This window comes from Solanum verrucosum, unplaced genomic scaffold (genome assembly GCF_900185275.1).
Source record: "Solanum verrucosum unplaced genomic scaffold, falcon-dt-bn FXZP01001278.1, whole genome shotgun sequence".
Taxonomy (NCBI): Eukaryota; Viridiplantae; Streptophyta; class Magnoliopsida; order Solanales; family Solanaceae; genus Solanum; species Solanum verrucosum.
Window position 1 is genome coordinate 59210 of NW_026020317.1, and position 144179 is coordinate 203388.

Below are 144179 nucleotides of genomic sequence, written 5' to 3' on the forward strand. Positions count from 1 at the left end.
CCAAGTCAAGTGAAGTCAAGCTTAGAAGTAAGTAAGTCAAAACAAGTCTTTAAGGTTTTCCAAGAGTCTTCATTGATCGTTTTAACTTCATTTTAAGGCTCAAGTTAAGTAAAGAATGAAGAGTTCCAAGTTAAGAGTTTCAAGTTGAGTCAAAGTATCGAGTTTCAAGTAAAGTAAAGAGTAAAGAGTTGAGTTCATTTCTCAAAGTTATTAGGGAACTATGTATTCCCAAAGAAGTTTTAAAGAAATGTTTTTACATTTAAACAAGGTTGGAAACTGAGATTTCCAAAAGAGCCTTCGGGCTAGTTTTTGAGTAATTATCTCATATCAGCAGGAATAAATATGTTTTAAAAACATAAGAGCCAGTACATTTTTGGGAGTAGTATCGAGCACCGAATTGGGGGAGCGTTCAAAGAACCCACAGCCCCCATAGAACCATGTTAGCCACCATGGGTAGAAAAGGATCATACTTTTTAGATGAATCCTTTTCAGATTAGACTAGTGGATCCATTAGGCAGTTCAGGTCTTATACCTTTGGCCGGGTATAAGATGCTCTGGCAGCGTGAGGTCGATCGCTGTATCATCACTATAGCTCTTATGTGATGGTTGTCGGTTAGAGAAACTCCCACAGCAGTTATTGTATTTTCATACACAGAAATTATTGTATTTTATATACATCAGTTCAATTGTATTTCTATATACATCTCAGGCTTATTGTATCCCTGTATACACTTAGAGTTTATAGCATGTTTTAAACAGTCTTTCTTTATATCGCACTTGTTTTAAATTGCCTTATATTGAAAGAAGTCAGTCAGGTTGAGTTCAGTTATTCAAGAGTCGAGTATCCTTGAGTTAAGTATCTTTGAGTTAAGTATATATCTTGAGTTAAGTATATATCCTTGAGTTGAGTATCTATCTTTGAGTTGAGTATCTGTCTCTGAGTCCAGTATCTATCTTCTGAGTTGAGTAAGTTTGAGTAGTTTTGGGTATTCCTTGAGTTGAGAAAGTTTGAAAAAGAGGTAAGTTATTCAGTTTATTCCAGTGTTTCTTCTAGCCTATGTTGTTTAGATTTCCAGCTTACATACTCGTACATTCCACGTACTGAGCCATTTGGCCTGCATCTTTTTATGATGCAGACACAGGTATTCAAGATCATCAACAGGAGATTCGTTGATACATCCGGGAGTTCCAGTTATCTATGACAAGCCTCTTTGCTTCCGGAGGATTTCATTTACCTTTCAGTTGTATCAGTTGTTAGGAGGTCGTGGGTCTTGTCCCGGCTTCCATCTTTATCAGTTAGAGGCTTCATAGATAGACAATAGAGTTTCAAAAGTCTCTTCATTTATTTTGTTAAATGTTTTGAAGACTAAAGTTTCCTTTTATGGCGAGTTGTATATATATTCTATTATCAGAGTTTTCTTTTGAGTTAAAGATTTGTAAAGTTGAGTTTATAAACTTTTTTTTCAGTTTTAAGCTCTTGTATGCTTAAGTTAGTATTCCGCTTGGAGTCAGCCAGGATGAGGGTTCGCTTGGGGACCAGCAATGGTCTTCGAGTGCCGGCCACGTCTAGGGTGTAGTCTCGGGGCGTGACAAGTGTCTCACAAATGCAGGGACCTAGTCCCAGGCAGAGTTCTCTCATCCAGATCTATAATGGGGTATAGCTGTAAAGCTGTCGTGTCAGAGGTTGGTGAAGCGTCAGCGTACTACACCAATCAGAATGGACGAGGGTGTTTGTCCAACGGGTAATAACTCTTTATGGTTGATATTTTCTACATGACAAACACCATATTAAATTCATTCATCCTATGAAGGAAGTCAGCCAGCAAGCCTTTTCAAGAACCCACAAAGAAGTTTGCAAAGGACCTGGTCCCTTCAAGACTGCGATGTGAAAAGGTGACAAGACAGCTGTCAGAAAAACTGTCACCTCTGATGTGGTAGGTGCACAGCTTTTCTAAACAGCAAGCCTTTAGCCAATAGGAGTGGTTCAACAAGTTTGTGTTGATTTATATCATCTCTTTCCAAAATACACAAACTCAAGATATGGCAAACAAAAACTTGGATTTTCTCTGAAAATTCACAAGCTTGAAAAGAGAAGGTCATCTTCAAAGAAGAACACTGCTCATATCAACAAGGGACCAAATGGAGTGCTAAAACATCTTGTTGTATTTAGAGATTTGTGTCTTATGTGCTTACATTGTAAATCTGTTCCTATTCTATAAAGGATTCAGATATTTTGTTTCATTTTCTAAAAGTCTAAATCGTCCAGAGGGTGGTGGTTTAGTGGGCAACCGTTGCTTAGTCAAATTCCAAATCATCTAGAGTTAGGTGGTTTAGTGGGCGGTGTGGTATCCGCTTAGAAAAGTTTATATTAATCAGTAAGGGTTAGTATAGTGGGCAGTGTTGTATTTGCTCTGGCTCAGCTAAGTGATAGGAGGTATTGCTTAGTATGGAGATTAGCAGGCTAATCTCATTTTGTAAACTGGCTTGTACTTTTGCTTGGAGAAGATTACTGGAAGCAGTTTGAAAAGTCTTGTTGAGACAGGTCGTAGTTTTACTCCCTTGATCAAGGAGGATTCCACGTAAAGTTGCTTGTTCAATCTTTACTTTCAGCACTTATATTAATGTTTGTTATTATAACTGTGCTAAGGACCTGGTCCCATCGAAACAAGTGAACGCATATTTTTAGTTACTGTTCTCGCTGAGTCAAAGGACCTGGTCCTTGACTGATAAGTGGACGCATACATTCCAACACATATCTAACGAAATCATGTGACAAAGATCACCGAGTCTCGAGGGATCTCTCCTTTAAGAAACTGGAGCCAGGACTTTTTAAGTGTTGAAGAGCATCTTCCATACTAATTCTTGCATCAGGTGACACTAAAGAGACACTTGTAACGTCCGGCAATTTGAAATACTATGAAGAGGTTAAAACTTGGAAATAGTTTTTTTTGAAAGAATTAAAAATCTAGAAAATTTGGTTAAGTATGGGAAAAAGTGAATTTTTGGCCAACTTTGAACAGTCATAACTCCTATCTCAGGATGAGTTAGGTGTAGTTCCAGTCATGTTTGCAAAGTCCGTGGAATGATCTTTCCAACACCATAGAGTTTACTCGCTTCCGAGTTTGTATGAGCGAGTTATGCCCTTTGAAAGTTGGGCAGTTGGCAGGAAATCTGTCCGGAAATTGTAAGGGTATTTTGGTCTTTTCCCTAGCCTTGTCTTTGGATATATATTAAGGTGTAAGACTTATTTGTGATCAGTTTTTCCCTTTTTAAAAAGAGTAAGAGTTAGGGTTCTTGAGAGAAAAGGAGAGAAAGGAGAAGAAGAAGCAAACTTCGTAAAGATCGTCGTGGTTTTCTTTGGGGGTGATCCCTATTAAGGTATGTGAGTTCATAGTGTTGGGTTGGTTATTTCCCCCACACGCCAAGCTCGTTTAATTTCAAGAAAAAGATTGATTATGTTTGTTGAAGTTCTTGTTGGTTTGGGGGATGTTTCCGGTGGTGTTTCTGAATTGAATCTATTGTATGTTGAGAGGTTCATGATTTTAAGTGTTTGGGGCTGGAAACTTTGAAGTGTAGAAGGTTTAGAGTTGGAGAAAACTAAGGAGAAAAGTCGGTTTTCGGGGAGAAAAGTCGGTTTTCGGGGAAAAAGGGTGGGGCGTCGCGCCTGTCAGCGCGCCCCAAAAGGGGATCTGAACTTTCCCCCTTGGGGCGGCGCGCCCATCAGAGCGCCAGCAGGCCTTCTCTGAAGTTTCTGGTTTGGCGCTCCGCGCTTCTCAGAGCGCCAAGTTTTCCCATTCTTTCCCCACTTTTTCATGCATGTTCCTAGGTATTGTACCTATGTTCCCAAGTTGTTTCCAACACTCCTAGGTACATTTAAACGTCAAGAACTTGTTCATATCATGTGATCAAACACCTTGAATTCATAATTCCAATTCAAGGAGAGTTAGTTTCCAAGTCAAGTTAAGTCAAGAAGTTTCAAGTTAAGTCAAGAGTTTCAAGTTAAGTTAAGAGTTTCAAGTCAAGTTAAGAGTTTCAAGTTGAGTAAAGAGTTTAAAGTTGAGTTCATTTGTCAAAAGTATTAGGGAACTATGTATTCCCAAAGAATTTTCTAAATGTTTTTTACATTTGAGTAAGAAAGGAACTATGTTTCCAAAAGAGCCTTTGGGCTAGTTTTCAAGAAAGAGGAACATCGATTCCAAGTGAGCCTTCGGGCAAAGTTTTGAGTAATTATCTCAAATAGAGAAAGATGTGTTTAAAGACACTTATGAGCCAAAGTATTTTTGGGAGTAGTATTGAGCACCGAATTGGGGACACGAGTTCATATTAACTCAACTCTCCATAATAACCATGCGCCAACATGGGACTTGACGTATCATTCTTTTTAGATGATCACGTAAGATTAGGCTAGTGAATCCACTAAGCAAAAGTAAGGTCCTATATCACGGCAAGGTATAGGATGGTCCTTGGGCAACGTGAGGTAAAACGTTGTACCACCACTAGGGCTCATAGTGGTGGTTGTCGGTTAAAGAATCTCCCACTAAAGTTATATTACTTTTATATAAATAAAGTTGAGTTGTTATTGCTTTAATCATTAACGAACTAAGTTGTTTGCAATGTTTTAAAAGCTTTATATACCGCATGTGTCTTATTGCCTTATATACATATTGAGTTCAGTTAAGTTATTCTTGAGTCGTAAGGGCCAAGGTAAGTGTTTTCTTGTATTCCTTTCAAGCTTAAGTTGTGGTTTAGCTTTCCAGCTCGCATACTCGTACATTCCATGTACTGATGCCAGTTGGCATGCATCTTATTATGATGCAGATACAGGTACCCAAGATCAGCATCCAGCACGTCGTTGATCCAGCTGAGCACTCCAGAGTCAGTGGTGAGCCTCCTTGCATTCCGGAGGACTCAATTATTTTGTGTTCTTAGTTTTGTTTTATTAGGGTATTGCGGGGTCTGTCCCAACATCCATCTCAGTATTGTAGAGGCTTCATAGACAGTCAGCCAGTTAGTTTTGAGTCTCGCATCTATGTATATATGTAAATATTCTATTTTGAGATTTGAGTTGCCTTTGTGGCTAGATTTTATAAGTTAAGTTGTTTGTAACCTTGCATTGCATTGAGTTATTCGGTTGAGTTAGGTTTCCGCTGAGTTAAGAAAGCCAGGCCAAGGGTTCGCTTGGGGCCAGCAATGGTCTCCGGGTGCCGGTCCTGCCCAGGGTGTAGTCTCGGGGCGTGACAACACTGCATCTTTGCATCAATTCGTTCAAATCCTAGATGTACCAAATTAGTATCCACCGCCTTATGAAATCTTATTTGGGAAAGAATCACTTACCCAACGCCGTATGTTCAAGTCTCCAATATATCTTTCATCACCTAGTCAGATTCTTGTAAACATCTCCCGGTCTAGTTGAAGAATTTCAACATGTAAACTCGAAAATTGATGGAAAATGAAGACATGCTAGTGTGGTAGCCATCCTCTTCAGATGAGTTATATTTACAGAAATAAAGCTGTAATGCAGCACAAGAAGCAATACAACATTCATTTCAATCAACAACTTGTTGTATACAATGGCAAGTAGATACTATGCAGCATTTGCTGTTACAAGAGAGGCTACAAGCAAAGGTGTGGAACTTGTTTGGATTATGTAACGTCAGATTCCTCACTCTCAATCCCCCTTTCTTCTTAATTATCGCTATCAGCTTTACAAAATAAGTGAGAATCATGATATATATCGTTGAGTGTCACACCTATTTCTCCACTGAGTTTTTTAAATGAGATGTTCAGGTATTCCAGAAACACAAGAGCTTCTAATTTCTTATAAGCTTGATCAATCTATTCAAACCCCCTAACGTGATAGGAATCTTACCATTGATAGATCAATGAGTAGAGCAGACCTTAAATTTCCAATCACCGCGTGATTTTTCCCACTTAATAAATTGGATGAAATATTGAATTGTAATGAGATATTGAAGGCTCCCCAAGCTTGCAGGTAAGCTAGATTAAGTTTTCTTGAACTGGTAACATTCCCTAAGCATGGTGGCACTGAACCAGAAAGCTCATTCACTGACAAGTCTAATGATGCTCCAAGATTCTTTAAACTGCAGATAACCTCTGGCATGGCTCCTTCTGAATTGTTTCTATCTAGGTAAGCATGCCTTGGATTGTATTAGGAATATGTTCAGCCGACTCGTTGTTTAACAAGTTCATCTTTGTCACTCCAGTAAGATTACCAATTTCTTCAGGAATGATGTCTTTTAATTCAAAGATTCAGACCAATTGATGCAGGAAGAACACTATCCAACGGATTCGTCGAAAAACTGAGTTATTTTAGTACCCTACATTTTGTCAAAGATGAAAGGAACCCCAGTGCTGAATCTCCAAAAAAGTTGTTCCCCTGCAAGTTCAAAACCTCTAGGTATTCTATCGTAACCGAGTGATTCAGGAATTGGACCTGTGAAGTTGTTTGAGAGAGTAAGGATTCTGAGTCTTGATGAATTTGAGAAAAAACCACTCAGGGTAATGGATTCTTCAAAATGTTTTATTGTTGTTTACATACAATCCATCTGCTTCATTGAGGTTCTTTTGGTTATTTGCATGAGTTGGTGGTCACAGAGTTCAAAACAGAGTGTTACTTTCCAGTTTTCAAGTTATAGGACGTCTGTTCAGTTTCTTGATTTCTGCCAGTTAAAACATGCAACGAAAGGCATGGATAGATATAGTAATTGAGTTTCTAAAGCTTATACCACTCTAGTAACGTCTCTCTGTGAGCTATGGAAAGTGGACAATATATTTAAAAATAATCGCTGATGGTTCTTGTTTACCAAGGAAATATGGGAGCTAGGCAGTTTTATACTCTGGATCGATATGACAGTGGTACTTTTTGCTGCTTCTCTATGCTTTGATAAGGAAATAATAGTTCTGAGAAATGTGTTTTCAAGGAGATAATGATGGAGATTGGCCTGTATTTTAGAAGGAATAGCAGTTGCACCATGGAGTGGGTTAAGGTCAACTAATTTTCCAAATTTGTCGCACATATACATACACTTGATCCGTCATCTTAATGACAAGTAAATTGCATTTTGTATTTCCATACAATCCAACAAATGCAAAATTGTGAACTCCAGATGTTGCTAAATGTATGTCATATGTGAGCACAATTAGTTTAAATGTGTAAAGGTACTTTTCATGGATTTGACTTCAAGTATACATGTAAATCAGTCTTAGCCAGAGCCACATGCGACTGTAGAATTCAACTGGACTAGTAGATTTGAGGTTGAACTATATATATATATATATATATATATATATATATACGCCAATTAGCACAATTAGCTTAGAGATAGATTTAATGGATGTGAAATCAAGTATAAATGTGTAAATCAAAGTTAAGGTCTTAGACAGAGCCAAAATAATGAAAAACAGAAAATGGAAATATGTAATAGAACATGCTTATTCTGAACACTCTAATTAACTCCAAATGTTGAATTCCCCGAGACTCTTCGGTCTAAGCTTCCTACCATTTGAGCATGAAATTTTTCACTTGGTCAGCTAGAGGCGTGGATTTCAACCAGGAATACCAAATGATGGTCATCCCCACCTCAGTTGTCCCTGTACAGAGACAAAAGGGACAACAGGGACAACTGATGACATCTTTTAATATACTATGCCTGTGGAAATACTCGGTATTGAATGGACATTCTGAACCACAATTCTGCTTCTGTGTACACCCTTTTAGTACAGACATCACCTGTATTTAAACAAAAACACAAGACATATAAAATACAATGAAGCTTATGAGACGAGCAAATAAACAGAAAGCAACAGATTAAAATAGTTAAACTCTAGTGTAAGTGTCTACAAATTATTGAAAAGATTTCCAGGTGAAGCAAGAAATTACCTTGAGTACTTTGCTATTTGTACATGGAAGTATGGAAATTATCCAAGGATAGTAGAGCATTAACTTTCTAATGGTTGATTCAACACGCTGTATGGGTGCAATGAATATCTCGACATCATGACTTGGAGGAATAACAATTTCTCTTGGATTTTCATAAATAAGGATGTTATTCGTCTGCAAGAGTTTTGTGATTGGAATAGCTTAAACCAAATTCAATAAATGATAGCATAAATCAAAGGCACAAAAAGAATGGAAAGTACCTTGCGGCAAAATATTGCTAATATCAAACCTTTAGAATAGTTGAACTTTTGAACAAAGTGATGAAGATTTGTGTACCAACGGCTGTCCACTGATCCAAAGTTTGTGCGCGGCGACAAGAAATTGAGTTGGGATCTTTCCAGGGAAGAAGGATCCATAGATGAGAAGGGATCCATAGATGAGAAGGGCACTTTATCACCCTCAAAATCAAATTCCAATAAATTTGGAGCTTGAATAGTAACTTTTTCCAGACTCTCCATCCGTACCAAAGTGAATTTCTTTAATTTTTCACTCTGAATCTCTATATTTTTCAACTGAAGGCATGATGTTAGATCCAATTCTGATATGTTTGAGAACTTGTAGAATACATCTCTAAACTGTTGGTCTGTGATGCTGGCACCACAGAGCACCAGTGTCTGTAAAGTATTGTAACCATCCAAAATATCAATTTTGCAAGGACGAACAGCATGATGCTCTACATATTTAAAGCATTGAAGATTTGGCGCCTGGACTATCACACTATCGAATTTGCACAATTGAACAATCAAATTCTCGAGATGTACTGGGCCACAAACTTGCAATTTGTTTATTCCTGGGCAATCGACTAGGGATAGATTCCTGATGCACGGGGATCTATCGATAATTCTTTGCAATTGAGCATCTGATATATGGACACAATGCAAATAAAGATCGTCAAGACAATCAAATCTTATGGGAGTGGTGCTAATATCAAATTCAAACTTGCAATTTCTTAACCGCAATGTTGTCAGGTTTTTAGCATCATAAATAACATCAGGTAAGCTATATGATCTTAAAAAGGAAGCATAAATCTCCAGCACTCTGACGTTAAGTTTAAAAGCCAATTCAATCCAAGTATCAACGTGCAGAGAATCAAATTCTCGATGATCACGATATGTAAGGCTTAATTGTTCAAGATGTAAGTTTTGTTGGACGTGGGATTGGAGGGATTGATCAACCAACTTGGCATAGTTTTCGAGGGGCATATATTTGCAGCCTTTAAATAGATCGAATATGAGATTAGGTCTTGAAGTCCAACAAAAGTACCATCTCTTGGACAAGATACAACTTCTCGCCACCTCTTTCACGTCGAGGTCAGTGCTATATAAGATGTGATGAATGATATGCACAGGCAACTCTGATATTCTGTCTCCTCTAAAAACTCTTTTTGCCATATTATATTGCATCGTTTTTTATTTTCTTGAGAAGTAATTAAACTCGTCGCCACAAGAGTGAAGAGACATATTTAGGTTTTTTAAGATTGAAAGGATAAGTGAGGAATTGTGTTAAGGGTTTTATAATTTGGGTGGGTTTATTGATTTTAAGGTGAAATTAAGCATATGACTTATAAAAGCAAATTACTTCTCTTATTTCCTGGTAGCTTTAGTTATTTAGCTCATTTTTAATTCTTTTGCCTTTTATTTCTTTACTTTTCTTTTTTCTTTTTATGTTTCTTTGTTTATTTATTGTTTTTAAAATTATTTTATTTTTTATTTATTTTTACACCATAATCTTATTTATATTCAATATTTATTTCATATACTTTCTTCTTTTTTTATCAAAAGGTTACTTATATTATAATAATATTAATAATAATAAGGACAACATATTTAAGTCTATCCCGAGTTAACGGGTGCTTCATTGTTAGTAGTTTGGGTCACATCCCGACCCTGGATAATGCCATAAGGGGAGTTTTACAACCCTATTGTAGGTTTTTCCTATTGCATCAGCATCTAGTTCCTTTCACACCCATGCTGGTGAAGCTTCAAAAAAGATTGGTTGCCCCACGTCCACTGCTTTCGCTCCTTCCTTCGCAAGTCTATCCGCAACTTTGTTCTGATCCCGAAAAACATGCTCCAGTCCTGTGATGTCCAGCCTCTACATTAGTGACCTGCATTGAGTAATTAGATCATCGTAGAGCAAGTTACCATTTTTTAGCATTTTAATAAGTTTAGAGGAATCAGAATTAATTTCTAGCGGGCTAAGGTTATGGTTAACATCAATGGCTAGGCCCCTTCGCAATGCTTGAAGTTCTGCTCTGATAGGGTCTGTTAAAGGAGTGTACTCGACAAAACCCATTTTCCACACCCCCAGGTGAATTTTGATCACGCCTCCCAGCCCACACGGGCCCGGGGGGTTCTTCACTGCCCCATCCACGTTAAGTTTGAAGGTATCGGGGTTAGGGGGTCTCCAGCTGACTTGTGTGATAAATTTGGAGTCACTTCTTTTCGTGCTCTTAACAATGACCCATTGGAATTCAGTGGCTTGCGAGATTGTATCGATTGCACTTACACTATCCTTTTTGTTATTAAACGTGTTATGGTTCCTCTTTAGCCAAATGTTCCAGAGGCAAAAAGGGATTAGAGTACCCCAGTCCAGCTAATCATTAAATTTGTTGTTCTTGATGTTGTGCCACTAGTTGATCCACTCAGTGCCTATTAAAGAAGTGAAAGGGGTGTTGGCAGGCGTACCGCTCTTGGAGATTATATCATTCGGTGGTGGAGTTTGGGCACTGGAAAAAGATATGATTTGTATCCTCAATGTCATCACTGCAATAGCTGCATTTGGGTTCATTGATGCCTCTCTGCTTCAGAGCATTGTTGGTGGGCAATCTCTTGTGATACATAAGCCAAAGGAAGGTTTTGACTTTGTTAGGGGTTTGGCATTCCAAATCCATTTGTACCTCTCGTTTGGCTCTAAGACTTGTGTATCATTAGATGCTTTTATATGCCTATAGGCTGTGTTGATTGAGAACATTCCATTGGGGGTTAGCCTCCAGCCTATGGTGTCTTCTTTTGTTGCTTCGCCAGTGGGTTTGTGGCCTCTGATGATGGCCTTAATTTCTTCTGAAATGGTGAAGGATAGGATTTCCAGGTTCCACTCTCCATTCTGGTAGACATCCATGACCTTTAGATTGGTCTCTGCTTCCAAAAAGGGGCCATGAATGATCTTGTTGATGGCCTCAAGGTGAGGGATCCATTTATCAGTGATGAAGTTTACCTTATTTCCTTTATGGACTCTCCATTCAGTTGCATCAAATACATCTATCCAACCCCTTTGGATATTCTTCTAGGTTCTGGAGACTATCCTTCTCGAATTGTGCTCTATGGTTGGGTTTTTGTACTTGTTTAGGAGGATCCTGCTCTAGAGTTTGGTCGGGTTCTAGAGGGCTCTCCAAGCCAGGCTTAATAATGCAACCTTGTTTCTTATCTCACTCCTTTGCATACCCAGTCCACCCATGCTCTTGGCATTGGTGATGCTATCCCAGTTGAGGAGATGAATTTTCCTTTTCTCAACTGAATATCCCCAGACAAAGTCCCTCTTAACTATGTCAATTGTGTTGGTAATCTTTGTCGGAAGCTTGATGTACTGCATTACGTGGGAGGGGATGCTACTAAGGGTTGCTCTTCCAAGGCCTGTTCTTCCAGTAAGGTTCTGAAATTTGGTTTTCCAACCTGCCAATCTTTTGTTCATGTTATCAATGATGAACTGGAAGTCAGCATTGGTAGGTCTTTTAAGGAAAATGGGGAAGCCTAGGTATTTCCCAAATGCCTCAGAGGTGCCAATTGATAAGTCCACAAATTGGACTCATTTAGGGCCATATTTTAATAGAATTAGTGTCCTCAAATGCTTCTTTTATCCTAATATCTTATAAAAACTCTTAAGTTTCATGTATTTGAAGTTTGAGTGGAACCATGGACACATAGGCATAAAAAGGAACAAAAAGGCTTAAAAGAACGAAGAAACTGAAGTCTGAGCATCGCCCAGCACACTTGGCGAATCGCCGAAGAGACATACTTCGCCATTTGTTCCAGTACGCGGAGCCCTAAAGGAACAGGATCAAATCAGCTGTAAAAATGAGCAGTCGGCGCATTGCCGAACAGTTCCGCGAAGCAATACAATATCGCCCAATGGTCCAGGACGCAGAGATGTTGTAGGCAAGCATAGAAGGAGATGAACCAGATGATGGGTGAAGCGTCGAGTCTATCGGCGATTCCCACTTACCTCGCCGAACGATAGGAAGCTAATGATACAATGTTTTACCTCACGTTGCCTAAGGACCATCCTATACCTGGTCTTGATATAGGAAGCTAACTTTACTAAGTGGATCCACTAGCTTAACTTTACGGGTTCATCTAAAAAGTATGACCCGTTAACTCCCATGTTGGCTACATGGTTCTTATGGAGAGTTGAGTTTAATATGAACTCGCGTCCCCAAATCGGTGCTCGATACTACTCCCAAAATGCTTTTAGCTCGTAAGTGTTTTAAACACATATTTCTTTAAATGAGATAATTACTCAAAATCTAGCCCAAAGGCTCACTTGGAAAACGATGTTCCTTTTTCTTGAAAACTAGCCCTAAGGCTCTTTTGGAATCATAGTTCCTTTCTTACTCAAATGTAAAAAAAATATTTAGAAGCTTATTTGGGAATACTTAGTTCCCTAATAGCTTTTGAGAAATGAACTCAACTTTAAACTCTTTACTCATCTTGAAACTCTTGACATGACTTGAAACTCGATACTTAACTTGGAACTGGAGCCTTAGAATGAAGTTAAAACGTTCAATGAAGACTCTTGAAAAGCTTGGAGGACTTGCTTGAACTTATTTCTTAACATGGCTTGACTTGACTCTAACTTCTCTTTAACTTGATACTAACTTGCCTTGAATTGAACTATGGATTCAAGGTATATGATCACACGTATTTGGATGAGTTCGGGATGTTTAGAAACACTTTGGGGTGTTGGAAACAACTAGGGAACATAGGTATAACACCTAGGAACATGCATGAGAAAGCATGGAAGGAATAGGAAAACTTGGCGCCCTTGGCGCTCTGAGAGGCACGGAGCGCCAGACCAGAAACCTCAGAGAGGGACTGCTGGCGTACTGAGAGGCGCGGCACCCCAAGGGGAAAACCTCAGAGCCCTTTTTGGGGCGCGCTGGCAGGCGCGACGCGCCGACCCCTTGCCCAGAAAACTCGACTTTTCTCCCTCTTTTCTTCAACTCTAAACCACCCTAACTTCAAGGGTTCCAATCCCAACCACTAAGGATCATAAATTCCCTCAACATACAATAGATTTAACTTCAAACACACAACCAAATCATGTCCCACAACCAACAATAACTTCAACAACAACTAACAACTCCAACAACTTCAACAACAATTTCCAATCTTTTCTCAAATCATAAAATGAGCTTGGTGTGGGGGAAAGGATCAACCCACACAAAGAACTCACATACCTTGATAGGGATCACCCCCGACGAAATCCATGATGATCTCGACGAATCTTGTTGATCTCCTCTTCTTCTCTTCTTCTTCTCCTTCTTCTCTTCTTCTCTTCTTCTCTTCACTCAAGCCCTAGCTTTCTCTCTTTTAAAATGGGATAAAATGATCCAAAGATCAGCCCTATACAACAATATAATCCCAAAAGAAATGGCTAGGGAAAAGACCAAAATTCCCTTAAAATTTCCGGACGGATTCCCTGCCAACAGCCCAACTTTCAATGGCCATAACTCGCTCATACAAACTCGGTGGCGTTGGAAAGTTCATTCCACAAGCTTCACAACCATAACTGGAAATACTCCTAAATCATCCTGAGCTGGAAGTTATGACTGCTCAAAGTTGGTCAAAAACTCACTGATTTCCACAGCCAAATTTCCAGATTTTAAATTCTTTCCAAAAATGACTATTTTCAAATTCCAAGCCTCTTCTTAGCTATTTCAAATTGTCGGATGTTACACTAATGGATTCACAATATGGTACATAATGTTATAAGTTATCTTAAGTTGGCTAGCTCTCTTGGTACAGTTACAATTAATTTATTGACATATAATGACATGAATTGAAGTTTTATTGTTGTTTACATACAATCCATCTGCTTCAAGAGTCTTACTTTCCTTTTTTCAAATTGAACTTATCGCTTTAATTTCAGGTTGAACTCTCTCTCTATATATATATATATACACACACACATACTAATTAGCTCATTTAGCTTAGAGCTAGATTTAATGGATTTGAAATCAAGTATAAATGTGTAAATCAAAGTTGAAGGTTTTACAAAGAGCCAAAATAATAAACTCTAATGTCTTAAATGTCTATCAGCATGAGAGATGATTATTGAAAGGATTTCCAGGTAAAGCAAGAAATTACCTGGAGTACTTTGCTATTTGTACATGGAATTATGGACATGATCCTGGGACAGTAGCGCATTAAACTTCCAATGATCGATTCAACACGCAGTATGGGTGCAATGAATATCACGACATCATGACTTGGGGGAATAACAATTTCTCTTGGATTTTCATAAATAATGATGTTCTTTGTCTGCAAGAATTTTGTGAATGGCATAGCTTAAACCAAATTCAACAAGTGATGCATAAATCAAAGGCACAAAAAGAATGGAAAGTACCTTGCGGCAAAATATCGCTAATATCAAACCTTTAGAATAGTTGAACTTTTGAACAAAGTGATGAAGATTTGTGTACCAACTGCTGTCCACTGATCCAAAGTTTGTGCTCGGCGAGGAGAAAACGAGTTGGGCTCTTTCCAGGGAAGAAGGATCCATAGATGAGAAGGGCATTTTATCACCCACAAAATCAAATTCCAATAAATTTGGAGCTTGAACCGTGACTTTTTCCAGACTCTTCAACTTTAATAAGGTGAATATCTTTAGTTTTTCACTCTGAATCTCTATATTTTTCAGCTTATAACATTCTGTGAGATTCAATTCTGAAATGTTTGGGAACTTATAGGATAAATCTCGAAACTGTTGGTCCGTGATGTTGGCACCAGTGAGTTTGAGTGTTTGTAAAGTATTGTAACCATCCAAAATAGCAATTTCACGAGGAAGAAAATTGTCCTCATGTTCTGCATATGTAAAGCATCGAAGATTTGGGGCTTGGACTATCACACTATCGAATTTGCTATATTGTGCAGCCAAATCCTCGAGATATACTAGGCCAAAAACATGTAATTTGCTTATACCCTGGCAATTCTGTAGCGTTAGATTCCTGATATACGGGGATCTTTCGATAAGTCTTTGCAATTGGTCATCTGAAATATGGACATCATACAAAGAAAGATCCCGAAGACAACAAAATCTTATGCAAGTAGTGCTAATATCAAATTCAAACTTGCACCTGCATAACCACAATACCGTCAACTTTTTAGCAGCATAAATAGCATCAGGTAACGATCTCAAAAGGGGAAGGGAAATCCCCAATAGTGTGACGTTAAGTTTAACCGCCAATTCAATCCAAGTATCTAAGTGAGAATCCAATTCTTCATCACGATATCCAAGGATTAATAGTTCAAGATGTAAGTTTTTTTCGATATGGGATCGCAGGGATCGATCAACCAACTTGACATACTTTTCCAGGGGCATATATTTGTTCCCTTCAAATTGATCGAATATCAGATGAGGTCTTGAAATCCAACAATAGTACCATCTCTTGGACAAGATACAACTTCTCGCCGCCTCTTTCAAGTTGAGTTTAGTGCAGTAGCATAAGATGTGATGAATGATATGCACAGGCAATTCTGATATTCTATCCTCTCTATCAACTAGTTTAGCCTCTCTTTCAAACATATTGTTACCTTTTGATTTTCTTGGTGGAACCGGACAATTTTTTTTGATAGATGGAATCTAATTTTTGACTTATTTTAGAACTTTTTTTTTTTGGCTTAAAAGTGAGCCCTTAAAAACAAGTTATAACCTTTTTAAATACCTCCACAATTAAAAAAGAGTTTAAAGTTAAAAATATCTAAAAATAAGTTAATCCAAACAGACACTAATAATGCTTCTTTTACTTCTTGTTTTTTTATTTTGATTTTGATTTATATTCATTTATCATTATTTATTTATTTATTTTTGTCTTCTTTTTTTAATTAATAATTTTAAATATTATATATGAACTAGTATACGTGCCCCAGTATCAAATAATAAGAAGTAATCTATGAATGACCCAGTATCAATGTTGTTCTTAGTCGATACTGGGTCATTCATAGCATTATTATACTTTTAGTTTTATTTTTATATTTCAATAGACATTTAAGAACAACATTGATATACTTATAACATATAGATATTGATCTTTAGTAGAAGAAATAATCTAAGAATTCAAAATAAAACGACAAATCAAATTCTATTTATATATATTAAAAAAATACATTTTTATGCAGTTTATGACAATTGAAATAAATAAAGAAATAAAAAAGTAAAAAGAAAAAAGAAAGGAAAAGAAATGATTTAAGGAAATGAAACTGTCACGCCCCGAGCCTACACCCTGGGCGGGACCGGCACCCGGAAACCATTCCTGGCCCCAAGCGAACCCTTGGCCTGGCTTTCTTAACTCAGCGGAAACCTAACTCAACAGAATAACTCAAGCGATGCAATATTACAACACAACTTAACTTATAAAATATGGTCATAAGGCAACTCGAATCTCAAAATAGAATATTTACATATATACATAGATAAGAGACTCAAAACTAGCTGACTGACTGTCTATCTGTCTATCTATGAAGCCTCTAAATTACTGAGATGGATGTTGGGACAGACCCCGCAACATCCTAATAAGACAACACTAAGAACACGAAGTAATAGAGTCCTCCGGAAAGCAAGGAGGCTCACCACTGACTCTGGAGTGCTCAGCTGGATCAACGACGCACAGGCTGCTGATCTGGGATACCTGGATCTGCAACATGAAACGATGCAGGCCAACTGGCATCAGTACATGGAATGTACGAGTATGCAAGCTGGAAAGCTAAGCAACAACGGCTAGAAGGAAACCTGGGAGAAACTGAATAGCTTACCTGGCTCAACTCAACTCAACCTGACTGACATTCTTTCTATATAAGGCAATTTAAAACAAGTGCGATATAAAGAAAGACTGTTTAAAACATGTTATAAACTCTGTGTGTATACAAAGATACAATAAGCCTGAAATGTATATAGAAATACAATGAACTGATGTATATAAAAATACAATAATCTCTGAGTATGAAAATACAATAACTGCTGTGGGAGTTTCTCTAACCGACAACCATCACATAAGAGCTATGGTGATGATACAGCGATCGACCTCACGCTGCCAGAGCATCTTATACCCGGCCAAAGGTATAAGACCTGAACTGCCTAATGGATCCACTAGTCTAATCTGAAAAGGGTTCATCTAAAAAGCATGACCCTTTTCTACCCATGGTGGCTAACATGGTTCTATGGGGGCTGTGGGTTCTTTGAACGCTCCCCCAACTCGGTGCTCGATACTACTCCCAAAAATGTACTGGCTCTTATGTTTTTAAAACATAATTATTCCTGCTGATATGAGATAATTACTCAAAAACTAGCCCGAAGGCTCTTTGGAAATCTCAGTTTCCAACCTTGTTTAAATGTAAAGACATTTCTTTAAAACTTCTTTGGGAATACATAGTTCCCTAATAACTTTGAGAAATGAACTCAACTTTAAACTCTTGACTTAACTAGAAACTCGATACTCTTTACTCGACTTGAAACTATATGCCCTTTACTTTTTACTAAACTTGAAACTTGAAACTTGAAACTCTTTACTTAGCTTGAAACTCTATACTCAACTTGGAACTTGAGCCTTAGAATGAAGTTAAAATGTTTAATGAAGACTCTCGAAAAGCTTTAAAGATTTAAAGACTTGCTTGGACTTACTTAACTTCTAAGCTTGACTTCACTTGAATCGGAAACTAACTTCACTTGAATTGAATTATGGATTCAAGGACTTGATTGGTGTTTGGAAGGACCCCAAGGTGTTTAGGAATGATTTAGGAATGATTTGGGACAGCCAAACTAAAGAAAATCTTTGAACATAAATTCTGAAAACAGTGGAGTCCGCGTCCTGTCCGCGACGCGGAGAAGATTTTTGTTCAAAGAGGGAACAAGTCCGCGACGCGGACATGCTCCTCGCAAGCTGCCCGACTTTCTCCTTCACGTTACCAACTCCAAACTTTCTAACTTCAAGGGTTCCAGCCCCAATCACTTAGAAACATAATATCCCTCAACATTCAATAGAATACCACTCAAAACACAATCCAATCATGTTCCACAACCCACAATAATTCCAACAACAACAACAAACAACTTTAACAACATAACCAAACCTTTCTTAATGAATAAAAGGGACTAGGTGTGTGGGGGAAAGGATCACCCAACACTAAAAGCTCACATACCTTGGTAGGGATCACCCCCGACGAAAATCCACGATGATCTCCTCTTCTTCTCTTCTCCTCTTCTTCTCTTCTTCTTCTCTTCTCCTCTTCTTCTTTCTTCTTCTCTTCTTCTTCTCTTCTTCTTCTCTCAAAACCCTTACTCTCACTTCTTTTAAAATGGTAAAACTGATCAAAATGATCAGCCTAACACATTTATAAAACCAAAATAAAAGGCTAGGGAAAAGACCAAAATGCCCTTAATGATTCCCGGACGGATTTCCTTGTCAACTGCCCAACTTTCAAAGGTCATAACTCGCTCATACGGACTCGGAATTGAGCAAACTCGGCGGCGTTGGAAAGATCGTTCCGAGGGCTATGCAACCATAACTGGAAATACTTATAACTCATCATGAGCTAGAAGTTACGACTGATCAAAGTTGGCCAAAAACTCACCTTTTCCATACTTAGCCAAATTTCCAAAACTTTAAAATTCTTTCCAAAAATGAAAATTTCCAATTCTAAGCCTCTTCAATTATTTCACATTGCCGGATGTTACAATATCTCCCCCTTGGGAACATTCGTCCTCGAATGAGGTTACTTTTACAAAACTAAGGGTGTAACATCAAACTCAAACACCCAACAAGCAATCACGCAAACAACAACAACAACAACAACATGCCCATTATATATTAAAGAGCACTAAGAAGGAAATTAATACCTTAATCCGCATTTCCTCCGGATTCAAAAAGATGCGGATATCTCTTCTTCATGTCCTCTTCGGCTTCCCAAGTGGCTTCCTCAACAAATTGGTTCCTCCAAAGGACCTTGACTGACGCCACATCTTTCGTTCTCAACCTACGAACTTGGCGATCTAAAATCTGAACCGGCACTTCCTCATAAGATAAGTTATCCTTGATCTTAACACTTTCAGTCGGTAGGATCAATGAAGGATCACCTATGCACTTTTTCAACATAGAGATGTGGAATACCGGATGAACCGCTGCTAGTTCTTGTGATAACTCCAACTCATAAGCAACATTGCCAATCCTCTTGGCTATGCGGTAAGGTCCAATATACCGGGGACTGAGTTTCCCCTTCTTACCGAACCTCATAACGCCTTTCATGGGTGAAACCTTCAAATATACCCAATCGTCTACTTCAAACTCTAATGCCCTTCTCCTAACATCAGTGTAGGATTTCTGGCGACTCTATGCCGTTTTCAACCTCTCTTGAATCACTTTCACCTTCTCCATAGCTTGGTGAACTAAATCTGGTCCTATCAACCGTGCTTCACCAACTTCGAACCATCCAATAGGAGATCTACATCTTCTCCCATATAGAGCTTCGTATGGAGCCATCTGGATGCTAGAGTGATAACTGTTGTTGTAGGCAAACTCAATGAGAGGTAGGTGATCATCCCAACTACCTTTGAAATCGATTACACAAGCCCTCAACATATCCTCTAAGGTCTGAATAGTGCGCTCTGCTTGCCCATCAGTCTGAGGGTGAAAGGCAGTACTTAAGTTCACCTTTGAACCCAAGCCCTTCTGAAAAGATTTCCAGAACTGTGCAGTAAACTGTGCACCTCTATCTGAAATAATGGAGATTGGGACTCCATGAAGTCTCACTATCTCTTGAACATACAACTTGGCATAATCTTCTGCTGTATTGGTAGTCTTTACCGGTAGAAAATGAGCTGACTTTGTCATTCGGTCGACAATTACCCAAATAGAATCATGTTGTATGCGAGACCTTGGCAACCCTGTGATGAAATCCATATTGATCATCTCCCACTTCCACTCTGGAAGTTCTATCCTCTGAGCCAAACCACCGGGCCTTTGGTGTTCAACTTTCACTTGTTGGCAATTTGGACATTTAGCAACAAACTCAGCAATGCCCTTCTTCATGCCATTCCACCAATAAACTTCACGCAAATCACGATACATCTTGGTGGAACCCGGATGAATAGAATATCTGGAGCTGTGAGCTTCATCCATAATCTTCTCTTGGAGTCCATCTACCATAGGTACGCACAATCTACCTTGAAATCTCAAAACACCATCTCCCCCTTGTTCAAAAGCTAATACTCTTTGCTTTTGAACATTTTCCTTCAATTCGAGCAAAATGGGATCTTGATCTTGCTTCTCTTTCACTTCTGACATTAATGATGACTCGGCCCTGCTCGTCACCGCTATTCCTCCTTCTGCGGAATCTGTAAATTTGACTCCCAGGCATGCCAGTCTGTGTACATCTTTTGCTAACTCTCTCCTTCCTTCTTCAATATGGGCGGTGCTACCCATAGACAACCTGCTCAAAGAATCAGCAACAACATTAGCCTTACCTGGGTGGTAAAGAATACTCAGGTCATAATCCTTGAGTAACTCTAACCACCTCCTCTGTCTGAGATTAAGCTCTTTCTGAGTAAGCACATATTGAAGGCTCTTGTGATCAGTGAATATGTCGACATGCACACCATACAAGTAATGACGCCATATCTTCAAAGCAAATACTACAGCAGCTAGCTCTAAGTCATGGGTTGGGTAGTTCTTCTCATGAACCTTCAACTGTCTGGAGGCATAAGCGATAACTTTGCCATTCTGCATTAAGACACAACCCAAACCAACTCCAGATGCATCACAATACACCACAAAACCTTGAGTACCTTCTGGTAGCGTCAAAACTGGAGCTGTAATCAATCTCTTCTTCAATTCCTGAAAGCTTTTCTCACAAGCTTCAGACCATTGAAATTTCGCGGCCTTTTGAGTCAACTTTGTCAAAGGAGATGCAATAGATGAGAACCCCTCAACAAACCTTCTATAATAACCAGCTAAACCCAAGAAACTCCTAATTTCAGTTGGAGATGTGGGTCTAGGCCAATTCTGCACTGCCTCAATTTTCCGAGTATCAACTTTAATTCCATCACCGGACACAATATGACCTAGGAACGCCACAGACTTAAGCCAAAACTCACACTTAGAGAACTTGGCATACAACTCCTTGTCTTTCAAAGTCTGAAGAACTATTCTAAGATGGTTAGCGTGATCTTCTTCATTCCTTGAATAGATTAGTATGTCATCAATAAAGATAATAACAAACATATCTAGATAAGGTTTGAAGACTCTATTCATCAGGTCCATGAAAGCTGCAGGCGCATTAGTCAAACCAAAGGACATGACCAAAAACTCATAATGACCATACCTGGTTCTGAAAGCTGTCTTTGGGATATCACATTCCCTTACCTTTAACTGATGATAGCCTGATCGGAGGTCAATCTTCGAAAAACAGGTGGCACCCTGAAGCTGATCGAAAAGATCATCAATCCTCGGAAGAGGGTACTTGTTCTTGATGGTAACTTTATTCAACTGGCGGTAGTCTATACACATCCTAAGGGAACCATCTTTCTTTCTCACAAACAAGACCGGAGCACCCCAAGGTGAGACGCTCGGTCGGATGAAACCCTTTTCTAAGAGATCTTTCAACTGCTCTTTCAACTCTTTCAACTCTGCTGGTGCCATTCTATATGGCGGAATCGAGATAGGACGAGTATCTGGTATGAGATCTATGCCGAAATCTATTTCTCTCTCAGGAGGAATTCCGGGTAGATCATCAGGAAACACTTCTGGAAACTCTCTTACTATAGGAACTGACTGGAAAAGAGGTATCTCAACACTAGAGTCATGAACTCGGACTAAGTGATAGATACAACCCTTCGAAACTAACTTTCTTGCCTTAAGGTACGAAATAAAACGACCCTTAGGCACTGCTGAACTGCTACTCCACTCTATGACTGGCTCATTCGGAAACTGAAACTTAACTGCTCGAGTTCTACAATCTATCGATACATAACAAGCATGAAGCCAATCCATACCTAAAATGACATCGAAATCTACCATGTCTAACTCAATCAAATCAGCCATGGTGCTCTTGTGATTGATAGAAACAGGACAATCACGATAAACTCTTTCAGCTAGAATAGATTCCCCAACAGGTGTAGAGACACAAAAGGGTTCACAAAGTCTTTCAGGAAGAACCTCAAATTGGTTTGCAACATAAGGAGTTACAAACGATAAACTTGCTCCTGGGTCTAGCAAAGCATACACATTAAAAGTAAAGACTTTGATCATACCAGTGACGACATTCGGAGAATTCTCTTGCTCACGGCGACTGGTGATAGCATAAAGGCGGTTCGCTCCTCCACCTACACTAGAAGTAGCTCCTCTAGGTGCCGTCCTGTCTGGGGGAACAACTGAAGAAGACTGAGCTTTATTGCCTCCATTACCCTGCCTATTCTTTGGACACTCTCGCATGAAATGCCCATTCTGACCACACCTGAAACAACCAAGGGAGCCCTCTCGACAAATACCTGAGTGGTTCCTACCACATTTGGCGCAGACCGGAGGCTTACTACTCCCTTGCGCCACACTACCCGAAGATTGTGCTGGTCTAGCCCTGAAGTCCTTCGAATTCTGAACATTAAATTCACCTCTGTATCTGGGTGCAGGTGCTCTAGCAAATGATGGAGCAGGTCCCTTTTGCCTTTGCTGAAAGGAGGAACGGTTTGAATTACCTCTCTGCTGCCCGGACTCGTTCCCGATCTTAGCTCTCTTATTTCTAAACTCTTCTCTGTCCCTCAGCTTCTCTTCCTCAACCTGCTGCACATAAACCATCAACCTTGATATGTCCATGTCCCCGATAAGCATTGCCGCCCTACCTTCCTTGCTCGACAACCGAGACAGCCCAGCAACGAACAGACTCATTCTATTCCTCATGTCCGCAACCATCTCCGGAGCATAGCGGGATAGTTGTGTGAACTTCAGACTGTACTCATGAACACTCAAGGACTCCTGCTTAAGTGTGAGGAACTCACGTACCTTGGCCTCTCTCAATTCTCGAGGAAAGAAATGCCCCAAGAAAGCTTCCTCGAAATAAGCCCAACTCGCAAGTGGTGCATTCTCAGCTCTGCCCCCTTTCCACTGGTCAAACCATGTTCTAGCAACATCCTTCAGCTGATACGCAGCTAGTTCAACCCGCTCAGTGTCTGCTACATGCATTACATCAAAAATCCTCTTCAACTCCTCAATGAAGTTCTCTGGGTCCTCAGTAGTGCTTGATCCCATGAAACTCGGAGGATTCATCCCCAAGAACTCACGGATCCTTGAAGTGTCAGCTCCTTCATGCCGAACTCCCCTTTGCTGACCCATCTGATTGGCTACAGCTTGACTCAACATCCTAATTGCCTCTCTGAACTCGGCATTAGAAACTTCCTCTTGATCTTGCACTCCCGGTGCATAGGGTAACTCTTGCTCATCAACATAGCGTCTAGGAAGACGCCCTCTACCAACTCTTCGTGGAGGCATGACTATCTGAAACACGCGCAAGCACGGATTAGAGAGAAACTTTTTAGAGATCAACTCTAACGCACGAAATGAGTGTGAAGAAATGAGAAATCTTCCTAAATGTTGCAGCCTCCCAATTATAGATGTGGCGCGCTTCACACCGATAACTAGGACTCTACAGACACGGCTTCATAGACTCCCTAGGACTCTTGAACTCTTTGCTCTGATACCAAGTTTGTCACGCCCCGAGCCTACACCCTGGGCGGGACCGGCACCCGGAAACCATTCCTGGCCCCAAGCGAACCCTTGGCCTGGCTTTCTTAACTCAGCGGAAACCTAACTCAACAGAATAACTCAAGCGATGCAATATTACAACACAACTTAACTTATAAAATATGGCCATAAGGCAACTCGAATCTCAAAATAGAATATTTACATATATACATAGATAAGAGACTCAAAACTAGCTGACTGACTGTCTATCTGTCTATCTATGAAGCCTCTAAATTACTGAGATGGATGTTGGGACAGACCCCGCAACATCCTAATAAGACAACACTAAGAACACGAAGTAATAGAGTCCTCCGGAAAGCAAGGAGGCTCACCACTGACTCTGGAGTGCTCAGCTGGATCAACGACGCACAGGCTGCTGATCTGGGATACCTGGATCTGCAACATGAAACGATGCAGGCCAACTGGCATCAGTACATGGAATGTACGAGTATGCAAGCTGGAAAGCTAAGCAACAACGGCTAGAAGGAAACCTGGGAGAAACTGAATAGCTTACCTGGCTCAACTCAACTCAACCTGACTGACATTCTTTCTATATAAGGCAATTTAAAACAAGTGCGATATAAAGAAAGACTGTTTAAAACATGTTATAAACTCTGTGTGTATACAAAGATACAATAAGCCTGAAATGTATATAGAAATACAATGAACTGATGTATATAAAAATACAATAATCTCTGAGTATGAAAATACAATAACTGCTGTGGGAGTTTCTCTAACCGACAACCATCACATAAGAGCTATGGTGATGATACAGCGATCGACCTCACGCTGCCAGAGCATCTTATACCCGGCCAAAGGTATAAGACCTGAACTGCCTAATGGATCCACTAGTCTAATCTGAAAAGGGTTCATCTAAAAAGCATGACCCTTTTCTACCCATGGTGGCTAACATGGTTCTATGGGGGCTGTGGGTTCTTTGAACGCTCCCCCAACTCGGTGCTCGATACTACTCCCAAAAATGTACTGGCTCTTATGTTTTTAAAACATAATTATTCCTGCTGATATGAGATAATTACTCAAAAACTAGCCCGAAGGCTCTTTGGAAATCTCAGTTTCCAACCTTGTTTAAATGTAAAGACATTTCTTTAAAACTTCTTTGGGAATACATAGTTCCCTAATAACTTTGAGAAATGAACTCAACTTTAAACTCTTGACTTAACTAGAAACTCGATACTCTTTACTCGACTTGAAACTATATGCCCTTTACTTTTTACTAAACTTGAAACTTGAAACTTGAAACTCTTTACTTAGCTTGAAACTCTATACTCAACTTGGAACTTGAGCCTTAGAATGAAGTTAAAATGTTTAATGAAGACTCTCGAAAAGCTTTAAAGATTTAAAGACTTGCTTGGACTTACTTAACTTCTAAGCTTGACTTCACTTGAATCGGAAACTAACTTCACTTGAATTGAATTATGGATTCAAGGACTTGATTGGTGTTTGGAAGGACCCCAAGGTGTTTAGGAATGATTTAGGAATGATTTGGGACAGCCAAACTAAAGAAAATCTTTGAACATAAATTCTGAAAACAGTGGAGTCCGCGTCCTGTCCGCGACGCGGAGAAGATTTTTGTTCAAAGAGGGAACAAGTCCGCGACGCGGACATGCTCCTCGCAAGCTGCCCGACTTTCTCCTTCACGTTACCAACTCCAAACTTTCTAACTTCAAGGGTTCCAGCCCCAATCACTTAGAAACATAATATCCCTCAACATTCAATAGAATACCACTCAAAACACAATCCAATCATGTTCCACAACCCACAATAATTCCAACAACAACAACAAACAACTTTAACAACATAACCAAACCTTTCTTAATGAATAAAAGGGACTAGGTGTGTGGGGGAAAGGATCACCCAACACTAAAAGCTCACATACCTTGGTAGGGATCACCCCCGACGAAAATCCACGATGATCTCCTCTTCTTCTCTTCTTCTCTTCTTCTCTTCTTCTTCTCTTCTTCTTCTCTTCTTCTTCTCTCAAAACCCTTACTCTCACTTCTTTTAAAATGGTAAAACTGATCAAAATGATCAGCCTAACACATTTATAAAACCAAAATAAAAGGCTAGGGAAAAGACCAAAATGCCCTTAATGATTCCCGGACGGATTTCCTTGTCAACTGCCCAACTTTCAAAGGTCATAACTCGCTCATACGGACTCGGAATTGAGCAAACTCGGCGGCGTTGGAAAGATCGTTCCGAGGGCTATGCAACCATAACTGGAAATACTTCTAACTCATCATGATCTAGAAGTTACGACTGATCAAAGTTGGCCAAAAACTCACCTTTTCCATACTTAGCCAAATTTCCAAAACTTTAAAATTCTTTCCAAAAATGAAAATTTCCAATTCTAAGCCTCTTCAATTATTTCACATTGCCGGATGTTACAGAAACACATAACATTATTGATGAATTTAACGAAAGAAATTTAAAAACTTAATAGCATCAATGATGAAATGATTTAAATATGGGCGTATTTGATAATTCAATAAGGTTTTAAGGTAAAATATTTAGTTTTTTCTAAATTTGGAAAAGTATAAAAAAAAATCGAAAAATAATAAATAAACTTCCACATAATTTTTAACAATTAGTAAGGAAAATATAAGAGAAAATGTCAAAAAAAATTGATTAAAATAAACAAATATCTGAAATAAGAAGGTTGTCATCTTTTTCTAATTTTATTTTTTATTATTACGCATATATATGAATCTTTAGCCGAAGAAGTGATATAAATTAAAAAAGTTAAATTTCATAAAAAATATATATGTGATTCTTACCATGTTATAATAACTAATTTCTTGTAAAAAATAAATTAAAAAAGGTAAAAACAAATTATAAAAAAAGAGCATTAAGGAAATGATATAAATGAAAGTAATAATCAAGAAGAAGTAAGAAAAAATAATATGATTGATGATGAATGGAATTAAATGTTCACTTTGATATTCACTAAAATTTGAAAGTAAAATTTTCAGTTTTTTAAAATTAAAAAATTAAAAAAAAATTAAAAAAAAACAATAAAGAAAGTAAATAAATTTTAGGCCTTAATATATATATATATAGATAGATAGACCTTAATCAAAGATATATTAAAGAAAATAAAACAAACATCAATCAAAGTTATATTAAAGAAAATAAAACAAACTTCAATTAAAGTTATATTAAAGAGAAAAAAAACTATAATTAAAGATAGATAAGAAAAAAAACGTTTTAAGAGAAAAAAAAACGGAAATTAGAAATAAATGACAAATTAAAGTATATTTCTATATTAAAAAGCATTTTTTTTATAAAGTTATAACAATTAATTTTTAAAATAAATAAATAAAAAGAACAAAGAAAGGAAAAAAATAATTTAAGGAAATGATATAAATTGCATTAATGATGAGTTTAAGGAAAGAAAAATTTAAAAATTAATAGCATCTATGATGAAAGGATTTAAATATGATCATATTTGATATTCTGCAAAATTTCAAGGTAAAATTTTCATTATTTTAAGAAATAGGAAAAATGCACAAAATAAGAATTAGAAAAATAAATAAATAAACTTCTAGACACAATTTTTAGCAATTATTTTAAGAAAATATAAGAGAAAATGTCATAAAAATATGATAAAATAAATAAATATAGGTTGCCATCCTTTTCTAACTTTAACTTTATTATTACGTATAGCTATGAATCTTTTAGCAGAAGAAATGATCTATATTTAAATAAAATAAACTAAATTTCGTAAAATATATATGCAATTCTTACCAATTTATAATAACTATTTTCTTGTAACAAATAAATAAATAAAAAGTAAGAAAAAAAGAAAAAGGAAAGAAGCAATTTAAAGAAATGATATAAATGAGAATAAAGAGACCAAACTAAGGCAAGGATGTAAAAAAAAGTATGATTAATGATGAATGAAATTAAATATTCAATAAAATTTGAAAGTGAAATTTTCAGTCGTTTAAATTAGAAAAAAATATTAAATTTAAAAACAAAAAAAAACTACAAAAATATAGACAAACTTCAGTTAAAAATATATAAAAGATAATAAAACAAACTTTAATTAAAGATATATAAGGAAAAATAAATTAGAAAAACGTTTTAAGGAAAAAAAACAAAAAAATGGAATTAAAATATTGATAGATTTCTCCTTATTCTCCTCCTAATTTAATATGAATTCCATAAATAAATTGAATCTCTCTCTAAATATTTTTTCTTGCTCTTGGACCACTTATTATTCTTTCAATAAGTTTCTCAATCAAAATGATTTTTTTTCTCTCAATATATAAAATTATAGTGCAACATCAAAATTATAGTGCAACATCCTTTCAAAAACTTTTTATATTTTGAAGAAATTTGATTATTACATGATTTTTCTTCTTACATCAGTATCTTCAGAAGTATCATGAGAAATCATCTCTTTCTCTTTTCATGAAGAAATAACATTACATCATCATCAGAAGAAGAGACAAAGTAAAAGAGTTGCGATGTTTTTGTTCATTCTAAGATCTCTTCTCCTCATCTCTAAATTAGCTCTTAGTGTGTGTGTCAATTTTGTTGTTCTTTTTATGTTGCTTGTCATCTTTCTCTTCTTTATGATTGTTGTTGTTGTTTTGGTGCGTTGTTAAATTTTTCTCTCACTGATACATGTATGTATGTTCAATGAAACTTGTTTGATGTTCCTACAAAATTTAAAAAGTAAAGAAGAGAAGGAAAATAAGTAAAACAAAAAAGATGTCTGACCACAAAAATAATATATTGAGAAAAACTAACCAAACCATGAATTTTTCTATTACTCGCGACAAGAATAAACACATAAATAAAAATTGGTGGATACCTTTTACCATATTGTTTGAAATATATTGTGATTAGCTAATCTACTTTATAGATTAGTACCTTTCAAATTAAATTTGAAAAAACTTTTCAAATTCCTTAATTAAGTGATAAGGAATAAACTTTCAAATTAAATTTGAAAAAACTTTTCACTGTAATTAAGTGATAAGGAATGAATCCTCTTAAATTTTATAATTAAGGAAAATGTCTTTTATGGTAAAGAATTGATAACTTAAGTTTTTATGATTATGCTTTAATGAGGAAAAAATTAAATACTAAACTTTAATATTATGTTAAAACTTCAAATAAATATTGTGTTTTTTAAAATGAAAAAAAAAAACTCAAAAAACCAAAAAAAAAGATAAATATGATTCCAGCCCTTAGAGGCATGCCACATCAGCTATTCTATATTCAGCTTTATATATTTATATAGATTTTCTATTTTACTTTTAAAGAAAAAGTGCAAGCATAATATATTAGAAAAGAAAAAAAATTAAAAGAATAAAGTTTATTTCAAATTTTATCTCAAAATTGTTATCTTTATAGGGGTGTGCACTTGTCACGCCCCGAGCCTACACCCTAGGCGTGACTGGCACTCGAGAACCATTGTTGGCCCCAAGCGAACCCTTGACCTGGCTTACTTACTCAGCGGAAGACTATATGCATTTATAATGATCAAACACTATAAATGTACTTTAAAAAAGAATAAACTGAACTGCTCAAACTGAACTCATAATGTTTTTAAAATAAACATTTAACTTAGCTAAAATGACAACTCAACTCTGAACATAAGTCAATAACAAAGTAAAGACAAATGACTAACTAACTGTCTATCTATGAAGCCTCTAATAACTGAGATGGATGTCGGGACAGGCCCACGACATCTTAATGAACTATCTAATACTGAAAGTAAACAAAAAAGATCCTCCGGAATGCAAAGAGGCTCACCAACAGACTCTGGACTGCTCACTGGATCAACGATGCGCTGGATGCCGATCCTAGTTACTTGCGTCTGCATCATAAAACGATCCAGGCCAACTGGCATCAGTACATTGAATGTACGAGTATGCAAGTTGGAATGCTAAACATAACATAGGCTTGAAAGAGATTCTGAAAGAAACACTTACCTTGGCTCTTCTCAATTCATGAATACTTAACTGAACTCATTTCATTACAAAGCAGTTTAAAACAAGTGCAATATAAAGAAAAAGAAAACTATTTAAAACATGATGTCAACTCATAATCATTATATCATAAAAGACATATCATGATCCCTCTCAAAGTCTACTTGTGCAATGCATGAATGAAGTCACATACCCCTCATCCATACTAAGCAGAACCCCTTAAGGAACCATGCAATTACTGTTGTGGGAGTTTCTCTAACCGACAACCATCACTTAAGAACTATAGTAATGATACAACGTTATTAGCCCCACGTTGCCCGGGCCATCCTATACCTTGCCATGGTATAGAACCTGAACTACTAAGTGGATCCACTAATCTATGCGAAAAGGATTCATCTAAAAAGTATGACCCATTTCTACCCATGATGGCTACATGGTTTATGGGGGTTGTGGGTTCTTTAAACGCTCTCTCATATCGGTGTTTAATACTACTCCCAAAATATGATACTAGCTCTTTATGTTTTGAAAACATTCTTCTTTCTGTGATTTGAGATTAGTGCTCAAAAACTTAGCTCAAAGACCATCTTGGAAATCTCAGTTTCCTCTCTTGCTTCATTTAAAAAGCGATTACTCTTTTCTAAAAACTAGCCCGAAGGCTCTTTGGAAATCTCAGTTTCCGTTCTTATTTAAATGTGAAAAAAACATTTTAAATCTCTTTGGGAAATACTTAGTCCCCATATGTTTCTTTGAAGAAAAGAACTTCAACTTTACTCTTTACTGAACTCAAAACTTAAGTCTTAAAACAAAGTTAGAACATTTGTGAAAGACTTTTTGAAAACTTTAAGAACTTATCTTAACTTGACTCTTGACTTCTGTTGACTTTGATCTTTACTGCTCTTGACTTGACTCTTAACTGATCTTGACTTGACTCTTAACTAATCCTTGAATTAAATTATGGATTTATGGATTAAGATTTGTGATTGGAAAGATCTCATGATGTTTAGGAATGACTTTGAATAGCTAAATCTGAGAAAAGTTACGAAATCACCGTCTTGAAACAAGTCCGGGACGTGGAGACGTTTCTGAATAAATGCTTGCGAAATTAATTTTTTGAGACAGAAGAGTCCGCGTCCTAACCGCGACGCGGAGACAATTTTTCTTCACTGGGGGAGCAAGTCCGCGACGCGAACCTGAGCGCCAGAACCTGCTCGACTTTTTCTTCTTTGCTTCCCAGCTCCAAATCGCCTAAACTCGATTATAGAACTCAAATTCAATTTAGATCCCGATACCCAGCATATGTATTCAAGAGCCTAACTCAATACAACCCTAAAACTCCACGTAAAGATCTCAGAAACTCCTCAATTCATCCCAATTTAAGAACAACATTCAAATTCAAGAATACATGTCAAGAACATCAACTTTCAAACTCTTTTAGGACGAATTTCGCTGAACTAAACAAGTTTGGCACGTGGGTGAATGAACCCAACACTATTTGAGACTCACATACCTTGTAAGATGAATTCCTTGGCGAATCCACAACCAAAATTGATCGTTCTTAGTGAATCTTGCTTTTCCTCTTCTCCTTTCTCTTGCGTTCTTTCTCCAAAAACCCTAACTCTATTTCTCAAAAGTGTAAACTGAACTAACCCAGTTTTGACCCCAATTATTTTATTAAAAACGGATTTAATCAATAGGGCAGTGAAACGACTAAAATACCCCTTAAAAATCCGGATTGGACATTTTCTTAATTTAACAGCCCAACTTCCAAAGGGCATAACTTACTCATACAAACTCAGAATCGCGCAAACTCCGCAGCGTTGGAAAGATTATTCCACGAGCTTTCCAACCATGTCTGGAAGTACACCTAACTCATCCTGAGCTAGGAGTTATGGCTGTTTGAAGTTGACCAAAAACTCACTTTAACACCTTTACCAAATTTCCAGATTTTTAAATTCTTCCCAAAAATGACTATTTCCAGATTTGAAACTTCCTTCTAGTTCTTTCTAGTTGCGAGATGTTACAGCACTATTCGGATTAAATCAAAAAACCAAATCAAATCGAATCGAATTTCAATTTGAATTGATTTTTTTAAAGTTTTTTGGTTTGGTTTTGGATTAATAATTTACTTTGTTTGGTTTTTTGTTTAGTTTCAGATTAAGAAAAATTAAAACAAAAATATAAAGGAATTAAGTTGGAGTTAACCACTTTTATCTATTTTTAGTTATTGTCTTTCATTATGATTAAATTTATATTTTATACGACATCTATAATTGATATGCTTATAAGTATTGTATTTTAAATTTTACTTGTGATTTATATTAGAAAGTATATTCAAGAGATTCAATAATATTACTTCTCCTAGTATAGATATATTTTTTTTCAAACTGCAAATATAAAAATATTTTTATTATTTTAACTTATAAACAAATAGTTAAGAAAATATTTTTTAATCTTAACCACCCACGCTATAAAAATATTTAAAACGCGTAAAATTAGTCATCCAAACAAAGTGGGGGTAATTTGGGTAATTGAGATTCTTCTCGTCCTACTAGGGTTTTAGGTGTCAATATATAAACAATTTTTTCTTCACATTCATCTTCTTCATCTGTCTGCATTTCTTCTTCAGACCGTGAAAAGCAAAACCCTAGAAACTGGTGAGTTCAAATCTCTCTTCATCTGCACCCTTGTGATATGGTGCTTACTCGTTATTTTTTGGTGTGATATTGTGCTTACTTGTTATTTTTTGCAATTGATAGAACAATGACAACAGTTCCAGGGCAATTAGTGTGGGAAATCGTGAAGAAGAACAATGCATTTTTGGTAAAGGAGTTCGGTAATGGTTCCGCTGGCGTTGTGTTTAGCAAAGAGCCTAACAATCTTTGCAATCTTCACTCTTACAAGCACTCCGGTTAGTTCACTAAGAGTGTTTAGATCTGGATTTTGTTTTCGTTCGATCATACAACTTCAAGTTGTTCATCGTTCCTATTTTATGTTATGTGATCTATTTAAGCTTGCAAAATGTTTAACGTTATTCCATTATTGAGATTGTTTTAATCAAAAGTTCTAACTTTTAATATTTCAAATTCATTTAAGGTTTATTTGGGGAATTGTTTTCTTGAAAAATTAAGTGTTTTTTCTTAGTATTTGGTGAGTAATCAATCAAATATTATCACAATAGCTGTTGTTGGTTAGCGGTGTCAATGGGTTGGGGTGGTTGGGGGCATTGGGTTGTTGGTTTGCTGTGTCAATGGGTTGTGGCTAAGTTGTGTGGACTCTTCACTTTCGATGATACACTAATTCTGGCGAATCCGACACGCACCCCTCGACATTTTTGAAGAGTACGAGCAACATAGGGGTTGGGGTGGTCGGGGGCACTTGGTTGTAGGTTGGGGCGGTTGGGGGCATTGGAGATGTGGGAGGATGTGGAGAATATAACTTGGAATGTACTCATTTCAAAACTCTTTCTTAAGTACCTGCTTTCCAAACAAATTGACCAACCAGAAGTAAGAAATTTGAAAAATATTCTTCTCCCTACCAAACAAACCTGTAGTTACTCAAACTTTGAACTTTGATGTGACACCATCAATCTTATTTCCATTATAGCTAATATAATGCTCGAGTCAGTTCAACATATTCCGTGTTCATCCAAATGCAATAAAATGATCCAATAATAGCAAAATGTGTAACCCAACCAGTTTGGGGTTGAGCATAGTTGATTGATATATTGCTTTGAACCCCTAGTTGTAGGCACACTAAAATGTTAGTTGCTTTATATTCTCTAATATCTTTCAGGGAAAACTTTTAGAATGTTGGTTTACCATGCCTCAAGTTACCGTGTTATTGAGCTGTTGTAGTAATGACTATGTAGGCCTAGCAAACAAGAAAACTGTGACTATCCAGGCTGGAGGCAAAGATCAATCTGTGTTGCTTGCTACAACAAAGACCAAGAAACAGAACAAGCCTTCAACTTTGCTGAACAAATCTGCAATGAAGAAGGAGTTCCGCCGCATGGCCAAGGCAGTAACAAACCAGGTAGGCATTTACCTTATTTTACCATTGGACTGGAGCAAATATACTGTGCTCTTCGTGTGCTGATTTGGAAAATGAAATTGCTTAGGTTCTTTGTTAAATGACCTAAACACGTTATGATCTTATAGTGCCAGTTATACTGTGTGAAGAAATTGTTAGTAATCAGTAGTGTAATTTACTCCAGAGCTAGAGAGAATTGCTCTCTAACTCATTATGTTGGCTATTGTTTGTTTTCGTCCTCAATAGTTATAGTGCTCTTGATGTTTGTCCACATTAATGAATTCCTCACTGTTTTATATCTTTACACCTTTTTATGCATACTTTATGTTCTGCTTTTTGTATTGCCTTGTGATGTGTTCTGTTAAATGTATTGCCTGAACCTATTAGGCTTTTACTTAAGGAATTCTTCAATAATCAAAACCTCATGATGATCTTTCTCACGTTACTTTCTTCGTTCAATTATTGGTCTTCAGGTTGCAGACAACTATTACAGGCCAGATCTGAAGAAGGCAGCCCTTGCAAGGTTGAGTGCTGTGAACAGAAGCCTCAGGGTCACCAAGTCTGGCGTGAAGAAGAGGAACAGGCAGTCTTAGAGTTGCACTGAGTGTTGCATTGGCTTTGCAATGACATTGTTGTTCTCCTGTCATTAAGTACCAAAGTTTTGATTTTCAATTTTATATTTGAATTCTTTTTTCAAAAAGCTATTGGTAAGGGGCTTTGCCCCGTGCTTTTGGATGATAGACTTTATGATCATTTAGAAGGGATCTGTTTGATTTGTGGAAGGTGTGGTATTATATTGGACAGTCCAATTTGGACTCGGTTTATGAATGGTCACTTCCTTCTGCCTTTTATTGCTGCATTCCTTCTTAATGGATGATCTCTTCTGCCTTTTATTGCTGCATTCCTTCTTAATGGATGATCCTAATTGAATTGTTGCTGTAATGTAGGGGTTTATGTGGTTTGGAAATATGTAAAATACATTCCAGATTATGTTACCTTTCTCAAAAAAAAAAAATACATTCCAGATTGTAAATATCACGATTTTATGAGTGATATTTAGTGGAGTACATACAGCATTTAAGTTCTATGAAAATTTTGGAAAAACTCTTAAAATCTATTTTTTCATACTTGGGTACATAAGAAAGGTGTTGAATTGTATATAGATTGGATTGCAACTTGGGATATGAAACTGAAGGAGATAAGGTTCCCTATTTCAAGTTTGAAGATGAAATAGAAAACCAATTTAATAAACAAGCGTTTATTTAAACCAATCTCTAAATATTATTTGAAAATTGTGGTCGTAAATTGTCTGATTTCGGGTTTATACACCTGATTTCTGTTCATATTTTCATAGCTTTGTTGGTGTTGGCCAAAATTCCTATCCCGAACCTTAAGAACATATTTGGGGTGACACAGTTCCACTATTCGCACCCTTCACCTCACGAGCTAGTTTGAAATTGAAGTAAGGCAGTATCAGGAGCCAGCCACACCTACCTTGTTCCGAGCCAGAGTTGTATCAGCTTGCCACATGGCAGCTAGGGCATGACCAATTCAGGTGAGTGAGGTTGTGACAGCTAGTAAGGTGACTGAAACTCTCTACTTCACGAGCTAATGTGCTATGACATGTTGCTCTAAATGGTTGTTATCATGTTATGTGATAGACTATCTCAGGCAGCTAAAATTGGACTTTGCTTTGGGCCAAGGTCGATCTGCCTTGTAGTTTGAATGCATTCCTGCTGGCTGCTGCTACTGTAATTCGAGTATTGACTATTGCATACCCAGGCAAACAGACAACAGTGCCTAAAGGCCAATGAACTTGAATTCTGCTACTCAAAACAAGCACATTTTTCCTGAATAGATAACTATTTTTGTGTTTTCTTAAATCTGGTTAAGCACCACTTACTTGTCCTACAACTTTTGACACAGTTCACTCTTATGCATATCAAATTCCATAGCTACGTCATCATAAAATACATAAAGCAAATTCTTAGAGCTTTAGACGCCAGACCTGTGTTGTAGTTGCAGCAACAACATCAGTAATCAACATGATGACTAAAGCCTTTTACCCCTTAATCTGCTGAGATAAAACATAGTTCAAAGCAGTTGTCAAGAAAGAGAAAAATAGAAACTAGTATTGCTGAGAGCCAAAGTTATTTGGGGGATAGAAAGACCTGATATCCCTGGTTGTGTTGTAGGTGTCCATAACTATAGAATTAATGGCAACAACATGTGTAAATCAAATCCAACATGTGGCAATACTGAAATTGTATGATATTTATGCAGATACTATAGAATCAAAATAGAAAGAACTCATTTCTGGAAAGTTGAGAACAGAAATCTTTGACCCAAAGTAACAACCTCTAGTGGCATTGATTTGAGATAGAACATAAGTTCTCTTACTACAATCAATAATGCCAAACAGATTAATGAAGGGAAAACTAACGTGATATCTAGTTTTCTATTCCTATAGACCATATAGAGGACAGTGAACTTCCATTTAAGGCCTTAGAAAAGAAGTATGCTAGGAGCTAGTCATGGTGTAGAAAACAAAGGACTTGCAAGAATATCTTTATAGTCTTGAACCTTGAACTATGACTGGAACTTGTTCAATAAAAGTAGCCAATAACTTGACCACCCACATTTTGCCTCATTGCTTCTTCGTGATCCAGAACTCCATTTGGTGTTGTAATAACAACATAGCCCCACTGCACAAAAAAATAATAGAAATGAGTTCTCTAAGTTTTAAACAGGAAAGGGAGGAATAGTGGACCTAAGTTGGATGTTAAAGCATATATATTCAATGCATATTAAAAAAAACCATGCTTTGCATTGCTTCATCACATCAAGCAACAAAGCGCTAGAATTTAATAACACTGGCAAACAGGGAAACCAGGAGAACAGACACTAGAATAAAGACCCATATAGGTCCATAGGGATATTAGCATGTATATATACAATCAAAGGAATTGTAAGAACTACCAAAAGAATATAGGTGGCTTGTACTTTGGTCCAAAGCAATTTTTCAGGCATCTGTTCCAGGATAATATGCTGAGCGAAGTGGAAAACCAACAAAAAGGTCTAGGGCTTTAATTTTCAGAAATCTCAAAATGTAAAAAAGAAGCCAAATAGATTATAAAACGAACCATCATTCCCTTATAATTTTTCCAAATGGATCACAAATCTGTCCACATTGGTACATATAATCCTGAAAAGCAGTAGAATAAATTTAAACTGGGAAAAAGACCAGAAGCACGGAGGTTAGGGGAAGACATGTAAGTTATAGAAAGAAAACGGGTTCAAGAAGAGTTAGAATAAAGGGGTGATGGGGTCCAAATACAAATTCAGTCAGAAAAAAGATACAAGATCAAGAGGTTATAATGTTAGCATTGATGAACCATCCAAATTCAAACAGAGAAAAGATATGAATGTGAATACTTACAACAAAGTAAATCACAACAAAGACAGATCTCAAAACTAAGAACTCATTGAACAAGACGTCACTTAATGTTCCATGTTTCTATATCTGATAAAAAAATCATGTTGAATGAGAAAAAAAAGAATTAGAGGGAGTACACAAACCTGACGAGTTGGTAATGTCCGTGTCTTGTAGTTCTCCATACTTGCAGCCTTGATGTCTTGTCTGTAGGTGAGAGCACGACAATCGTTAATTCTTCCAAGTAACTGAACAGTTATCTTACCAACTCTATGAGGATCATGCACTTCAAAGTCTTTGATATAACCTGAAAAAACAGTTAAAATTTAAGCAGCATGCAGAGCTTTATAACTTCATCGACTGGTAAGCATGCTTTTTAATCACACATGAGAAGTACCTCATGGTCTAATACACAACAGCCAAAACATAGTTTCAGATCTTTCAAGGTTGAGTGCCAGTAAAAATCCACAAGCAGATTAATGCAACACTAACCAATTTATCCCCCACATAGTCAAAAAATCTAAACAGAAAAATTATTTGGAGGCTTAATAAACAGAAGAACTAGCAATCAGCTTTTAAATAATACCCCTCCTGTCCCATTCTACATAACACTGTTTACTATTTGGAGAATTAAAAAAAACTTCTTACATGATTACAAGTTTTTCTTCAAAGGCTTTGTATGTAAGTATAATTTTAAAATTTCGATATGTAAACTCAATTTAAAGATTCATAAATTGATATTCAATTCATTCTAAACACTACATACTTTAACCTCTGATTCAAATCCCAGTTCTTTTAAGAGTGGGGAAGAAGGAATAATATAAATAGAATTGACGCGAAATCATTCTGCAACGAATTACACCCTCATAGAAAGCTCAACAACATAAATTGAGGCATTGGATGACAAACGCATAATACATAAATAGACACTTAAAATTGGCCTCAGTTGGTAAGTAAGTACTCTAACTTCAAGAGTGCACATTTAACTCCTCATCCGACAACTAAACGCTACAACTTGTCCCCATTGTGTTTCGTGGACACCCGACGCTGATGTGACACATAAATTTTGGAAGGGTCTAGATGATCATTTTGTAGGCTAGACTGTTAGAGTGCTCAATTAACAGTGGAGACGAGTTCAGGTGTCTAGGCATGCACTCTCCAGTTGAGGCCAAGAGTGTTTGTTTATGTATTATGTTGACAACAGAAAAAGGTTTTATCAAACAAATACTTCTAAGTTCTAATTGTACAGACTGTTAATTAGCATGTAATTCTACAATAGGTAAAATTTCTTGAAGAAAGTCGGAATTCATCCAGAAAATTAGAGTGCTTTAAAAACAAACAGCTCTTCTTAATCATTTTACAATGTACTCCACCATTAGAAGCTTATACAACATAAATTTGTAAAATTTTCTCTAATTGAAACGGTATTAGGAGATGTGGTTCATAGTTACCTCGATATTTCATAATTTGCAGAAAATTAGCTATGACATTGGAGACAGGTTGGAGCTGAGTCGAAGCAAAGCCTCTCTTTTCAGCATTCACAATTGTACGCAATGCATCGTTTAATATTCGCCGGCCCATTTCCACCGGCGTTCTGATTCTTCTCCGGCACCAATAAACCACCTTTTCGGAAATTTAGAGACCCGAAGTTGTAACTGATGAGATGGTGTATTTTGTTTGGGCCGTCATGCAAATGGATATCACAGAGGAAACAAAGAGCCCATCTTAGAGTACCTTAAAATTCACTTGTTTCACACTTTGGAAAATCACCCCATATATTTAGGGAAAACTACATGAAACCAATTAATTAAATGGGAAAATTACGTAGCGAAGCAAACTTATACTACTTAATTATTTATCATAGCTAATGTTTGTTTATATTATCATTCGCAGCCATTTAATTTCGGTAATTACGTTTTTCAATTCTCCTTATTTGTATAACCGTGTATAGCATTCTTTTCCTTATATATAAATGGTTCTATTCTCTCTCTTCAATCACTTTCCCTTATTTTCTCCTTTATTCTCTCAATCAAAATTGATTTCAAATTTTGAAATTTTCTATCATTCCTTCTCAATCGTGATTCCTGATTTATAGGTAATTGTTTTATAGTTAAATTCTCTTTACATTTTATTTTTTCTGTGATTTCATCATTTTTCGATTTGTATTTATATATCATTGGATTTATTTATTTTTTCAGATTTTGAGATTTGTATATCTAAAGATGAAGATGGTGAAACATAATTTGTATAAAATTATTTGTATAAACTTTTGAAGTTTGGATTTACACTATATTGTATATTTTCATACAAATCCAGTTTGTATATACGAATTCAATTGTATATTTATGAGGTAAAAGGAAATCTCATTTTAGTTTTTCAAATAAATTACATTTTACTATATTTCTTTGTATTTGGGTTTGGTTTGGGTAAAATCTATACCCATAGTTGTATAATAATATATTGTATAATTGTTATTCAAATTGTATAATATTATTTGTATAAACCATTCAAACTTGGATTTACTGTTGTATATTTTTTTGTTTTCACATCGACTCTTTAAGGTTTGTTGTTTGTATAAATTCATATATTTGTAGACACATTTTCTCTAAAAACTATCCCCTCGATAACGTAGTCAATGTAACAATTTGCATCACCCCATTTTTTAGAATGTATTACCAAAATACAGATGGAAAACATTCTTGTATAGACAGAAATAACTCATGTATACATATACAAACACGAATTCAAAAATATACAAACACACATTCAACATACAACTTTTCCACAAAATAAATAATGTAAAATTATACATATACAAAATATACAAGTCAACAATCAAATTATACAAGTCCACAAATCAAATTTATGTCAATTATACAACTACAAAAGTGATTAGTTAACTTATACAAATAACTTTTCCACATAATTATTTACACCCAACAATCAATTATACACATACAAACACTAATCCCATCAAGTCTAATTATACACATACAGACACTAACCCCATCAAGTCTAATTATACACATACAGACACTAACTCATACGATTCTACAAATAACGTAAAATTATACATATACAAAACATACAAGTCTATAAACAATCATGGATGAATATATTTATACAATTACGGACGTATACTATTTGACATAAACTATAGTAGATTATACAATTGAATTCTACTTTTATACATTTACGTACTCAAATTGCATATATCAAGTCGTCTCTCTCGATCAATTCAAATACAACTGAAAACAATTTCTTCAACCAAAACTCCAATTATCAATCGAGTAATTATACAATCAGGGATAAAAATTAGTTAATTCTCGATCTATTAGAATACAATTGCAAACAACTGTTAGAATGAAACTCCAATTATTAATGGAGAATTTATACAATTACATATACAAATCAGTTCTATTGCTCTGTTTTTTCAAGTTCCTCATCTACATGAATGCAAATCAAAAACACAAATCAATGCAAATCAAATATATGTTTCTAGCCGAGAAAACTAAGTTGTCGCCGAGATTGAATCGGATGTACGAAGATGAAATCAATTGGATTGTACGAATAAGATATAACATTGTAGGAAAGTCTAACGAGCTAATAGTGAATTAAGAGATTTTATACCTTTTCCAAGCCGAGATTGCAGCCATTAGCTTTCAAAAAATTTGAATTCAATTTTGTATAAAACTTCAAAAAAAAAAAGAGAATTATACAGCCGAATGCCGATCACCGCTATAGCAACTTGAAAATACAGCTACGGTTAGTAATTATGGAAACTTTAGCTAAGGAGAATAATTAATTTAATTATGATAGCTATATGTGAAAGTTTCCCTAATTAAATTATTTACCTAAATTAGATTCAATCCAAACTATTTATCCCTAATGGACCAATGCCCCAAACTATTTACATTCATACCCCCATTGTCATGCATAAAGATAATTGATATTTGATACCATCAGAGTATATATATATATATATATATATATATATATATATATATATATTTTGATGGTATCAAGAAGGAAGTGAAAACTAGCTAAATTGATACTTGATACCACCATAGTATATATATACTCTAATGGTATCAAGCATCAATTATCTTTTTTATTTCTACCATAATTTTTTCAAATTGCAATTTCACTTCTTCCTCATTCTTCACAATGACATTAACCAAATAACGCCATATACCTAGTGTTTCATCAAAACCACGAATAGCCAATGCTTTCAGAAACTTCTTGTGTTCCTCCCAAGTCCATGCTGAATTTGAGGTCATTTCTGCAAATACAAATAAATTGAAGAACTATGATGTTTGATATTGAAAATGTATATAGCAAATTAGCAATTGAGAAACACAAATAGAAAAATATATATGATGTGCCTAAAATTAGTCATAAATTAATTATAACTAATTATCTTATATTTTCTTGTGATTAATAGATTTTTTTTTCAGACATAAGATAAGTATGCCAAATCAATTTATTTATTTTTTGAGATAGTAACATATATTTTAGGACATATATCAAGTGAGGATAAGAATGTTAAGTTTTAGTAACTCGAAATAAGTAGTCCATGTCAGAAAATTTATCCTATATTAATTGCTCTATTAGAGATATATATTGAGTGTTGGTAAGAAATTTAAATTTTAAGATTCAAAATAAGTTTTTTCTAGTTCATACTATTCTAAGAAAAATAATTATGGTCTTCTGGTGTTATTTTTTGGCCAAAAGGTATGGAATGGTTATTTTGTATCATTTTCTTAAAATATGGTTAATGTTTGTCAATTATGTGTCTTAGTTGATATAGTGCGTCATTTATAATTAAAGAAAACACACTATATAATTACACAAACATTCCTATTATATTTAATAATTCTTCCTATAGTTTTAAAAAATTATGTATTGTCTCATTAATTGATAATTTCATACCAAATTTCAAGTCAGATACACCTAAATGTATGTATTTTTGCTACCATATACACTTTAAAATACATATTCATAGGGAGAGAGGTGAGAGAGATAGGAGAGAGGTGAGTGAGTTTTGAGGGAGGCGAGAGAGAGAGTCTATGTATCCTTGATACATGTGAATCTCACTAGATACATGTATCTGAGATACTAGATACATTCCAAATATATTCTGAAATACATTTACAAAGGGAGAGACAAGCGAGAGAGTCTGATACATGTAAAATCCACTTAGATATAGTGTATTTGGGCCAAATTACACCTAATTTTTACCCATGTATTCGTGATACATGTATCTGAAGTCATGATTCTGATCAAATTTGTAATATTAAAAATTCGCGAAGAGAAAAGTAATTTGCTCTTAAACTACAGAAATTTATGTTGTTTGTCCTTTATAACAAGCCTTGGTAAAGGCCCATAATATCTTGTCAACAAGCTAATGAAACGATAGCCCTTGTCATCATCTAAATGTAGCTTCCTAAGAAGCCTAAATTCTTGATTAAGCCAGGAAAGTTGCACTTTGGGCCGGATGACTAGTTTACTATAGAGATCTTTACTTAAGTAGTTTTTATAGTGTAAAATCTAAATTACCTTCTATCCCTATTCTTTTTCTAATTACACTAATCACATGTTCTTGAATGCTTGGTACTTTGTAGTTGTAGATAAGGAAAGTATTGAAAATCATATTTACTCTTCCTATTTCTAACCATTGGGAAGATTCATCCTAGATTATTCCAGCAAATAGCATAATCGTGGCTAGGGAACTATACTAGCGACCTACCCAATTTATTGTAGAAATTTTTGCGATCAATGATTGGACCATGCAAGCTAGAAATGCTTCTTCTTGGCTAAAGAAACAAATTACTCGATCTATTTCCATATCGCTCATGATATATATCTTAACTCGGACGTCTATTTCAAGTGCATATCCCATTTTTGCACAGCAGGGTTATGAAAATCTGAAAATCCACGAGAAGCGACTGAGCGTTTTCTAAAACTCTTTGACCTCCGAATTTGGAGTATCCTACTTTCACGCAATTCACAGGATTTAACAAGCAATCGATATTTCATGATCAAGTTAGGTATTTCGGATACATAATTAAGGATCCGGATACATTATTGTTGATATCATTATGTATCAATCTGTTGCACTTATTAAGGGGAAAAAAATGAAAAATCAAATATTAAGATCTCATAGTATCCATCTGTTGCACTAATTAAGGGGGGGGGGGGGGGGGGGAAACTGAAAATCAAATTAAGATCCCATAAATTGCGTTATTCCATTTCAAAACATTGTCAAGAATTCAATCATATAGTGTAACAAACCAAAAAATTCAAAAATTAAATTTCTTCTTTCTTGTTCATCCGTCTCTCTGTTTCATAAAAACTTTTGTCGAAATTTTGAATAAGCGGGGTGAGTTATGAAGGGTACAAAAGTGATGGAATTGTTGTTGGACAAACGATTTCTTTTGTGAATCTTCAAGTTCATCAAAAGATGGATATGAGTTGCTTTATTTTGGTCCTTAATATATTCTAGGTGATTGAAATAGTCATTCATGTATGACAAAATATATTCAATTTGATCATTTACCCTAAACTTAACAAATTTGTCCCAAAAAATGTTAAATATAACGGTGGACCCCACATAATTTACAAATCCACTATTTTTCTCTTCTTAATTTATTACTTCAAAATCTAACACTATTTTATCAAGAACAAATGCAATACCAGCCATATTAGCATTTACAATCACAAGACAAAACCAACACAACATAGCATAACTTCACACAAAGAAGAACCTAAACTCATACACTGAATCTTGTCCCGTTCATCAATCGCAGAGCCACATCAGGAATGAATACACAAGTTACATAGCTACTTCAGTCAGAAATACCAAAAAATAAATCTAGTAGAACCCACTTATCAACAACCAAACAAGGACGATACCAAAAATTCACAGCAATAGCCCCAATAACATGAAATTCAAGAACCCCAATACACAAAGTAAAACTTGTTCTAGATTACCCACCAAAAACCTCCACCATCCCACATGTTGACCTTTCTGGAGAATTAATCACTCCAGACAAATTTTTTTTAAATAAACAATAAACAAAAGAGGATTATAACCAAAGGAAAGAAATATCAATAGATTAACAAAAGCAATCATGTATATAGAAAGTACCAAGAACAACGTAAATGCAAATATTATACCATTCAATTCCTAGATTATACAATTAACTTAATTTTCTATCTTGGTTAGTTCTACTGACAAATGAAATTCTTGATGATCCATTTCATTCAACCTTTTTACAATAATTATTTTGTGAATTGTGTGGTTAGATGTTAGAGAAAATGGTCATGAAACTGTTTCTTTGAGCTAATAAAGATGGTAAAAATGGTGAATTTTGTAAGTTATGTGGGCTCCACAGTTATATTTAACAGTTTTTGGGGATAAATTGTTAAGTTTAGGGTAAAAGACTAAATTGAACACATTTTGTTATACATGAAGGACTATTTCAATCACCTAAAATATATTAAGGACCAAAATAAAGTAACCTCAATACATCAAGGACCATTTTGATCATTTTCTCAAATTTTGAATAAGCGGGGTGAGTTATGAAGGGTACAAAAGTGATGGAATTGTTGTTGGACAAACGATTTCTTTTGTGAATCTTCAAGTTCATCGAAGATCCTTTCAATTTTGATTCAAGATTGTCGAAAATTTTGAGATTTAAAATTCTTATCCCAGTTCATTGAAGATCCTTTCAGTTTTGATTCAAAATTGTTGAAAATTTTGAGTTTCAAAATTATTCTCCTAGTTCATTGAAGATCCTTTCAATTTTGATTTCAAAATTATCAAATTTTTTGAGTAGATACAACATGAAGATCCTTTCAATTTAAATTGATAAGTGTTGTATTTCTACTAGATACATTAAATAAGAAAGTGTTGCCATAAGATTTTAGGTTTGAGATCGATACATTATTGTTTGATAATTGTTATGTATCAGATACATTTAGTATGAATTCAAATTTACATATCCTTCCTAAAAAATTAGTGCATGATACATTATTATTTATGTATCTTATTTTGTTTGAGAAATATTTTATTTTATTTTTGTAAAAAAATATTATACATGTAATTGTTCCAAATAGCATAGTTTTTTGTGTGTGATACATAACACAAAGTTTATGTGTCAAGTACATTTATATTGAACATGATATACACTAATCAAAGATTCAACAACATTAGAGTTATGTATCAATACCTTAAATATGAACATGTACATTGCATAAAACAAAGGCTATTGTAGCAGTGATGTATCATCATTGATAGTTGAACACGATACATTGTGCATAATAAAATTGTAATGTATTATAATGTTGAAACGAAGGCATTATACATTAGTTTAAGAAACAAAATCAACTAGATACATTAGAAATGTGAACCCATTCGTATAAGAAAAGATGAATAACCAAATTTTTTTTAAAAAAAGTCAACAATCTAATCAATGGAAAGCAAAGAAAAAAAACTGACGAAGAAATCCTCCTTTGCTCGGGATCAACTCTCGTATTTTTTTTTCCATTGTCAACAAATGGTGTCACCTATGGATCTCGATCCAAAACCCTTACCATAGCCACCACTATCTCGACATTTCCCCCATTTTAAGCATTTTTTTCACGGTTATTTTTTAAATCGAAGATGTATCCTTTTCGAACTAATTGGGTAATCCCAAAAAACTTAAAGATCGAATCAACGGAATGAAGTGTATGAAGACCGCCATTAAAAATTCCTGGAACCATTCCAAATGTACTCCAAGATGAACTTTGTGCATTAGCAAGGTTTCCACCTCTCTTCCATAAAAAGACCGGGAGTGAAAGATTCAAGAGTTTTTTAAGATGATTTTTTTAAAAAATAAATGAAATTGAAAACTGAAGTGATTGAAATAAATCTACCTCTTGAATAACTTGAAATCATTAATTGAAAAGAGAAAAGATTTGAAATTCAAAAATAGATTAATGAAAGTAACTGTGGAGAGATTTGTTGAGTGAAAAAAGGAAGAAAAATCATGGGTAGGAGATTTCAAATTAATGTATTCGAACAAAGGATGATGGGAGCAAACAAAGAGACTTTTGATATTTTTTGAAATAGAAGGGAAAATATGATAATAAATTATGTGTAGTTAGCTAATTTTTCCTTATATTTTAGCCGCCATACACAAATTATTCAGATATTATATATAGTTATATACCTATTGTATTTGAATTATACATTGTATGCCCACTTAGTATTTTTAGTTTTATGACTATAAGTATCATTCTAGTGCTAGAGCTAGACCCACAAAATTCTAGGTCAAACAAAGTCGGTCGGCTACACTTCAAAATTTTAATATGACTAATATACATGAAAAATTGATATATCACTAAAATTCTGTCTTGTGGCCTTAAAAATCCAAAAAAAAAATGTGTAGATCTTGTATAGGCAATTATTATTGTTCACTAGGTCGTCATTAACGGGAACCACAAAAATTGGGGTAAAAAAATTGGTTAACAATACTTCAAAAAAATCATAGTCGTTAACACACAAAAATTCGAGATAATTATGAAAATTCCTATTTCTTGACCCTAATTTTTTTTTATAAAAAAAAACTAGTGTTGGTCTTGTATAGGCTAGACTATTAGTATCGTTCACTAGGTATGATAAATGGACCCACAATATATATATATATATATATATTATTTTTTTTTTATTTTTTTTTTATTATTTTTTTTTTTTGTGTGTGTGTGTGTTAGACATACATATTCTATACCCTGACACGGTATAGGATATCCCACCACATTAAAATTGTAAGTTAGATCATCAGCTCAAATGGTATTTGTCGGTTGTAAGAAACTTCCAACAGTGCTATTGTGAATCCCATGCATTTGCATTATTATCATGACTTCACAAATATGATGTTTTAACTTTATTTTCATATCATGATTACATAGATCGATTCATCTTTATATTTAGAAAGCAGATTCACATGTGCATTTAAACACTGGTTTTTAATATACATTTCATCTATATTACTTTGCTTTATGGTTATGTTTACTTTATCTTACAGTACATTCCACGTATTGACCGCATACGTTTCTTTACACTGCATCCTTTTATGATGTAGATTCAGGCGTTCGTTCTCAGATCCGTGGCTAGATAGAGTGCAACATTTTAGTCAGCAAGGGTGAGTCCTCCTCATTCGAGGACTTCATGGATTTTTCAATAGTTAGGTCGATTGTTAATTATGTTATTGTTTTAAGGTAGCTGGGGGGTCATGTTTCACGTATCTAGATTTTTAATGTATACGTTTCATATTCAAATTTGTATTTAAATTGAAATGTCTTAATAAGTGTTGGACCATGAATATTTTTTATTTTTTTTAGGAGCTGAATTTCAGAAATCATGTTTGATAATAAAAAGTTGTAAACCTCTGAAATTTAACTTCGAGCCCCACACCATGTAAAACGAAGCCCGACTTTTAAGTGGAGAAGGATAGAGGAACAGACCCATTATCCACCGAGTTTAGAAGACTATGATTGATCCAAAGGGCTGGTCACATACAATTTTTTCAGTTATAAAAAAATTATTTACAAAAATTCAAAACCAATTCTAATTATTATCAATGGATAAACACGATTTCAGTTCCCAAATGTTATTGTCCTCTTTGAGAACACAATTTTAATTTTAAATACAATTTTTTAAACTTTAAAATAACTTTTTTTTGAAATATTCATAATTCATTGCCGATATGACCGTTATCTTAACAGAAACAAATAACATTTTTTAAAAATACTTATTCATATTTCATGATCATTATCTTAAGGCGAAATGGTCTGGTGGACCCTTATACTTGTATCAGTTTGTATTCTGAACCCTTCTACTTACCCCTTTGTCATCTGAACCCTTAAACTCAATTAAAATGAGACTTGTAAGCCCCTCTGACTGTTGATCAGGCTTAAAAGTCTCATTTTAATTGAGTTTAAGGGTCCAGATGACAAAGGGGTAAGTAGAAGAGTTCAGAATACAAACTGATACAAGTATAAGGGTCCATCAGACCATTTCGCCTTATCTTAACGAAAATAAATGAGACATAAGTATTTTTACATTTTTACCTTATGTTATGTAGTTATTAGATAATAATATCTCCGAATATCTGAGGACTTTCCCTATACGAGTACCGAGTATAAAATAAACTCTTCGGTGGCGTTTGCCTGCCCTTCTCTTCAAGCAAACATCACACAGGGCAAATTCTAAACAGAGCGAGAAACCTCCGTCGAGTCCCGATCCTGCCAACGCCGAAGCTCCGATAACCATGGTGACAGGTCAGAACTTTTTCCATAACTTCTTCATATCAGTTTACTGTACTTTGAATTTGAATTGTTATGCCACATTGATGGGAAAATTCACGCTTAGGTATCGATTTTCCAAAGCAGAGATTTGTTATTCATGCTTTGGTTCGAAGTATTTTGAAACTCGTAATTTTTAGTTTAACAGATCCTAATTTGTCTTAAAAACTCAAATTATTTAGTATTTATGATGAAATGGACCTGAATATTGTGGACTATGCGGAGGAATTATGTAGCGGATTCCAAATAATTTGAGATTGAGGTGTAGTTGATTGATTGATAATCTCGAGTAATAACAGCATGTGGAGATGGTGGTGGAGCTTATACAGGCCCATCTGATTGATTTTCTTAATGGTTTCTTCTAGGGTTAGAATATGAGGCGACTTCTTTTATCTTTTTCAGAACATGCTAGAACTTTTTCAAGTTGGCGTGTGTTTTGAGTTTTCTTTGGCAAAAAGAGTTTTTTTTTTGGGATAAGAACTATGTTCTGAAGTAAAGGTTAGAGAGTGTTTTCCAAATATTTTTTGTGTAAAAAGTATCTCTATTTTTACTCACAATGCAAAAAGAAAAAAATACAGTTATCCAAACATTGGAGCACTCTGATGGAGTTAAGTTGAAACATCTTTTTTTTTTCTAGGAGCAGATTTTTTATATCTTGGATAAGTTAATTGATGTATGTTTGAGAAATACCGCTGGTGTTTCAGTTAGGTATCATCATTGTAATAGTTTAATGTTTGTCCATTTGTTTTGTTTAATTCATGGTGGTTCGTTCAGACAGCACCACTATGGCTATGCTGTTGATGTTGATTTGGGATTTTTTTTGAAGGATTATTGGTGAAACACAAAAGTATAACGGACTCACTCTTCACTACCATACAGAGTAGCATTACTCATGCATAGTGTATAGACAAGTGATCAGTATCTAAAAATAGAAACTGTACTTCTGATGTGCAGTATTTTGTCACATTAGCCTACTAGACTGTAGACTCCTAACTGTAACTAATTTAAGACACATCCATATATCAAAAACTAACTGTACCTTCACTCTTGTTTCCATTTTCAAAATGACTAGTCAAGTGTTCTTTGAACATTCAAAGGGGTAAAAAAGAGGAAGAAGCTTTGTTTGCTTCCTTCAATGCGATAGAAATATTCTTGAATTCTAATGAAGCTTTCAAGGGATTATTCTTGCTATCTTTAATGGTTCTTCTACTTGTATTTTTTTTTGTTCTTGTAATCTCAAGTCTAACTTGGTGAGGACAAAGTTGTTTAAGTCAAACTTATCCGGTCTAGGATATCAAACTAAAAGAGCTGTTAAGGAAGCCAGTTTCCTTTTGAGAATTTATTAATTGTTTGCGTTTCACGAGCAACTCTGTGGAGGAAACTGTTTTCCTCCCATTCAGAACCCCTTTTCTCGTTCTCTTTTTGATTGTGCACTTGGACTATAAAGGCTATAATTTTCTCCTTGTAAATCTGGTGATTGATTGCAGTAAGTGTAAAGTGGCAAAAAGAAGTCTATCCTGCTGTGGAAATTGACACTAGCCAGCCTCCATATGTTTTCAAATGCCAGCTGTATGATCTAACAGGGGTACCACCTGAAAGGCAAAAGATAATGGTCAAAGGTGGTTTATTGAAGGTATTAAATTTTAGTGCTGTCCTTGGTTTGCTATACACTATTCACTTTGCATATGAAGCACAAAAGTAATTTGTGTTTTGAGGAATGCTGAAATTCTCTGCATGTAATGCTTTGCTTGTTTATTTTGTTGGCAACTGTTGGATGATTTTCATGGTTATTTAGGATGACGCTGATTGGTCTAAAGTAGGAGTAAAAGAGGTACATGACTTCTCATTGCATCTCTCTATTTTTTATGCAATGATGTATCAGTTATTAAGAAGCATGTGTATTTCTAGGGTCAAAGGCTGATGATGATGGGAACTGCTGATGAAATTGTGAAGGCTCCTGAGAAGGGTCCTATTTTTGTTGAAGATATGCCTGAAGAAGAGCAAGTGGTTAATGTAGTAAGTTTTCTTTACACAACTCTCGTTGCATCAAAAACACAGTTTCAGAGTTGCATAGATCTTAATGTTTATTGTTTGCATAGTCTGTCTTGTGGCATATATATACCAGCAGATACATGCTATTTGATTCATAAGTAGAACTTTACAGAACTTGTTTTGTTCATTTTATTTCCCAAAAGCAGTAGTAGCATTTTCTTTCATCCACTTCTTTAATCTGTGCACCCGTTGCCATTTTCAGAGGGGCTTAGTAAGTCTATATGTAAATATTTTACTAGTTTCCTGTTTAAGTTATATGTGTGTGGCAAAGATAATGGGTGCTTAAGCACCTACCTTTTTGCATGTAGATCCTCCATTGAAAAGCAGTTGCTTTGTCCAACTTCTCTACATGCAATTAAACCTTGCTAATATGTAATTCTCTGTTCTTGTTCCACGAGCACAAGTAATTTGGTGGATTTGTAGTGCTGATCATATTCGTGATTTCTTCATTTGCACATTTTGTATGAGAATTGCTGTTTTTCATAATGCCAAGGCTTTAATTTATCCTTTTAATCCTTGGCTGAGTGATGAGTATTGTTATAATTTTGTTTGCTCCAGGGTCATTCAGCTGGATTATTTAATCTTGGAAACACATGCTACATGAACTCCACAGTGCAGTGCTTGCATTCAGTTCCGGAGCTGAAGTCTTCTCTGACTGAGTAAGCCTTTCCTTCTTGCACCCATCCTTTTTTTTTCTCCTTTTGATAATGGTGGTGCCCAGTCCAGATTGTGGGCACCTGTACTTGCTACCTCCGACTAGTACGTGTACGGGTAGCTCCGTCTACCAAGGTTTGGGCAAATGAGAAGAAATCATTGTGCGTTTTTGTCTCACTAGGATTTGAGCCTTGATCTTTAGGGTCTGCATCCTCTTCATCGACCACTAGACGACACCCTTGTGTGCAATTCCCCCTTTTTGGGGAGTCTTTTGGCTTAGGCGCGAGTTCTTAAAACTTGATGAGGTTCAGTATGGTCTTTTTTAGTTCTGGATCGGGAAACAACTTAGGTCTAGTTTGATTCATTTGCACTTTCTTTGGTTAGGTAATTTGATCTATTTGCATCTTATCCCTAATTCCTAATTTTGCTAATATTTATAAATAATCAATATTTTACTGTTTATGAATTATGTTAGCCAAATCAATAAATCCCAATTTTTTAATGTAGTTTACGTTGTATGGTATCACACCTAAAGAGTAAGTATTTACAAAAGAAAATGAGGAAACACCACTAGTTGGTTGAGAAAAAATTGGAGAAATAATGCCCCTATCTAACCGTAGCTCAAGAAATAACGCCTATACAGCCTCCCCTATTTAAATGTGGACTGGCTTTGTGGTACATGCTCCTTCGAATTAAATCAATCCCAGTTTAACGTGATTTGAATCAATTTAATATTTCAAAGCAGTTGAATTTCTGACCAAATATGACAAGATAATAAGATCAAAATCTACCATCCCTGCTTGTATATTGTTGATAATTTGGACAACGAGAAATTTGAGATGTTTGAAGATTGCTAACTCAACTCGGAAAATTAAATTTAACAGAAATGAGGCAGAATAATCTGTTTTTGAATTCATATATTTCCTCCAAGGACCTTTTGGGGCAATTCCTGTACACTGTATATATTACTGCAATCTCTTAGTGTTGATTAGTTTGTGAATAAAATCTTATCATTCCAAGAGGATAGTAACATCAAATTGGCTCCTACTTGGTACAGAGTATCAGACTTTTGAAAACACTTCAATAAAGATTGATATCTCACATGCTTTTCATACATGATTAATTGGAATCTCGTGTGCCTGAGATTTTGAGTTTATTATTCTTCTTGCTAGGTATACTCAACTGGGTAAAAGCAATGATTTGGATCACTCATCTCATCTCTTGACAGTTGCAACAAGAGATCTATTTAATGACCTTGATAAAAATGTGAAGCCAGTGGCACCAATGCAGTTCTGGATGGTACTTACCATTAATTTCTTTATCAATTTTCCTAATTTTCAAGATGTGTTTGGACTTTGGACAAACTTTTATAATTCAAGAGGTTGTGCATGCTGAGTAGACACTATTTGCCAATAAATCCCGGTTAACAGACTTAGTTCTTTTACCTGCTTCGGGGTTGAACACTTGAACTTGATATATTTTGTCATGACTTTTGTGTGCAAATATAAAAGATCTTGGTTGGATGTGACTAGAGTTACTTAAAGTGTGTGGGGGTGGTGGTGGTCTGTTATCTACTTGATCAGAGCTTTGTGCAATGTGTGTCAGTCATTCTTGCCCTGGGTTACTTGAATTTATATGAGAGTTATAGGTGCCTAATGTTCATCTGTTCGCCGTTTTAGTGTTTTATCCATGTTAGCTGCTCTTCTACTGGCATTTGATTATGTTTATGTCCACAGGTTTTACGGAAGAAATATCCTCAATTTGGCCAGCAGAGCAATGGAGCTTTCATGCAACAGGTTCCAAAATACCTAAACCTAGCACAATGCTTCCTTATCATTTAAAATAAAGCTTACCACCATTGCATTGCAATATAGTGGTCCTTCTGACACTTCCTGGATAATCACAGGATGCCGAAGAATGTTGGACCCAACTACTTTACACCCTTTCCCAGTCTCTTAAATCACCGAGTTCGAGGTACTACATCTCCTCTCTGGATGTTTCTTGCAGATAAATTCCCATTTTTAATAGGTCATTAAAAAAAATAATCCTATTTTTAATAATTTCCATGTTTTGTTTTGCTAGTTTGTTTTCCTTGCTTCAGGTTGGGACATATGACCCTTCCTTTTATTTTTTTAAAAAAAAGCATGAAGGAAAACCATCCTATGTATACATTGTTCTTTATATCATGATTGTGATTGCACTTCATCTTGGTATTTGCAGTGAAGGTCAGGATATTGTGAAGACTCTCTTCGGTATTGATTTTGATAACAGGTATTTCTGCATTCAAATGATGTTTACCTTCTATTTAATGGGAATGAGTTCAGGCATTAGTTTTTGATATTAAAGTTGCTTCTAGTTATTTTCTTACCTTTTTTTATGCATGGAATTAGTTATGCACCTAAATATAAGAAGAGTCAGGTGAACTTACTGCTGTATGTGTATTGAGATTAGAAAGAATGCAGCTAGTGGTCCTAGGATGTTTTTTGTTCTGATTATCTTCTTGAGCAATCCTGATGAGAATAAACATCCTCAACTTTTACTCGGGCATATTGTGCATCATGTAGTTGACAATAAGAGATGAATTACATGACAATGAGAGATGAATGGTGAGGCTCTTAGATTGAAATGGTTGCGGAGGTACTCACAAACGCCTCAATCCTACTTGGTAGCATCATCAAAGCAAAGTATGGTGAGGAGAACAAATGGATGACTAAGGAGGTGTCTTTTCCTTGTGGAGTTGGCTGTGGAAGTATATAAGGATACTTTGGCCTTTTATGAGGAATCACACAATCATAATAGTGTACAACGGGTGCAACACTTCCTTTTGGGAGGACAAATGGTTGGTTTCCCCGACATTCATGGGCTAACAGTTCATCAACAGACGAATATTGATGAGTTATGGATCCCTCAAGGTGGAACTTCCAATTTTAGGAGGAATCTAAATGACTGAGAAATAGATACACTTACTAAGTTCTTTGGCAAGCTGGAAGAGTTCAAAGGCACACAGGAAGGAGTAGCTAAATTATGGTGGAAAGAAGATAGCAGGGCATGTATTAGGTGGACTTTGCCTACAAGTTCTTGAACCAAGTTAATCAACAAATGCATCATTGACCATGGAAGCATATATAGAGAGCGAAATACCTTACAAAGTTGCATATTTCACTTGGCTACTGGCAAAGGAAGCTGTTTTGACTCGAGAAAATCTCAAGAGGAGGAAGATCTCTCTCTGCTCTAGATGCTATTTATGTGTGAAGAGGCTGACAGTCAGTCAATTTTTTTCCCATTGTAAGATAACAGTCCAGCTATGGCGGATATTTGTTAATCTTAGAGGAGTTGCTTGGGTAATGCCATGCAAGATTACTCATTTGCTCTATAGCTGGGAGGAGGCTGGAATAGGAGCTGTTGACAGAGATAGATGGATGATTGTCCCAGATGCACATTGCATCTGTTGGACAATATGGAAAGAAAGGAACTCTAGGTGTTTTGAAGACAGAAGCAATGGAACACATAGATCAAACTGAATATTGTGAGACTCTTTTGCTTCTGGTGCACACAGATATACAAGACACTGATTCTATCATATAGATATTCTAGTCTCTTGTCAGGATTTTGGATCAGGTTTTCTTGTTTTTTTGCTATGATTGTAAATATGGTTTTCAGTACAACCTTTGTACTGTTTTAGTTAATATATACAAATGTTACCGTTTCAAAAAAAAAGTTGTAAATAATTGAAGGTCTGGCTGGTCTTATACCATTCTAGGGTATTTTCAGTAAGCTATACTTTTTCTGCTGTAGCCTAGGTCTATGGGCTAATATGTCTTGGCAGGCCCTAACTGAGTGCAGTGAAGTTGGGAAAGATCCAATGCCCATCCTAGAGTTATCACATGTTCTAAATCATCTAACTGATATACCATTTTTTTTCAGTTAGTGCGGAAGCTGTTTAGGTTTCATATCTAACTTGTGGTGTCTTTACTCTACTATTTTGATGGGGACTTTGGTGTGTGCTCCATATGTGATATTAATTGTGCTAGATACAGAAGAAAATGGCTTGCGTCTGTCTCTTATTCTTATGATACTGATGTTGACCAGGATTCATTGTGCTGAAAGTGGTGAAGAAAGCACAGAAACAGAAACCGTCTATTCCCTTAAATGCCACATTTCGCAGGAAGTTAACCATTTGCACGAGGGTTTGAAACGTGTAAGTTTGGTTCTTTCCTTCTTTGTATGCTCTAATTTCTAACTCCAGTCTTGTTTGTTCCTTAGTGTTTCGTATTACTGCTAAGTTCTGTTTCAACTTCTTCTGTTTTGCCAATGTGGTATTCATTCAACTTGAAGGAGAACACAGTCCCTAAGTGAAAGATGCCGTATCTAATTCATAGAAATTTATTTGGTAGCTGCAGTAAGGATAACTAATGCTTAGTCCTGAAATGGTTGGTTGGATGGAGAAAGTCTCATATAGGATGCCTCACGGGCCCCTCATGTACTGTAGGGGGTGGGGTGGGGTCTTTGCCTTAAGAGTTTTTCATGGCCTCTTATCCATTCTGGGGCCTACATGTTGAGGTTCATGCAATTGTTTCACGTCAGTTATGGGCTGAGCCATTGGGGAGAGCAAAATTCAGTACCATGCCAACTCAGAATGCTCTAGGGTGGGAAAAGATGTTTTGGAGATTTTGTTTAAGTTGGTGCTATCAATTTTTGATGGTGTTTATAGTGGAAATCTGGTATTTATCTGTCTGAAATGATTGATTGCACTCATATGCTCATTGCTTTACTGAACAGGGTCTGAAATCGGAACTGGAGAAGGCATCTCCTTCACTTGGACGCAGTGCAGTTTATGTGAAAGACTCCCGAATCAATGGCTTGCCAAGGTATGAACTGGCTTGATTAAATTCCATTGCATGAGAGACTTATGTATGATCCGTTATCTGAATCCATATTCCTCCCATAACAAAAGTGTCTTTTGATGTGTTGAAGTAGTTCTCATTTCTAGCATCACTTTCTTTCACATTCTACTTTCTTGGGGGTCTTTTCGTGCTCACACTTTTCTGGATATTTTTTCTTTACTATTCAGCTTTGATTATTGAGTGTTTATAGCGCAGTCGTATCATATTTTTACTATTTTCTTTTGATGAATAGGTACTTGACCGTTCAGTTCGTCCGTTTTTTCTGGAAAAGGGAATCAAATCAGAAGGCAAAGATTTTACGGGTATGTTGACTTGCTCCTCTTCCGTTTCCCATTGTTCAGAATGTTGTCTCCTCCTTGAAAATAATCAACAAGTAGGTGGAAGAGGGGGAAAAGATCATTTTACCAATGCATAAACTGGGGAAAGAAGTTCCATGTGTTACTTTGTTATGTGAGGGTGACCTATTCTGTTACATTTAAGTTCTTTCAAGTCTTGTCTCCTATCTGGATTGTCAATTCCGAACTGTATATTTTAACTTTAGACTTGTTTGTGGTGGTGTAGGTGTGGGAGCCTTGATTATAGTGACCTTCCAATAGAAAATTGATTGAAACCTCTCTTAAGTTTATGTTTTGATGTTGGAGTAGGCGTAACTTGGAAATAATTACACAGAGGAGTTTTTATGCTTCAATGACTACATTTCACAACTAGAAATAATAAACAGCTAAGAAACTTCTTCAGGTAATGCTTTCAGGAAAACGATAGTCCTTGTGGTTAAGAGTTTATTGAATATGGGACATGTCCAAAAAAAAAAAGAAGGAAAAGACGAACGCATTGGATAAGTAAGAGATTACAACCATTTTTAGCCAATATAGGCTAGGTTGGGTTCTGACTAACCTTTTTTTATTTTTTTTGGGAGAAAGGTAATAGAGGATGTATTAATTAAGGTTCATATTAATCCCACCCATATCCAACCTAGACCACCCATACACCTTTCTGCACAAGTATAGAATGGTCACTTCCATTTCCACCCACAGCTTGTAATAATTATGTGGCAACAAGGAGTTGTAAATCGTAAATCGTACATGACTGATTTTAAATATATCAGGATTCAGGAACTCAAATGATAATGTAGGAAGCACTTCGAAAAAGAATGATAATCTAGGAAACTAAAATTTATGTACGCTTCAAACAATAGTCATGTGTCTTATTAAAACTCGACAGTTCTTGCTTCTGTAGTTATATAAGTTCGCTTATATTTCAAAATCTTGTGTTATAGTTTCTATATGTATTGGGTCGCTCATTGCTCTAAGATATCAGAAATGGTAATCTTAAACTATGTTTATGCCATCAGAAAGTGGATTACCCATTGTCGTTGGATGTATATGATCTTTGTTCGGATAACCTTCGCAAGAAACTGGAAGGTCCTCGCCAGGTATTTCCTTTTGCCCATTATTGATCTTTTGTCTTTAAGAAATAAGGAAAGATCCTCTTGGCCCCCTTTCTTTCTCTTGCCGTGTTGTAACATAGTCTAAATTTCCTGCTAGGTTTTGAGGGATGCAGAAGGTAAGAAGGCTGGTTTAAAAACCAGTGCAAAAACTCCAGTCTCAACTGACAGCGACACTAAAATGACCGAGGCTGAGGTATGAAATTGATCCTTCTACTGTAGGAGTAACTCAAGGGGATAAAGGCGGACCTTTGGGCCCCACTTATGGTGGATTTTACAAGGTGGTTGAAATGGGATACTTAGAATGTCTGAAAGTAACCTTTGCCTTGCTTCGTTTTTCTTTATTGTTTACACAGGAATCATCTAGTGGAAGTGGAGAAGCATCTAAATCTGCATCCCAAGAAGGTAGAAGAAACACTTCCTTTCCCTAATAATTGATGACATAATAAACATATGGTGCTGTAGTATTGTAATTTGTAAACAAGGCTGGCATTACAATTGTAGTATTTGGGGGAAAAATCATTGTCATGATCTCTTCCAACTCATATATAGCCTTTTTTTGCTTTGAAGAAAACTCTATTCGTTAATTGTTGGTTATAATTTTGCAGTAATATTAGAGTTTCCATTAGTTTTTTGGGGTTCTTTATGACAATGGCGTTCAGCCTTGGGTATTCAAACTTCTTTTTGCAAGGTCAATATCAATATTTTTTATTCCGAGCAAGCGACTTCCCATTAATAGTTTTGGGATCCAATAATGATTATTAACTGGATCAGATTTATTCCTTTTTAAATTACTATATGTCCCTTGATGCCTCAGGACGTTTTCACAAGTTCCTTTGGAAGGCGACACCTTTGAATTTATAGAACAATGAAAGTCTTTTAGGTTTAGCTTTGTTGGTATACTTATACTAAATTGGTGTTTTCTTGGATTCTTTAATATGTTTATGCATTTGTTTGTATGTAGAAATTTTTTTAGAAGTTCTAGCACTAGATAACCCTGTAACTTTCTTAAAAGACAAATTTCCGAGTGTTGGAATGAAATAGGTCCAAATGGAACATCAGAAATATCGACGATTATGTGAGTGACTCACTAGTTCCAGATTGGGGTGCAGTAGTTGTGGATGGTCACTTTTTTATCAACAGTTCACTGTTTCTAATATAGAAGGAAAGCTAGTCTAATTGCTCAATTTGGGAATTCAGTTATGAATGAGGAGTTGCAGTGATTTTCTTAATTTTTTTTTTCAAATGATGCTCTAATTAAATAAACTCCATTTCAGGTGTTCTGCCTGAGAAGGAACACCAGTTGACTGGAATATATGATTTGGTGGCGGTGCTGACTCACAAGGGAAGAAGTGCCGATTCAGGGCATTATGTTGCCTGGGTCAAGCAAGAGAACGGTCAGTTTAACTGGGAAGAGATTTTGTTCTAGTAACTGTTGCTTTTGGACTACCATCTGATACAATATATTGAAAATCTCATTGTGAACAGGAAAGTGGGTTCAATTCGATGATGACAATCCAATCCCGCAGCGAGAAGAGGACATCACTAAACTTTCAGGGGGTGGTAAGTCAATCACTTGTTTATATACTAAGCCTGACAAGCCTCTCTGTTCTTTGTAAAATCAAAGATACAAACCAGACGGTATATTTTTAGTTGCTTGTGCAGCTTGAATGTATTGATCTTTTGGTGAGTTTGTTGATAAAAGTGCCTTATTTGGTTTCAGGTGATTGGCATATGGCTTATATTTGCATGTACAAGGCCCGTGTTGTTCCCATGTGATTTGAAGTCTTTGATTGGGTTGGTTTCACATATTGGACACTGATGTACTCGAGTTGGTCACATTATACATGATTATTCTGGTACTTTTACGTCGAGTGTAATTTATTACATTTAGCATTGAGTTGCACTTTAACTGCCTTGGGAATTCAGCGGGAGAGCTTTTCAGACTTATTGAATGGTGGATTCAGGCAATATAGACTATTACATCCGAGTATATTCTTGGATAAAAGTGCTTTTGTTCTTTGATTATCCATTGTTGGTTATTGGTGCTTTCCTGAAATTGCTGCAAACAATGATTTTTCACAAACTAAATGCAAAACAAATCGTATTTGATCTCCGTCTATTTATATGTATGTTAATCTGAATTTATATGGATAATCTGTTTTTTACAAGTTGCTAAACTTGTGTTTTCTGGAAAAACCTTTTCTTTAGTGAGTTTTTTGAAGCTTTTTTTTGGTGAATGAGTTGCTACTTGTCTCACTTTATAAATCCTAGCGTACTGTTCTCTCCTTGTTACTTTAGGCAATCTTTTTCTTCCCAAGCATATAAATGTATCAGATTCGTGAAGCTTGAATGTTTCATTCACATATTTATGCTATGGAACATAATATATGCTGCAGAGATCTCCTTCAAAGGAAAGCAAAGTGTTTGGTATGAAGGAGAATATTTTTCATGAAAAAATGTATTAGGAAATTACTACAAACTATATCACTGTTGGGCACAAGTACATCAAGGTAAATAAAGTTAACCCTTATTGATTCTTACAACAATTTAACAACATACCCAGTAAAATTTCACCAGTTAGATTCTTAGAAGAGAGAGGTATTATATATATGGAGCACGCATGTCCATTTTCCAGTAAAAAAAACTACAAATGTATTGTTCATCATTTTATCTTCAATTCACCATCCAAGTTGAGGTATATCTGTGTACTGCTTAGCAGGTAGAAGAAGAGGTAGAACATTTTAAAGCACCTGCATTCCTTGTCAATTCCTTGACCTTGTGTCCATCTTCCACCGGAAAAGCTTGCTCTGGTGAATAGTTTGGCTTCACCGACTCACGACCTGTACCCGATCCATTGAAACATGCTCCGTTGGCAAATACATCTTCAACTGACTGGAAATTCCCAGCCACTTCACCAACTACATCACTCTCTTTTTTCCATGTGACCTGCACCATCGTAGCATATTTTTCATCAATCAATCAACTAGTACAACTCGGTTCTAAACTAGTTGGAGTCAGTTATATGAATCATTCTATTTGGATCCATGTGTTCCTCCATAAGTAAAAAATAAAATAAATAAATAAATGGTAATTTTCATGTTAAAAATTTGACCTCTTTCTTTCCATCTTTTGGTGCATAGAAATAATTAGCTTGGCTCTTAATGCTTGGGTTCATGCTTCCCCCTATTGCATAGTTACCCCATCCCTTGTATACATTGTTAACCACATGTGCATATCCATGACGAACCCTGCAAAATTAATTTTATAGGTTACAATTTTGAACCGTGAAATAATTTTGTAACTAAATCAATTATATAAATTTGTAAGGTACCTTGGCATTCTCTGGTTGCAATTAGGACCAAAATAGTTGAATGCAACAGTAACCTTCATGTTTTTGTCTCTAAGGAATCCATCATCATGACCTAATAACATAACCTTATTTTGTGTCCTAAACCAATTGTTGGATATAGTTATATTTGTTGAACCACGAGTCACATCAATCAGACCATCTTCACTTTCATAGAGGGTGTTATGATCAATCCAAATCTTCGAAGAAGTCACCATTCTAATAGCATCCCCATCCACTGCACCCACATTTACAATTTTTTTATCAGGTCCCATGACTGTTGAGGCAGTTTGTGCCTTGCAATGGTGGATTCTTAGACCATGAATGATCACATTTGTCACCTAAAAACATGACAATTAATTACATACATATAGTTGTGATCAGAGGTGGATCCTGAATTTTTTTTCAATGAAGTTTAGAGTGCATGCAACCAGTAAATGTATAAAAAGACAAATATACCCCCAAACTATCGTAAATAGTATGCAAATATCTTTCGTCATACTTTTGGACATTGATGCCCCTGCCGTCCAAAAACTAGAGCATATATGCCTTTTACTCTAACGGAAGACTAGCTAGGGACATGTGACACATCTTATCCGTCGATCCGATATTTAATAAACGTCGGATCAGTGGATAAGATTATGACACGTGTATGTCCGTTAGTATAAAGGGTATATATGCTCTAATTTTTAGATGACAGAGACACCAATGTCCCAAAAGTATGACAGAGGGTATTTGCATATCATTTACGATTTTCCCTTTTTTTTTTATTAGTGTATCTTAACATGTTGTAGCATGCAGACGATGTCAAATATATATATTTTTCACATTACTTATGTACGATCACCTATTTTTATTTTTTAGATGACCTAATAGTGCAAAAATCGTGTTAATGTTACGTACCCTTTGAAGCATTAGACAAGCGCCACCAGCAATGTTAACCTTAACTCCACGGCCATCAATGGTAGTAAAGCTGCTAACTAAAAGGGGCTTTTGGAGTCTAATTTTCATATTTTGTTCGAAAGTTACCCAAATCTTTCCCTTAATATGCGTCATTGCATATCTTAGGGTTCCAGGTTTAGGGTTTAAGGGATCGTCACTTTTATCCGTAACTTTGTATTTTACTACGTCGTCTCCAATATTATTAGTCATCTTTCCAGAATAACCAACAGAACATTTAGCCAATTGTTGTCTTTGACTCCTCCAATTTGGATTTGTTCTCCAACATTTATCAATCACGTTTAATCCATGCACAAAACTTGTACTTGAAGTAATTGTTATAGTTAGTATAGCAAATAACATGAAATATGAAGGCTTGTGATTAGTTTTCATCATTTTCTTGTGTTTTGGCTCTAAATACTTTTAATTGGAAAGTGAAAGGGAGATTGGAGGTATTTTATAGTACATTTAATTTGTTAGTTAGACACTTGGATGAGGAGGTTTTGCTAAAAATAAAAAAGAAATTGAATGGAAGAGGAATATAGTTTACTATATTTATACATTAACGTAAATATAGTAGGGTTGCTATATTTACACATTATTATGTTAATATTTACACTACTCCTCTTCCATTCAATTTAGTGAATATGTCTGCGCTTCACATGGTACATTACTTTATCAAAACAAATACGATGAGTTTTCTTAAATTTGCACGCGGCAACTTTTCATTATTTTTTTTATCGGTGTAGCTGTTGTTTCACAATTCATCATATATATATATATGCTATATTAACAAAATATTTACCATTTATAGCAATAATTTCTCTTTTCAGTTGAACAAACCAATTTTAATACATATTGCAGAGAACAATTTATAAAACACATATATTATAAGTTTTATTGATGAATAATACTTTTATCACATATTTTAGTACACTTATGATATATTATATCAGTTTGTTTTTTTTATTTTACCAAACAAACATAATATATTTTAAAACACTTATAATACATCTGTATTGCATAATTTACTTTTAATACATAATGCAGATTTATCATAGTATTGCTATATATTGCTATAAATGGTAGTAAATAAAAAATATTACTAAAGTTAATAATTATTTCTTAAAAAGTATTCACCCAAGTAAGAAATATTCCATTTAGCCCAGATCAGTCATCTCAAAGTTTCTCTTAATACTAGACTTAAAATCATCAACTCAAGACTTTGAGGAATCAATATAAATCATATCATCAACGTAGAGAGACAAATCAACAAAAAATCGCCATTACTTTATTTCTTTAAGTACAGAATGGGTTCATGTAAATACATACAATTGCCCAATCACAGTAAAAGCAATTTTCACTATTTCAAATCGAGCAATAAGAGAAAATATTTCTTCAAAATCTAGACCTTGTTGTGAATAACCTTTCACCACGAATCGAGTTTTGTGTTTTTGATTGCTCCCATCAAGATTGTTCGAAACATTTATTTGAGCCCTATTATATTATTTCCATCAAGTGCATCAACGCACTCCCATGTAGAATTTATTTTTCGATTACTTGTATGTTGCATCTCTTATTTATATCATAGCATTCTTCCATTCCGATTGTTCTGTTACCTCTTCATTAAAAATTGGATCTAAACAAGCAAAACAAACTGACAAGAAGTATATATGTGCATTGTTAGAATATTTGGGATTAATGGTTTCTTTCCCTAGTTGATCTTCTTAGTGGAATCAGGTCAATTGAAGACTCATAAAGCTATACAGTTGTTGCGGGTGTAATTGATGAGCTAATAGGTGAAATTACAAGAGAAGAATTGAGTGAGTTTTCGGTAAGGCTGCTTATCGGGTGGATCAGACGGATAATTTCGCTTAACAGTTTGACTTATCGAATATCAATTTTTAATTTTACTAATCCTCTTGCCAACCAATAAGATATCGATTGGTTCGATAACAGATTAGCGGACGATTATCAGACGGTGTATCGGCTAACCTCAATCTTTTTTTCTCCATGAACGCACCTTAAAATATGTCTTCTTTTCACTATTTTTAAATACAGTTAGATTATAAAATTCTTCTACATTACAAAAATATAGATTAATAATAAAATAATAGATAATACAACAGAAAAGTAAATAACTTTTCCATTTTTTGGCTTTACGACTTTAGGAATAACAATATATAATTATATTGTTAGTTCCAAAATATTAAATGAGGCTAATATACCTAAGTTAAAAGTGTAAGTATAACTCTTAACGGGTTAACATTTTATCCGATAAGAAAATTAAATAATCCGCCCCATATCAATAAGCCGTTAATTAAAATATTTTAATACGTTCACCAACCATTTATTCAATCCCTAGTTTCCGGGAGTAGGATATGTTGCAAGTTCTGTTGGGATATATACTATTAACCATATGTTAAGATATAATATTTATTATAGAATAAATATTTGCTCAGTTTTAATAGATCATATATTCGTTTATGGTGTCTGTTTACTTATATAGTAGATGATTTAGTGTGTAGAGTTTTAGCTTATACACAGTGGATTAAATCATCGGTTCTTATAAGTATAAAGTTTTTTGTTCACAATCTAGGATAGAAATTGGACATGCCATCGATACAATTGTAGCACAAGAATATATGTAATTTATTGATTATGGGAACGGTATAGTTCCAACTTCTTATGCTAGTGCATTTTGTATGTATTGAACGAGACTGAGTAGAGATAGTTGTTTTAGACTGGCTGACAAAAACATATTCTCTAAACTATTAAATGTACTTATATTCTTAATCCTGATATAACTATTATGATCTGTATATTTTAATTATCGTTTTGATTTATTAAAAGGTGAGATTCTGAGATGAGTCAATATGTCTGGTAGATTGGATGATAATAATATATATTGGTGATGTTGACATCCAGTTTTGACCCTCCCCAATATAAATTAATTATTTCGAGCCTCTCCAATTTCTAACGATTTAAAATAATAACTTCGCAAGTTATTTTAAAGTAATTTTAGACGCTTTCATAATTTTTAAGTAATATATATTTCTACACAAATATGTATATAATTACCGTATTTTACGAATATTCAAAAATCGTCTCAAAAAGAGTTTGTTTTAATTAAATATTCAATTAAATTAATTTGGTTTAAAGTATACTTATAAGTTATTTAGTTTATTAGTTTAATTATTCTTATTTTATGTTATTTTATTTTATTTAATTTTGTTGATTTGAAAAGCGCGTTTTATTAATTTACGTTATTTAAGTTATGGCTATAGTTTTAAGTTAATTAGTTTATGATCGAATTAATTATTTTATTTCGTTAACATTAAGAAGCTTGTTAAATAATTTATATTAATTCGTCTTATTTAGTTTTTAGCCGAATCACCTAATTAACTCAATTTGGCTAAGTTATCAACTTAATTGGCTAGAATTGCAATTCATTAGGTTATTTCGCTATTACAATTTTAGTCATTCTTTTATCTCCATTCAATTCTTTAAAAGACCAAATTTGGGCCATTTTCCCTCACACTCCAGCAGCCCAAATCAACCCTGGCCCACCAATTTTTCCAATTCCAAACCAACAGTAATACATACAGACAACTTACGTTCCATTCCAAACTTCCAATTTTCCTTCCAGCAGCCCACCAATTAACCCCCAAACCGACCCAACCCATTCCAATACTCCTTTTCCCTTATTCCAAAGAGAAATCCAGAAACAGCATTCCATTCCCAGTAAACGACAACAACTCCAGCTTTCATAACGTCAAACACACGGAAAGCAACAAACAACGTTGATTTTCAAACGACTCCAAACGGGGATAGACGGAAAGCACCAATACGCAGAACAGTACACTGCGATTCTTGTTTCTTCTCCAATGTCTCTCCAACTCGTACATTTCCAGCAACAAAGAGCCATGCGTCTGTCTCCCTTTCCTCTTCTGGGAATAGGTTGAAAATCTCAGAAAAAGTATGCTTGCCTTTAATGGTGTAAGATGTTTGAGGATTTGAATTTTGAATTGGGTCCTTTCCTATCCGGATTTTGGATCTGGTTTTCCCCCCATTCAGGAACCCTAAAAATCCCCTATATATTCCCTCTTAGTCATTGCTGAAGGGGAGTGAGGGAAAAAAATGGAAAAGAGGAGAAAAAAAAGATTTGAAAGGAATATTTTTTTTGGATTCTAGAGTGAAAATGCAGAGCTAAGCTCAAGCGAAAAACAGTTAAAATTCATACTAAGTACGTCTCTAGAGAACAGAGGAGGATAATTAGTTTCAGTGTCTAGGTTTGATTGCTGCCCAGACTTCTTGGTTGTCGTTTGCGTTCGGGTTTTTGCGTGGTGAAGATCATCATTCTTGCTCGCCCATTTCAGTTTCGCTGCTCAAAAGAGGTAAATAACTATTGGCCATTTTCCTTCTTCATACGATTCCAATGAATGTTGAATCATGAAATAGTCGTTGTTGTTGGTGAGTTGATCTTACGTGATATGTTTTGAGTCTAAGTTTTATCTTCATCTTAACCTCTCTAAAACTAGTATATGTATTTATTTATTTTTAAGATGATTTGTTCGCCTGTTTGAGCTGATTTTCTCTGTCATGCTTCTTCTCGACTTTCTTGGTTAGATACTGCTCACTGTCTAAATTTTGTTACGGTTGGCTTGAAGTATGGTTGATGCTTCCTGTTTGTTCATCTTATCCTCTGTCCTGTTATTTAGGTGTGTTTAGCTCCCTTTCGTAAATGTTTTGCTCGTCCTCTTCCGTTCTGTTCTTATTATTGTGTAAAATGTTTGATTTCCGGAGGTTGGTTCCCATCTTCCTTATCGTGTATGATATTAACACTTTTTGAGTCTATCCAATTAGTTCTGCATGTTACTCTTTGGGTTAGATACTCTGTGAGAAATGATCTTATGCCCTGCTGATTTTGTTCGTATTTTGAGGTGTTGTCACTGCTTGCCAATGTGCTCATAATGCATATGAACATTGTTTGTTGCTTCAGTCTAGTACAGGATTTTAGCATGTCTATTTGCACATGTTTACTTATTTGGTTTTAGTGCTAATACAGTTGACTGATTTGATTTCCTATTGGCTAAAAGTCGTATTTAGATCGACATGTCTCGGATAGAGAAGGTTTTTTTTTTTTATATAAAATGTGAGATCTTGTTATTTTGCTCTTCACAGATTTCGGTTGTAGTCTCTTTTCCTCTAAATTATTGCCTTAATTTTGGAGTTAATACCTTAAAAGATTATTCGACTTTAGGAATTAATCTAGCAAAGTCATTAAAGTTTGTTTTGTATCAATGAAATCACCCAACTTAGACATTTGTGTTGGTAAAATCACTCAACAAAATCTATCACTTTTTTTTATGTCATATAAAATAAACCCTACAAATAATTAAAATTAAAGAAATCTAATTTAATTTTTTTTTATGGGTAAACTTAATTAGTGAAACAAATACTCTTATTGTATTATCTTAACTTACTAATTACTAAATAAAAATGAATAATTAGGAGTTTTATTTATTGATCCACTAGCGCATCTGTTTCTTAGAATTAGCACAAACGAATTATCAATGAAATTTGTACTCACAGATCTAATTAGGACTCATTAGACTGAATAAGAGTACTAAAGTGTTTAAAATTGTAATTTATTTTATTTGATTTTTCTTTTTTTTTTTTTTTAAAAAAAATAAAATAATATATATATATATATATAAATAATAAAAATTATGTATTATAGAAGTAGTTTTTTTTTCCATTAAAGCTTAAAATTATTTTGACTCTGTAAACCTGGACCCTTCTTTATAATGTTAATTTTTCAACTTTTTTTTTTTTTTTTTTGCTTTAACTCGTCAATTTTTGTGTAAATGCCTTTTTTTTTCTTTTGGAAATAATAATAATAATAATGTCATAATGCTTACATACTTTAATATTATAAAAGTATTCATTTCATTAATTAAGTTTGCTCGTAAAAGTTTGTTAACAATTTTTTTTGTATTCTAAGTTAGTTTATATTAATTTGTGGCCGTTGGTTGACCACTGCTTTTAATGCATTAGGATATTTAGGTGGATATTTCTTCTTATGCCTACCTTACTTGGTTCTTGTCGTACTTAATTACTAATAAAAATTTGTTTAGTACCTCTGATGATATCTAGGCGGTAGCATTTATTTTATTTATTTATTTATTATTTTCTCATATTAAATCATTGAATTGTTACTTACTTTTTATTTGTTTGTGTGTGCATGTGAAATTCGTCCGAGTTCACTATGAGCTCATCCTTCTCTTTGCATTTCGGAGAGCCATAAAGGCTCAAATTCCCCTCTTCTGAGTCGACCAGTTATAAGAATCGATGTACAGGTCCCGGATTTGAAAAAATACGGAAGCGGATTGGAGAGTTAAAAAGATTGGGCCAAATGCCTACTTTTTATTACAAAAAAATGTATTTTGTTATTTTTGGGTCTAAGCCCACTTATCTATTGTCTTGCTAGGATCTAGAACAGGTGAAATTGGGCCTAAGGCCCAAATAATATTTTATTTTGTGTTAGACTAGGACAGATGCAGGTGACTCAAATAGGCCAAAGGCCCAAAAAATAATGGGTCCAAGTATTGGTCCAAGCGAACAGAAAAATCAAACTTGGGCCCGATTCTCTCTCCCTCTTTATTTCATTGTGTTCGCGTGCTCGTTAATATTTGCCGCTAATGTTAATGTCGAAAAATTCAAATACCCGAAAGATGTCCATTTTGATTTAACAATTTAACTAAATCAGTCATCTTTTACTTGACTTAAAAAATAAATAAATAAGTTTACAAAATACTTCATTTAGATAATATTTCAATATCTTTCTCCCTTAAAATGGTCCTGATTACAAAAATTACTCAAATCAAATTAAGTCAACGAATTTAGCCAAAATAGTTAATTATTGGATAACCGTGTGTTAGCGGGCTTTTCGGGTGCTTTAAATGCCTTCCCGAAATGCTAATAAGAATCTCGAACCCCTTTACAAGTTTTCACTAGATTCTTGTTTTAGTCTTGTGGAAATGAATAGTTTTCTTGATTTTTCTTAAAAATTAAGTGACGACTCTTAAAACCAGTCAAATAATATTTTCCTAATAAAACAGGTGAAATAATAAGTTAGCTGATGGAATTCATGTCTCGTTATAGAGATTGATTGATATGCCTTTTTGATAAACTTATAAGTTTTCATCGTGTTAAACCTTGCAAGTGGATTTATGAATTCGACACATGAAATAAGGTAAGTAGTGCTCTAAAGGAAATTAATCATTAAATTAAATTCATCAGTAATTTAATTTATTGATTAGTATCTGTAATCTTAACATGGAAAATTACATAAGTGTTTAGTGGGGAATTTCAAAATATAAATAGAGGAGTACAATTACAAATTTCTAGTGGAATGATTTGTAATTTATTATGGTAAGAATAATTCAAATTAATTATTTGGAATTATTTCCATAATAGGAAGCCTCAGTAATTAATTTTGTGATCCCTATCGTGCTCATATTTAACTAGAACTTAGAATCCTATTTCTTAAGGGAAAAGGGGAGACAAGCGTGTTTTTTCTTATAAAAAGAAAACATGCGTGTATTTTTTTCTGGTCGAAGAAAAATTGACTATTTTTTGTTCTCTTTTTTGGATTTGGAAGAAATCTCTATAAATAGGGATTCTTCTAACCCTAGAAAGATCAAAGGTTTTCTATTTATACTTGTCCACCCAAGTATTGAGAGAGTTCGGATGTGAACTTGAGATCACTGTAGAAGACCATAGCTATTGTCTATCTTGTAGATTCGCTTGAAGGTCTGTCTAATTCGCTTGAATGTATATGTTCACGCTTCAAGAGGTTGGTTATCTATTATTCATGTAAGTAGTAAAATTCTGATATGCTTTCGTTGTGCATATAGTTTTCCAACAAATTCTTCATCAGTAGATGAAATTATTGAATATTTAATCTCACATTCCCACAATTAAAGTACCAACTTTCATCCTCATTAAACACAACATTTCTACTTATAATCAATTTTCCACTTATAAGATTATATAGCAGATATACTTTGCATTGAAGACTATATCAAACAAAAATGCATTTTCAGATTTTTCATCAAGCTTAAAATGGAGGAAATAACATCAACATTTTTCAATTGTAACTGGAAATGTAAAAGACTCCTACTAAAGTTTTTCAATTGAATTTACAAATGGAAGAAATAACATCGACGTTAACTGATTTTACAGTTCGCTCACCTTCAGGCGAACCTGTTTTGATCTGTGTCCTTCGGGACATGCCCTTTTGATGCAATGGGTTGAAATTATATATGCCCTTTAGGCGCTGGACATATATATATATATATATATATATATATATATATATATATGAAGGGTTTGTTATGATCGAAATAATTAGGTGTAATGCGGAAGCTAGCAAAGTAAACCTCGAAAGACCACGAGTAAAAAGACAAAAGAGAAATATACAAAGACACAAAGATTTAACGTGGTTCGGACAATCGACCTACGTCCACAAAGGAGATGAGCAATCTACTATATAAACATGAGAGTACAAAATATAGAGAGAAATAACTTCAACCAATTCACTCGGAATACATAGGAGGTTCACACAAGTGATAACGTATCAAGCTTGTGACCCACAAATTCTCCCCCTAACCAAAACTCTCAAAGCCTTTAAGACTACATTGTGAATGCTAATTAAGTTAGAAGGAACAAGTTTATATTTATAGAGTCCTAAAACCCTTTCCTACAAGAAAAGGACTAGCTACTCCTAAACCTTTTCCTAAAAGGAAAACATATTTATAGTAGAAATTCAGGGCAAATAAAACCCAAAAGGGTTGCATATGTACTTGTAATTTATTACGTACGTAGTATTGATTATTGAAATACATCCTTTAATATAATTCAACTTTTAGAAAAAGAACAAATATATTCCCAAGCTATTGTAAATGATATCTAAATACATTATGTTATATTTTTAGGACACTGATATCCTTACCGTCTAAGTTAGGGTGTATATATGCTTTGGAGTAATGGAGAGACATGTGTCATGATATTAATGCCCTATCCGAAATTAAGTTAATTTTTATCCCCAATTAAAAAAGCTCACTCGGATAATTAAAGCAAAACAATTATTGAATTCAGGGAGTACAAGATTCCATCACAACTATTCTCTGTTTTACTAATACTTGCACGACTCTTATAACATATATATTATCAAACGACCCCTAAAAGGGTAAGGACTAATTGATTTTACGAAAAAAGGGTCAATATATCCTAGAACTATGTGAAATTGAGTAAAAATGCTCAGTTAATAATTTGGTCTTAAAATATCTTTGTCGTCAATATTTTCTAAAAATGCTCCTATTATTACTTAATGGGTCAAACATATCCTTTTCCTCAATAAGTATATTATTTTATTTATTTTTTAAATACATTCTTTTCCTAATAACAATTTTTAATTAGAAAATCTTATCCTACGTCAATTTGAAAAAAGAATAAGAAATACAAATATTTTCTATTTTGTTAGAATTTTTTTTATTGTTATCAAAATGAAATTGATAATGGGGTTACTGATCTATATCATTAGCTAAAAGGAACATATCGTTATTCTATTTTAATTGATAAAATAAGATTAAGAAAAAAAACATATTTTTTACTTATTTTTCAGTGAAAGTAGTTTAAAAGAAAAGAAGAATAAGGTTATCTAAAAGTAATTTTTTTATTAGAAATACAATATGTTTAGAAAGAAAAAAAAATACATTTATTACGAAAAGGACATTTTGACGCATAAAGTAGCATTATGACATTTTTTAAAACTAAATTACAGTAGGGGCATTATTGGACCAAATTATTGACGGCAATGATATTTTTAGATCAAAATATTTACGATGACATTTACATTCAATTTTGCATAGTTCAAAGTTTTTTTTTGACCCTTTATAGTAATAATAGTGATACTTTAGAGATTAGATCTCATAATTTACTCATTTATACGAAAATTGCCATATTCAAGTAATTCCCATTTACTTTGTAGTTATCTAATTTAGTTACTTTATTGAATGTAGAAATGTTAGAGATTAGATCTCATTTACTCATTTATAGAAAAATCATCATATTCAAGTAATTCTCATTTACTTTTAGTTGCAGTTACCATGCATTGAAATAACAAGTTTATTGCATGAGATTATCTACATGAATATCATTTCATATGCTTCCTTACCATGCATTTCACAAATGATACTGCAAAGCAATAGACATGCATACATACATAATATTATGCCGTTGTTTGCTTACCGGGTCAGGATTTTCTTGATGTGGGAATAGCTGGGTGCCATCATGACTTAGGAAAATTGGGTCGTAACAACAATCACAAAATCGTAAGAGTAGAAACTTTCAATGTTGGTTGTAATAAAATGTAAAATTTAGAAAGACTATTACTTCTTCTCTTACAATTTGCATTGTTTTTTTAGTCTATAAGTAGGGATAGCCAGCAAAGGCTTTTCTCTACATGTTACTATCCCAAAGTGCTCATCAATGTCTAAATCACAAGGCTGAATACCATTTGGAAGCTCCCACTCAAAGCAATGCACCAACTGTGCCACCACAAGGCGGACAACGGTAACTCCCAATTGCATTCCAGGACAACTTCTTCTCCCAGAGCCAAATGGTAGAAGTTGGAAGTCATGTCCACGAAAATCTACACTGCTCCCAACAAATCTCTCTGGCAAAAACTTCTCAGGTTCAGGCCAAACATTAGGATCCCTCTGAACTGCATAACAATTTATCACTGTTCGCGATCCCTTATGTATTTGGAAACCATCGACTACACAATCTTCCATGGCCTCATGATAAAATAGTGGCCCTACAGGATGCAACCTCATGCCCTCTTTTACAACCATTTCTAAGTAGTTTAAATTCACCAGGTCCGATTCTTCTACCATTCTTTCAACACCTACTACTTCTTGTAACTCCTTTTGGAGTTTTTTCATCACTTGAGGGTGCCTAAGAAGTTCTGCGAGTATCCAATCCGTTGATGATGCTGTAGTGTCCATTGCAGCCAGAAGCATGTCCTGTATAGAAAAAGGAAACAGGGGAATTAATTAGTACAAACCGTTTCATTCTCAACGCTTGTGGTATCGATCTTAAGTTTATACTAGTATATATAACAAAATGGGATGAAAGTACATACCAAGAGGATAGCTTTTATGTGAGTACGGTCAAACTGAAATTCTGCTTCTCCAGATTGCACTATGTCCATCATGATGTCTACAAAGTCCTTGGTTTGCTTCCGGTCATGATACTCAACATGTTCATCAATAATTTTCTCAAGAAACTCATCAAACACCTTCGAAAGATCCTTGAGCTTACGAGTGAAACCTTGGAGATCAATAACACCAAGGAAGGGGAAAAAATCTCCAAGATTTGGCATTGCTGCTAAATGCACAGCATCTTGAACAACAGCTTTGAATCCCCTCTTGTCAAAGTCCTCATCCATGTACTTCTTGCCAAACACCATTAAGCAAGTCAAGTTAGCATTCAAGGACGTAATCTTCGCACTAAGATCAACAGCAACGCGATGATGAGCTTCCATTTTAATCGATTCAATTAGAAGTTCAACTTCTTGCTTTCTCATGGATTGAAATGAATGAATCTTGTGATTGCTCAAAAGGTGCACAGTGCACAATTTTTGCATGTTGCGCCAATATGGTCCATACTTTGCAAATGCCAAATTCTTCTGACCATAAGACAAATATTGAGAGGTCTGGTGATGAGGCCTACTAGCAAAGATGTGATCATATCTCCTGAGGACCTTCTCAGCTGCATCAGCAGACGACACAACGATTGTAGGTACTAGTCCCAATCGCACATACATAATAGGACCATGTTTCTTGGCTAGTTTTTGTAAATCTTGGTGAGGATTTTTCCCTAACAAATGAAGATGTCCTAAAATGGGAAGCCCTGTTGGACCTGGAGGAAACCTTTTTCTCTTCTGAATATTTGTATACACGGCATGTACAAATAAAACAACCATTACAGTTGCCCAAATCAAAATCATTGAGTTTGAAGACAAAAATTCAGTCTTAATTCAATCAACTATACATACACTCTAATGAAGAAAAACTCTACCAATATCCAAATAAATTACTTTTAGAATAAACCCCCTCAAATGCCACTTAGTTATATTTACAAACGTCCTGTATTTTAAACCACACACTTGATACTCTTATCCTAGATTTTTATTTTTTTTGGTTTCCCACCCGGTGTTCGGTACTCACATTGGAGCCCGACTAAATCCGGATTCGCGCCGGGAATATCCTAGAATTAATTAGCAGTGTCAACTTCCATCTTTAATTGCTATATATAGGAATTGCTAGAAGTCAAGGCAACAATGTCAAAGTAGTGTTTAATGTCTGGGCCAGCTTCATTTATTTATTCAATTCATTGTATGGTTGCAATTCCAAACTCATTGTATGGCTACAATTCCAAAAATCCATTGACAAGAATCATGTTACATTGAACAACATATTTGGTTGATTTTTTTTTCTTTTTTAAACATAAGACATGCATAGCGTTTTTTATACTAATATCAAACATACACAACTCCTCACTATCCTCTCTTTAAAACAATCAGGAAAGCCTGCATTTTAAATAGCAGATGGCGACTGAAATTGAACTAGCAAAACAGAGTGTACCAATTAACAAGATACCAAAACACTCCGTTGATTGAGTGATGAGAGTCTTAGTTATACAAAGGGGGTGCAATAATACCTTACAAGAATACAAGGCATGAAGAGACTTTCTGAACGATAATATTTATTGATGAAGAGGTAATAACATTGACACTTTTACTTAGCTTAAACTATCGTTCAAGTTTACTATACTTTTGCCATCACCCGTTTATCAATACTAGGGGACAAAGATTAAAGGAACACTATTTAATAAGCATATATCGAAAGATGGAAGGACTTCCTGAAGCCAAATAAGAGTGACTCCATTGTAAATGGTCGTTTAGATCGGGTCCATCCCAACTACTCTTCTGTGCACGAAGAAATGGAACTGTTCTTTACAGATAACACAATCATAAAGTAGACTGACCATGACGTTTCAACACAAAAATTCTCTGATGGATTTGTATTAATGGAACATGCTGAGAAATTGCCAAATGGTGGTATATTCCGCAAGTATTTGCATGATTTACTGCTTATTTCCATGCAAAAATACATAACAAAACTATCATTAATTAACTAATTGGCCATTTTTCCAGACTTGATTTGCTTGTTAGTTACGGTAAATCCCCTCATTGAAAAAGAATATAGCAAAAGATGAGAAATTGTGGTTACTAATGAACTGTAAGTTGCAATGATGCGTACTCCACCGTCTATAGAGATATGGTGATGTATTCACTAAACTCGTCTAACTGATAATCCAACATGGAGCAGATTACGCAGAATATGACGGTGAATTTTTGGAGAAGTTGAAAGATGATACACCTTTTCTTGGTTGTGTGACGTTAGAGTCTCAATCTATAAAGGTATCATACAGTCTATTGTATGTGTTTATAGGAAATATATTTGTTGTTTCATAACTTTATTATGCTCTTATTACACTAGGGACTTTTGGGATATATGTGTTGATCAATCCACTGTTTCAAACAGCATTAGTACTTCTAATGAAACTTACATTAGTTCTATTCATAGGTTTGAGGGAAGAAGAGATGACATGACCACCACTAGACAACTACAAATATTTAGTAGTTCAAAATAAGTGAATTTTTCAAATTTCAAATATTTTGGATGAAAACTAGCTGCTGGATTTCTGAAATGCAAAATCTTTTATTACCATATATATTTTGAAATAGGGTGAAACTTTGCTTTTAATGTTAAACTACATTAAAGGAATGGATAATGTTGTGCATTCCCATAGTAATTAAGCCCTAAGATTAATTCTATTTTACAAGTTCTTGTAATAAATAGGGAAAATGCATAAGTACCCCCCAGCCTATGCCCGAAATCCCAAAGACATACCTAACCTTTACTAAGGTCCTATTACCCCCCCGAACTTAATTTATCTATAATATTCTACCCCTTTTCAGCCTACGTGGCACTATCCTTGAAAAAAATGTCAACATGCGCTGGGCCCACAAGATAGTGCCACGTAGGCCAAAAAGGGATAGAATATTACATATAAAATAAGTTTGGGGGGTTAATAGGACCTTAGTAAAGGTTAGGTGTGTCTCTGGGATTTCGGGTATAGGCTGGGGGGTACTTATGCATTTTCCCTAATAAATAGGAAAAGCTCTCAATAGTCCTTTGACAAGCCTCAGAATGAGGAAAAGAAGGACGATCACATAGTACCGGGCTCGAAAACCTACACAAGTGTAGAAGCGGAAACGAAGACCTTCGAGAACAAATATTGGACCGGGAAGAAAAAGGGGGAAAAAGTAAAGTCTAAGAGTATCAACAATACCATTCCCAACAAGCAACCTAATAAACAAAGCAGCAAAACTGGGAAATGAATACTCCTTTCATCCCAACCGAACCTCCTCAACTACAATCTGCACAGAAATCAGCTTATAGTTCTACAATATAAAGTTCAAAAGGCTCAATAATCACAACACAATAGTCACAATTCAACACATGTCACGTAAGTCAATATCAATGTCAAGTAGATCATACACCCGTAACAAGGTGCATCAATCACAATTAACAAGTCACACATAAGCATCAAAATGCATCAAATCACCATAGTCAGTTTCTCGCCGGAACCATTTCTCATTGGCACAATATCACTTGCCGAAACTATTTCCCATCGACTTTATATCAAATCACTAGCCAGAACCATTTCCCATCAGCTTTATATCAAATCACTAGCCGGAACCATTTCACATCGATTTTATATCAAATCACTAGCTAGAACCATTTCCCATCGACTTTATATCAAGTCACTAGCCGAAACTATTTCCCATCAACTTTATATCAAATCACTAGCCAGAACCATTTCCCATCAGCTTTATATCAAATCACTAGCCGGAACCATTTCACATCGATTTTATATCAAATCACTAGCTAGAACCATTTCCCATCGACTTTATATCAAGTCACTAGCCGAAACTATTTCCCATCGACTTTATAACACTTGTCGGAAATGATCTCGACATCATAAACACTTGTCGGAAATGACCTCGACATTATAACCCTCACATGTCTCATCATGGTGTTCAACAATCAATGCACACAAGTAATATCACATCACACGGAAGAAGCAACAATTCATGCAATTCAAGTCCACTTTCATGCATTCAAGCAATTTATCAACAAATCAAATAGGGGCCATCTAAGTTGGAAATTTGTGAAATTTTATCCTTTGGGTTGACTTTGGTCAACATTTGGTGTTTGGATGCTCAGACCAAAATTTTGAGAATTTCGTTGAATTTAGGGGATGAATTTGACCTATGTGAGGTCTTGGTTGAATTTTCAGAGGTCCCGAGCTTGAGATAGCTTTTTTAGGAATTATGTTCATTTCTAGGGACTTCCACGAGTTTTGGGTTAACGAGACCTCGGATTCGTGTTTCGACATCTCTATTGAGTCTGAAACGTCGAGTTTAGTCAATTAGAATATATGATTTGTGTGTACCGGGTTTGGAACGAATCTCGAAGGTCCATTCAGAGACTTAGAGATTTGGTGATTTTGGTTGTTGTTCTGGTGTCCCTCGCGTTCGTAGAACTAGACTGCGTTTACGGAGGGCCTTGACCCATGGTCTCTGCGTTTTGGTGATAGCCCCCGCATTGGTGGAAGGTTGACATGTTGGTCTCCGCGTTCGCAGAAGAGTTTTCGCGTTGGCGGATATCAGAGACCTGTTAGTCTGCGTTCGAGGATAGGGTCTACATTTGTGGGGTGCCCCAAGGCGTCAAATCCATGAGCATATAGTTAATTTCTAATTATTTATCATAGAAATATCTAAATAAATTAGCAAAAACTAGTAGATCATGATCGCTATTAATACATTTATGCGATTTTCAATAATTTTAATAAATAAAATTTACGGGCCTCACTTTTAAATTAAAAAATAATTATTTAAAATAAAAAAAAGTTAAAACAAAAAATTACTATGTAACTATTCTTCTATATAAATAAAAAGTCAATAACACAGAAAGGACAACTTAATTAAAGAGTGAAATTAGAAATCTAGTCGTAAAATGGCGAAATTTCAAATGCTCATAACTTTTGTCTCGAATGTCCGTTTTTGGCACAAAAAAAAATTGAGTTTGAGTAATTTTTCGCGTAATTTCTAAAAGTTGACTCGTAAATACAAAAATATGTCTTAAAATGGTGAGACAATACGTAATGCTCCCCTAACTCATCACAGAGGTCCTCATAAAGTTTTTTTCAGAAAAAAAATTATGGGTGCCACAACCCACAAGGTGCCAAATCCATGGGTAATACACACGAAAAACTAAGAAAGTCGCATATTTCCTAAAAATGGCTCGTAAATACAAAAATATGCCTTAAAAATGGTGGGACTATACGTAATGCTCCCCCAACTCATTACGGAGGTCCTCATAAAAATAATTCAGAAAAAAAATTGGGTTCCCCAAGGCGCCAAATCGATAGGCTAATACACACAAAAAAACAAGAGAGTCGCACAATTCCTAAAAAATGGCTCGTAAATGTAAAATATGCCTTAAAAATGGTGGGACTATACGTAATGCTCCCCCAACTCATTACAGAGGTCCTCATAAAGTTTTTTCAAAAAAAATTCCCAAGGAAGATACAACAACTCAAGCAATTCATGTTTACATTAATGCTATCAAAGCATTTCATCAATCAACCAAATAGGGTCCACAACATGGCAATTCACAAAGCATTAGGATCAATATGTTGTCTTTTCATTAATCCTCTTTTTATTCGTTAAGATTAATCAAGTGGAACAACGAGCCAATCACCTCATTCACATTACTTCCCAACACACACAATGAAGGACAATACACGATGCTACTAGATTTACAAGGTTTAAAAGATCACTTGTCTTAATTCTATCAAATAGTCAATCTAAGAGTTGAGTTTTCCCTTTCCGAACAACATCCAAAGACACACAATCTATTTCAATAAAGTAATGATAATAAGATTCCGGAAATAACAATATCCATATCATAAACTTTGACAAATGGGTCAATCAACTCAAAAATCCAATTCCAAAAAAAAGAGGTATGAATTCGAAAATAATTACTTGAAAAGGTTACTCACGACATTTGGAACTCATTGGTGAAAACCATTTCGAAAAAGGGGTTAAAATCAGTTCACAATTACTGTTTTAGTTTAGACCTCAAGTTCTTGAAAAACCTTGCAATTTGTCAATCAAAATTCCAAGTTTTGATGTTAATATCTATAAATAATCAAAGGGAAATGAGGTTTTTGGGTCACAAAAGGTTACCCAAATGATTTAGCACAAGAAATCCCTTCAAAATCGCCTTCAAGGGTTTAACAAAGCTCAAAAATGGAAAATAGGGGTTAAACCCTGAATTTGCAGGTCTAAAGCCCTCTCAGATATCGCAAAAGCGAACCTCGGATTAAATCCTCGGCCTTCGCTTTCACGAACTAGTTTTCGCTAACACGAAGGTCGTGATCGTGAACAAGCTTTCGCTTTTGTGAACGTCTATCCACTTGACTTTTCGTGAAAGCAAATCTGCCTTCACTAATGTGACCCTCGTGAAAGCGGAGATCATTCGTGATCATGAGGTCAGCAGACACTAGAAAAACATCACACTTTCAAATCATCGAATGTACCCTCAGGATTTGCTCGGAACTCCATACACATAAAACATATATGCAAATTGACTAAACTCAATGTTCCAGACTCAATGGAACTGTGGAACACGAATCTAAGATTTCTTGACCCGACATTCGTGAAAGTGACAAAAAAAATTGGCATAATGCCTAAAAAGGTCAAATCAAGCTCGGGACCTCTGAATATTCAATCAAGACCTTATGCCAAAAATCATCCCCGAATCCAACGAAACTCTTGAAATTCCGACCTGAGCATTCGAACCCCGAATGTTGACCAAAGTCAACCCAAAGACTAAATTTTCATAACTTTCAAAATTAGGACCTCAAATCCTCAATAAGACTTTGATATGAAATCGAAAACTTTCATAGATAAGTTTCCACATTTCAAAACTGATGGAATCGGCAAAATTCCATTTCGACACTCGGACTTCTAAAAGACACCGAAAATCACTTTTTAACAACTTTCACCTTTTAAAATAAAAATTTACAAAATTCTCAACTTTTTACTCAATGTTCGAAGCCAACTTTCAAAACTCAGTTAGAAATGACTCGATATCGAAAGGGTTAATTTCATGAAAAATTCCAAAAATGATCAACTAGGCCATTACAAAAAAGAAATTACAATCAACTCGGCACTTGAGTCTTTCCTTTACGACGAGTCTCCAAATCCACAATATCTAATCAATGAAGAATCATAATAATAAATCATAAACAACAAACACTCATAAAGCTGATTTTGGAAACCGGGTCCAAATTGACCCAAAAAGTAATTTCTGAGGGTTGAGGGTTAATCTGAAATTCTTATAGAAAATCATCATACCCAAAGATTTTGAAACTCACAACTGAAATCGTAACGAAAAATGATTTGAAATCATGCTCAAAACTATAGTTTACTAAAAACACAAGTTTAAGAGAAAACTCTTCAATACTCGGGTCCGAAACCCCGACTCAAATCTGAAATATTTCTTGAAAAATTCCTTACCCATATTTAGGGGAGTTCAAATATGAAATTTCATCGAGAATAGATTTAAAATTGACCTTGAAATCCTCAATATATCAAACATTAACTTTACTATGAAAACCCTATATTCTCAAGCTTATATATATGATGACAATAGTTGATGAATCAACAAGTTTATGTCAAAATCAGTTTATTCATAACATAAGAATCCTAAATATACATTTTTCATTAAAAACTGAGTCCAAACTAATAAAACCTTAAATTTCCCCCAAGAAATTCACGGATAAGGAATGAAAATCATAAAAAAAAATCATGAGAGAATGCCGAAATGAGGATTGGATACTAACCCCCATATTAAATCGAGAAAATGTCGCAAGAATCACTCCATTTCAAGCTCTAGAGTTCCCAATATGCTCAAAATATCAAATGAACACAGTCTGAAATTTTAAATACCTGAACAACAGTATTTACATCAGAAACCATCAATTTTAATTTTCACTAAAGGAGTTGTAACTTACTTGTATGATAGTGAAATGACCCAATTCTTTTTTTTAAATGTCTTAAATAATGATACGGGCCTGCTCGTTCAATCGAAACTAATTATGTGCTCATTTGCTTAATCAAATATCATTGCTACTCGGTTAATATTTATTTCATATTTCGTGATAAAAGCTCAATCTTGCATTATCAAAATTACACCAAACATTACAAATCAGTCCTATAATTCATGCTCAAACTTTCAGAAGTTTTGGAATAATTTTTTTTATCTTTAAAACAAGTAATGAACCTTTTAGTTAGCATAAATTGTTGAAACAACGCCAAAGCACCCAAAACTCATTCGGAACCTTTAGAACACAAACCAAATAAGCTACTAGCTTGAAAATGATATTTCAGACTCAATGAAATCCTAAAAACACCCAAACAAGATCACCTCAACCTGATGTTGACTAAAGTCAACTTTAACTTAAGAATCACCAAATTACCAAATAAGGACATGATACTAATCCAAAAGCTTCAGGAACTGAACCAAACCTTTAACTACACAAAATATCTCCATTTGGAGCTAATGAAGGGATCAAAACTTGAAAGTGAAATTTCTAACCTCAAACATTGACTAAATCAAACTTTAACCTTAACTTTTCCGCATCCTGTCTAATAGGTCAAAATCAAACCAAAAACCTTGGGACCCAAACCAAAAGTACATCTTGATCAAAATCACATTTTGGAGCTAATGGAACTATCAAATTCTATTTTGAGCTTGTTATCACCAAATGTTCACTTTGGTCAACTATCTTATGCTTTCAACTTTCAAAACACAAAAATTCTTCCAAAACACATCAAAATATCTCAGGCCCTGAGCCAATAGTCCTACTAACCTAAAAATCACGTTCCAGAGTTGATGAAACTGACATAATTCTATTCCGAGACTCAAAACTTTCAAAAATTTCAACTTTACGATTCAATTTCAAATTTAACCTCAAAAATTGATCAAACACGATTCGAGGTAACTATCAGGAGTTGTAAAATGGTTATTTTCTGAAAAATTCCAAAAATAACCTTCAGGGTCATTACAATATATGACCTAGAAATTGTTTTGGATTGGATCATTGATAAAAATATGTGATGTCTGTAATATGTATTAAAATGTAGTGTACTTGTATTATGTACTTGAATTTTAAATATTCTAATACTATTTAAATTAATTTATGTTATCAGAAATGTATAATATATTTTCTGTAATAGCAACTATCAAATTTATAACAATATATAATATTGAATTCAAATTATATTACAACTGTCGTTTATGTATAATATGGTTTTGATACAACTCTAATGTAGTCTTTAAATATTCATACCTTCAATTTTTTAAATATGCATATCTTCAAATATTCATATACAACCAATCTTTAAATATTCATATCTTCAAATTGGCTAGAAATTTCAATCTAATTCCAAAAAAAGATTTGAGGTTTGCCTTCTGAACGATGAATTCACAAAAAAAAAATCATTGTCATCTAGCAGAGAACAACTCAAAAGAAAAAACTCATGAAGCTTCGACTATTAGAAATATCAATCCAATTTTTAAAAAGATTAGAGTTTCATTTCATACATCGATGAATTTACCAAAATGTATGTGGGTCTGAATTTTTAAGAATCCTAATTGAAGTGTGCAGTGAGTTACACAAAAATTGAAGAGAAACATATATGTTAAAACTAATGAACGATTAACATATTAGATCAATATCAACATATTTGAGTATACATTACAAATGAAATAGAACTTAGATAATTGTTCAATAAAACCAGAAGATAAACAAATGCAGGAATGCATTTGAATTGACATCATATTTCAACTATGCATAGTATATATATTCTGCGTTTTGCTAAATAAATGAAAAGAAACGACATAAAAAGTAGGGGAAGCTCAAATACATCATCAAACTTTGAGAAAAAGACTCATTTATGACATTTGTTAATAGTTGAGCTCAACCATTTCATTGTCGTTACAAAAATGGCTCATTTGTTCCATTCTTTTTTAATGGTCAGATTTTGTAGTTTTGCAAAATCATATTTTCCACATGACAGGTTGGATATAGTGGGTCGAGGAGAGACATAGGTAAGCCGAAAAAGTATTGAAAAGAGGTGATTAGATAGGATATGATTCATTTTCAGCTCATCGAGGACATGACCTTAGATAGGAGTGAATGGAGGTTGCGGATAAAGGTAGTATGTAGTTAAGAGTTGTCTTATTACTAGCCTATTCAAGTATTTGGCTTGGTGGTAGTATAGAGCACCTTGCAGTTGTTATGGTTTCTTGCATATTTGTACTAGTTGTATTATTATAGTTCTTGTTTTTTTATATCCAACATCAACAGTTGTTTATTGTGTTCTCATTATCGAACTATTTTTCTGCACGTGAGTCAAAGGTCTTTCAGAAACAGTCTATCTACTTCAACGAGGTAGTGGTACACTCTACCTTCCCCAGACCCCACTTGTGAGATTTCACTATTATTGTTGTTATTTTTTCCACTTGGCCTCTTATTAGAAGTCCACGTCAGCAAAATTAAATTGATCAAATTATATTTAAACATCAAACTATAAGAAATGATTCTTGTTTCCGGCGGTAGTTCTAAGGGGACTTGGATTCAGATTCTTGCATAACGTCCCCTCCCCTAAGAGGGGCTAATGTATAAGTCTCTAGAGTAAATTGAGGAGGAGGTGACAAAAAAGTGTTGAAATTAAAATTAGTGACAAAAGAGATTGACCAAGTCAAACTTTTTTTAATTAGTGATTAAGATAATTGAGGTCTAAAATGTAATATTTAAAACTTCTAAACTTTTAAAAATATTCAAAATAAACCCAATTTCTAATTTCAAAATGTTTGAAAAGTTTTCCCTCTCTTCTTAAATTTCAAAATTTAAAATGTCTTTCAAGATTTCTTTCTCCCTCTTCTTCCTTTTTTCTTTCTCTTTTCAGATTTCTTCTTCCCTCTTCTTCTTCTTCATTTCTTTTTCTCTTCTTCCATTTACTTGTTCTTCTTTGTTGTTGCTATCATTATCGTTGTCGTTCATTATTTTTTATCACGTTTTTTCTTTTTCTCTTGTTGGTCCTATTTCACAAACTAATTTGCTTTAATTTTAAAAATTTTGAAGTCGAAGTCATTGTTTTTTTTTTGTAGAAAATCAAGCAACAGCTGAAGTTGTTGCAATAACTGTTGAAGTTTTTTCAACAACTGCTCAAGTTTGCTCAGCAACTGTTGTAGTTGCTGCAACAACTACAACAATTGTTGTAGCAAGTGAGGTAAAAGAGAAAGTGGTAGAGTGGCTAATGAGATGTTGGTGATAACAACGAAGGTGGAGATGATGGTTCTTGTGGAGGCAGAGGTAGAGAAGAAGGAGGTGACAACAATGGTGGTAAAAGAGGAAGAATAAGAGAGTGGTGGCAATGGAGGAAGACCTGATGGTTGTGGTAGAGGAGGAAGTGGTGATGGCGACGATTACGACGGCAGAAGGGGAGGGGATGGCAGCGACAGAATGGTGGAGAGAAAGGAGGGTGTGGAATGGGGGAAAATAGGGCTTTTAGGTATATAATAAAACTTGAGGATTTTAAAATTAGTGCCATTAACACTAATCTTAAAATTGTCACATCTACTCAATAATTAAAACTTGTATCACTTTTTCTTCATTTTGAAACTCTTTTGTCACCCTTAATTCATTAGCCCCAAGTGTCTATTTTAAGGAGAGAGCCAAGGTTCTTCACAACACTAATTCATTGATGGGAGTCCTAACTATTTTTGTGTTGGGTAAGACAGAAATAACAGCACTTAGGCAAAGACTACTTGTAAAACTTCCAACTTTCCTGTACTTGATAAGTCAAAAAGCCAAGAGCTATATGCACACTACACGAATACAAATGTCTCTTCACATTAGTCACAAATTGGTCCAGAAGCAAAGTAAAACTAGCAATTTTTATCCAACAAATTAAAAACTGAGATTCTGAAGTTGACAGAAGTTTAGCAGTACCAGCCACACTTCACCGAAGGAAAGAATACAGGTAAACAAAGGCAGTTTCTCTTGAACTTCGTTTACAGAAAGAAAAAAACTACTTTAGTTAATAATCTATAGCAAAAAGCACACTAAGTTAACCTACAAAAAATAACGCTATCCAAGAAAATAAGCTTAACGCCATTGCAAGTTAGCAGCTGCTCTTTTCCAAGTAAAGCTACATTTAGCTTAGAACTAGTGGCAAATTTGCACATTCAACAGTTTTGCTTGTAAGGAACCTACAATGACATTCCACAACTTCAACCCAACAAATAGGAGATTTGGAAAAGGGTGAAGTAGAAACAGGGAGAAGGGTGCGAGAATCCCACGCCCTCTGTCCACTCATGAAGACACAAGTTGCTCTGTTGGTGATCCTTTCAGGTACATCTGGACCCTGACATCAAAAGCATGGACCTACACCTTTTTGAGGCACCTGGAAGTGAGAAATGGTAGAACCTCAAGTTGCTCCGAAAGAAAGCCTTTCCCGAAAAGCAACCCAAAAATGCTAGCCAAGAAACTACATCTCCTGTAATGACTTATGCATAATACATATACAAGCTGTTTGCGGCAGCACAGGCTATGGAATTTTCAGTCGGATGCCATGCCAGATGAAGCAGTTTTGTCGTGAAATCAAATGAGTTTCCATTTGCATCAACACTTGCATTATCTGCTCCTGCAATGTGTACACAACATAAGACAGATGATATAGTAAGAGCAGTGGGCAAAAAGTTAATGCATAAAAGATTAATTACGTACACAAATTAAAATACATGCACATAATAAGCGTGTGAAAATGCATACCTCTCCTGACAACACGTGTTAAACTGCTGCTCAGGGACCTGGATGGCCTTGAAGGAGTCTGGACTTGCCTTCTGGAGGAGCACAATCAAAGCCATCAGACTATGGCATATTACAACACAAAATCAAAATGCATTCAAATGCCAAAAATATTTTGGCTTAGGTACCTCATAGGATTTTTGCTTGCTTCCAAGGTAGTTGCTTCAGTGCTCCCCGCAGCACAACCAAACACGCGGAAAAGATTGCTATATGAGAGTAATCATTTGTTGAAAAATGAAGAGGTGGAGAAATAATATGCAAGACAAAGGTGAAAGGAAATTCTACACACCTGTAAGACCCCGTTGCTACTCGCAAACCATCACCACTAAGGCAACACTCAAATTTATCAAAGATGGAATCATTCTCATATAAGTCACAAAGCTGCAGAAAATACAAAATGCCTTGCTGATCAGCTCAACATACGAAAAAATAAACAAGTTCACAAAACACTTCGATGGCAAGAGTAATTCACCTTTGGTCTTAAATATTCATGAACCTGGAATGTTGAAACTGGACCTGAATCCATGTTTATGTCCCATAGCTGAAAAGGTAAGGTTTGTTCAGTGACAAAAGGAACATTGTTTGTTGATAGGGAAAAAAATCACTGACAATGATGGAAAGAATATAAACTTCTGCACAATGCTGGAAAAAACTAGACCTAGCAGGAATTTAAAAGTTAGAGTAGAGTAGTGCCACCAAAAGAGAGAGTGAGTGTGTGTCTGTCTGAGTAGGTGTGCCATGTGTGCACACACAACAGAGACTGTTTTTAAGAGGTTGTTTGGATTGTTTTATATGCTAGTCAAACGAGCTTGCTTTGGTGTTTGACAAACACCAAAAGTGTGTTTATCAAGTGTTGTTAAGCCAAAACCTACTGTTTGAAATACATCTTTCATTCAAGGCTATCCTTTTTATGCAGTACACATTTACTTATCAAAAAATAAAAAATACAGGTGGAGTAGTTCCCAAGTTAAGACAAACCATAAAGATTAAACCATAATTCAGTTCTTCAAGTGCAATGACTCCACCAAACTAGCCAATTATATCCATAAAACAATTTGAATAAACAATCAGATCCCTCTCTCATCCTCGTCAAACTCAAGACTATTGCACTTGTTTTTGAGAAAGACCCATGCTAGATAACACATTCGACACATTTGACTGCAGCTTCAAGACATCTCTGCAACCAAACTAGTATGAATTTTTTTTGCACCCTCCATCTCTTACCACGGACCACAAATTGATATAGGATTACATTTTTGCAAGAACCATTTGAGGATATTCAAGTCATAACGACAACAGTATGAAAGCAAAAATACTCCTTGAATTTTCATTGATAAGTAAAAGTGAAATGTACTCGTGAAAGCTCAACTAACCCAAGATTATATTATAAAAGAAATTCAATCTTCTGATGACATACGAAGCTGGTTTCGACATCTTTAATCAATCAGGAAGAAATAAAGCAAGTGGAATGGGATAATTAGTAGTGACACGTACAACTTCAAAATTGAAGCAGTAGGAATTGTACATTTTGCAAGTCAGGCAGTCTTATTTTATTCATCACCGCAATTGTTACCATCGTTTATATGAAAGAAAATTGCTCCTCATGAACCAAAATCTATACATAAAACTTAACATATCCTAATCAAACCGCAGAGATACTTTATGAATTTAAGCTTTATGCAACAATTTGCAAAAGTAAACTCAAGGATCATAGATATACATAATGTATCATCTTATTAAAATAACAGGAAAGAACAGAAAAGCACGCACAAGGGCGTAGTTCATCTTTCTCGAAACCCCAGAGACATTCATTTATATTAGGTAACACAAGAAAACCTCCAAATGCACAGAGTATATTTGCATTTTAAATGCAACTGAAGTCGTGTGGGGTTTTAACTAAGAGTCATGTGATTAATAAGGAGTTAATGGCTAAAAAACCATGAACTATCATTGTTTTGCAAACTATCGGGTGTTCTGCTATCCCCAAAATTTTCGAACATTAAATCCCGAGGGACAAATAGCAAAGAGTTTGTGATGACTTTCTGAACGGCACGTGGGAGGTGAAAATGATGCCAGGTTGGATTTTTTAACAGCTGATTAGCTGAAAATTAATATCTTTCACGATTCTTTTATTTTTTTTCTCATCTTTATTTCATTTATATTCTTTAGTTGTTCTTCATCTTCTTTAACCGAATTGATCAGGGTTAGCGTATTTGGGTTTCATCTGAAACTACTTATCTCTTTCTTCTTCCATTTTTTCCCTATATTATTAAAAGAAAACCCTCTTCAACACTTTTTTTTATGAAGTAGATTCATTTAAAGGCATCAAGAAGATGCAAGCTTTACAAGGATAGATCAGTTAAGCTCACAAAAAAAGGATTTGTAGCCTCTTTCTAAACTAAAGAGCTAACATAATCAAAGAAGAGTTCTAAATTATTTACAGGGGTCAATTTGGACCAACTAAAAAGGCTAACTAGACATCTGCCTCGCAAAAGACTTCTAGAAGTTGAAATTCCATCAAAACATCTTTTGTTCCTCTCTGTCCATAAACACCAAAAGATAGCATCAGGGATCATCATCAACATACTCCTGATGGCTTTGTAAACTTCCCGTGAACTCCAACTTTCAAGAGCATCCCTAACAGAGAAAAGTGTGACCCAGGAAAGACCAAAAATTAAACAAAACATATTCCAGAGGTCTGAGGCAGCTGGGCAGTGCAGTAGCAAATGGTTGACACTTTCTGTGTGCTTGAGTTCATTCAAACTTCTTGAAAACCAAACACACCTTCTTGAGTTGTGGAAAGCAGACTCAAACCAAGAAAAACACCTATATTTTGAAAGAAAACCCCCTAATTACAACAACATACCCAGTGTAATCCCACAAGTGGGGTCTGGGAAGGGTAGAGTGTATGCGAACCTTACCCCTGCCTCAAGGAGGTAGAGGGGTAAAACCCACCGGGTGGGGTGTGGTATGTAGTGGCTTTAGTACGCCCTGCCCAAACAAACGGCTCCAAAACAAACAAAAAGGTGTGTGTTGCACTCACAAAGGACTGCCAGTGATATGCTGGAGGAAGATGGGGATGACGTCAAGTTCGCATGGCCCTTATGGGTTGGGCCACACACGTACTACAATGGCAATTACAATGGGAAGCAAGGCTGTAAGGCGGAATGAATCCGAAAAGATTGCCTCAGGTTGAATTGTTCTCTGCAACTCGGGAACATGAAGTTGGAATAGCTAGTAATCGCAGATCAGCATGCCATGGTGAATATGTACTCGGGACCTGGGAATTGGTTTCACCCGAAGCATTGAACCATACCCCAACACATGTAGAGAGTACGCAAACCTTACCCCTACCTCATGTAGGTAGAGAGGTAAACCCCCAAACTGAAACCCCCCAAGCATACAGGTCCTAATTTTTTGACAATTCCTAATTTCAATAGAAAAAAGAGAAAATATAGTAAAAGAACTAGTTTTCTTCTATCTTCATGGAAAAACCAACAACCAACCTTTTTCCGCACATTGCATCGGAGAGTTAACCCTAGAAAGCTATAGTTCAGGACTTCAGGGGGTAATGGAAGGCATAGTTTAAGTACAAAACCTGCAAAATGTGATTTTTTTGTGGGGGTGGTGGTGGAGAGTAGCCACTAATGAAACCCCAAAATAGCTGCTGCCTGCTGGCTGTGTTTGGAAGGGACATACATGGCACACTCTTATGTCACCTTCTCACAACTCTGCTTTACATATAGTTCATACCCCTTTAAAGTTGCAATTCCCTGACCTTTATACACTGGCAGTTAATCAAGCAGCATATATTGCAGATTACAACTCTTCCCAAGGCCAGAATATTGTCTTCAAGAGAAGTTGTAACGATAGGAAGTCGATAGAACACTTCTTTTACCGCCAGCACTTGATCCTGCACTACTGCTCCTAACAAAGCAGATTGCATCTGATGGAAAGGCAAAAAGGATGGCACCCTCTTGGTGCATCTGTTGGGAAGGGCAAAACCTCTTGGCATGTAGACAAATCTGGAAAAGCCACGACCCCTACAAGGTTCAGTGTTTCACTTGGTTGGCAGGCAAAAATGAATGCCTAACTCAACGCAACTTACAGAGGAGAGGAATGACCATCTGCAATAGATGCCCTCTCAGTAAAGAACAATTGGAGGACACCAATCATCTTTTTCTTAACTGTAAGTTTACATCTCAGTTATGGTACCTCCTCTTCATTATGCTAGGAATCAAGTGGGGTCCATACCAAGAGATCTCTTAGCTTTTCTTCAAGGTTGAACTATAGGGGGAATGAGTGGTATTGACTTGAAACTATGGATTGCCATCCCTGCGGCCTGCTGCAATCTGGTGGATCATATGGAGAGAAAGGAACTCTAGAATTTTCTTAAGATAAATTGGAAAATGTTATTAGAGGGTGTTTGGATTGGCTTAAAAGTTGGTCAAATATACTTTTAAGTAAGTTTTTGACAGCTGGAAGTGTTTGGCAATTATAAAAAAATAACTTAAAATAAGTCAAAGATGAAATAAGTTAGGAAGTGTTTGGCAAGGTCAAAAATGACTTAAAATAAGTCAAAAACCAAAAGTAGGTCTCCCCCTACTTTTTTATTTTTTCACTTTGACTTTTTATTTTTGACTTAAAAGCTACTTTTTTAAGCCAATCCAAATGGGCTCTTAGTCTCAAGTTTCTTTGCATTTCTATGATTTCCCTTTGGAGCAATATGGCAGATATACATTACACAGGATGTAGGGGCCTTGCTTGATTTATTATTTTTCTTCATAATCACTAAGGGCTCTGGATTTTTTGTAATTGGTTCTAATTACCAGCAATCCCTCAGATGCTGGGTTTCATTAATAAAATTACCTTGTCAAAAAAAGAAAAAACTCTGCTTTACAAATGCATTTTTTACAGAGAGGAGGCATATCTGCAACTGATTTAATAATATGAACGCGAAGTGCTTCTAAAAATTTTGATATGCACCTCTCCAATCAATCAACTGAAATATGGAGATCCAGTACACAAAGAAACCAACCTTAAGTGTCATGTAGTCACGACTAAGTATGTATCTTCCATCCTTTGCAAATTTTATATCCGAAATTGAAGCAATTATCTCAGTGAAAAAAGATCTTGAACCAGGTGCTTCCTGTTCCTCAAACCTGCATATGGGGAACACCAAAATTCCCAATTTATTAAAGCTATGAAGAAGTAATAAAAATACAAACTTTGAACTTGAAAAATACATTTTCCAGTGTTCCCATGTTGATAACACCTAGATCTTCCAGGATCTTATCATGTACAGTTAATGTGATACTCACAATTTAGAGACAACATAAGAAGAAATAAACCCATCAGAACAGAAATACAAAAGAATTGATGTGATACTCACAATTTAGAATGTGAGTCACACAATGCTGACTGCCGCAAATCTATTAAACGAACTGATCCTTTTGAACTGCTATAAGCTAATGTGTTACAATGTGTAGGATGGAATTCTGCTGATGTTATCACCTCTGCAGTAACAAAAAATTATCTAGTTAAAGTCAAAAGTATCAGTCAAAAAGCAAGAGCACATTAATAGTAGTAAAAGTTGGAAAGGTGGGGGAATGGCTGTGACCTAAGTTGAAATCAACTCATGAAAATGTACCAGTAAGATCTTCCATATTTGCTGGCTTGACATCAACAATATTGAAACTTTGATTACTTATTTCCAGGTTCCAAAGGTTTATTCGGAGATCATCGGCTGATATGAATGTTTCACCATCACTAAGTGGAAAAGAGGAGGACAGAAATTTTCATAAGCTCTTATAGACTAGAACTCAAAAACAAGGTGAAGCACATTTATAATCGTAATGAAGATCTTCACCTGTTATTGGATAAAGAATTAATATGGTAGTCATGAGCATGTGCATACACTCTTCTACACCTTGCAAGAAGGCTGGTCTCGTTGCTCGTTACCTAAAGTTCACATACAAAGCTTTTAGATGCAAAATTTAAAAAGAGATTCAAGTCAAATTTATCAAACAGCATTTGTCCTAGGGAGGATGAAGCAGGCTACATTCATTGGAATTTGGAAATTTCTAATACCCTCAAAGAAAATATTCAAGGCCAAGTGAGGTGAATGTTTAGATAATCCAAGCCTGATATGTCAAGGATAATAGCACCCAGGTGTGGGCCAACAATCATGCAAGCACATAGCAGCATGAAAAAGTTGTGTAAAGGCATATGCATATAAAGACTAGCTTGTATGTTTAATTCAAACTTTCATAAATAGGCATAAACACAAATGACCTAGTGTTTCTTTCTGTAGCACTCGACCTAAAAAATTAAAAGAAACTTACTGATTAAGTTACACTGTTAGAGTCTTACAGACAGTACTAAATATCTTTCATATGACCAGGAGTATAAAAAGATCATATACATCCACTTGAACTGCAGTCAATGGAATTTTTATCCCAACATATATTTTTGAAACTGATCCCAACATATATTTTATAAAACTGAACATATCTTTTTTGATAGGTAAGATTAGATACAGTTGAAAGGAGCAAAGGGCACAAATGCACATCACCGAAAAGTTATAGACTGACAAACTTGACATGTCATCAGCATCATAAACAAACATAATATAATAGGTTAAGCAAGAACAATTACCATGGGCAAGCGCAGTGAGGGGATGCCTTCAGGCGGAAATGATAAATCATTGCTCGAAGAACTGTAAGCTTTATCTCCACAGCCCCCATTTGCAAGACACTGCTTTGGGCTGGAACATAAACTCGAACTGGCTACACTGCCATTTCCAGCAGCTTTTGAAGGGTCAATATTCATTTCAGATATTTTCTTAACTTTCTTCTCTTGGACCTAAAATATTCAGGAAAAAAGCAATTTGAAAGGAAATCAGCAACTTGATACACAGCCATGACGTAAGGTAGCCACATTCAGAAGTAGATAGTTTAAGAAATACATCATATCTTGACTATTTTACATTTAAATTAAGAACAATATAGTTGATACATTGCTGACATAAAACAATGAGACATCTTGCAAACAATCCGTGCAGACTGTTCAAACGCAGTCCAACAAACAAATTCATATCAAGTGTCAACATTCCATTTACAACAGCAATGTTCTAGTACAGCCACAAAGTTTAAAGAGGAGATCATGTCACACTACGAGCTTGAAATATAATTATTAATATCACTCCTCAACAAAGCTGATATGTATCTTAAGCCTAAAAATAAAGATAACGACTCATTTGTTATTCAACTAAATAAACTGAGCAAGCAACCAATCATCTGCAATGCATTTTTTATGAGTCATCTACAATGCCCATACACCCCCAAAGAATCAATAAAGAAGAGAGTAAATAAAATAATTTACCTTCCAATACTTGATAGTTTTGTCATTAGTAGATAGAAGGAAAAGGGCACCATTTGCTGTTTGGCACCACCGGATCTTGTTGATTTTCTCCTCAATCTCCAAACTCTTCAAATAATCAAACTGAATGGAAAGACGTGGTAGAAGAAATTATACTTCTATTTGAAGCAACAAGAAGACAGAAAGCACAGAAGATGAGGAATACAACATAGCATAGAGGCGGTGGCAATCAACCCTAGTCTATAGTTGAATCTTGATAGAAGATCAGGCAGCTCAAAGGACCCTTTCTTTCCAAAATTCATGAAGTGAAATAATAACATCAGCCTGACGTTCTTTTGCATGTTTGTTTCCAGGAAAGTTCATCATTCATGAGTTCCTAGAGAGAAATTACACCAGCAAAGAAGGATTGGGGAAAAAGGAAGTGCAAAGAACAGAGAAGAGGTGTGTACCTCAGGCTCATGGCTTTGAAATTCTGTCTTGTAGCGGAACTCTGGATGCCGACTAACTGGATAGTCCACTCTCTCTAATTCTCGTTGACTTCCAACCAGCTAGAGAACACAGTGCACACAAAAGACATGATCATCAAAAAAATCAATTTTAGTAAATAAATATTCTAAAAGTAAACAGAAGAAACATACCTCCTTGGTATCGGTCCTTTCAAACAATACCACTCTACCCCCACGATCCCCAGTGGCAAGATGGTCACCAGATTTATCAAACTCAATTGCTGAGATGATATCAACTGCAATCACAAAAACAAGCATACACACCATGACAGTCAAAGAAAGAAATCATAAAACATCTAAATATAGTGAGAGCCTAATAGAAGTTCTTCCTCAATTTGTGGAACCCTGTACAAAATCAGGCACATTAATTGCATTTCTAATGCATGCTGATCTAAGAATTCTGTTTTATAATATTAGGCACATCTACATATCTTACAGCAAACCTTGACACCAAAGTCTCAGCAACTACTTTCTCGCAACATGAATTACCTTTTATTACTAGTCAAACTATGTCATACAACTCAGGGCACCATATTATCATGACGAGTTGTTGCACAGTTTTGAAAAGCATATCCTCAATTTCTTTCTTTTTCATTCTGGCTTTTGCTATATCAGAATAAGTTACCCTCGGAAAAATACGAAGTATATTAAATGAACTTGCTAAAAGCCTTCATGATTAAATGTCTGAGACAAGGAATATTTGTTGGCATCCATAAAATAGCTATAGAGTTGAGCAGTTAATCAACGATTCAAGATAATTGTCGTCGCCTAAGTTGCTAGGACTCGGGTGCGGGCGTCCGATACGGTTGCGGATCTAGAGGTCGGGTCCTCTATGATCTAAATTTTAAGATTCGAGGATACAGATCCATGTATGGATACCGGTGCGGGTATTCGGCTAAAAATAATTCAAATATCTAAAACCTAAATGATGAGATATTATGTGGGAAATATTGATCAAGAGGAGAATCCTGGAAAACGATAAAAAGAAAGGGAGTGACAATAGAAAATAGTATATACAAGGTAATCCATTTTCTTCAATTTCACCTTAGTTTTTGTTGTAATTACAGAAATCATTGAATCTGCCCAGAATTCTCCCTCAAATTTGGTCAAAGTACCCAAAACTGGTTCACCAGATCAGGTACAGATCCCACACCCACATCATGTCAACATGGGAGTCCGAGCAACTTAGGATCTTAGGCCGTCGCTATATGAATCCTCTATATCTATTCCGCTTCTCCTCGAACTCATTTTATTCTAATACTCCATTTGTTCCATTCCACATAGCATCTTTCTTTTTGGTTTGTTCTAAAATATAGCACATGCCTATATTTGTTAACTCTTTCACTCTATAACTCCAATTTCACCCTTGATGACATGTTCTTATAGTCATAGAAGTATTATGTCATCTTTAAGAACACAAGTTCTAAAGGTACTTTTGGCGAGTCTTTTCTTTCTATCTAAACTTCTTACCTAGTCAAATACCGTCATGTAAAAATAAAACTGAGGGAGTACTAAAAAATTTGCTTTATTAGGCATTCCAAGGGTTCAACAAAACTAGATAGCATAAATCTCACTTAGCCCCTATATCAATTTGCAAGTCTCCAACAAGACTAGGAAGATTATGTTCCTGACAAACACCAGTCTAAAGCTTTATGTACGTGTAAAAACAACTAAGTTTTTGTTACCAATTCTCAAAAAATAAAAAACACAACTAAGTTTGAATCCCAACTGGATGGTATAACCTATCTGGATTCTACTTCCACTTGTATAATTTTAGCCAAGTCCACCTGGAGATTGTAGGTCTTTGAACAACTTCCATCCATATGAATAATGTGATTGCTACCTCCTGTCCTTAAAAGATCTCCCATCCTCTGTGTTTGCTATTTCTTGTTTCTTCTTGTTTAATTTCTATCATTTGTTCTTTTATGTTCAATTCCTGCCTTCTGTATTCTTCCTTTCATTCTTATGACTGCCTTCTGCTTGCTATTTTCTTGTTCAATTTCTGCCATTTGGTCTCTACTCTCATGTTCAATCTCTGCCTTCTGTATACTATTAAACTGTTGAATTTTTGCCTTTTATTACAGCCTTCTGCCATCTGGTTCTGGTTCAAATCCTGCCTGATGGCCTTTATGTCTTGTTCAAATTCTGCCCTCTGTTTGCTATTTCTTTGTTTTTTCCTTTCTTGTCGCTGCTACTTGTTGTATTAGTTTAGTATTGATTCCTGCTTGTTTAGTTTATATTTGCTTTAGTGGCTTTGGTATACAATGGTAGACTAGGGTCGTGTTCTCGGTCGGGGACAGGGGTGAGGATCGAGAGCCTATATAATATGTTACCGCACTCCACTGGAACAAATTTTTAGTGGTTCTTGTGAAAGGGATATTCCTATTTACAGCAGAATAGAAAAACCAAATTCTCTTAACCAATAGTCAGCTTATGATGAATCACTTAGCCTAATCAAGCTCACATCCCTATGGAAATCTTGAGTCTTTTCAGAAGTCCTACAAGGTGTTAAGTCTTCTGAAAATGATTCTTCTTTTTTGGGAAAATGTCTCACAAGGTGTTATCTTAGTCCTACCGTGACCATTATCGGCCCCTACTTCAACTCCCACCTTAGCCAATACAAGTTGGTTTGCAAGCATCCCTTTCTTTTTGTGCAACATCCCCCTCAATCTCAAGCAGCTCAAGACATGGAACTATAGAATGTCCCCGTGTATGTCAATAAAGGCATTTTCCAAAATAGAACTAGAAGCAACATTTCATACAAATGCACATGGAAATCTAGTCTCACATCTCTACTTACACACTTATGATTCACATTTGAGTAAACATGCTTCAACACATGACCAAATTTAACAATGAAGAAGCTTCACTACAAATTGACAACTGATGCTGTCCAAGCAAAGTTCACAATGAACAGCATACTATAGTTCCATATACTTGATAAAGTTCAGTTCTATACTGTTCATACAGTCGATTGATAAAAAAAAACATGCAAATCAATCAATCAGATCCAGGATCGGAATCTAACAGATTCATCCTACTCGCAATCAATTGACCAAAATAACAGATCAATATCCAATAAACAAACCCTAATCGATACACTAACACCGAAATGACTACGGATCCAGGTGAAACAATAATCAAAGTCAAGTACTGTAATTAACATAAAATTACCTTCCTGCACTTCTTCACCAGCCGTACGCTCACCAAAAACCTGTGAAAATTTCCACTCTAGCGGCGGTGGTGGACCCGCCGGAGCTTCCGCGACTTCTCCACCAACATCACCTTTCATCGAATTCCTTTTTTTCCTCCTCCTTTCCAATAAATCAATAGCAACCAAATAAATAAGATTGAAAATCCGCCGATCAAATCGAAGATTCTAGAATGTTCACTTCATCAGAAGCGATCGCCGGTAGGTTTTTTGGAATCGCCGTCGTCAGAGGAACACCATATTGGATTCAGATTCAATAAAACGACGACGTATTAGCCTCTATAACACAGATTGAACCGTTTTATGCCATCGGAAAAAAAAAAACAAAATGTTAAGTTCTATCTATAATACATTCTTCATTTTTTCTCTCTTCATTTTATATTTTTGCAGAAGATATGTTACTGTTACTTGTCGGTGATGTAATTCTGTGAATGAGAAGTTTTGATTGGTTGAAGCTTTGTAAATTGTACACGTGCCAGTGACAGGACGTGAGAATAGTGGAAAAAGTGTATTATGTTATTGCAGTTCAGTACACGACCGGGCGATGTTTCGGAGAACAAGATTGTAAGAAATTGACGTTTATGTCCTTGATTTTTATCTTTAAAAAAAAAAATTAAAAAAAGTTACAAGTAAAATGTTCCTATATATATTAAAATTATTAATATTAATGTGAATAAATATAAGAAATTATCGTTTTATCTTTGTGTGCTTATTATGTTTTGTTTCGAATTATCTTAAACTAGTGAAATAGGTTGCGCTTCGCGCGGTCATAAGATATCATTAGATATATAATTTATTTTTTAATACCTAAAAATCATGATTCTATGTCTGTATTTAAGCATATTTAATGTTTTAAATACTAATAAGAACTATATTTTAAAAAAAGCTTATAAAAGACCCTACGAAGAAATTATTAGAAATTTTAGATATTATTTCCAATGACTTGAACTTTCACACTTACATGACAATTTTCTTTCATCACATATAACAAAATTTATCTTATTTTCTTCAATATAGTGGAGGAATATTGTCTAGCATTTCTAAAAAAATTGGGGCTCGCATTCACTTGATTTAAAAAATATAACTAACTTTACATTTAAAAGTTTAAACCTTTGAATTATCACCAAAATTCATTATGCATGTTTATTTGTAGAATTGTAACTACTAATGGAAAAAAACATATTAAATCAACAAACGTTACTTCCATAGCTCCATGCTACTTCTCAATAAACATTCACTACCCTAATAATATAATTAATATCAACAACAACATGAAACATTGATAATCGTCACAAATAAGTTAACATTTAATTTGGCGTGTGTGATAAAAAAAAAATTAAAAATGTAAATTTTGATCCTAAGGAAAAAAAATAGACAACTAACAAAGCATTACCTTCCTAGCTCCATTATATTACTTTTCAATAAAAATCTGTTTTTACATAGCAAAACAACATAAAGCATTGTAATCGCCATAAATAAACTAATAACTATATAAGTAACTGTTCAAAGCCAGAATAAGATTATAGTCCTAATAATACAAAAAAAAGATAAGTAAAAAAAGAAAACAAATAAGGACAAAATTCTATGTATATGAGCAAGAAATATAAGTAAAAATTAGAAGGAGATGAAGAAAACATACAAGGAAAAATTATATGTTTCTGAGCAAGAAATAATGCAAAGGGTAAAAAATGATTTCTGGACTTTATTAGTTTTAATTCAGGGTAGGTGTGAATGTTTAATTATTGTATTGGTGAAATTACAAATTACAATTGCAAACTAAAATGAAGAAAATAAAATCTCTTCAGGTTGAGTCGTGAATATTTTGCTTCCTTTAAGGTGATTCAAGTCTATTACAATAAAAAAAAGTTCAGGGGGTCCAACATAATCTTCTTGGCTTGTCTCCTCCAAGATACAACAACTTATTCACAATGTATAAGTCAACAAATTTTGGACAAGAGTTGAGTCCAAAACTCTACAAAAGAACATATTTCTTTCAAATTTTGGATAAGAATTGAGTCCAAAACTTTACAAAAATAACACATTTCTTTAATAACTACTAATAAGAACTCTCTTTTTGATCAATTTTTATGCACTTATATTTTCTTGTACACAAAATAAAGTAAGACTATCACTATTTATAGGTGAGAAAGTCTACCTTACAATATATAAAAATAATATGAAAAAGTTAATAAGGTAAATGAATAGTCTAAATGTTACATAAGATGGATGGATAAAGAAAGGCATATAATGCCATTAAGGTGCAAAAACAATTGCTGCAGAATTATGACTCTCTAAATGAGAGTTAACGTGCCAAAGCAATTGTTGCACAATTATGAGAGAAATGTAACCTAAGACACTAAAAGACACTCTAAATGAGAGTTAATAAGGCATGCAAGGACACCAAAGGAGTTATGAATATTATTAAGAGTATAAGTTGAAGATTTGTGAGTTATTAATAGCAATTTCTTATTTTATTAAAGATATTAAATATATATTATAGTGGTAGGTAAATATGTATTATAGTGATAGGTGAAAAATTGAGTAATTGAATGTGAAAATTTTTCAAGATATTAAAAATAAAATAAATAAATAATGAAGGAAAAAATGGTCAAAAAAAAGAGAAAATAGATAAATATGAATGGAGGTCATAGAGAGGTGCCACATCACCTTCTCTATGTTTCTTCTTTTATAAATAAATAAATATATATATATATATATAGATTTATTGAGTTAAGTGAAATGTTATTTTGGGTAAGATTTCTGTTTTATAGGGGGTTTTGAGTCTTTTGAGAAAAATAGGGATAGCATCACTATATTTGTGTAAAGTTTTTCTTTTTATCCTTTTTCATACTTGTCTTTTATCTATGTTTAAACTTTAAAAAAATCGATTATTAGGAGTATTAATTAAATTTGTTACTTATCACTTATCTTGATGTATGTTATTTGTAAATGACATAATATTGATTGATGAGACATGTAGTGGAGTTAATAATATGTTAGAGGTGTGGAGACAAACTTTGAATTCTAAAGGGTTCAGGTTAAGCAGGACAACAACAGAGTATTTAGTTTGCAAATTCAGTGATGCAATGCAAGAGGCAGCAGGCGTGTAAGTGAGACTTGACACTTAGGCTATCACCAAGAGAGATAGTTTTAAGTAACTTGGGCTTATAATCCAAGAAGTGAAGACATTGATGATGATATCACACATTGTATTGGTGCGGCGTGGATGAAGTGAAGGCTTGCATCCAGAGTCTTGTATGATAAGAGAAGGTTAGATAGGCATTGTTGTATGGGGCGAAGTGTTGGCTCATTAAGAATTTCCATGTTCAAAAAATGTATGTTGTGAAATGAGGATGTTGAGGTGGATGTGTGGATATAGAAGGACCGATGAGATTAGCATTAAATGATATGCATGATAAGGTGGGAGTGGCCTCTGTGGTGGACAAGATGAGGAAAGTGAGATTGAGATGATTTGGACATGTGAAGAGGAAATGCGCAGACCCCTCAGTGAGGAGGTGCGAGAAGTTTGTTATATGTGAAGAGGGAATGTGCAGACGCCTCAGTGAGGAGGTGCGAGAGATTGGTTATAACAGGTACGAGAAGAGGGAGAGGTAGGCAGAAAAAGTATTAGGGAGGGGTGATTAGACAAGACATGACATAACTTTCGATTATCGAGGACATGACTTTAGATAGAAGGATGTGGAGAATATGTATTAGGATAAAAAGTTAGTAGGCAATGGAGTATTGTCTTCCTTTTTGAGGGGTAAGGCTTGTTGGTCTTTGTTGTTGTCCTATTATTGTAGTTCTTGATTTTGATATCTATCATAGTATGTTATTTATTCGATTATCACATTATTTTATTGGTTTTGTTCCTTTTTTGTAGAATTTGCATTGCTTCTCTTGTTAGTTGCTATATTTTTTCATATTCTTTTTACTTGAATCTGTTACACTTGAGACGTGGATCTTCGAAAATAACCTCTCTATCTTCCTGAGGTAGTAAAAAGATTTGTGTACGCTCTACTTTACTAGACCTCACTTGTGGAGTTTCACTGGATATTTTGTTATTGTTGTTGTTTTTGTTGTATTAGTTAAATTTGTTTCGTTGAGGTCTTTAGCAACAATTAAATTAAGTTGATTCTGATTTTTCCTAATAAATGAATATTAGACTAAACAGTTTGGCACTCATTATGAGGACTTGGCAATATTAATCATCCTAAGTTATTTTTAATTGTTCTTTATTTTTGTATTTTCAAGAAAAATCATAGCTAGCGAACAACAATTGACTACTCTTCAAATCGTTGTTAAGGCACATGATGTCGCCAAACTCCAACGCCCTATTTTGGAAAATAAATATGGTCTGCAGTCTACACAATTCAATTAGTCATAGGGGCCATTATGGCCCTATTCTGCTCACTCACTCACACACACTCGTCAAGCCTATCTTTCTACAATGGTTTTCACTCGAATCCTACTTTTATGAAAACAATAAATAAAAAATTAAACTAGAAAATTTTAAAGACACTTTTGAATTAGGAAACTTTAGACTAGGGAAGAAGTTAAAAATACTTCCAAAACTAGCTAACAAAAATAGAAAAATAATTGACTTTCTTTGCTCTAAAATCACATGTTTTATTTGAGCAACTTTTGGGGGGTGAGGATCAACTTTTTGGGCTGAATTCTTCCGCACTTTGACATCTAAATCAGCCCCTTGTTGGACATGCAAACAGCAGTTTTCTTGGAATCTCATCCGTGGCTGTTTCTTTGGACCTCAATGTGGCATATAAAATCAACTTTTTTGGGCTTCATTTTGGGGTTTCATGCGGCCGCAATCTTCTGTATCTTGAGCTTGAATTTGAACACTTCTTTCGTGATAAACATCTTTTTGATTGTTCATTAAAACACATCAACTTTAATAGAGGTATGCAACTATGAATGTTATTGTTAAAGCCTCCAAGTTTTGAAGAATGGCAAAGTGAATAGAACAGGTCGTGCATACGTGATACAGAAGTATTTTGTCAAAAACGTATAGCAGTAGAAACGTATAGCAGTAGATATTCAAGGTTAAGGAAGTTTTCTTAATCAATAAGGAAAACTACATAAAGTAGGAAAACTACTATGTGTAAGGTTTCTGTGAAAGAGGTCGAGTACAAATAGGAGTCCAAGTTGAGGTCAACAAGGCTTTGTAGCGGCAAAGACAAAGTTGAGTCGAATAAGGACTTGCTGGAATTCTGATCTATAAATAGAGGGTTATTTTCTTCAGAAAAATTGTGCACTTACATTGAGAGTAATATCAAAACACGATCAAGAGTTGAGAGAGTTTTGATTTTTATTTTGGGGAGTGCTGCAAGTTGAGAGAAAAATTGTACGATTGCAGTCAAGAGTTTTGAATACAATCAAGTGTTTGTAAGTAAGTTTCGTTTGACAAGTTGAATTACTTGAAGAACGTTTGAAGACTAAAACCTGGGGGGTTTTTGTTTTGGGTAGTTAGGAATTAGAGTTTATAATTCCTTAGGTTACATAGCCTTGTAATCGTTGTGTTATTTGAAGGTTTTTAAATAATATAAAGTACTGAGCAAGTTGTTATATGAAATTATTTATTGTTAAGCTTCAAACAAACAAGAACAAGTAGTCATTACGTGTTCATGTATAGAATTCAGGAGGGTAGAATTCCAACAAGTGGTATCAGAGCGGGTTATCTTAATCAAGAGTCTAATAACTCGAGAGAAAGATCATTATGAGTTCTGCACCTCCTCTCGGACATGGTGCCTCCATTATTCAATGGTCAATACTACTCATGGTGGAAGACAAGGATGGAAGACTTCATTCAAGCCGAAGACTACGAACTATGGGTTAGAATCACTGATGGACCATTAACTCCTACTATTACGGATAGTGAAGAAAACATTGTACCAAAACCTAAAGATAAATACGGAGAAGCTGACTACAAGATGTTGGGAAAGAATGCAAAAGCCAAATGCATTCTTGTATGTGGACCAGGACCTGATGAGTTTAATCGCATCTCAAGTTGTACCTCCGCGAAACAAATATGGGACACTTTACAGAACGCTCACGAAGGTACAACTCAAGTTCGAAAATTCAGAATTGCCAGACTATGCTCTGAGTATGAAGCCTTCAAGATGAAATCTGGAGAATCACTTCAAGATATGATCACCAGATTCACTACTGTGGTGAACGAGTTAATCTCCTTGGGGAAAGTATACACCACTGAGGAACAGGTAGACAAAGTGCTTAGGACCTTGCCTAGATCATGGGAAATAAAAGTCACCGCAATTAGAGAAGCCAAGGACTTAACAAATATGACCTTGGATGAACTGGTAGGGAATCTCAAAACATATGAGATGAATGTTGACAAAAGAGGTGAAGGAAATAAAGAGAAAAATCTTGGACTCAAAGCAACTAAGAGTGAAGAATCAAATATAGATGACGAGGATTTAGCACTGATAAGCAGAAACTTCAAGAAACTATTCAAAAGAGGAATGAATTCTGGGAAAAAGTCACCACCTACAAAAGAAAGGACTACAGAAAAATCACAAAGTGGTGGATGTTTTAAGTGTGGTAAAACCGATCATAAGATTAAGGATTGTCCTATGTGGGAAGCAGAATGGAGAAAGGAAAGAGCTGAAAAGGAGAAGAGGGAACTTTTAAGCAAAAGAAAAAACAAAGAGAAGGAACAAGCAATGTATGCAGGTTGGGGAACAGGTTCAGACATGTATAAAGAAGATGCTGATGACATTGCCTTAATGGCCATGGAAAAATCAGAACCAGAACCTGAATCAGACTCTGAAGGAATGGAGGTAAATCTCTCTGATCTTAAATATAAGCTAGTTAAATTCTCTAAGAAAAAATTATCCTTCTTAACGCTCACATCTATAGATACAATTCAAGAACTAGTTAAAACCAAGAAACAATTGCTTGCCTCCATGACTAGTTTAAAGTTTGAGTACATCGATCTCGAAAAACTCAACAGTGAACTACAAGAGAAAATCAAACAATTGCTGCAGAAAACTCAGCAACTTGAAACCTGCAATCTAGCACTAAAGTCTGAAAATATAAAACTGAAAATTCTTGATAAAGAAAAGTCATGTGATCAACCTAAGTATAAACATAAAGTGAATAAACTCAAAAATGACTTAAGCTTGGAAAAAGAAAATTCTAGAAGAATGAATCTTGAATTGTCCAGAATAAAAATTGATCTGGAAAGAGCAAATAAATGGACAAGATCATCCATGATAGTCGCACATCTAGGTAATAATACTAGAAACATTAAGGCTAGAATAGGTTTTGATAAATCTCAATATAAAACTTCTTTATTTTGTAGTCTCTGTGGTAAAACTGGTCATTCTAAACTAAATTGTCAAAAAACTAACACACACCTAAGGAACATACACTCTCTAAGCAAAACAGGACTTCCAAAATGGATAAACAAAGATCTTATTCATCCTTTTGATCAAAACAAAGGACCCAAGTTGATCTGGGTTCCTAAAACTAACCTTTAATTGTTCCTTCAGGGAGAAGTGAGAGGAAGCAAGCAACATTGGTACATGGATAGCGCTTGCTCAAGACATATGACTGGAGACAAAACAATGTTTCTCTCACTTGATGAAGGAAAAGGTGGAATGGTAGCATTTGGTGGTGGAAAAAAGGGACAAATCAAAGGCATTGGTAAGATTGGAAGATCTGATGAACACTCAATCGAAAAGGTATACTACGTAGAAGGACTGAAACATAATCTACTTAGTATATCCCAACTATGCGACAAGGGAAACAAGGTAGTTTTTCTATCCACCGGTGTTGAAGTAATCAATCTAATCACAAAAAGGGTAGTCTTAACTGAAAAAAGGAACAAACATGTCTACACTGTAGACAGTTCAATCACATCTGATGAGAATCTAGTATGTCTAAGTGTGTTGGATAAAGATCCTCTACTCTGGCATAAACGACTAGGTCATGCTAGCCAAGTACAACTAAATAAACTCATCATTAAGGACTTAGTAATAGGACTACCTAAAACAAAGTTCAAAGAAGAAAAGATGTGTGAAGCCTGCTCTCTAGGGAAACAAATAAAATCATCCTTTAAATCAAAACAGGTTGTAAGCTCAACCAGGTCCTTAGAACTAATTCACATGGATTTATGTGGACCAATGAGAGTCAAAAGCAGGGGAGGGAAAAGATATGTGTTTGTTTTAGTTGATGACTATACTAGGTTTACTTGGATACTATTCCTGACATCAAAAGATGATGCATTTGAAGCATTCTGTTCTTTAATAAGAAAGCTTCAAAAGAAATTTGATAAACAATTAATGGCAATCAGATCTGATCATGGAACAGAATTTGAAAACTCAAAGTTTCCCCAATATTGTGATGTCCATGGAGTCGACCATAATTTCTCTGCCCCTAGAACCCCTCAACAAAATAGTGTGGTTGAAAGGAAAAACAGAACTTTGCAAGAAATGGCTAGAACCATGATGATTGCAAACAAAATCACCAATCAATTCTGGGCAGAAGCCATAAATACTGCTTGTTATACCATAAATAGATGCATGTCCAGACCTGTGTTAGATAAAACTCCCTATGAATTGTTAAAAGGTAGGAAACCCAACATCCCTCATCTAAGAGTGTTCGGGTGCAAGTGTTTTATTCATAATAATGGAAAAAATCTGCTAGGTAAATTTGATGCTAGAAGTGACAAAGGGATCTTTTTGGGATACTCCACACATAGTAAAGCATATAGAGTACTCAACGAAAGAACAATGTGTGTAGAAGAGAGTGTGCATGTTATATTTGATGAAAGCAATACTATGTCTAACCAAAATTTGCAGGAAAACGAAGTACCATCAAAAGAATACACTGACTCTGTACACGAACAGATACAAGAAACAGGTCATTCAGATACAGTCAATGAAGACAGAATTGAAACACATGAGAAAGATGATGCCTCAGAAAAGGTGCCTAATGAAAACCAAACAGATCTGAATGATGGTCAAAATACAGAACAACCAAATTTGGTTCTAAAAGATTGCAAATACCAAGGATCACATCCATTGGACAATATACTTACTGATCTCACTTTCGGAATAACCACCAGATCAGGGATAAAAAACCACTGTGCTTTTAATGCATTCTATCCATGATGGAACCAAAGAAGATCAGTGAAGCTCTCCAAGATGCAGATTGGATTATGGCTATGGAAGAAGAACTAAATCAGTTTGAAAGGAATAAAGTTTGGCATCTGGTGCCGAAACCAACAAATAGAACCATAATTGGTACAAAGTGGGTGTTTCGAAACAAGTTAGATGAACATGGTACAATAACAAGAAACAAAGCCAGGCTAGTAGTCCAAGGGTACAATCAAGAAGAAGGGATAAATTATGATGAAACATTCGCACATGTGGCCAGGTTAGAGGCAATCAGATTACTCATTGCATTTGCATCACACATGGAGTTCACTTTGTATCAAATGGATGTAAAAAGTGCATTTCTTAATGGTTTACTAAGGGAAGAAGTATTTGTCAAACAACCTCCTAGTTTTGAAAACAATAACTATCCTGACTATGTCTATAAACTTGAAAAGGCTCTTTATGGGTTAAAACAAGCTCCAAGGGCATGGTATGATAGGCTGTCAAGGTTTCTCTTAAGTCATGGCTATTCAAGAGGGAAAATTGATAACACCCTTTTTCTCAGAAACAAAGGAAAGGACCTACTAATAGTACATGTGTATATAGACGACATTATCTTTGGAGCCACAAATAAGACTCTCACAAACGAATTTGTCAACCTTATGAGCAACGAGTTTGAGATGAGTATGATTGGCGAATTGAACTACTTTTTGGGGCTCCAAATAAAGCAAACACAATCAGGTACCTTTATTCATCAGCAAAAGTATGCCAAAGAACTACTCAAAAGATTCAACATAGAAGATGCTAAACAAATTAATACCCTAATAGCTACAACTACAAAATTAGACTTAGAAGGAACAGGTTCTACTGTGGAACAAAAACTGTATAGAGGCATGATTGGGTCTCTCTTGTACCTTACAGCCAGCAGACCAGATATTGTGTTCAGTGTGGGATTATGTGCTCGATTTCAAACTAGTCCCAAAGAATCTCATCTCCAAGCTATTAAAAGAATTCTCATATACTTAAAAGGAACCACTGATTTGGGACTGTGGTATACAAAGGGAAGTAACTTCGAATTGGTAGGGTATGCCGATGCAAATTATACTGGTTACTTTGCAGACAGAAAGAGTACTACAGGTATGGCTCACTTTCTTGGTTCATGTTTAATCTCTTGGGGATCAAAGAAACAAAACTCTGTTGCATTATCCACCGCAGAAGCTGAGTATGTGGCAGCAGCTTCGTGTTGTGCTCAATTATTGTGGATTAAACAACAGCTTAGGGACTTTGGGCTTCATGTTGAGTGTGTCCCAATTTTTTGTGATAATACAAGCGCAATAAACATTGCAAAGAATCATGTCCAACATAAGAGAACAAAACATATAGACATCCGTCATCACTTTCTAAGGGACAATGTAAAAAAAGGGCAAATTTCAATGAATTTATGTGCCACTGAACAACAAATTGCAGACATTTTCACAAAAGCATTAGCAAGGGAACACTTTGAAAGGAACAGGTTGGAATTAGGAATGATGAAGATCACCTGAGTATCTCTGCTCATGAAAGTCAACTATGGCACTTAATTAGAAAAGGGGCAAATGCTAACAGGTTTTAATACTCATAACGAACTGTAACTAACGAATTCATCATTCTCAGGTAATTAGGAACTCAAGGACTTGGACTTCAAAAATTCATCATCCTACACTAAAAGGTATGTCTACTATACTTATTTAAGTAAGACCAAAATATTAAGACTTGTGCACTGGTACTCGTTCCCGCATTAAATACCTGTCAGCAGGATTTTTTTTTAAACCGCCAAAATAAAAATCAATCTGACTCCTCCATCAAATCAACTTGTTCCTCTTCTCCAAGAACCCTTCCACTTCCCTATAATCATTCTCAAACCTTCTTTATTTTTTACTCTCCATCGAAAACCCATTTTCTTTCATTAGTCTCTTCCCTATATTCATCAAACCCTATTTTCAAAACCATGGCATCCTCCTCAAATCTAAACCTTGCCCTTATTCCCTTTGAAAATCCAGAAAACCTTTTTGAATTACCTGTTGTCCTGTTCATTGACCCTTGCGGAATAACTCATCTTACATATCCTCTTATGGAAGAAGCATCAATTCAGGGGGAAAGAAGAAACCCGAGTTTGGGGTCTGATTTAGGAGATGAAACGATAACACTTAGTGAAGGGGAACAAACATTCTCAAAGGAACAAGCATATTCTTCTTGTGACGCCGACGATGATATTCCATTGGTCCAGCTGGTTTCTAAAAGGCTTCGTTCACGACTGCGTCAAAACTCTTGTCGACCCATTGCTATGATTCTTCTAAATGCTCATGCAAGTCTTATCTCTAACCCATCAGTGAGGGCTCCGGTTCGAGTGACTCGATCTGTACAGCGTACTCGGGACGCAATGCTTCTTGCTAAATCGACTAAGATTACTCGCCCAGTGCAAAGTAAGTTTGTTCTACCTTTTAATCCTATAGAGATTGATGATGATGACATTGAACCAAAGAAGAGTAGAAAACGAAAAAGAAATACATCTAAACCAAAAGAATCTGGTCCCAAAGAAATTGTTGAAATTGACTCTGCTAAGGCACAATCTTTTGGGAGAAGAAGTGTGATTTGGGGTAGGGTAATTACTGGATTTGGGGGTGATGAGATGAGTGAATTACTGACACTTGTGCAAGCCCAAGGATGGACTGAACTACTTAGTCAAGGAACCCTTAGGCGTAGAATGGGTAGAGAGAAAACCAGGGAGTTATACCTTAATGCGACAGGGTATGATACGTCAATTTCAAGTACTGTTTGTGGTGTTTCATTCACCCTCAATGCTGAGATTTTATCCTCTATACTCGGGGGTACCAAATAAGGGATGGGGTCACTACGTTAAGCGAAATTGGCCACCTCTGGAGGGTAACATCTCTGCTCTTGAAATATGTCGCCGATTCTCAAATGATCCTACACTGACTGATTATACCAGAGTTGATAAAGGAGCTATGCTACCCTTGCATTGTTTGTTGTTTGATGTTGTGCATAAGATAGTACTACCTCGCAAGCAAAAAAGGACGGAGGCAAATTATTTGGATCTTACTCTTATGGAGTTGTTGCTATCTAAGATCCAAATTAACTTACCTGCCCTGATTCTCAGTCATATACATGGTCTATGTGTGTTTGATAAAAAGGAACGTGGACTGGCGTATGGGTTCTGGCTTGGTATGGTGTTTGAACATTTTTGTGTTCCTGTTAGGGAATGGCAGATTCAGACCATCAAGGATGTCTTAGGGGTTGTGAATCATGAAACTATACCTGCTACAAAGAGAGGGGCAAATGCACCTATGCAAAGGTTGAGAGCCTCGTTGACTGCTAAGACTGAGGAAATAAATGCACTACAGGTTTCTCACTCTACTGCATTAGATAAGTTGCACATTGATTATGGTCTGAAGCATGATTGATTAGCTGAGGAAAATTCAAGGCTTAAAGAGGAGCTTGCTCAGACTCAGGCTGCGTTGAATACTGAGAGATTATCTAAGTTCGATCGTCTGAAGCACCTCTATGAACTGCTAACCAAAGACTTATCTTCCTTGTCCTCTGCTTTACCACCATCTGTCTAAACATCCGCTTAGTGTGCTATGTCTTGTGTTTTGGGTTCTCACTTTCTGAAGTCTTTAGTAGACATTTTTGTTTTTGTGGATAATGGTTTTTGTTTCTGATCTGTGATGTAACTAATGACTCAGTTTGGTGTGTTTGTTTTTATAGCTTCTTGTGATGTTATTGCTTCTGGCTTGGATATATCTTCATTTTCAGATTTTTGCCTAATGTCAAAAGGGGGAAGGTAAGCGTGCATATGGTGATTACCTGTTCGATGCAAGCGGAAAGAATTTGCCATAGTCAAAAAGGGGGAATTTGTTAAAGCCTCTAAGTTTTGAAGAATGGCAAAGTGAATAGAACAGGTCGTGCATACGTGATACAAAAGTATTTTGTCAAAAACGTATAGCAGTAGAAACGTATAGCAGTAGATATTCAAGGTTAAGGAAGTTTTCTTAATCAATAAGGAAAACTACATAAAGTAGGAAAACTACTATGTGTAAGGTTTCTGTGAAAGAGGTCGAGTACAAATAGGAGTCCAAGTTGAGGTCAACAAGGCTTTGTAGCGGCAAAGACAAAGTTGAGTCGAATAAGGACTTGCTGGAATTCTGATCTATAAATAGAGGGTTATTTTCTTTAGAAAAATTGTGCACTTACATTGAGAGTAATATCAAAACACGATCAAGAGTTGAGAGAATTTTGATTTTTATTTTGGGGAGTGCTGCAAGTTGAGAGAAAAACTGTACGATTGCAGTCAAGAGTTTTGAATACAATCAAGTGTTTGTAAGTAAGTTTCGTTTGACAAGTTGAATTACTTGAAGAACGTTTGAAGACTAAAACCTGGGGGGTTTTTGTTTTGGGTAGTTAGGAATTAGAGTTTATAATTCCTTAGGTTACATAGCCTTGTAATCGTTGTGTTATTTGAAGGTTTTTAAATAATATAAAGTACTGAGCAAGTTGTTATATGAAATTATTTATTGTTAAGCTTCAAACAAACAAGAACAAGTAGTCATTACGTGTTCATGTATAGAATCCAGGAGGGTAGAATTCCAACAGTTATCATTCCCTTTTAAAACTCTTTTGTCACTCCCTGAGCCTATATCTTAGGTGGGATTAGCCTGAAGGCTCATGCTCATAACTCTTAAGGACCATAGCTCATAGTTCATGTCATCATGTCATGAGGTTACAATTTATGTATCATAGTCTTGCTTTCATGAGAAGTATATATTATATCACAGTATTATAGTTAAGAGAACATGCAATAGCATCATAAGACTTAAATCCGAAGTGTACTTTAATTCGCAAGCAATTGAATTTTCTATCTCTCTTTTTTTGCTCCTTTTTTGGTTACTATGTAGCTTAACTTTTAAGCTACTACAACAAAGACAAAAAAAAAAATTTGAAATTTTCAAGATTACCATGAACGAAATCTTGGTAAAACCGTTTTGATGCCACTTGATGTGAATCAAGTTACTTGAATAAATAATAAAAATAATACGGAAACGAAAATACGAAGATTAAAGATGAGAACTGAAAGATATGTGAAATTCGAGAATAAAATCTTCAAATTTAGAGATAAAGTGTTAAGAACCCTAATTGATCTTAGTATTCAAAATTAACAAACTAAAACTAATTATGATACTAATAGAGATAATTTAAGAACTTTAATCAAAAGTGATCAATACCCCTATTTCAAAAAATTAGAGACAACATTAGTATAAGACTAATCATCTCCTTTAAATTACTTTAGTAAAAATCAAAGATTACAAGTTAAAGAATTAATCTTACTTCTTAAAGAATCGTTCCAATAAGGTTGGAAGATAAATTCATAGTCACCACACATTAAGATATAATGACTAGATTAAGCTTTGTAAGCAAGAGGAAGATTATGAATTAGAAGAGGTGCACTACAAACATGGATTTATTTTGCATCGTTAATCTTTTAGACCCCAAGAAATCCTGGTAAAAGATATTGGGATTGTCATATTATGCGATAAGTAAGAAAATTCAAGAGTTGATCTTGAAGAGCCTAAAATGATTTTTTTCCCTTGTTTTATTCATTTTAGAATTCGATACCTGATATGTATTGAAATAATTCCAATCGAAATACAAGAGAACAACTAAGAATATAAGCTATGAAAAGAAGAAGAAGAAGAAGACAATAGATTTCTCATTGACCGCCTTTCTTACATGAAATTGATGATTATAACAACCCTAGGTACTGATGCAAAAACTAAAAGTACAAGGACTAATATGTAAAGACGACAAAATAAGATAAGGGGCCAATATTATTAACTGTGAACTTGTTAACTAAATTAACCAACTGCTGCTGACCCATATCATATCAATACCAAGCTTCTTCTTCTTTTTTGGAAAATGGTTATATTGATTCAAGATCCAAATTTGTGATTCTTAAATTGTTGGAAAGAATTAATAAGCTTGAGCAAAAAATTGAAGCTTCTAGATCAACCAACTTTGTGGAAGTAAAATAGATATGAACAAAAATATAGTGTACTTGGACAATTTTGAAGATTATGTGAAGAATATATAAAACTAAATGAGAAAAAACTGAAGTGCAAGTTTGCTAAGTCCAAGAAAAGGGAGAACTCCGGGACTAGATAATAAACTGCAAGCATTTCCAATCCTGTCAATAAATGTAAAGAAAAATACAAACATTCTCAATTAGCTCAACAAAGATTGCAGTGGAGTGGTAAGTTTGAGACTTGCTGGGTATGGAGTTGCTTTTATTTAGGAAGCGTTTCACCCCCAATGTGAAACTTTAAGTCAGATTTAGTCAGACTTCAATACGTATATCGGACACCAGATAGAACCCGAACACCCCCCCCCCCCCAACCAAAAAAAAAAAGAACTAGCTAATATAGTAGCTATCCAGTTTCTGAAGAGAACTCCTTCTGCAGCTGGACCAATATTCTGCCACAAGTTTAGCAAAAGAAGAATTGGTTTGCATGAGTCTTGAGGGTTGATCATACTCCACAAGCTCCCCTACAATAATAATCACCAAATTTGCATTAGACATCTTTGATACTGAAACTGATACTCCATGTTTACAACTATAAATAAAACATACCAAAAGAAAGGACCATGACCATGTCACTGTCTAGGACAGTAGGAACTCTGTGAGCAACAGTTATTACTGTGCAGTTAGAGAATTCTTCTCTTATAATTCTCTGCAGAATTGCATCAGTAGCCGAGTCGATAGAGGCGGTTGCTTCATCCAATACTAGGATTCTGTTCCTCCTCAAAAGGACCCTGCCTAAACAGAAGAGTTGTCGTTGCCCCATACTCCAGTTTTCGCCTTCATCACTGACTGTTGAATGCAAACTCAAACATAATAAGTACATGATTTGTCACACAAGTCAAAAAGATAATAATTGTTCGTATTTGTTAGTACTATATTTGTTGAAAATGTAACTCACCAGAGGAGTCTAACAGGTTTGGCAGTGTACTAATTGTAGCCTTAAGCTGGCATTTCTCTAGAGCCTGTAAATCATAAGTATTGTTCAAAATATTATACGAAAATTGGCGAGTTTTGTGTCGATGAATTACAGAATTTACCTTCCATATCTCATCATCAGAATAGAGACCCAAAGGGTCCAAATTTGTTCGAACGCTCCCCTTGAAAAGTGTTGGTTCTTGAGGAATGATGCTGAGTTTTGATCTTAAATCCTTGAGACCTATAGAACAAATGTTAATGTCATCTATGATAACTTGCCCACTGTAAGGCTCTACCAGGCGAAACAGCGTGCTTATAAGTGTCGTTTTGCCACTTCCTGTCCTTCCTACAACTCCTACTCTAGTCCCCTCACGGAAAGTGCAAGTTATCCCTTTGAGAACTAATGGTGCATTTGGACGATATCTAATCTGCAATCGAACAAGAACTGTAGTGGTTAGATAAAATATGATGCACAATATTTATTAAGTGTTAAAATGAAGTGTTCAGGAACTGCATCCTAAGCACAGAGGCATCATCCGTTTCCGGATGTTTGTTGAGTATGTGTAAGACTACAATTTGTAATTAGCCCACCTTAAGATCCAACAATTCTATTCTACCCTTGGTAGGCCACGACGACGGTGGCCTATTGTCTTCCACAATTGCTGGAGGCTCAGGAGGTATACACATGAACTGTTTGATCCTTTCAGCTGAAATGACATAGTTAGCTAAGTTGCTATACCATCTGCTTAAGAAAACTTGAATATTGGTAAGTGCCAATGCATAAGAAAGAGAGAGTCCGACAAGCCCTGAATGAAAGCAAGAAAAAAAACTGTGAACAGCTTGGAGAAATCTCGAAAGACCTCCATAGAAAGATGTTAATATCAACTGGTGCAAATAACAGAAATGACTACCTGCAGAGACATAACCCTTTGGGATCAAAACTAGGAGAAAAGAGGCGGTGAATAGAGTGATGTTTTGAAGTGCTTCGGTTCTCAAAACTAACCACTCCAGTGCACCATTGGAGCAAAGAAAAACTTTTGCATCTGCATCGACAAGTTTTAGGTAGTTTTGAAAGAATCTGTCTACTGCTCCAAATGATCTTATTGTGGCAACTCCAAGTGATGTCTCAGTTACATAATTCATAACAGGAGCCTTTGTTGTCCCATTGATTCTCATTAGCTCCTGGGCAGAGGGTTGATAATGTCCCTTCAGATACAGAAAAAATATTAGTACAAATTAACAACTCATCTTAGCTTTACGATTAAAAGTATTTAGCGGAAATGAAACTTCACCTGGACATATTTTGAGCCCACTGTAGCAATAATGCCCACAAGAAGAACCTGCCATGTCACTGAGGCCATAATGCCAATTGTTACAAGCAACTCAATTCCAGCAGCTATCACAAATGCATACGAGAATGGGATGTCGTAATCTAATACACTCAAATCTGATGAAGCCTGAGGATCCAGATTAGTAGGCAACAATCAGTGAAACTTGTTCATGTCACAGTGTTTTCAGTAGTCATATGTGCAAAAGAACAAAATGTTACCCGGGTTAATATCCGCCCAACTGGGGTAGAGTCGAAGAACAACATAGGAGCATTGAAAATAGAATTTGTGAAACCAGAAAAGAAGGCTTTAGATGCTTTTAATCCCAGAAGAGCTGCAAATAGAGATCTGAGGTACACGAAAAATGCACTAACTAATGACACTGAACTATAGACACCAATAACCATGATATGACTAATTTTAGGACTTTGAATTGCAACTGCTAGCCAGTAACTTGCAGCAGCCTGAAGAGCAACAAATCCAGCCTGAGTAAGTATGCTGGAACAAAGGAAGAGTGTTCCTTTAGAGATTACGACATAGTCTTGGAAGATCTTCCACGCTGCACTTTCACTTTCTTTTTCTTCCTCATGTGTCAATTGTATTCCGGGATTTAATGTAACTTCTTTTTGGCTGTTTTCTTTTATGATGTCAGTCTCTTCTAGCTCATGCGATTCATCTTTATAGGTTCGAGGATCAAGTCCAGCTACAGCATCTCTGTGAGCATTCACAAGCTGTTCAAAGGCCATCCCAGACATCAATAGCTCATTATAACTTCCTGATTGAGTAATTTGTCCACCTTCCATTACCTGGTAAAACAATAAGCAAAATAACTATAGATAATTGACGTGCAATAAATGAATACGAGCTGGAAAAAGATTCTAACTAGTCCACATTAGTTACCAGAATTTGGTCAACCTCGGAGAGGAACTCCACTTGATGAGTAACAAGAATAACTGTTTTATTCTTCAGAGCAGTCATAACACAATCCTGCAATTATGTCCAAACAAGAAAATGTTGTTGTTTCTTTGGTCAGTAAATGTGCGCATGCATGATAAACAAATTTTCACAGTTAACCTCACATTAAAAAGAGTTGCTGCTGTGTGTGCATCTACGGCGCTAAAAGGATCATCAAGAACATAGATATCAGCATCACTATATACAGCTCGAGCAAGTTGAATCCTCTGCTTCTGTCCTCCACTCATATTCAGCCCTCGCTGACCTATCTCCGTGAGGTCACCATAGTCAAAACTATCAATATCTTTGTCTAGAGCAGATACCTTTACCGCTTCATGATACTTGTTTTCGTCCATTGACTTCCCAAACAGTATGTTATCACGGACTGTTCCACTCTGGATCCAAGCGGTCTGAGAGACATAAGCTATGGATCCATATACATGTACCTAGAAACAATTGCAAGGAGAGTTGAAGTCAATTATAGGAGATACTTAAGAAGTTCATGATATGAGGATTGCGTTACGACTCACTGTTCCTGCAGTTTTTGGCATTTCTCCAAGTATGGCATATAGAAATGATGATTTCCCAGCACCAACTGGTCCACAAACTGCAATCTTTTGTCCTCTTCTTGCTTGAAAATTCAAATTTTTAAGCAATGCATCAGGTGACTCGGGATTCCAGGTGAAATAACCATCTACTATACAAACACTACGATCTGAATCCTCCCGGGGAGATTTCACTATATCCTCCGGTTTGATTTCATCTTCAAGTAGGAAACTATTTATCCTATCGAAAGAAACTTTGACTTGAATCACAGCTGACAGAGCTTCTGGTAGATATCTAACAGGTTCTGACATGGTCCTTAATGCCGCCAACACAGTGAAAATCGTAGCAGCATTAAACGGGGCACTCCTGAAAAACACAAGTCCTAAGAAGATGACACATGAGACGATTGTTGGGGACATCCAATACAGTAAAGTGCTATAGGTTTTCTTAATCTGAGTATCAGCCAACCACTTGAATTCATCCTCCCTATGCGAGTCAATTGAGTTCTTGAAGTGTTCTTCCCATGACTGTAACTTGATTATCTTCATACTATTGAGAATCTCAGACATGAACTTGAGACGTTTATCTTGGGCAATCATAAATTCAGTCTGACATTTCTGAAGTATCTTTGCAAATGGCACATTCAGCAACCCACAGATAATGAGGGGTACTAAACCTGGAATTGCCCCGAGTCCTACAACTCCGAAAAGTACACCAACGGATAAAAATATTTGTAGGCCAGAGCTCCATCCTGTGTGAAACCACATCAGAGCTTCTCCCATCCGGTAGGCATCCACAGAAATGTAGTTCACTATCTCTCCAGTTGAATGCCTACGCCTTCCTAAACTCGAGAGCTTGAGCTGTTTTTGATAAACCGCCACCATTAGAGCTGATCTTATTCTCATACCAACCCTTCTCGAGTAGAAAAAGAAATGTCGAGAAGAAAGAGAATCAACAAGCTTGTCAACAACCAAGCACCCCAATAAGAGAACACCTTTAACAAAGGTTCTTGTCTTGCTACTTGAATAAGCCACGAATGCATATAGCATTAAAGGAGAAACTACAACAGCAACAATCCTAAGAAATACTAATGCTCCTGCAAGAACCATTTCTTTCCAGTAAACTCTTGCTATGGCCTTAATGAGTAAGTCCTCTGAATTGTCTTCTCCTTGGAGAGATTTCCATTCATGAGACAATTGCTCATAGGCTAAGATGGCTTCATCTTCATATCCTAGACAAGGAATATCTTCAAGAGCTAAAGTTTTTGAGTTTCCTAGGCCAAGTAAACCATTAACCCAAGAAAATGACAATTTGCCAAAAAGACTAGTATTTCCTATACTAATTAGTTTGTCATCAGGTCGATCAACGAGTAGAGGTTCCAACAAACTCTGTTTCGATGAGGATTGAGAAATGATGTGATGAAAGGTAAGTAAGGCATAAAAGAATATCAAGAAAGTGACTAACCATGTCACCAAGTCTAGTATTGGGACGCTGCGCGTTTTCATGGAAACTTCAATATTAAGAGTGGAAATCAACAGAAAGAAAATCACCCACCAAGAAGACATCAGTATTTGAATCCATTTAGATCCTTGAACAAGCAATGATACAGTTAAACTAATCCAAATTATTCCGCAAACAAAGCATTGTAACCAACTTAGATGACTAACACTGCCATCTTTACTACTAATAAGTTTCCATAAACCAAGACCAAAATACACAATGCTTACAAGAGCACAACAAACAGAAACTCCTATAGCCATCCAGTCCCTCCTGTAACCACCACTAGTAAGTCTGAATTTTCTCACAAGACCGACGAGAAGGAAAAGAAAAACTAACAAGAGATTCAAGGTATCTACTATTGCTCTATGGATGCATAATGAACCCCAACTGAATTCTCCTCCACATAGCCACAAGAATTTTCCTGCAGTATTCAAATGTATCATGAATCTCTTGTTAGTCAAGAAGATATAAAGAATGCATTGATACAAAAGAAACTTGCTCGAAAACACGCGTATTCCAACATTTGATTTGAAATCATTGAATAAATTATGGTTCCGATTATAAACTATTGAAAATATTGAGTTCATTTGAATTCAAAAACACACATAATGTATCACTTTTTTGCGAGTTTTCTATATGAACTATCACATGTTCATTTTTTCTACCTAAACTATCATCAACTATTTATCACACACCTCAACTATCAGTAATTCCCTTTTCCTACATCGTTCAGGTAGAGGTGTGTTTGATAAACATTTGATGATAGTTAAGCTAGGAAGTTTGCACACCTGATATGAAACTCGAAAAATCGAGATACTTGACGTATAGTTTTGACATTCAACACAAATATAGAGAGGCAGATTTCTTCTGATGGTCAAGAAAGTAACAAGATTCTAAAACGCAAACATTTTTAATTTCTTGTTTCATTCAAACTAACAATTTTCTTCATTCAAGAACTAAAAAAAGCAACAATGAAAAAAATATATTAAAAATCAAAGATACTTAGTTCATTCAAATGAAAAACTAACAAGTTAACTGGTCAAATAAAATATAAGGATGTAAAGGTGGATACCAAGTTGAAGAGTATGTGCAGAAGCCATTGTTAGATAGCTGCCTCTAAACAAATGGTGCAGATTATAAACATGTACACCTACAAAAGGGTCTCATATATCCTCACCCTTCGTTAGTGGCGATTATAATATAAAAAAAAAAAGGAAAAAATTACTTGGATGGGTGCCTTTTACTAAATAATTATTGATTTTAACGATATTTTTTATTTTTACCATTTATAGCAATACTATGTTAAATCTGCAATATGTATTAAAAGTAAATTAAGTATGCAATATATATATGTATTATAACTGTTTTTAAAAATATATTATGTTTGTGTGGTAAGAAATTGACACATTGTATTATAAATGTATTAGAATGTGTGATAAACGTATTATACATCAATAAAACTTGTATTATATGTGAATAATAAAGTGTTCTTTATAATATGTATTAAAAGTGTATTATAAATGTATTAAAAGTGATCAAGTGAAAAAAAATGTTATTGCTATAAATGGTAAATATTTTTTATTATAGCATATTTATATAAGTTTCCTAAAAAAATATGTAAAAGATAAGATAAACAAAAACAAAAAATGAGATGAAAAAAAATAAGGTGCAAGCACGTCAAACCCATCATTATATAAAAGATCAAGAGCCAAAAGGGCAAAAAAATTGACCAAAAATTTCAAAAGAGCAAATAATTCACGGAAGACATCAAAACGGTCAGTCCAAAATTTTAACAAAAAAAATAATCAAATTGATTAGTCAAACATAAATGGTTAATATATAAATATACTTTAATTGAAAGTAATTTTCATAATAACAAATTTTAGAAAATTAATCTATCACTCTATTAGTTTGGTTATTTTAGCTTTTAAACATACTTATTAGTAACTTATTCTTATTCTATATTATATTCTTTGTAAAATAATATAAAATTTTACACATAATTTATACAAATATTATTTATGAAAAAAACAAAAAAAACTATCAAATGTTATATTAATTAATTATCATCCAATTCCAACCCAATTTTTTTTGGTGATATGGATATTAACTATTAAATGACCCAATTCGTATATAGTGGTTTAATTTGCGGAATGGTTTTTAAATTCATTTTTCTTATATTTGAATTATATTTAAGTTATCATGTTAATATTATATTAATATTTTATCTATTTATTTATAATATTGATTAAAAATTTGAATATGTATATTTTAATTTGATTAAAATAAAATATTAATTAAAAAAATTCTAATAGATATTTAAAATAGTGTCTCTCTATAAAACAATCTTAATATTAAAAGTACATTGATACTTACACTTTTCGTAATCTGACTCTCAAAAATATTTTTTTAAAAAAATTAGCCAAACAGAGATTGTTTTTATTTTCAAACGCACTTTTTTAAAAAACTATTTTAAAAAAATGCTTCTAGAAATAGGCAGTTTTTAGCATTAATATCAAACCGTCTCTAAGGCTATTAAGTGTTTACTCTTTCATTTCCCCCTAATGCATGTAAGCTAAATAAATTACTCCCATTTGCTAATTCTAAATTATACGCTTTAAGGAAACTATTTTTAAAAGTCAGTTGCCAATTTTCCTCACAATTGATAGCTGTTTTTTTATGTTGATGTTTACTGTTTGTACGTGATTTTTATTGATTGTATATGTCAAGTCCCGAAAAAATTTATTATGGTAGAGACCCAATCAATTAAAATTGTAGGAGGCTCCACCCATTTTTTGACATGTGGATTGTGGGGCCCAAGTTATCAGTTAAGGCTGAAAAATGAAACCAAAAGGAGAGAGAATGTAAAGTTTGAGTGGGAATTGCAAGACAATTGTGGGGTCCACGTCAACTTCAATTAAATATATTAAAATATTATATTAAAAGTGGAAAAGTGCACAGTAGAAAAGATAAGGAAGGGAATAAAAAGTCAAATCTTATCTTTTTTACGTTAATAGTAAATGTGGTATTTAGTATTTGATGTTAATAGTAAATGTGGATATAAAATAGAAAATAAAAATATTGATCAGCTAAAAATATGACTTTTTATTCCCTTCCTTACTTTTTTTACTGTGCACTTTTCCACTTTCAATATAATATTTTAATTTATTTAATTGAAGTTGACGTGGACCCACAATTATCTTGCAATTTCCACTCAAACTTTACATTTTCTCTCCTTTTGGTTTCATTTTTCAGCCTTAACTGCTAGTTTGAGCCCCCACGATCCACATGTCAAAAAATAGGTGGAGACTCACACAACTTTGATTGGTTGGCCTCTACCATAATAAAAAAATTCATCAAGTCCCTATATTAGGAGGCCCAAAAATTTTGACATGTTTTTTAAGACATCTTTTAATAAATAGGGTAAGGCGCATAGCCCGGCATCTTATGACATGTGGGGAGCGCGCTTTACATTAAAGGCCCATTTGGTAGGAGGTATTAATTAAAATAGTCCATAGATTAAAATTTGTATAAATTATAGGAACCACATATTATAAGTACTAAATAACATCTTATCCCTTCTAGTTTTCTATTTACCAAAAATCCCTTAAAAATAATGTTTGCGGGATACATAGCGTTGTGCACGGGATACATTAGGTTTGATACATTCCACATAGAGGGATACATAGCGTTGTGCACGGGATACATTAGATTTGATACATTCCATATAGCGGGATACATAGCGTTGTGCACGGGATACATAGCGTTTGATACATTCCATATAGCGGGATACATAGCGTTGTGCACGGGATACATAGGTAAATAAGGGATTTTTGAAATTTTTGAAATAAGTAGGGATAAATGGATATTAAGGTAAGTAAAGGAGTGTAGTTAAGTAATTTGTCCTTAAAATTTAGTCCAACAAAAACATTGTTTGGTTGCTTTATTTAACCTAATCCATGGATTAGTTATACCTCATACAAGGTCTTATCTAATCCCTAGAAAAGGGAGGGATAAGTAATACAAGGTTTAACAATCCTTGGATAAAACCCCTAAATGACTAAACTATCTCAAATCTTTTTTCCTAATTTTTTTTTGTAATTTAATATTTTTTATTTATTTATATGAGAATATTTATAAATATTCTTTTAAATTCTCCAAATTCGTTCCATGTGATTTGATGATTTCACAAATTAATATTTTTTTTTCCATGTTTGATTTGTTATATTGGGTTGGTTTTTTCGTTTTTTTTTAATGTAGTTCGTCGATTGACCACTTGAACTATTTTTTAAAAAAAAAATAAGCTTTGTGTATTTGAACAATTTAAGTAGCCTTAAATCTATGTTAAGTTCAAGGTATATTTGACCAACAAAAAAAATAAAAATATACCGTGCTATCAAGGATCTCTATGGTGGCATATCACACCTCAAAATTAATAATAATTTTTTTAAATATATTTTAGTATTTAACTTGACAAATTAAATGAAATATAAAATCTCATAATAACTCAACGGTATAATAGGAAATAAACTTTTTCTAGAATTTTAAACCAAACATAAGATTAAATGGGAAACAATGAAGCAAACACTTGATAAAAAATAATCCCCTGCATTACTAAATCATGCATTACTAATCCATGCATTACTAATTCATGCATTAGTAATCTCTGCATTATGCATCTTTGTACCAAACGACCCGTAAGTGTTTATTTTTTACGTTCATTAAAAGGATAAAGGGTAACGCTCATAGGGCTGTGCATTTTTGTCTCTTTGATTTCATTCTAATTTGTTTGCCATTTTGAAACTTTGGCAATAATGTTTTGTTCTTTTAATTTTAAACTTATTTTATTATTACGCAATGATAAATTTAACAATTCAACATAATAAATTAAATACTTTAAAAAGGCATATTTATCATGATTGATGACGGGTTGAAGTTGGAGTACAAATTGTCATAGAGGAGACAGCCATGGGGTCCTACATAAAAATACCAAAATATTTTATGTGACACATTTATTTATTTTTTTGTATTTTTTGTATTTTTTGTGATATTTTATTCTTATCAAAATTAGTGAAATGAACATAGCCTCATTAGTGTTTTAACTTCATTTTCAACCAATTTTTTTTTTTTCTTGTTTGTCATATGATAACAAAGAAGGAGTATTTCTTGGAAAGTGAAGGGAGGTTGTAGAAATCAAATAGAGCACGGCTATTTGCAGCTTGATGTGTAGTTGTTTGTAGCGGAGTCAGAAAGCTTCTATATATATATAAAAAAACTAATTTTATCTGATTCCAGCCTTGATTATTGTCATTTTCTACTCTTGTACGAATATTAATTAAGCTAAAAAATGAAGCTTTGATTGAAACCACAACTTTAATTATGTAGGTGAAATTCAATGCATACGTTAAATCAACATACAAATTCAACTATTGCCTCAACGAAATTTTGAGCCACCCCACCCCAAACATAAGTATTTCCTTTTATTTTTTACGTTCGTTAAAGGATAAAGGGCAACCCTCATAGGCCTATGCATTTTTGTCTCTTTGATTTCATTCTAATTTGTTTGCCATTTTGAAATTTTGGTAATAATTTTTTGTTCTTTTAATTCTGAATTCATTTTAATATTACGCAACGATAAGTTTATTGATACAATATAATAAAATTTAAATACTTCAAAAAGACACATATATCATAATTGATGACGGGTTGAAGCTAAAATGAATAATTGTCAGACGACAGTATGTGACATACTTTCTCTCTTGTATTTTTTAAATATTTTATTTTTATCAAAATTAGTGAAGTGAACTCTTATATGGAAAAAAATAAGATATCTCATCTCAAGATCTGAAAATACGAAGGGTACACAATCTCCTTATTATTTTTCTCGCTCTTGTTCTAATTTTTTATTTTTTTTACTTCTAGATACTCTTATTCTTATTTTATCGATTAAGTCATAAAAAAAAAGTTTGATCGATCATATATCATTTGTCTTTAGTTTTTTTTAAAAAAAATCTTTCATTTACCTTATAAGAGATAAATAAAATATTTTCAACAGACCCTCGACTTAAATAAAATATTTCAAAACATTTTGCAAGATATATGACAAAGAATAATACAGAAATTCCAAGTGCAATAAGCATGGCTCACGTAATAACTCTTGGCAGTAGATGTACAATGAATTTCCAAGTGCTATCAGTCAACATTTTAATTTATAAGCGAATTTAAAATTTAAATTTAATGAATTTGATTTTTATATTTTTATCACGAAAAAATTATTATACTTTTGAATATAAGTTTAGAATTCAATTTTTATTCAAATTTTCGTATATACATTCATATCATATATATATTCTGACATGAAATTGACATCTTCGGTCTCCGCTTTTGGGGGTGGGAGTGCTTGGTCGCTGGGGGTTCCTTTTCCTCAACCAATTTAGTTGTGTCAGCCTTGATCTAACATTTTGTTATGAGCTGGCTGGACAAAGATGGAGTTGTTGCCCTCGATAGTAACAACTAGGGGGTGTGCATTCAATTTTTTTATTTGGTTTTGTACTATTCGGTTTGGATTTTTCGGTTTTAGATTTTGAAGAAGTGTATCCAATCCGAACCAAAATAAATTTGGTTTGGTTTGGTTTTTCTCTTTTTGGTTTGGGTTTTTCGGTTCAGTTAATCGGTTATGTCAATTATTAGAAACATAACAAATTATATTTGCAATTTGAAAAAAATAAAAAATAATATATATATATATATATATATATATATATAAAAAAAAATTGAATTTCTTAAATATACTTTTTAATATAAATCACAAGTAAAACGTAAAACAAAATACTTAAAAGTACATCAATTATAGATGTCCAAACATAAAAAATAAACTAAATCATAATGAAAATAACTAAAAAAGGACAAAAGTGGTTAACTCCAACTTAATTCTAAACATTATATATATATATATATATATATATATATATTATTATTATTTTTAGTTTTTTATTTTTTTTTAAAAAATGGTTTTTTTGGTTTTTCGATTTTCATTTTTCTAAATTCGAAATCAAACCAAAAAATTAAACAAAGTAAATTATTAATCCAAAATCAAACCAAAAATCCAGAAAACCAATCTAAATTAGAATTCGATTTGATTTGATTTGGTTTTTCGATTTAATCCAAATAGTGCACACCCCTAATAACAACTCTTGGCAACACATGAAGTCCAAATAATTAAGTACCAATCAAGTGTTAGTAGTGTAGCCATATATAGTTAAAGATGGTCAGTTAAACATCACTCGTCGAAAAATTATATTATATTTATAAAAAGTTATAAGAAATAACCAGATCAAACTTTTCTTTATACTTATATATTAAATTTTGGATATTCTTAACAAATTTTATATTTTTGGGTTGTTTCTAACATATGTATCTTTTCTAATCTTATATATGGGTTGTTCAATTATTTTGGTGCTTGGATTGAGATTCTATTGGGTCCTTTGGTATGCAGGATGTGGTAAAGTCTATTCGATAGACTACGATATTTCATGAAATTAGTTATTCTTTTATATGGAATAAAACAGTTAATCGAATTATTTTAATTTATGAGATAAAATAATTCCTCATTTTATTGTGAAATTGATGTTCTTACCCTCACCAACTAATCCCCTTGTCCAACCTATTTGTCCTTATACATCATCCTTATTTCTTCTTCTTTTTTTGGTCCTTTCGTTATATTAGTATATTTTTTTAAATAAAATAAAATTAAAAATATATATATATATGGGTGGTCAAAGCTTTTACACAATACCTTTATTTTTATTTTTGACGTGAAATTATTGAGTAATGGCAAGTGACATATTAAAATGGAAAAGCGTTCGAAAAATACTCTAATTTTGGCTGAAATTGTTGTTACGATACCAAACTTTATAAATGACTTTTACCTCATGCACTATTTAATAGTATATTTTAAAGGTATATATGTGCCCACGTGGATACGTTACAATTTATAATGATGCAATATTTATGATGTCCACGTGGGCACATATATACCTTACAAATACACTATTAAATAGTGCAGGGATAAAGGTTTCAAAGTTCGATATTGTTACAACAATTTCAATCAAAATTCGTATATATTTCAGACCTTTTTCCCTATTAAAATTCAGCTCCATAGATTTAACTTTCCATTTGTTTGTATTTTTTGAGCAATTGAAACGTAGCTCAATTTACTATATCCTCCTTCTATTTTATTATTTTTTATTATAATAAGTGTGAGTCCATTCGGACGATGAAGTGTGAAATTATAAATAAGCATCTTCAAAATTTGTACTTTTTCACATATCCTACGTATCGACTTTTTTTCGTTCTTCTTCTTTCTAAATTGAACCGATATGTGATTTAATCATTTAAATTTAGGCGATACTAATTTAGACGATAATTATTTTTATTTTCTAACATGAAATTTATAAGGGAAAAGGGTCAAAAATTGCCCTTAAACTATGCGAAAGGAACAAAAATGTCATCCGTTTGTAGTTTGCTCCAAAAATGTCTTTATTGTCAATATTTTGGTCCAAAAATGTCCATATTGTTATTTAGTGGGTCAAAAATACTCATTTTTCAAATAAATGCATTTTTTATTTTCTTTTTTAACACATATTTTTTCTAATAATATTTTTTATGAGCAAATGTTTATCTTACTTCAATTCAGAAAATAAAATAAAAAATGAAAATATTTCTTATTTTATTATAATTATTTTTTATCGTTATATAAATATAAATTAATGATGGATATATCATATACTATGATCTTATATATATGACATATATTATATGTCGAAATGATACATGAAGTTATTCTATTTTAATTGATAAAATGAGATTTAGAAGAAGAAAAATATTTCTTACATTTTTATTTGTTAAAGTGATTTTTAGAAAAAACAAGAACATGGTTCTTTAATAATATTTTAATTAGGAAGAAGATGTATTTAAAAATAAAAAATAAATATATGTATTCGGAAAATGACATTTTTGACCCATTTAGTAACTATAGAGGCATTTCTGAACCAAAATTATTGACTGCGAGAACATTTTTGAATCAAAGTATTGACGATAAGGACATTTTTAAACCAAAATATAAACAGAAAGCATTTTTATTGCTTTTACATAGTTTAAGAGCATTTTTAACCCTTTTTCCAATTTATGAAGTTATTGTTGGTAGAACTGTCAAAAAGGGTCGGCCCAAGCCTCGCGGGCCAAGGAATTTGAAAGGTAGGGCGGGATGGCCCTTCATTTGGTAGGGCCTGAAAATGCTCAACCCAACCCTAGAAGGGCCGAGGGTTGGGGCGGGCTAACCCTTTTTTATTTTTATTTTTATTTTTTTCTTTTCAAACTTTAATTCTATAACATCAAGAAAATGAAAAGATTTTCAATTCAAATATGACAAACAATGGTGTTGTTTCAATAACACTAGCAAAAATTTAGTGTAATTAGCATGTGTCTCGCATACCAGATATGCGAGTGAGATAAGAGAGTGACAAGCAAGATGGGAGGGAGGCGAGGGCGCGAGATTTGTATATGTATCCTAGATACATGCGAATCTACTTTGATAGAGTGTATCTAGAACAAACTAACCTAATTTTGAGTCCATATATTTCGAGATACATGTATCTGGGTACGAAGATTCATAATATTACAACATAGCGTGTATTCAAATTATTAGATTATATACTAGTGAGATTATTGTAAATTACTCTCGAATAAAAAGTTTTGGCCCATGGGGCGACCCCGGCCCAGCCCCGATCAAGCCTCAAGGGCCAAGGACTTATATGAGCCGGGCTTATAAGCCCTAGTTTTAAATAAGCTTGAAAAATCTTATCCCAACACTATCCCAATAATCGGTAGGATTGGGCCAGCCCCATGGGCTAAACCCTTTTTGACGGCTCTAATTGTTGGTAACAATTCTTGAGATGAGCACATGAAGTCCACTAGAGTGAAGTAGCAATCAAGTGTCAGTGCTTCACTAGAAAACAACATGTCTTTTGTAATCTTATTGTTTGTTTGATTATTATTAGGTGGTTTGGTATGCAGAATGAGACAGTCTATTTAATAGATTACAATATGATAGATTACGATATCTCATAAAATAAGCTATTTCATATTTTATATTGAATAGCTAACTTCATCATTTTAATATCATTATATCTCCAAACTAATTGCTATCAATAAGCAAATACAGAATAATAAAATAATATCATATTTTATTTTGAATTATTTTTCGTATCTCACGTACTAATCCCTTTATCCGGCTTATATGTTCATTCAATTTTCTAAAACATGGGTAGTCAAAGTTTTTACACAATATATTATTTTTAGCATGAGATTTATTGAGTAATGGCGACTTACGTATCAAAATTAAGCCATAAATTTAACTTTTCAATTGTTTGTACTTTTTAAGCAATTGAGACGTAGCTCAATTTACTTATTATATATTACTAGATGGTTCGTTTCCGTGCGGTGCATGAATTTATACTCAACGATATTGTTTGTAATATTTACAAGAGAAGAAAAAAGAAGCATTTACTATACTAAAAATGATTTTTACGGTAATTAATTAACGATATCAACTTAATTGTCATTAAATATAAAAATTTTTAGTGATAGTTAGTACTCTTTGTAAATGTCCCTAAAGCCTATAGCGACATTGAATCCAATGACAATTAACTATCACTGATAAATGTTTTAGCACTTTTTGTTAATATATATAGTTATTGCCGTTAAAAGCTGATTTTACAGTAGGGACCCTTTTGAAATTCGAATATTTCATAAAGCTCTATAGTTATAAGCCTCTTTATTATCCCGTTTGAGAAAAATATTGAACGTAGCCAAGGGATGAAATTTGCAATATCTATCAAAATGAAAATATTGAATTTAGTAAAAGTAAGAAATAATGAAGGCACAATGTGAATAGCAAGTTTTAGGTAATTTTACCTAAATTAGTAATGTGTTAGTCATGTTAAGGTAATTGAGAAACATTAATCTCAATAATAACTAATTTTGATTTATTCATTTAAAAACTCATTAGTTGGCAGAAGAAACCTAATGGGTGTAAGTTGACATAACTTTGAATCTTTCATGTGTCTCATGCATCATACTAGCATTTTAATGGTAGCATGAACCACATTAGGAATAAAATGTGTTTAAATAAAAAGTATATATTTATTTTAAAAAATGATATTTTTTACCTATAAAATAACAATAAAGGTATTTTTGGACTAAATTGAAATTTTGAGATAATTATGAAAAGAAAGTGGAGATGGGGGGGGGGGGGGGGGTCAAAATATTGATATTAAAAGTATTTTTGGATCAAGTTATTAACGATAAGAATATTGTTAAATTAAATTATTAACTGAGAACATTTTTATTTAATTTCATATAATTCAAAAACATTTTCAACGTTTTTCCATTTCAAATTTGCCCTTACACTTGCTATTTACTACTTTGCTGGCCAATCAAATAATCTTTTCAATAAATAAAAAATTAATACTTGTATATTGTAAAACTAAATGAATGCCATGTGGGTCATCCCTTTAATTGTCATCACTTGCCATACTAAATGGATGCCATGTGGGGCCACCCATTTTTGAGGTGTCATCACTTTTCCAAGTGGATAACTTCTCGATGGCCAAGTGTTAGTTTGTATATCACTTATTGGCAATAAATAGCCATTACTTCATTCACAATTGAAGATATAAGAAAGTTTGGAATAAATTATGCTCTCTCTTGTTCTCCTTTTAAATATAGTTTATTAATATTAGTTTGTTAAGCTAATTATTTTATAACACGTTATCAGCACGAGACTCCGTCAACTCGAGCTACTTTAATCAAGTAAAAAAGGTAAGGATTTTATTTATCTAAAGTGTTTTATATTTCTAAACTTGAATTGGTTGCCTTGGATGTATCGGGCAAAGGATACTCGTCATGGATACTAGACGCTGAAATCCACCTGGATGCGATGGGTCTGGTAGACACCATCAAAGATAATAACTAGACATCCAGTCAAGATCGGGCCAAAGCTATGATATTTCTCCGTCACTGTCTTGGCGAGGGGTTTAAAATGCAAACCTCACTATTAAAGACCTCCTTATACTGTGGAATAATTTGAAAGATAGATGACCACCTGAAGTTGGTCATTCTTCCATAGGCGCGTCATGATTGGTTTAATTTGAGGTTACTAGACTTTAAAAGTATAACTGAATATAATTCTTCCATGTATAGAATTATATCACAGTTAAATTTATGTGGAGAAGATGTCACTGAACATGCTAAGCTTGAGAAAACATACTCCACATTTCCTGCCTCGAGTATGCTCCTGCAGCAGCAGTATCGAGAAATGAGTTTTAAAAAATCTTTTGAATTACTTTCACATCTTCTTATTGTTGAACAACATAACGACTTATTGATGAAAAATCACGAAAGTCGATTTGTTAGTTCTATGCCACTCTCTGAAGTGAATCATGCACATTATCACCAACAAGAAAGAGGTTGTGGCTCCTTTCGTGGTCGCAGCTCCGATCATGGCCGTGGTCGTAAAATAAATTATAATCATGCGTCTTGCACCAAAAAATGACCAGTAGTATAAAAGGATGGGTGAAAGACAAGAAGTGATGCAAAAGAAAAATTCATAAAGTGTATGTCATAGATTTGGAGGAATGGGATACTGGTCGCGTACTTGTCGACCATCTAAGCGTCTGGTTCAGCTCTATCATGCATCCTTGAAAAAGGGTAATAATAATCCAGAAGCAAACTTTGTCTCTGAAGATAATGTTTAGCCCATACATAAAATGAATAATAATGCAGAAGCAGATTTCATCTCTAAAGATAATGTTGAGCCTATGCATCTGGATGTAGCTGATTTCTTTGTATTCCCTGAAGGAAAAATGATCAGTGACAAGCCCGCGCTTATCTAGATAATTTCTTTTCTATTTATTTGTATTAGTTGGTGTGTTTATGCTTTTCTAATCTCTGTAAATAAATAATGTTTGTCCAATAGCCATGTTTAATAGTAATATTTTACTTTGTTTATATCTTTTTGAAGAAAATATGGATATGCCCCAAATCTCGTATGGATCAATAGTCGATCACGCGGATATATGTGTAGTTGACAGTGGAACAACACGTGTCATATTTAAAGATGAGAAATACTTTTGTTACTTGCTTAGAAGAAAAGCAAATGTTACTACAATTTCTAGTAATTCGAAATTGATTGAAGGCTCTGAAAAAGCTACTATATTTCTACCTAAGGGGACAAAACTTGTTAAAGAAGATGTGTTGTTCTCTTCTAAATCCCCAAGAAACTTGTTAAGTTTCAAAGATATCTGTCAAAATGGATATCATATTGAGACACTAAATGAAATGAATATTGAATACCTTGGTATAACCAAGAATGTCTCAGGTCAGAAATATATTTTGGAGAAATTACCAACCCTATCTTCTGACCTATATTGTGTAGAAATGAGTACAATCGAAGCACATTCCATCGTAAATTAAAAATTTACTGATTTAAATACGTTTGTGCTATGGCATGACCGAATAGGTCATCTTGAATCAATAATGATGAGACGAATCATTGAAAATTCAAATGGACATCCATTAAAGAAGTGGAAGATTCTTACGAGTGATGAGTTTTCATGTGCTGCTTGTTGTCAAGGCAAATTGATTACTAAGCCATCACCAATGAAGGTTAACATTGAATCCCCTCAATTTTTAGAACGTATACATGGGGATATTTGTGGACATATTCACCCATCTAGTGGGTTGTTTAGATATTTTATGGTCCTAATAGATGCATCATCAAGATGGTCTCATGTGTGCCTCTTATCGTCTCGCAACCTGGCATTTGCAAAATTATTGGCACAAATAATAAGATTAAGGGCGCAATTCCCAGATTATCCTATTAAGGCCATTCACCTTGATAATGCTGGAGAATTTACGTCCCAAGCTTTTGATGATTATTGCTTATCAATTGGGATAAGAATCGAACATCTTGTTGCTCATGTTCATACTCAAAATGGCCTTGTCGAGTCATTTATTAAGCGCCTACAATTGATTGCAAGACCACTACTTATGAAAATGAAATTGTCCACCACCGCGTGGGGTCATGCTATCCTACATGCAGCAACACTTGTTCGTTTTAGACCGACTAATTATAATAAATATTCTCCGTCACAATTAGTATTTGGTCATGAACCAAATATTGCTCATCTACGAATTTTTGAATGCGCTGTATATGTGCCAGTAGCACCACCTCAGCGCACTAAAATGGGCCCCCAAAGAAGGTTAGGCAACAATTTGATTCACGCTCTATAATTCTCTACCTTGAGCCATTGACTGGAGATTTATTCACTGCGAGATTTACAGATTGTCGATTTGATGTAAGAACTTTTCCACAATTAGGTGGAGAGAAAAAAAAACTTAAAAGTGAAATTGCATGGAAAGTTTCATCATTATCTCATTTTGATCCACGTTCCCCTATGTGTGAACATGAGGTCCAGAAGATCATCCATTTGCAGAATATAGCAAATCAAATGCCAGACGCATGTACTGATTTGAACAAGATAACTAAGTCGCATATTCCTACAGAAAATGTGCCTATATGAATTGATATTCCAATAGGGCCATCTAATAGTGTCATAACTTTTAAATCTCATACATGCCTGAAGCGTGCGAGACCATTGGGTTCAAAAGACAAAAATCCTAGAAAAAAAAGCGTGAAAAATGATAAAGATGACACTACAAAAGAGTCTCATGAAGGAATTCAAGGCCTGATTAATCCTGATATTCCTGAAGAGATCAGTAAACCTGAGACTTAAGTGAATGAAGAGTTTTCAGTAAGTTCTACGGGTGATGGGATAAGTTTAGATCGATTGAAAATTATAGTGGATAATGTTTTCGCATATAATGTTGCACTTAATCTTATGCAAGACAGTAAGGATCTTGAGCCTAAATCTGTCCAAGAATTTCGACGAAGATGTGATTGGCCAAAATGGCAAGAGGCAATTCAATCAGAATTAGACTCACTTGCCAAACGTGAGGTTTTTGGACCTTTAGTCCAAACCCCAAATGGTGTTAAATCGATTGGATATAAATGGGTTTTGTGCGAAAAAGAAATGAGAGAAATAAAATTGTAAGATACAAGGCACACCTTGTTGCACAAGGATTCTCTCAAAGACATGGTGTCGACTATGAAAAGACATATTCACCGGTTATGGATGCAATAACTTTTCAATATCTCATCAGTTTAGTTGTACATGAAAATCTTGAAATACATCTAATGGATGTGGTTACAACTTATCTTTACGGTTCACTTGATAATGAAATTTATATGAAAATTTTGAAAGGACTTAAATTGCCTGAAGCATATACTTCAAAATCTTGGGAAATATGCTCAATCAGATTACAAAAGTCATTATACGGCTTAAAACAATCAGGGCACATGTGTTATAATTGCCTCGGTGAGTACTTGATAAAAAAAGATTATATAAACGATGCAATTTATCCTTGTATTTAAATTAAGAAAATAATATCATGGTTTGTTATTATTGCCATTTATGTTGATGACATAAACCTCATTGGAACCCCAGAAGAGGTTCAAAAGGCAATTGAATATCTAAAGAAATAATTTGAAATGAAAGACCTTGGAAAGACAAAACTTTGTCTTGGTCTACAAATTGAACATTTAGTAGATGGGGTCTTCATCCATTAATCTGCATATACTGAAAAATTTTTGAAACGATTTTACATGTACAAAGCACATCCATTAAGTACTCCAATGATTATTCGATCACTTGAAGTGAGCAAAGATCCATTTCGACCTCAAGAAGAGAATGAGGAACCTCTTGGTCCTGAAGTATATTATCTAGTGCAATTGGTGCACTTATGTATCTTGCTAATGCTACGATACCTGACATAGCATTTTCTGTTAATTTGTTAGCAAGATATAATTCCTCCCCTATACGAAGACATTGGAATGGAACTAAACATATTTTACGATATCTAAAGGGGACTAGTGATATGGGTCTATTTTATACTAACAAAGATAGTGCAGATCTTGTTGGTCATGCAGATGCAGGTTATTTATCTGACCCACATAAAGTTCGATCTCAAACAAGCTATTTATTTACATATGGAGGTACTGCTATATCATGGCGATCTACAAAGCAGTCTATTGTCGCTACTTCTTCAAATCATGCTGAGATAATAGCTATTCACGAAGCAAGTAGAGAATGTGTATGGTTGAGATCAGTGATACATTTCACCAATGTGGTTTGAAGTGTGATGTCAAGGTACCTACAGTGCTCTTTGAAGGCAATGTTGCTTACATAGCTCAACTAAGATGAGGCTTCATAAAAGGAGATAGAACGAAACACATTTCACCAAAATTATTTTTCACGCATGATCTTCAAAAGAGCGGTGATATTGATATACAACAAATTCGTTCATGTGATAATCCAGCAAATTTATTCACCAAATCTTTACCAGCCTCAACTCTTGAGAAGATGGTACACACGATTGGAATGCGAAGACTTAAGCATCTAAACCGTGGTCTCTATCAGGGGGAGTAAAATATGTGTTGCACTCTTTTTTCCTTAGTCTAGGTTTTGTCCCACTGGATTTCCTAGAAAGGTTTTTAATGAGGCAGCAAGCAATACGTATTATGAATGTCTATGTATATTTTTGTTCCTTCAACTTTTCTTTTACATGGACATCCAAGGGGAGTGTTGTAAAACTAAATGGATGTCATGTGGGTCACCCCTTTAATTGTCATCACTTGCCATACTAAATGAATGCCATGTGGGGCCACCCATTTTTGAGGTGTCATCACTTGGTCAAGGGGATAACTCAATGGCCAAGTGTTAGTTTGTATATCACTTATTGACTATAAATAGCCATTACTTCATTCACAATTGAAGATATAGGAAAGTTTGAAATATATTATGCTCTCTCTTGTTCTCCTTTTAAATATAGTTTGTTAATATTAGTTTGTTAAACTAGTTATTTTATAACATCCTAAACACTTTTTGGTAACATATGGGCCCTTTTAGAAGAGAAGTGTGTAATCCAACTCTTTTTATCTTATTTTTACCCCTATTTTATCCCTTTATTATTAGGTTGTCACATTCAATTTGATAAACATAATTATGTTTGATCCCCTTTAAAATGTATCATCATAAATAGTGAAAATAACTTTGAAGAACTTGTTAAGTAAATTTAGATATGATATTTTTAATACGATGATACAATAGAAAATAAATAGTAAAGTCGATATTATTTAAATTTGGTTGATACTAACTTATTTGAAACCGATAGGATAATTGTAATGTCATTATAATATAGTTTTCGGTGAGTAGACAAGAAACTTAAAAATTATTTCACACACAACCATCTTAAAAGAATTGTGAGTGGGAAAAAAATGAGACACAAATTATTGCTTTTATTTAAAATTATTATGGAGTATTTTTCTATTTTGATGTGGAGCCCGGACTTAGCACGAGTTTCCACGAACTAGTGTTTTAATGTAACAAAAAAATAATGAATATTATGCATGTAAAATTCAGATGATAAAAGCAATGTACAAACTTTCGCCTCAACAAATTCATTATAAATAGGTTGGTATTTGATTTGAAAAACAAAAAAACATATTAATTTATTTTTCAAGCATTAAAAATGAAGAAAACATCATTACCGGCCTCAAAAAAATTGGCATTTAATTAAGAATACGTCGATTTTTTGGGGTTAAAATTTAAAAATAAACTTGATTTACTTTAGTAAATCGACTAAGGAGGTCAATCTTTTGGTCAAAATTGGTTTGGTTTTTATTTTAAAAAATAAATAAAGTCAAGAGGTTGGTATTTTTATAAAATACAGATCTAGACCTCTCTCCCTCCCTCCTTCCTCTACTTGAGTCCGATTTCAAAATGGACACTTTTTGAACGTTACAGATTAAAAGATATCCAAACACTTTCATAAAATTTCAACCCAAAATTTACATTTACAAATCTTTAACCAAAAATACAATTCGGTATACAATAATTTACGAAACTTTCATAATTTTTCTTATAAAAATATTTTTTAAAATTGATATATAATATTATACACCCAATACACATTATTATACAAAATTATAAGACATATCTATACACTGATATACAATAATATATAAATTTATACACTATTATACAAATAAAAATTTCATCAAACTTTGTCGGTTGATTTCTATTAAACAACTTATACAAACCCAATTTTTTTCAAATTTCGCTGGTTGATTTCTCTCAAATGCCAATATGAAATTATCTAAAAATTATGAAGAGGTAGAACTATTGATGACCTATCATCCATAGTATATAAGACATCATAAATCATAACTGAATTTGATTGTGAAATATTTTGAAGATTATTGTCACTTTACTCTTGGAAAAATTGATTTTGGGGCTCGAGAGGGGTTTGTCGCCTCATGGAAGCCCACTAGGGCCTTTAAGTAACTTCATGGGTTTGCATGTGTAATTGTCTATGAAAAATTACTGAAATATACGTCTTATGTTTTTCTTATTTTCAATATCCCCTTCTATTTCTAAGAACCTCTAAAATCCCTTATTTCTTTAATGTATCTGAGCTATATATTAATGTATCTGAGCCAGTATTTAATGTATCTGAGCTACATATTATGTATCCGGTTTATTTTTATAATGTATCTGAGCTAGTTTTTAATGTATCCGAGCTACATATTATGTATCCGAGCTAGTTTTTAATGTATCCGATTTATGTTATTATGTATCTGAGATACTCTTTAATGTATCCGAGCTACATATTATGTATCCGATTTGTGTTACTTTTTAAGGGATTAATGTAACTACAAACTAAAGAGGAATATATTGTAATTTCATATTAAAACTATGTGATTCCTAAAATTTACCCATTATCTATTATGTTACTTAACGCAATATATATGTACAAAATACATACACTAAACTAATCTAATATAAGAAGTGGACAATGACTTACGAAGTCCAAGTAGTGATTTTTTGCCATCGATGGGGATTCACCCACTTTCCCATGTATTATGCCAAGTTTTGAGAATGTGAACTTGAAAAAAATATCAAGCCAAACCACTTAAACTCAAGTATATTAATACAAACTTTGTCAAGTTACAACAAGAAAGAAGAACACACCAAGAAAAAAGTGAAGGGCAATAGTAATGTAAGAAAAAAATTTGTGAAAAAAATAAAAAGTGAATAATATTATAGTGAGGTGTATGAAATAAAAGAGTATTTTTTTAAGTTAATAGTATTCTTTTGTAATTATCACATGATAATTTTTTCACTATAATGATATAATATTGCTCAATTTGAGTATTATATTTTTTACACTTCAAAACTTTAGTGTATTTCTACTCTCTTATTTATGTTATTTATTGTAGATATTTTTTCAGAGTCGGATTACCATTTATCAATTATATGGTATCAAATCCATAGAACAATGATCCATTGTCATATTATTAGTACCCCTATTTTACAAAAGAAAATTATGAAAAATAGTGTCGACCCAAGTGAAAGTCATTATTGGCTCTAAAAATGTATGAAAATTTATAGAGGAAATTCTTACTCAAAATGAAAAGGATATCTTGAGAATGATTAAAAAAAAAGGATCAACAAGTCCTCATTCTCGTCCACTAATATTTGAATGAAGTTGTGTCTGAGAAGGTGGCTAATGCAAACACCTCAAAGGAAGCTTGAGAGATTTCCAAGGAATTGTAGAACTTCGAATCTATTTTAAACTACTATTAAAGGTGATGGTTGTATGAATCAATTAAAAGGGTACGAAGGAAATAGATAATGTATGTGTTATGTGTAGAAGAAAAGATATTTCGTTTTTTAACACCCAAATTTGATTATATGGTGTGCGTAAACTTCAGTCATACGATACTTCAGATACCACATATAAAAAAAAATTGTGATGGATAAAATTACAAATTTTCACACATTACGAATACGACTTAAATGGTGATCCCGGAATCAAATGTCTATCCACTTTTGCCAATAGTTATTTCCTTGAAATTATAACAAAACGAAAACAATTTGTTCAAAGCAACCTAAAATTTACTTGTTTCATAACCAAATTAATACACTTACAAAAGAAAGAACTACTCCCTTTATCCCTAATTACTTGTCCACTTTTAAATTGACACGCTTATTAAGTAAGAAATCGCGGAGCCACCCATTAATAGTAATAGAACTCTGCGCAAAGTTTCCTCCCATGATATGAGTTACTACCCCTTGATCACTTACACTGCCCCAAACATCTGATTGCATTTTCCAACTGAAATGGAATATTACTACCGAAATTGAATTGTACATCCAGAATAGTCCTAAGAAGACATGATCCCAGGCCGATACTTGACATGTACCCCCTCTTCCAGGTCCATCACAAGGAAAACGAAAACCAAGATTTGTTTTATCCGGTATCAAACGAGAACTGCGAGCAAATATCACACCTTTCAAGAGTATCAATATCGTCACATGAATCGTAAATGCATGAATGTGATGTACCAAGAAATCAGCGGTTCCTAATGGAATAGGCAACAAAGCCACCTTGCCACCCACTGCCACTAAATCACCACCACCACCCCCCCCCCCCAAGTTAAATTGTTGCTTGTTGTTGCACTAGGAGCCGTTGCACCAGATGTTAAAGCATGAGTGTTTTGTATCCATTGGGCAAAAACGGATTGTAATTGTATAGCGGTATCTGAAAACATATCTTGAGGACGCCCTAAAACGCTCATGGTATCATTATGAATATACAAACCAAAACTATGAAAGCCTAGAAATATACATGCCCAGTTGAGATGGGATATGATTTCATCACGATGCCTAAGGACACGATCTAATAGATCGTTGTACCGAGTAGTTGGATCATAATCTTTTACCATAAAAATGGTTGCATGCGCGACAGCACCAACTATGAGAAATCCACCAATCCACATGTGATGTGTGAATAATGACAGTTGTGTACCATAGTCAGTAGCTAGATATGGATAAGGGGACATGGAATACATATGATGAGCTACAACAATGGTTAAAGAGCCTAACATAGCTAAGTTAAGAGATAATTGAGCATGCCATGACGTTATTAGGATCTCATAAAGGCCTTTATGGCCCTGACCTGTAAATGGACCTTTATGGGCTTCTAAAATATCTTTTAGTCCATGACCAATTGATTTTTGTATTAGATTACAAATAGAGAGAAATCGTGGATATCTTATAAAAACGCCACATAACTATCAAGATGGAAGTTATCCTATAGATGTTGTATTCATGCCTGTTCGAAACGCGAATCATAGTATTCATTCTTATGGGAATGGGAATGAAAAACAAGAGATACTTTTTATCGAAATATGGACATATGGAAGTTTAACTCCGAAAGAAGCACTTCATGACGCATCCCGAAATTTAATTGATTTATTTATTCCCTTTTTACATATGGAGGAAGACAACTTATATTTACAGGATAATCAACACACGGTTCCTTTATCCCCTTTTACCTTTCATGATAAATTGGCTAAACCATAAAAAACAAAAAAAAAATAGCATTGAAATCGATTTTTATTGACCAATCAGAATTGTCTTCCAGGATCTATAATTGCCTCAAAATGTCCAATATATATACATTATTGGACCTTTTGCATAACAACCAAGAAGATCTTATGAAAATTGAACATTTTCGTAGCGAAGATATAAAACAGATATTGGGCATTTTAGAAAAATATTCCGTAATTGATTTAGCAAAAAATAAGTTTTAAATCTATTGGACTTACTTAGTGAAAAGTGAAAATAGATTGAAAAAGCACAATTTAGCACAATTAATATATCATATATTAGAAAGAAATTCATAATTAAATTGAATAGATGTATCTAGGGAGAATTCGCTTTGAAGAAACTATTCCCTAGATACACATGTCGTGTTAGTTCACAATTGAATCAATTAAAAAATTTAAAAAAGACCTAAAGTTAGGGATTTATCAATAGGTAATGTTGCACCAATGCCCAACCAAAGGGCGACTGCGGTACCAATCAAAAAGACAGTCGTCGCTACTGGACGGCGAAATGATTTTGGAATTTATTAACATTCTCTAAAAAAGGTACTGTTAATAATCCCGCAGGTACTGAAACCATTAAAAGAACCCCCAATAATTTATTGGGCACTGTACGAAGTATTTGAAATACAGAAAAGAAATACCATTCAGGTAAGATTTCCAAAGGGGTTGCAAATGGATCCGCCGGTTCACCAATCATTGATGGTTCTAAAACGGCTAAGCCTACATTACATGCAATAGTACCTAGAATTACTACTGGAAAAATATATAAAAGATCATTGGGCCATGCGGGCTCGCCATAATAATTATGACCCATACCCTTAGCCAATTTAGCTCTTAATACAGGATCATTCAAGTCAGGTTTTTTTGTTATTGGGATAGGTGAATTCTTATAGATCCATTCCCCCGGGGAATTAGACATGATAATTTTTAATCATCCAGCTCGAGCACGAATAAAAAGAACCAAACGAATCCATATATCCATATAAAATATCTATATGGTACCGGTATTTACACATACACATATATGATATAGGAATGGTTCAATATAAGAAAAATTTGACTGAATTCTTTTTTATGGAGTTGCAATTATCCATTACAAAACAAAGAATTCCGCTCTTACAAGTAAATACTCAAGACTCAAGTAGGCTTACAAATCAGATCATGATATGATTAAGTGCTTTCTGAATCGTCTCAGACCTTCTAATTGGTATTTATCTCCAAAATGCTTGGAGATACACATACAAGGTTTGCTTGTTACTAATATAGTCTAGCCTCTCTTCTTCTTTAGATCCCTTGTTTCACTCCGATAGTAGTATTGATCGTGTCAATGCATAGGAAATGAATACATTTACATACTATTAAATCTTATAAGTGAACTAGATAAAAGGGAATCAAGATTCCATTTTATCTAGTTCACTTATACTGGATCTTACGTAGCCTGGTCATGTACAACGTGATTCAGATCATAGAAAAGATTCTCTTTAAGCGAACCAGCCTATCCTCTATATAGGGCTTACACGGCGATTGGAACAAAGAGACACATTTGGTTGTGAATTCCCATGTGGCAGGCATATATCTACACAGACCAATCAATAGTTCAAGTCACACACTCCCATAATCCATTTTCTCTTCACAAAATTCCCTTCAATCCCCCCGTTTAGTTGACATGAATGGTTAAAGGGAAATGTCCAAATCCATGTCTTATTATTTTCAATAATCCATACTTGTAGCAATGAAATACTATATATTCCTACACCAAGTGATAAACGATTGATTACAAACAGTTAGGATATATTTTGATTTTCTCTATCTATAAAGGCCTAGAAATACCTTGTTTACGTATCATTGGAAAGTGCATTAACATAAATACGGCAGTAAGAAGCGGCAATACAAAAGTGTGTAAACTATAAAAACGAGTCAAAGTAGATTGTCCCACACTAGCGCTTCCGCGCAATAATTCGACCAAAGGTGATCCTATTACAGGAATAGCGTCAGGGACACCTGTTACTATTTTCACTGCCCAATAGCCAATTTGGTCCCAAGGTAAGGAATAACCAGTTACGCCAAAAGATGCGATTAATACAGCCAGAACCACACTTGTAACCCAAGTCAATTGGCCAATAGTTATTTCCTTGAAATTATAACAAAACGAAAACAATTTGTTCAAAGCAACCTAAAATTTACTTTTTCATAACCAAATTAATACACTTACAAAAGAAAAAACTACTCCCTTTATCCCTAATTACTTGTCCACTTTTAAATTGACACACTTATTAAGAAAACAATAATTGATATAGCGAGTTTACCATTGTATCCATATTAATTATTAAATGGATGAATTAAAAACTTAAGATTTTCAAAAACTTTTACATTTTTCAAAATAATAAATTGAGGGTATAATAGAGAAAAATAATTTGTCCTTTCTTGATTTGTGAAAATGGACAAGTAATTAGGGACAGAGGGATAAAAATAAAAACAAGATAGTTTACATATGTTGGAGAAGATGGAAGCAGAATGGATGGGTTGAAGTGCAAAATGAAATAGACTGTTTTAGACAACAGAAAAATTTGGTCCTATACTATACATACAAATGTAGATTTGAAGCCCACACAAAGTGTGGCACAACTACATAATATGGTCACATATTCTACACTAGTTTAGTCTAGATTCTAGAACCTTCATTCAAATATTTATAATTATCGGTGATACGGTTGTTCAAAATTGAATCGAAATTGATAACTCGAATTAATTTTTTTTAATGATTTATCGGTAATGAACGTTTTGATTTTCTTTTATTATATGGTTATCGATTCTTAACGGTTTGAGGTTTTTTCTTAACGGATTAACCGTTAACCCGATAGTATATTAATATTATATTTATGCTATTCGGTATATAATGTCCTTGACTTAGGATTTAGTTTCATATTATTATTTCTGACAGTCTGAAACTTCGGTTATTCTACAATGTGTTAGTATTGCTTTTGAGCAAGATGCAATCTATCAATACTTATGTGCATGATTTATTTAGTTTGTCATCGTGTTTCTAAGTGATTTTCAATCATATTTTTTTGTGTAAAATCTTAATGGTTAAACCAATAACCAATAAGTCAAAATCTTAAAGATATTAATATTAAAATGTTAATAAACCAACAATAATTTTATAACGATTTAACATGCCTATAAACTGATAATCAATTAACTTCAAAAATGAACAAACCAATACGCAACCTTAATTGACAAAGCCATCTTAAGCGAAAGATGGTCCAGTATACATCCTTCGCTCAAAAATTATGTGTTGTATAGATGTAAAAATGATAGCTATTATCAATGTATAATTATTCTATCAACATATTTCAGACAAATTTAGTACTTGAGGCCAGGGAAGAAAAATAGATTCATAAAACTATATTTAAAATAGTAAGTGTTTGATTAGAGGACGACAAATTAACAATTTTTACATTATAATATTCGACATAATTAATTTACTATATTAGTTTTCTGTTAATTTGAAATAAATTTTATCTCTTCAATTTCCCTCCAAAATTTGAATTTTGCATTGATTTGCTTAATTAATGTCTTGTTCACTTGTGAAATTTAAGGAACGTTGACTGTGATTTTCATCATTACTAAAATTTATGAGTCACAAAGGCTTGACAGAAATAATAAATGTGAGAAAGACAAAGCTTACTGCTGCAATAGCAGCAGCTAAAAAACCAACAAATAGCAGCAGCTAAAATCTTCGTGTCAACTACGAGTGCCGTGATAGAGTGGTAAATAATTTTTTATTTTTTATAAAAGAGTTCGATTTTGAGTCTTCCTAGATATGAAGTCATTTTTTATTAGGGAACATTTTACCTCTAATATTAAATTTTTTAAATATAAATTCAAATCTAATTGAATTTCAATATAAATATTGAACACCTGACGATCAATGAACAAAAAGAGTTAATTGAGATATTTTCATTTAAGAAATTAGGGTACATATGACTAGTGAGTAGTGAGTAGTGACTACATAAATATATTCATGTAAACGTCATGTATAAAATAATAAAGGGGAAAACATGGAGTTAGTTGAGGATACGTATGTGCTCAAAGTAACATGACAAGGATAACTATGTGACGAGAATAAATATTACATTTCTAAGAATATAAAGGCTATGGCCGTTTTCCGTAAAACTTAAAACCAATGTTTGATTATACAATTTTTAAATTCAATTAGTGTTGGATTTCAAATTTGAAAAAATGTTTCAAATCTGTTTTGCAATTTCATCTTCATAAATTTTAAAGAGAGAATACAAAAAAAAAAACTCTTGAATTTGGTCGGATAACTTTCTTTAGTACTTAAACTATACGGGCATTTAAATACCTCCTTTAATATCTTTGAAGTGAATTAAAAATCACCATGAGATTATTATACCACTTTTACCTGCCACATCATAGTTATGTAAGTGCCACAACATGGTCATGTCAACACCACGTTATTAAATAATTGGCTTAAGTCATCTGCGGTCTCTTAAAGTTGTTTGCATAATTCATTTAAACACCTCAACTAAGGCTTGTACCTATTGAACACCTCTACCCCTTAAAATTGACGCCTATTTGACATTTTTTTGACAATCAGCCAAAAATATGAAATGTGTGTACTACACTTGCTGTGACATGAATTAAATGATGACATGTGGCATTTGAGTCCAAAAATTTATTTTAAA

At 34.4% G+C, this 144179-nt stretch overlaps 9 protein-coding genes across 10 annotated transcripts; 3 read left to right on the forward strand and 6 right to left on the reverse strand.

The window, feature by feature from the left end:
• Nucleotides 1-7516: 7516 nt before the first annotated feature.
• LOC125835261 (putative F-box protein At1g58310) lies at nucleotides 7517-9351 on the reverse strand. The gene is made up of 3 exons (XM_049514392.1): nucleotides 8161-9351; nucleotides 7901-8074; nucleotides 7517-7750 (listed from the first exon to the last, which is right to left on the reverse strand). The coding sequence occupies exons 1-3, from the start codon at nucleotides 9349-9351 to the stop codon at nucleotides 7517-7519; spliced, it is 1599 nt and encodes a 532-aa protein (XP_049370349.1).
• Nucleotides 9352-32469: 23118 nt separating this feature from the next.
• LOC125835324 (60S ribosomal protein L28-1-like) lies at nucleotides 32470-34681 on the forward strand. Its single transcript, XM_049514448.1, has 4 exons — nucleotides 32470-32574; nucleotides 32677-32828; nucleotides 33789-33952; nucleotides 34423-34681. Exons 2-4 carry the CDS (start codon nucleotides 32681-32683, stop codon nucleotides 34540-34542), a joined length of 432 nt encoding a protein of 143 aa, XP_049370405.1. The 5' UTR covers nucleotides 32470-32574; nucleotides 32677-32680; the 3' UTR covers nucleotides 34543-34681.
• Nucleotides 34682-36180: 1499 nt separating this feature from the next.
• On the reverse strand, nucleotides 36181-39006 carry LOC125835308 (40S ribosomal protein S15a-5-like). Its single transcript, XM_049514433.1, has 3 exons — nucleotides 38834-39006; nucleotides 37529-37689; nucleotides 36181-36654 (listed from the first exon to the last, which is right to left on the reverse strand). The coding sequence occupies exons 1-3, from the start codon at nucleotides 38961-38963 to the stop codon at nucleotides 36556-36558; spliced, it is 390 nt and encodes a 129-aa protein (XP_049370390.1). The 5' UTR covers nucleotides 38964-39006; the 3' UTR covers nucleotides 36181-36555.
• Nucleotides 39007-48526: 9520 nt separating this feature from the next.
• LOC125835243 (ubiquitin carboxyl-terminal hydrolase 6-like) lies at nucleotides 48527-59906 on the forward strand. The gene is made up of 18 exons (XM_049514372.1): nucleotides 48527-48710; nucleotides 50222-50367; nucleotides 50530-50565; nucleotides 50643-50750; nucleotides 51345-51445; nucleotides 52613-52739; nucleotides 53177-53236; nucleotides 53347-53414; nucleotides 53661-53711; nucleotides 55530-55638; nucleotides 56220-56308; nucleotides 56577-56646; nucleotides 57696-57776; nucleotides 57889-57984; nucleotides 58145-58193; nucleotides 59066-59185; nucleotides 59277-59351; nucleotides 59512-59906. Exons 1-18 carry the CDS (start codon nucleotides 48701-48703, stop codon nucleotides 59565-59567), a joined length of 1452 nt encoding a protein of 483 aa, XP_049370329.1. The 5' UTR covers nucleotides 48527-48700; the 3' UTR covers nucleotides 59568-59906.
• Nucleotides 59907-60503: 597 nt separating this feature from the next.
• LOC125835317 (pectate lyase 1) lies at nucleotides 60504-62304 on the reverse strand. The gene is made up of 4 exons (XM_049514440.1): nucleotides 62041-62304; nucleotides 61123-61478; nucleotides 60904-61039; nucleotides 60504-60737 (listed from the first exon to the last, which is right to left on the reverse strand). Exons 1-4 carry the CDS (start codon nucleotides 62287-62289, stop codon nucleotides 60504-60506), a joined length of 975 nt encoding a protein of 324 aa, XP_049370397.1. The 5' UTR covers nucleotides 62290-62304.
• Nucleotides 62305-72545: 10241 nt separating this feature from the next.
• LOC125835262 (cytochrome P450 71AU50-like) lies at nucleotides 72546-74155 on the reverse strand. Its single transcript, XM_049514393.1, has 2 exons — nucleotides 73289-74155; nucleotides 72546-73169 (listed from the first exon to the last, which is right to left on the reverse strand). Exons 1-2 carry the CDS (start codon nucleotides 74153-74155, stop codon nucleotides 72546-72548), a joined length of 1491 nt encoding a protein of 496 aa, XP_049370350.1.
• An 11246-nt stretch (nucleotides 74156-85401) lies between these two features.
• Nucleotides 85402-97660, reverse strand: LOC125835256 (serine/threonine protein phosphatase 2A 55 kDa regulatory subunit B beta isoform-like). 2 transcript variants are annotated; one of them, XM_049514386.1, is made up of 14 exons: nucleotides 97287-97660; nucleotides 94245-94348; nucleotides 94056-94154; nucleotides 93610-93729; nucleotides 92884-93090; nucleotides 92096-92187; nucleotides 91877-91995; nucleotides 91619-91742; nucleotides 91265-91388; nucleotides 86699-86767; nucleotides 86516-86607; nucleotides 86355-86432; nucleotides 86191-86258; nucleotides 85402-86062 (listed from the first exon to the last, which is right to left on the reverse strand). In XM_049514386.1, the coding sequence occupies exons 1-14, from the start codon at nucleotides 97402-97404 to the stop codon at nucleotides 85926-85928; spliced, it is 1551 nt and encodes a 516-aa protein (XP_049370343.1). In that variant the 5' UTR covers nucleotides 97405-97660; the 3' UTR covers nucleotides 85402-85925. The 2 variants fall into 2 exon arrangements, with proteins under 2 accessions (XP_049370343.1, XP_049370342.1); XM_049514385.1 differs by having other exon boundaries at nucleotides 86191-86261.
• Nucleotides 97661-112907: 15247 nt separating this feature from the next.
• LOC125835250 (ABC transporter C family member 8) lies at nucleotides 112908-118982 on the reverse strand. The gene is made up of 12 exons (XM_049514378.1): nucleotides 118909-118982; nucleotides 116321-118257; nucleotides 115916-116236; nucleotides 115737-115823; nucleotides 115058-115642; nucleotides 114801-114965; nucleotides 114420-114714; nucleotides 114100-114314; nucleotides 113631-113936; nucleotides 113492-113555; nucleotides 113143-113382; nucleotides 112908-113057 (listed from the first exon to the last, which is right to left on the reverse strand). The coding sequence occupies exons 1-12, from the start codon at nucleotides 118934-118936 to the stop codon at nucleotides 112924-112926; spliced, it is 4377 nt and encodes a 1458-aa protein (XP_049370335.1). The 5' UTR covers nucleotides 118937-118982; the 3' UTR covers nucleotides 112908-112923.
• A 14775-nt stretch (nucleotides 118983-133757) lies between these two features.
• On the forward strand, nucleotides 133758-134150 carry LOC125835264 (secreted RxLR effector protein 161-like). The gene has a single exon (XM_049514394.1). The coding sequence runs from the start codon at nucleotides 133758-133760 to the stop codon at nucleotides 134148-134150; it is 393 nt and encodes a 130-aa protein (XP_049370351.1).
• Nucleotides 134151-144179: the final 10029 nt, after the last annotated feature.

What these genes read in the sequence shown, in the direction of transcription:
- LOC125835261 (XM_049514392.1), bottom strand. Translation starts at nt 9,351, where the DNA reads ATGGCAAAAAGAGTTTTTAGAGGAGACAGAATATCAGAGTTGCCTGTG. An exon ending in TAGCAATATTTTGCCGCAAG is followed by an intron (nt 8,075 to 8,160) that starts GTACTTTCCATT and finishes AAACTCTTGCAG; the next exon opens with ACGAATAACATCCTTATTTA. An exon ending in CAAATAGCAAAGTACTCAAG is followed by an intron (nt 7,751 to 7,900) that starts GTAATTTCTTGC and finishes GTTTAAATACAG; the next exon opens with GTGATGTCTGTACTAAAAGG.
- LOC125835324 (XM_049514448.1), top strand. Translation starts at nt 32,681, where the DNA reads ATGACAACAGTTCCAGGGCAATTAGTGTGGGAAATCGTGAAGAAGAAC. An exon ending in TCACTCTTACAAGCACTCCG is followed by an intron (nt 32,829 to 33,788) that starts GTTAGTTCACTA and finishes ATGACTATGTAG; the next exon opens with GCCTAGCAAACAAGAAAACT. An exon ending in CCAAGGCAGTAACAAACCAG is followed by an intron (nt 33,953 to 34,422) that starts GTAGGCATTTAC and finishes ATTGGTCTTCAG; the next exon opens with GTTGCAGACAACTATTACAG.
- LOC125835308 (XM_049514433.1), bottom strand. Translation starts at nt 38,963, where the DNA reads ATGGGCCGGCGAATATTAAACGATGCATTGCGTACAATTGTGAATGCT. An exon ending in GCAAATTATGAAATATCGAG is followed by an intron (nt 37,690 to 38,833) that starts GTAACTATGAAC and finishes CTGTTTTTTCAG; the next exon opens with GTTATATCAAAGACTTTGAA. An exon ending in GGACATTACCAACTCGTCAG is followed by an intron (nt 36,655 to 37,528) that starts GTTTGTGTACTC and finishes TTTTTTGTGCAG; the next exon opens with TGGGGCTATGTTGTTATTAC.
- LOC125835243 (XM_049514372.1), top strand. An exon ending in CGAATCAATGGCTTGCCAAG is followed by an intron (nt 56,309 to 56,576) that starts GTATGAACTGGC and finishes TTTGATGAATAG; the next exon opens with GTACTTGACCGTTCAGTTCG. An exon ending in CTAAAATGACCGAGGCTGAG is followed by an intron (nt 57,985 to 58,144) that starts GTATGAAATTGA and finishes TTGTTTACACAG; the next exon opens with GAATCATCTAGTGGAAGTGG.
- LOC125835317 (XM_049514440.1), bottom strand. Translation starts at nt 62,289, where the DNA reads ATGACTAATAATATTGGAGACGACGTAGTAAAATACAAAGTTACGGAT. An exon ending in CTTGTCTAATGCTTCAAAGG is followed by an intron (nt 61,479 to 62,040) that starts GTACGTAACATT and finishes TCATGTTTTTAG; the next exon opens with GTGACAAATGTGATCATTCA. An exon ending in CAAAAGATGGAAAGAAAGAG is followed by an intron (nt 60,738 to 60,903) that starts GTCAAATTTTTA and finishes ACGATGGTGCAG; the next exon opens with GTCACATGGAAAAAAGAGAG.
- LOC125835262 (XM_049514393.1), bottom strand. Translation starts at nt 74,155, where the DNA reads ATGATTTTGATTTGGGCAACTGTAATGGTTGTTTTATTTGTACATGCC. An exon ending in ACATAAAAGCTATCCTCTTG is followed by an intron (nt 73,170 to 73,288) that starts GTATGTACTTTC and finishes TTTTCTATACAG; the next exon opens with GACATGCTTCTGGCTGCAAT.
- LOC125835256 (XM_049514385.1), bottom strand. Translation starts at nt 97,404, where the DNA reads ATGAAAGGTGATGTTGGTGGAGAAGTCGCGGAAGCTCCGGCGGGTCCA. An exon ending in TGGTGAAGAAGTGCAGGAAG is followed by an intron (nt 94,349 to 97,286) that starts GTAATTTTATGT and finishes TTGTGATTGCAG; the next exon opens with TTGATATCATCTCAGCAATT. An exon ending in TGTGACTCACATTCTAAATT is followed by an intron (nt 91,389 to 91,618) that starts GTGAGTATCACA and finishes CCCCATATGCAG; the next exon opens with GTTTGAGGAACAGGAAGCAC.
- LOC125835250 (XM_049514378.1), bottom strand. Translation starts at nt 118,936, where the DNA reads ATGGCTTCTGCACATACTCTTCAACTTG. An exon ending in TGCCAAAAACTGCAGGAACA is followed by an intron (nt 116,237 to 116,320) that starts GTGAGTCGTAAC and finishes AATTGTTTCTAG; the next exon opens with GTACATGTATATGGATCCAT. An exon ending in AAAGGGTTATGTCTCTGCAG is followed by an intron (nt 114,315 to 114,419) that starts GTAGTCATTTCT and finishes GCTTTCATTCAG; the next exon opens with GGCTTGTCGGACTCTCTCTT.
- LOC125835264 (XM_049514394.1), top strand. Translation starts at nt 133,758, where the DNA reads ATGTATCTTGCTAATGCTACGATACCTGACATAGCATTTTCTGTTAAT.